Consider the following 102,112-nt stretch of genomic DNA (forward strand, 5'->3'; position numbering starts at 1 on the left):
CCTGAACTCAAACGCTCCGCCAGACTCAGCCTCCCAGCAACTTGGATTACAGGCGCGCGCCACCGCACCCGGCGAGAAACAGAGCTGCTCACAGGGCTTTTAACTTGGACGAACATGACGTCACCACGAAGCACGCGGCACAGCGGCATCTAGCGGCTGGAAGGTAAAACTGCAGCACCGTCAGAGGTGAGAGGATTTATCTTATTTATCGCTGTATAACGTCATGATTTTATCTGATCATTAATGTTAAATAAGCCAGAGCAGGAAATATTCCAGAATACAATGATCATATAATATTCTATAAAATACACTTATTATTATTTGTAATACATTTGTTTTTGCTGAAGACCTTGATATGACAAATAATTAAGTCTAAGTAAAAGCATATTTTATAGACTGTTCGTTTAACTCTCCACTTTTACTTTAAATGCAAATTATTACAATAACCAACAGAATAATTTAGTAAACAACAACGTTTTAACCTTAACATGTAAAAATACAGAGAACCATATAGATGGAAATGCTGGCACGTTCTCTCTGCATTTCTCTCCTCGGTATCATCCAACATCACTAGAGGTAGGAACACCGTTTTCATTGTCTTCATTCAAAGATTTTTCATAGAAACATTTAGGGAGAAATGTTAAACATCTCAACAGCATCTGCAAGAATCTATACACAAAAATAAACTGATGTCCAACAACAAAGAAAACATGCTACTTTACTGCCTCACATTGACACTGGCTACGTGTCAGCACTGATAAGACACTTCCTTCCTCATTTATGGTAGAAAAAAATATTTTCTGTTGAAGAGAACGTGTTAAATTAAAACATGCAGACTATTAAAAAAGGAAAGCAGAGGAGTGAACGGGATGCCATCCTGGTTGAGTGTGAATTCCAGTTGTAAAGAATATTCTCTGGCATTAATGTGGTTCTAATGAACTCAGCAGATACTGCAGAAGAAAAGTGTCCTTTTGAATGATGTAGTAGCAGGAGTCGTCCAGGTGGAGGCGGTGTAGGATCCGCAGAGCAGCCGGTCTGTGAGTGTTTTTAATGTGAATAAGAAGATAAAGACAGAGCGATGAAGCTGCTGTGTGATGTAAAGATATAATGGTTGAGTGTTCGCGTTGAAACAGCGGTTTAGTAGAAAGTGTAAAAGACTGGGTCCCGCTGTATTATTCAGGCTGCACTACAGTGTCTATTCACAGGCGCGATCCCACTACTGAGCGGCACGGGGGCTTTGGCCTGCTCCGTTTCCGACCTGGGCCGGTGCACCCCTCCTTAGACGACCTGGTGGTCCCGGGCTCCCCCTGGAGCACCATATCGATACCGAACTTAGTGCGGACACCCGATCGGCATAGTCCACAGCAGCTCAGAACTCCTGAACTCAAACGCTCCGCCAGACTCAGCCTCCCAGCAACTTGGATTACAGGCGCGCGCCACCGCACCCGGCGAGAAACACATCAGCTCACAGGGCTTTTAACTTGGACGAACATGACGTCACCATGAAGCACGCGGCACAGCGGCGTCTAGCGGCGGGAAGGTAAAACTGCAGCGCCCTCAGAGGTGAGAGGTTTTATCTTATTTATCGCTGTATAACGTCATAATTTCGGATTTGATCTGGTCATTAAATTAACCAGCAGATATACAGATGTTTTCTCTTTCAACACAACTGTGTTACGTTACGTTTTTTTGTTCGTTAACAAGAATGTAATTAGCTTTTTCACCTGTGTGTTTGTGTGTGTTCTGGTGACCCAAATCAAACACACCCACTACGTTGCGAACAACAGGTGCATTCTGGGTCTAAAACTAGCAAACATGCTACACGCACCCCAGTGTGTGTTCACTGAGGAACTTCGGCTGTTTAATCCCCGACGTGACTGCAGGGTCTCAGTAATTTACATTTAGGGCATTTGGCAGATTTTAACCAAAGCGACTCACAATAAAATACATTTGAGCTCAAAACTCGAGCAGATTGAGGTACTTCACAAAGCAAACGAAGGACCCTGTTTCATACAGTCTGCGGTCCAGACAGGTGAGTAGGCTAACTAGTTTATTGTGGATTACTTTACTTTAATTGTCTACGTTGTGTCTGTGAGTCTACAGAGAGGGAGGAGGTATATTAATATATGGAATATGTTGTGTATTAGGACTCTTTGATGTTATGTGGGTACGTTGCCATGTTAATGCACTTCATTTCGTTGCCTAAATATGTTTTGAACTTAATCAGACATCATTATAATCATATAGGATATTACTATTTACTCTCTCCCAAGCCAAAATACAGTTTTGTGTGGCCCATTTTTCTCTTAAAAAAGCTACAGCCTATGTTTGTTAAAACTTAATTTATTTAGTGTTATATTCCAATTTTAACGGGTGATGTAGGCTACTTGAAATCTAATTAAAAAGAAGCATCTGGCATCAGACAAACTGGCAGCAAGAGATAAACCAAAAGATGCACCTTTAATTTAAGTTATTCAGTGTACTGTATTACATTTCTGGTGGTTTAATAGCCTTAATTGAACATTTAAATATGCCTAATTAGCAATACTTGAAAATGTTAATAATGTATCTTTTATTTTATTTTTTATCTTGGAATGTAACTCCTACATCCCACAAACAATAAGGACGAGGAGATTACCTCAGTGTTGACAGAAAGACTGAGGGAAGTGTAATTGTATTATCTAACCACAAGGTGACTCCCCGTCCTGCTTTATACAGTGGAATGAGCCGGGACTGAAGGCCACAGGGAGTTGTGATGTGTCTGCCAAGTGTAACGCATTGAGTGGTTGGATGTGAAGGCTTGGGATGAGGGTCAGCGGGGAGCATGAGAGGGGCTCTGGCACCCCGCTACGCTCTAACAGAGAGAGTGCATTGTTCTCTGACCTAAATTTCTTGACCTGGAACTGCAGGGAAAGGTCAGAATGAATGGGACGTGGCAACATGTCTTCACTCTCCGCTGCCCCACACTCGCTGGTCAGACCATGACATCATCCAACTGTCAAACAACAATTAGCCCCTCTGAAAGATTAAGACTGGTACCAGCAGGGTAACATATCTGGTACCAGTTCATAATGGATAATGATCCATCCGTCTTCTTTAAAATAGGTCGTGGCTGCGACGTCCTAGTTGGTAAACATCCAAAGAGAGTCATCCTTGGCATATTTCCTGATGTCATATTAGACTTTAAATTAGTTTATTAATGACGGTGCCTCCTCGCAGCAAAATGGACAGTTTCTTTTATACATATAAAGGAACAAAAACAGGGTGGACTGTCCACATTTGAAAAGAGAAATATAACAAAATGTTGTAGATTAATCAATAAAAAAAATGTATGTTCTCACGCAGACATTTCAATATAGATTAACACTTTTGATAAATGATCAAGAAAAGGCCCCAAAACATAATTGAAAGTGTATTGTTGCTCTGTTTGAATGATAAAAGGCATCATGTTTAACCATTTTAAAACACAAATGGGGACTTAAGGTTTAAGAGTATTTTTTTATTTTTTATTATTTATTATTGGCTGTTGGTGACATGTATATGTATAAAAAAACTCCTGTTATGATATAAATGTCTATGGCGATTATCAAATCTATCAGCATTCAGGAAATCTATTTGTTAACTCAAAGCTTAAAAAGTAGACATCAACATTTTTTTTTTGGTTAATAAAGGAGCACGAAATTAAATCAGGCTTAAGTGACAGTCTTTCGATTTGTGGGTACAATACATGCGTGAAACATATGAGACCACTAAAGGTGCCCATGAGGAATTATCTAAATTTGAGGTCCAGCATTTTGTGATCAGGCATCTGACAAAAAGGGTCTATTATGATTGAATAATATATTGAAAAATTAAGTTTTCAATATTTTTCGATAAATAATTGGTATATTAATGGGGAATTAAAACAATTATCTTTAGAAATAATGGATAAATGTAATAAACAAATGGAAAAACTTGTTTTTTCAGCCTGAAACTACAGTTTCCACAAGCTGCAAAACCGTGATAAGTTGTATTATTTAGCTTCATGTCTTCGTGCTTCAGCATTAACCAAATTAAACCTCACTTTTATTTGTTGTTCAATCTTATCTTTATCATCTCTTACCCTGCCTTTGAGTCTCTGCTTCTGTATCCTCACCTTACTCACAGACAGACAGACAGACAGACAGAATAACACACCGATGTTACTGTCTTCTACCGGCCGGCTCACCATCAGCATCTCAAACACATCCAGTAGCATCATCACAGATATGGGTGTGTCTTGGCCAGAGCCCACTTGTCATTTTTCTGTGCTCACGAGCTCGTCTTGGTGTGTTGTAGAGGAGGAGGACGAGGAAGGGGGGGGCGGAAGATAAATCTCATTCTCTTTTTCATCACGCTGGCTTCATTCTTCACGGCCCTTTGATGAGACAGGGGAGCAAACCTGGGTGGAGTCTGGAGATTTACGGCCGACAGAAGTGTGCAGGCCATTAAAGCCCCGCGGCGTCCCGCTAATGAACAGTCAGTGCAATCACACTGAGAGGAGTACAGTATGTACAGAGCCCATCGATCCACTGTCATCCTTAGGGACGTGTAAGCTGTAGTCTGACCCTGTCACGTGAAAGGACAACAAGATTCATCTTTATTTTCTAATCAGAACTCACGCTATGCTGGATATCTGACCTCAGACTGGATGTTATTCTGCGGAGGTTAAAGTTTTCGGAGTCAAATTCAACAGATTGCGACGCAATCACGAGATCAGGGGTTGGGAGTCATCTGCAAGATAGCAACAATATCACGCCTGCAGGTGTGAATGGATGCATCGTTGTGCTTCCCCCAACATCCCCCCCCCCACCCCACCGGGTATTGATGTGCAGCCGGCAGCCCCAGCTGCTGCCCGGTGAGCTACAAACTGTGCAGCGTCTTGTCATCAGAGTGTCGGCGTCTCATGGGAGAGTAGAGATGAGTGCTGTAATTAGCGGGGGAACGAGGCCAGCAGCAGGCCGAGTATTCCTGGGGGGCCCCCGGAGGCCTCAGGGGACTTTGAGACGCGTGGCTAACCTGTGGGGCTACCTGTGGCTTTTAATGCAGCGTCCAGTGGTGATTTGTTAAATTTAATTCAAATAAATAAACATTTCCCTTGTAAATGGAGACTGTAGAGAGCTGAATAGATCTCTCTCTCTCTCTCTCTGTATATATTTAGATAGATGAGTAAAGAGCATAAAATATTCATATTTAAGATGCAATCAGAAAATTTTGAACTTGTATTCTTTAAAATTAATAGGTGACGATCAAATTTTCCCACATTTTGGACCGTTGCTTAGACAAATAATGTAGACTTGAGCTCTGGGAAAGTATTTTCTATCATTTTATGGATAGATAAATCGATATTTAAAATAATTCTTAGCCCTCAAACCTTAATTATAACGCTGCCCTTTCTTCATAAAATAGTCACTTGTTGTGGGGATATTTTCTTTACAATTTGCTATTTTCTTGACCATCAGATAAACCTCACCAAATATCTTGCAACTCTTACACTGTCGGCATGGAATAATACATTACTTTTGTTTTGTGTTAGTGTGTGTGATGAAGAGTGATCCACCTCCTGTCTGTCTGTCTGTCTGTCTGTCTGTCTGTCTGTCTGTCTGTCTGTCTGTCTGTGTCTGCGTGCGCTGGTGTGTGCAGGTGTATGACGGCTGCTTCTGCTCCATCTGCGTCTGCCGCTGATGAGTAAAGCCATGAAATAGATCCAGCTGGAGATGTGCGGAGGAGACTGCGGCCTCCTGGGAAATCATCCACACTTCCACCGGCACCGTGTCCACTTCTTTAGCACCCCAGAGAGCTATCAATAAGTGGGTAATTGAATTTTAAGCACAAACACTGCCGTCAAATGAGCGTCGGCGGGTGTGTGTGTGTGTGTGTGTGTGATGGGGGACGTTTAGCTGTGTGAACATGGCGAGGCTGTCATCCTGCCCTCTGGGAGTTTGCAAAGGAAGGATGAATGTTTAATCCATTAAATAACAATTACAGCCTGTAATGGTCCAGAGTGGCTGTTGGAGGGAGGGAGGCAACATGGCTGAACTGCTCGCGTGCCTGAAAATGAGTTTGCTTCTTCGTGACACAAAGCGTCCTCACCTCTGTGTTTGAGTAAACCAGCATGCACATACAGACTTACTGTTTGGGGGGGTTTAGCATCATTGAAGAAATAATTCGTCATTTTTATACGGATTCCAGTATTTTTACAGTCGCACTTTTAGGCCAAAGATTCAGCTTTTTCTCACAAGAATGTATTCTTTCTTATTCGTGTGGACAAGCTTTGAAATTGCTTTTAATATGGATTGGTTTGGACAACTTTATGCATCATGAAAAATAACAGAAGACGCACAAATAAGACAACATATGAAAGACAGACATCAGAAGCAGTAACACAAACAGCTCCTCCAACAGGACGGTCGCTTAATTTAATAGTGTTTCACGTCATAAAGGTCAATCATAAGTGATGCAAGTTGGAAAAATGTCCTGCCCAATTTCAATAAAACTTAATAATAATAAATATATACATTATATGCAGTATTTAAAAGTATAATTTAACAACCAACTCAGTAAAACAAACATTTTTGACACCTCGACTCATGACCTCTGTATTTATGAAATCTAAGGCTCTGCTGCCATTCCAAAACATTTGATATTTCTTCACTTTAATGATTTTACTAATTGATTTATGGCCGCATTAAGTGCATCGGGATGAGAGCTGCAGGTGACCTGAACGAGGAGCCACAGTGATGTGCAGATTGTTTAATTAGTAGCCCACTTGACCTTTTTCCTCCGACTTAACACACACATGCATCAATATTCATCATCATGTGTGACTGTGAAATAAACTGTCCCCTTTGAGTGATAATTAGATTTTCAATTTGTGGATATAAGTACTTTCTCAGTAGTGAAACCTTGAAAAATCACTGTAATGTGTTACGTGGAGCCTAAATTGAATGAACTCATTTGTAAGAAAACAAATTGCTGATGATGACCTGACTTAAAATATTTGGTCAACTAGAAAAATGATCACTCTTAAGACTAAAACACAGCCTTTTGTCTTGAGAGTTAGAAGGGAACAGATGTTTGGAGAGATTACATTTCTACCCTGACTGTAAATTAAGTATGTGAACTGCATGACAACATCATATTCGGGAGTCTGGGGCTGCTGTGTGGGATGGAAACGCAGGGCATAAATCTCAAGGAAATCATAAAAATTTGGAAAACTGGAATCTAAATTATGTTTAGTATCCAAAAAAGAAAAAAATCCTTATCATGTGGATCACAAAGTTGGCTGAGCGGAGGAAAGTCACGGCTAAAGTTTTTGATTATTCACATATTTTAGATTAGATCATGGAGAGTGCTTGTGTGAGAGTGGACTTAAGCAGTCATGGTGCTCACGATGTGTAAAATAACAGAATAGGGTTTAGCGAGTGTAACTTTACCCTCCCTTACACTACACACACACACACACACACACACACACACACACACACAGCTCCCTGAACACAGTGTGTCAGTGTGATCGTTAAGTTGCACTTGTGATCCAAAGCGAGTTTGCTAGCTGTGTTTTTCTCATGCTGCTCTCACAATGGCCCGTATATGGGAGCTGCCTGCTGGCATTGCTTAATTAGGCGAAGAGTTGATTCATTTGCACTAATTGACAGCTAATTAAAGGAGTGAGGGCACATCGGATTGACGTTCCTCTGAGCGAAGAGGCCTTGACTGCAGGGGATGTTAGGGAGAGGGAATTATGAAATATCGAGTCTTCTGTGGGTGCCACCTGCCATTAGAAGCAACCCCTGTGTGTGTGTGTGTGTGTGTGTGTGTGTGTGTGTGTGTGTGTGTGTGTGTGTGTGTGTGTGTGTGTGTGTGTGTGTGTGTGTGTGTGTGTGTGTGTGTGTGTGTGTGTGTGTGTGTGTGTGTGTGTGTGTGTGTGTGTGTGTGTGTGCAGGCTCAGTGTTGAAATGCAGCCTGTAGAGTCCAGCTGCTTCTGGTCCAAAGTTTTCTTAAACTGCAGGAATAAGTGATGATGATGATAATAATCATCTATCTCTCACTTTATATTGATTTATTACTCTGTTTTAATAACGCTGCAGGATCTGGAAACCGATTTTCTCTCCACATCCGACTAGTGGCTGGCTGGTGAACATACAGTGGACCTGGTGGAGACCAAAACAGAGCTAGAAGGAGATAATTAAGTCACGTTTTTCGTTATCAAAAATGGTCATCAACAAAAAGAGAACAAACATGGAGGGGTACATTATTATCTTTGACAGGATTTGCCTTCAGTTCTTCTGGAATATAATGTTTATTGTAGAGAAGGACTTCCATGCTTGAACATTATCATGTCTAGACTTCAAGATTCAAGATTTACTACATTCAGCAAATTATGTCCCTCTTGAAATCAGAAATTAATATGAAGTCATGCACCCTATGGCTGTCTGTAAAGGAACAAGCTGCTCCGTTTGCAACACGCTGGCAGCTCTCCAGGTTCGGGACGCCGTCACAGGACGTTAACGTGAGGAGTTTGAGGGCCGACAGCGAAGGTCCTGAGTGAGTCAACTCAAATCTCCGCCGTCCTGTAGGACGAGGGTGACGCTCTCTGCAGGACACCAGGAATAGGCTGTCTTCATGTCTGCTGGTGCTGCCCATGTGAATAAAAAAAAAAGACAATTAGGGGCTTATTAGGGTCTCGGGGAGACGTAGCTCACGGGGCGTTCTGCTCGGACCCGGCTCTGAGCCGCTGCCATAGCTCAAAACAGTCAGGGGCATTGTCTCACCTAATTACACTGAAACCAGAGGCCCCTTTTTGTGTTGCTGCTGCCATGCCTGTCCGATTCCCTTCTCCTGCCTCACTGCTAGTCCCCGTCCGCCGTGGAAGTGTGCTAATTAGATAAGAAATGGGCCCGAGTAATTATGTCACTTCTCGTTACGAGTGACCACAATGAGCAATATTATTTTGTCAGGAAAGTTGGGGAGTTTTGGGGGGGCCTCTCTCCCACGTCTCCCAAAGTATTTCCCTCATTACGCCAATAACACATCTGCACATGGAACAGGGGAATGCGGCACACTCGGCAAGTCAGGGTCCCCCGACAAACTTCAGAGCATAAATAGATGCACTCATACAGAAATGGAGACTATAGAACGGCAGTAGCATGAAGTTATTGCCCTAATTAATGCTTTGTGCCCGCATCAAACTGTTGAATCACCAGTGGCACATTGTTGGGATTGTGAGAGCCTTTTGTTTCTTCACCTTAATAGGATGTTTTGATCAACGGCTGTTTGGTGACCCAGCTCTTCTCTTTAAATGCCCAACTCTGGGAAACGGCAATTAGCTAGATTAGGAGAGCCATTTGTGGAGCCTCAAAAAAAAAAAAAGATGGATCAGACAGACCGGTTGAGGAACTCATCACTGACCCAGACGATTCTAAACTCAAATGTGCTTTTTTTTTTTTTTTTAATTGAAGAGCTGTAGTGAATCCATTTTAATTAGTGATGTGTTCTATAGCGGATCTTTTCTAAATTTGATAGAAACATGGACGGACACTGTTGAAGTATTGGATCTGCATAAAATCCGAGGGTCCTCCAGTAATTCGGCTCACCGTGTCGACAGATTTAAACAGCAGTTATCTTCACACCGTTAACAGAGGAGGCACTTTTGTTGACCAATTCTATTTTATGCATTTTACTTACATTATGAAGGTGCAGATTGCAGCGAACCGGGGAAAAGGTTTTGCCAATGTGCATCTTTGTAGCATCTCATTGTAGTTTTGTAGTAAAAGCAACTACTAGTAGTTTGTAGTTCTCTACTGATTTAACATGTCTCCAAAATAGGTTTTAAGGGTTATGCAACAGAGAGTGAGTGAAAGAAAATCATCACTTAACATTAAAGCACAGAATTATATGTTCAAACCAACAGTTAAGTGTATGTTCACACATCATGTAGTTCTAAAAATGTACAAAGTGATTTAACCTCCTAAGACCTAAGCTCTTTTTTGGTTTGCATTTTTAATTTCTCTTTGCTATTTGGGCTTATTGGGACCTGATCAGTATAAAAACTAAGCTCATCTTTTGACATGATGTAGCTTTTCCATGAATGTGGACATCGACCCTGTCCACGCATGTGGACGCCAGGTCTTAAAATTTAAATATTTAAATATTTTCATTACATTATTTATATGCCTTATCTTTCAAATCATGTAAACATTTATTTTATCATGTTTTTTCTTAAATCCAAGGAATATTTAACCTGTGCTCTCTGTTTGTGTGCTCAGTTCTGATGAGTATTTCATTTTAAAAACTCACATTTGTATATTAGTTATGAGAAGGAGAAGAACCCTGAGTTCCGGAGGGTTTGATGGTTGTGTTCAGAAGCAGTGAGATGTGATGCTTGGTGGGATGCAAAAAAAAAAAACCTGCTGCATCCAAGCGGAAGGATGTGATTCATGCATGTCGCGCGTGCGTGTGCTCGTGCGCGTGTAATGTAGAAACCTCATTAGCATAGGTGTTGATATGGCATTGATCTCTTCATTCACCTCTAATGAAATGTCTATCTAACAGCACCTCGTGAGAAGGTCCTTTAACTCGCTTTATCTCACTTTCTAGCTTTTTTTGTTTTTTTTTGCAACATCTGGGACATTGTTTTCTTTTTGAAAGGTAGCAAATGATGACAAAATTATTATAAAGAGAGATTTTTTTTTAAGATTTTAACGCGGGTTTTGAGTTTAAGACATTGCATTTAATGAATTTGCCGGTTATTAGTCTTTATGTATAATATTTGTGATATATTTCATGCGGCTTCACCGAAGGCCGCGTTCAGGGAGATGCTGCACAAAGGAGCCTCGTAATGGACTCGACCGGGTGAAGCCGCATCTCTTGATCACATCTCAGATTACAAACCAGCACTAAATCTGTTGTGGGGTTTCGTCCGTCCCCGAAAAAAAAAAAGCCAAACGGTCCCACCGGAACCACCCTTTTATTTCTGTATTTATTTATTCATCACCACATGTCCCGTCGACGACACCGTACATATCTGCGCTTCGATCGCGCGCGTCCACTCATCTCCATAAACTCTCCTCTGCGTCATTATCTGTCCAGATGTCCAAAGTGTGCCGCACATTATCGCCGAACGATTGGAACTGCGCAATAATTGAATAACAGCTGATTAGAGAGGATTAGGTTTTGCGAGAAAGCGAGAGAGAGAGAGGGAGGGAGAAAAAAGGGGGGAGAGAGAGAGTGCTTCTCGCTTCACTTCACATTTCGGCGGGTTTGAATCAGAGTGAGGGTTAAATACAGTGATAAATGAGTGTGGAGAGAGGCTGCGGATGATTTCCCTCTGGCATCCCAAATGTCTTTGCGCTTCTTATTTATGCGATGAAACATTTGCGTGACTTTTCTGGTTTGTGGCACAGCTTTTTTAGATATCAGACCTCAAACGGAAAAACACACAGGAGGCAAATAAAGCTGTTGTATTGGCATTTGTCTCGTATTTAATTGCCACCCCCGGTGTGTCCTAAATACCCTGAACTGGTATATTGTATTCTTTATCATGTGACCCATCAGAGAATAATAATAATAAAAAAAAAAGCCCGCTTAATAATCTATCAACAGATGCGCAGACTGCCAGCAAAGACAAAACGTTTAGTGCGGAAACCTAATTAGAATATGCAAATCACCGTGTGGGTTCTATGGGACGTTAGGGAGCGAGCTCCAGTCTGGTAACGGATCAATCAGCGTGTCGTCCTCCTAATAAGAAGCCCGCATTGATTAATTCACTCAGATAATTTGCCCATGTGAGTTCTTTTAATTTGACCTCTGAAAATATTCTTTTATGTTTGCGCTTTTTTTTTAGGATTAACCTCGTTATTGGTATGTTTATTGGAATTAAAATATCCTGCACAGAGGTGTAATATGATTACTCATCTTTTAAATTAAGCTTTTATGTCATTAGTGTCATATTAGTGTTATGTTTTAAGGGCAGATCATATAAAATAGCCTTGCACTTCTACGTGCATCGTATTTTAAGATGAAATCAATTATTATGAGTAAGATTATGATGGGATGTATTTAATAATTATACAATTTAAAGTAAAGCAGATGTAGAAACAAGGCTACTTCTATTATGAATGTATTCTTTTTGATTTTCAGTATTTTAGATCCAAAAAGCTGCTTCCTCGCTACTAAATCTCAACAGTGACGCCACCGTGTGAATGAGGACAAACGTGCCGCAAATTAAGCTGATTTTCCTCGATTTGAGCGACTTATCCGTCTGATTGGATCTGTGGGACGAGCCTGCTCGCCGGTCAGGAAACACGAGGAGTCACGATGGAAGTGAGCGTATTTAGATCTTCTTTATCTGGGGATGTTTATGTGAATCATGTTCACAAGACAGAACTTTCACCTCCTCCATCGTGTGTTAACCAAAAATCGAATTCAGTCAAAATGAAATTAAAAAAATAGCCTAAAGCTTTTAGGTTCCGATATATATCGGCTGAACGGGCATGATTACTTATTAATTTATGGTATCACATTTTCGATTTAGCTTCTTCTGATAACAAAAACTTGTAATTATAATTGTTTGCAGTCACCAGATGGAAGAGATACCACTTTTTTTCATCCACATCCTCAGCAATGTATTGGCAAAAAGGTAAATAGACAATGTTTTTTGTCACGTTTAATCGTCAGAAATTGTATTATCTACTATAATAAAGCTTCACGCTCATGCAAACTTCAGCGTGGAGTCTCCCCCCCCCCCCCCCCCCCCCTCCTCCTCCTCTTGTGATTGGCTGCTGCCTGTTGCCTGTTGGATAAAAAGCGCAACAGAGAGGAGGGCAGAGAGATAAAGAAGGAGCATCACAGCGTTGTTGCATCAGGGATTCTGGCTTCCTTTTTTTTTTTGGAGGAAGTGAAAAACAAAGTGAAATCTCGTCGCCATGACGGGGAAGGAGGGAGTTGTGCTCTCAGACACCGAGAATAAACAGAAACCAGCCTCGCACACCGGCCTGAACCACGGGGGATCCCTGCAGTCGCCCCCAGTCTGGAAGATGGCCCCCACGGTGCACCGGCGCACCGGCTTCGGGATCCAGGAGCTGCTCGGCCTCAACAAGGAGCCGCCGGCGGTGCAGCGGCGGCCGCTGGAGGCTCTGCCGCACAGTGCGCATGTCCTGGCCGCCAGGTCGGCCCTCGGACACGGGGGCCTCGGGGTCGGTATGGGTTTGCTGGGATCGGAGGGAATACACCCGTTTTACAGCCAGCCTGCTTTCTTGGAGGTGCTTGCAGAGGCGCAAAACGTGCACCTGCAGCCGCTGCACAGAGCGGCGCACGTGGACCCGCGTCAGATGGACGCGCAGCACTCCGCCAGCTCCGGTGAGCGTTTCACACACATTACATGTATTAGTCCGCCGTGTGTTTCAGTGGGAACGAGCTAAACTCGGTGGAAAGCAGAAGTGTCTCGCAAAAAAAAGCGCAAGCGTAATTCCCCATACGCACACACGCACGCACGCGCGCGCGCGCGCATTTGATCCGAGTGATGATTGCTGTAGAATTTCACTTTTCAAATTCATCTTTAAAAGCTTTCGTTTTCAAAATTTAGAGAAGCAAAAATGTAGAGCCCTGAAGAAATATTTTTTCTACCTTACTCTAATCCAGGAAATATATTTATTTATTCTGCGCTGAAGACACATGAAATCAAATTCTCACTTTTTAAAAAAAAGATTAGCGTAAATATTCTTTCGTGTAGCTAGTGTAGGCTACAATATAGGAAGGATTATAGTTGTTGTCATTATTATTAGTAATATATCATTGTAAATATTTTATTTTATATATATATATATTAGTAATGTCGTTGTTATACTATTATTATAATTTTTTATTATATACTCATATTTCCTCCTGACGTGTTTCCTCCCAGATTCTGATGACATGAGTCTTTCCTCCGGCGATCAGAAGTTCTCTAAATCCTCAATGAGTCAGAGCAAGAAACGGAAGAAAAGACGACACAGGTAAAACCAAGCAAAACGGAAAACGAGATAATCGAACATATAATTGTAATTATTTTTTTAGACTAATGTGGCGTACAGTTTCAGCCCTTTTTAGGCTTCTAAATCACGACTAAGTCCTGTATTAAACGTGTGTTTATTGCATGTTATTATATTTGATCTGGTATTCAATCATCTTGGTTTTTATTCTGTCTTTTAAAAATATATTGTCAGATTTTCGTTTTGAAATAATAAATGTGTGTTGGGGGTAAATAAAATGACATATTTATGATTTTGTTAACAAAGAAGCAATGCTAATATGTAAAATTGCTGTGTTTCAAAAATGTTCCATCTTTGTTCCTCACTGGAAACAATAATTATTCGATTTTAAATTCTAGTTTTATTTGATTTAACAAATGTGAGAGTATGAAGGGCTCCAACGTATAGAGAGGTACTTATTGATACGTTCTCTTGTCTGCAGAACCATTTTCACATCCTATCAGCTGGAGGAACTGGAGAAAGCTTTTAACGAAGCCCACTACCCAGACGTGTACGCCCGAGAAATGCTCTCCATGAAGACGGAGCTGCCAGAGGACAGAATACAGGTGTGTATTAATGTCTGCAGAAATGTATGCTGTCTTATCACCTTTTATTTATGCATTTTTATTTGAATCTTACGTTTAAGAGAGACAAAAAAGCCAATTTTTTGTAAAAAGAAAAGAAATGTAGTCAAATTATTTGGATATTAAATCATTTATAACATTATCACAAACATTGGTGCATACCACAAATTCAGGTAGAAGTGATGGAGAGGAAAAATCCAGTCAGCTGCTCCATCATCATCCTCACAATGATGCTTTCACATCAGCAGCCAATTCGCCCTCTCGGTGTAATAATTGGTTAATTGAGGAGAACTTAGCACCCCTTTCCCTGCATGAGACCGCTCTGCCGCCCCGAGATGAAATGATAACTACATAGAAATTAATTAGCACAGGTCAGCAGCCGAGCAGAGGGCGATGACTGGCTGCTATGAGCATTTTAATTTCCCGTGATATTTAAGCGCCTGTCTCCCATCGATCGGCCCTGGAAATTAACTTATTTTTCAATCAGCCTCTTCGCCCCCGGGGTCACCCCTCTCTCTCTCACACACACACACACACACACACACACACACACACAGTCATGCACACTCACACACTCGCTGTCAGAAAGCATGATTGCTCATCTGAGGCCCATCTTTTTTATGAGATGGAGGTTATCATCAGATCTACCTGAATAGCTTTCCAGGCTCGGCTTTGATCGTTTTTAATTCCAGGTCTGCGGAATACGCACACACACACACACACACACACGCCGCCGCCTCCTCTGCCATTTTAGGATGCTCATTTTTTATTTTTCCTCATCCATATTCACACACTTGCTGAGGCTATTGCGAGGTCTGGCTTGGTGGAAATCAATTTAGGCATCTTGAGGATCCGGGAAGAGAATAATAAACAGACGCACACAACTGACAAAATACAACATATTATAGAAAATTAAGCGATGAGGAAAATATTTTAATATTAAATGCTGAATTTCAGGACTTGTGTAACACATCTATATTGTAGAGCACATTTGCATTTTGAGTCTCTAATGGTCCTATAGGTTAATATAGAATACATTTGAGTCAAGACTGAACTCTTAAAATCAGTCTTATTTATTAAATCCCTTTTTTTGTTTAAGCCTCCAGCAGATGTCATTGTTCCATTGATACTCTTTTATCTCCTGGTCCACAAAATAGAAAAAATCCTGTGTTGGTAGAGCAGTGATTTTGGATTAGAATTACAATTGTTACAAATTTAAGAAGGCCAGCCATCGTCAACATCTGGAAATAATCTGCTTTTAATAATTTAGTCAGATATGGCTTTTCACAAAAGTTAAATTACGTTGTTAAAAAAAAATCTAATTATACACATGAAAAACTGATTCTTAAACACAAGATGTCTCCTACTCAAACATCCGAGTGAAGTAATAATAAATAAAACCAATAAATTGAGTGGAGGGGGACTTTAAGTCCTGGTTTGGTCCAATAACATTTAAGGTTGTTGGATAGATGGATGGATGGGTTTTGAACCAGACAACAGAGAATACACCTGCACACGTTCCAGTTATGCAAAGATTAAACGTCATCTAATTCCTTTCTATCCGACCCTCGTCTCTCCAGGTGTGGTTTCAGAACCGAAGGGCCAAGTGGAGGAAAAGGGAGAAGTGTTGGGGTCGCAGCAGCGTGATGGCAGAGTACGGTCTGTACGGCGCCATGGTCCGCCACTCCATCCCGCTGCCAGAGTCCATCCTCAAGTCGGCCAAGGAGGGCGTCACAGACTCCTATGCTCCCTGGTTATTAGGTAAATAGTTGTTTGTTAGATGTCCACTGGGATCACACAGCATTTTAACTTGTAACAGGTCATAATGGGAAAGGCCGATGTGTAAATTAGCTGCTTCATGTTAAGTGTCCTGGTATTCTCACTGCCACGGCTTAGTGGGACACTTACATAGAACAGGGCCATTGTTAATGTTATTGGTAAAGTGTGCTTTTACACAGTATTACATACATCTATGACAGTTTTTTCCTTGCTGTTTCTCACAGGAAGAGAAAGAAGTACATTAAAAACGTAAAATGTATGAGAACAAAATTACTCCAATACGGTTTTCCCCTCCTTAATCCAAAAATATATTCATAAATATATACTTAAGTCAACATATTTACTGTGAAAATGCATCTTTATTGACCTTGAATCATAGATATTCCACTTATTTTTTTGTTTAATGTCAACATCGATACTCATTGAAGATCAACACATAAAAAAAGCTGCCTTACTTTCTCTATGCATCAAAAATCCGTTGACCTATTTGTTCTTTCACATGTAGCTACCGTTGACCCATATGTTAGTTGAAATACACAAGTTTGTACCTGCTCTAAAACCTGACATCCTGCTTTCCTCGTTAGTGTGATCGTGTTTGAAAACCCGTGATTAAGATGTATTCCAACAGCGAGTGGAAGCTAAGCCCGGCTCATGTTGGGAGCCAATAAAAGTGTCAGCTTGTCAATAAAAGGTCGATACGGTGATAATCCTACTTAATCAGGACAGATTAGACCAAACGTCCTCTCTCACCTCGTGTTAATTGATTAGTTTAAATCAATTAGGTGACTAATTGAAATAAGATGTTCCAGCCACTAATCTATCCCCTTTCTCTTTCACGCTTTATTTCAATATGAAACGCCTGAGTACATTCAAAATGTCTCGCTTTTGAGTAAAAATTGGTGCAGTTTCAGCAGGATTACAACTGGGAAACACTAAGACAACAAACGTGAATTAACGTATATGCTTTCCCCTTCAGGTATGCACAAGAAGTCAGTTGAAACCCCACACACTTCTCCTGGAAAACCCTGCACGCTGACACCGCCAGCACCACCATCAGCACAGGAGAACCCATTGGACAAAGTGATGGAGGAAGAGACGGAGAAGCGGATGAAAGACGCCGCGAACGCACCGATTTCTAAAGAGGAGCTAAGGGAGAACAGTATCGCTGCGCTGCGGGCGAAGGCGCAGGAGCACAGCGCCATGGTGCTCGGGACGGTTTCCCACAAAAGGAACGGCCACGTGACTCATAAAGAGGAGGCGGAGGACAAAGCGACGGAGCAGGCGACGGCAGAGGTGTTAAAGTGTGACTGAAAACAAGCTGCGGGGATACAGACTGATAGTGAAAACGCCTTCAGAGTGGAGTTTGCAAGCATCTCGGAGGCAGACGTTTAATTGGTTGAGTCTGACATTGGTGCATGTGAGCTCGAGTGAACCTTAAACTGTCGATCAAACCCGCAGATCAAATATTTACGATCATCCTCACTGCTCTAATAATAGAAAAACATGTACAGCAAACTCCAACCAAACTACACACCTTCTGTTGGAGACTAAAGGAGGCTTGAGGGCAGAAAATGTTTCCTTAACATTTACCGCCAATGTTCTGATGAAGAGCAGTGTTTAAAAAAAATAAAAATAAAAATATATATATATTTATTTTCTTTAAAATAGATTGTTAACCTTGCAGTTCTGTGAAATGGCAGCTACTTTTATGCAACAGTGAGGATAAAGATGTGTTTGGAAGCAGTTGGCTATACTTGAGAGTCGCTAATGGTGAATGTGACCTCTGACCTCCATGATTTCAGTTAGGCGACTGAAAAGCTCTTTGATTTCTTGCAGCCGTTGCAACTTTTCTGATGTACATACTGAAAATATTGTCCAATAGTCAAGACCGTGCTGTTAAGTACAGTTAACATTCATTATCTGTGTTTGTCTCTGTATAAATGTAACTGTAGACTCATTAAAAAGTGACTGCTATTTAAAGTCCTCCTGCTCTGTTCTGCTTTTTGGCCGGATCGAAGAGGGCGAGCCCTAATAAGTGGTTCTGTGGCTGAGTGAGTAAGTAAGTCGGGGATGAAAGTTGCTCCACTGGTCAGGTGAGTGTACTTTACGCCACAAAGGGGCGTGGCTTGTGAAGTTGCACGCACACAAGTCGCCTTGGGGGGAATCACGCCGTTAACAAAAGCGGAAGGAAATTATGTGTGCTTTGCATCGTTGCCATGGTGACTGACTGACAGGCTCCAGGTTGTAGAGACGTTTGAGTCGAGAGATGGGGTTTATATAACAAAATAATTTAAATTAAAACAATGTTGAAGTCGAAAGGTTAACTTTTTTTTATTTTATTTTTTACAAAAAATGTTTTGTTACAAAGTACTGAAAAAAAGATACTGTTGAAGAAACAGGAATGCCTTCGACATTATAGGCTCATATCTCAAAATATTTTTTTAATTAAATTCTATTCATGAATTCTGGATTTTTAAATTGGGGGAAATGAGAAGGCTTAGTTGTAAAAACGGTATTTTTTGAATGCATCAAATCCGTCTTTGTTACTCGAAAAAGACCGTTTTCTTTCGCAACTGATGGTGAAATCCAGCTGGAACTCTAATTTCCGAGATTGTTTTTTTGTTTTTTTTATAACCGCCCTTTAACGCATCACTCCGCCCTCCCCCCTCCCCCTCCGGAGTTTCCAAGTTTTCCTCTTCGGGAAAGTTGAACACCGAACTTCCACAAGTGTGTAAAAAAAAAACGTAACCGAGGCGGAAAGGCGTTGCAAATAAAATTTCGGGAGCCACCCGAGTACTTTCACTCTCAGTATGTGGCTGCCTTGCGGGTGCGTTTCCTTCGGTCGTCGGGTCATCAAACCGTATCTGCAGGTTTGGGGTCGACGGAGATGCAACATCGCGGCGTTCATGCCGGAGGCTGCGGGCTTTGGAGGCGTGAAGGACCGCTCCGCGCTGCAGGAGTTCTCCGTCGTCAACGGCGAGAGCTTCTGGGCCGCCGCGGCGCGGCAGAGACTGAGCTGGATCAGTCCTTTCCACACGGTCCAGGACTGTGACCTGAACCGGGGGGAAATCAAGTGGTTTGTGGGTGGACAGCTGAATGTCTCCGGTAAGACTTATAATCACATTTAATTAGAATATGATAATTTGATTTATAGAAATATATTTGATTGTTAGAATAAACTATGCGTTGAACTCGGAGGTTCAACATGATGCAGAAACACGTCTTCATAAAACACACAAAGAGACAGCGAAGGCGTCATTATGTAAACTCTCTATCAAAGGATACCTTGAACGCACCACGTTCACGTCAGGTAACGTGTTTATCTGTGTGTACCTGTGTGGGCACTGCAGTGAACTGCCTGGACCGCCATGTGCACACCTTTCCTGAGAGGGTGGCCCTGATCTGGGAGCGGGATGAACCGGGGTCAGAGGTCAAGGTCACCTACAGGTCAGCAGGAAGATTTTAAATCAATGTGTGTTTGTGTGTGTGTGTGTGTGTACCGGGTTGTTTCGCCTCATGTGGTGTAGTTGCTGTATTTTTACAGGCAGTTGTTGGAGATGACGTGTCGCCTAGGCAACCTGTTAAGGCGTCATGGCGTGAGGAGAGGGGACTGCGTCACCATCTACATGCCCCCCTGCCCTCTGGCCGTGGCGTCCATGCTGGCCTGTGCCCGTATCGGTGCGGTGCACAACGTGGTGTTTGCGGGGTTCAGTGCCGAAGCCCTCGCAGAGCGGATCAGAGACGGTGAGGCGGCGTTGCTGGAAAAAAATAATAAAAATCCTATGTGAGAGCGGTTGCTTGTTGTGAGGATCCCGCTGAGAATAACCACTCTACGGCTCCCCTGAGCTTTCACACATTTTAGCGTCTCTCAGCTCATTGTTTTGGTTTTAAAGCCCCACAATTGAACTGTTTTAGTCCAGACTCACTGTTAACCCAGTTTCCAGTAGCAGCTGTCGTTGGTGAAAATGGCCAGCAATTATAATGAGCTGACGAACACAATGGAGCATTTAGCAGAAAAGGAGCCAAATACTTTTTTTTGGAGGCTGTTTTTTTTTCGTGATATAATCCAAGATAATAATATTGAATCCATCACAAATTCAATAAGTTTAATTTTCATGTCCATCCCCTTTCCAGCCCAGTCCAGCACGGTCATCACCGTGAACCAGGGCGTCAGAGGGGGCAAGGTGATCGAGCTGAAGAAGACGGTAGATACGGCAGTTCAGAGCTGCCCGACGGTACAGCAGGTGTTAGTTGCCATGAGAACAGAGAATCCGGTCGCCATGACAGCCAGGGACGTGCCCATGGAGGAGGTGAGAGAGCAGAAAGCCAATCACAACTTGATTGATGAAAATTTTGTTTATTTGGATAAAACCCCTTGAGATGTACCATCTCGTTTTCGAGGGGGTCCAAACATATAGACAAACATAGCTTCAACAGACAAACATGTTCTCAGCAATATAGAAAAACAAACAGACAAAATAAGCAAACAAACAAACAGAAGAAGAAGAAGAAGAAGAAAAAAAAAAAAAACCAATAACTGGTTTGTCCTTGTACAAACAAGGACAAACCAGTTATTGTAACTACATATGTACAGAACAAAACAACCATAATAAGGCCACAATGGTCAACATTGAGACTAGAATGACAGTGTATAATGTTTAGTGTCAGTTCAACAAATCAGAAATGCATCTTCAGTGAAAACAGTGATTGAGATGTTAATGCCATAAGCAGAAGACTGCAAAGCTCTGTGTGATTAATTGTGCTAATTGTTTCTGCACTATATGCCTTTTTTTTTAGAATATTTCTCTGTTGCAGACCTTTTGCTCTGCTGTGGTTACTTAGTGTGACTTTAAAAAAAAAAAAAACCAGCCTTTTAATGTCGTGATGTCATGCAGGAGATGCTGAAGGAGGATGTGGCGTGTGAGCCGGCCGCCATGGACAGCGAGGACGTCTTGTTCCTGCTTTATACATCAGGCAGCACCGGGAAGCCCAAAGGACTCGTCCACACTCAGGCCGGATACCTGCTGTACGCAGCGCTCACACACAGGGTGAACATCAGCCCAAACCCACATCTGCGTGATTTAAAAAAAATATATTGTTAACATTATGTAAATATTCAAATATAATTATATTATTATTATTATATTTTATACAATCGTCCAATCAGCCTTCTCCTCTCACCACCAGTACGTCTTCAGCTACCACGATGGAGACGTGTTCGGCTGTGTGGCCGACATCGGCTGGATAACGGGACACAGTTACAGCGTCTACGGGCCTCTGGCAAACGGGGGGACCACCGTCCTCTTTGAGAGCACTCCCGTTTACCCCGACCCAGGTATGAACGTCACACGTCACTGCAGGAAAACTCTTCTTGCATTCAAATAATTCTTCTAGTAATTTATTTTTATTAGCTCTAATGGTATCACGATAATGGGACTTTTATGACTGACTATGGGAAGTGTGTTGGCAGACGTCCTCTAAGGATTGTCCTTGCCAAGAGCTCTGCATTCTCATGTCTTTGCCTATGAATAACTGTTTACAGTTGAAGTTGGCCATGCCTTCCACACTAAAATTAGGACTTCTGTATACACAGGCGTAGGACACAGTGTTGTGTCTATCAGCACACACAGCTTGTTGTTCTCAAGGAGAAACAGGAACACTAATAAGGATTAAAAGTGTTTTCTAGTTTAGTTCTCAGACTCCTTCTTTATCCTAATCTCTCATTTCTGATTCACATTTTCGGTAACTTCTAAACACATTGTAGAATAAACACATTGTTCGACGTGTCCTGTTTTTCACAGGAAGGTACTGGGAGATGGTTCAGAGACTTAAGATCAACCAGTTTTACGGGGCCCCCACAGCGATCCGTCTGCTGCTCAAGTACGGAGACCAGTGGGTCCACAAATACGACCGCTCCACCCTCAAAACTCTGGGCTCAGGTACGCCAAACACCACGCTGACGAGTCCGGACACAAGAGCTCCCAGTTAAAGGAAAAGTGATCATAATTTCGACCTACCTTTCTTATCAAAGTTTTCCCGTGAACACAGCTTTCATAGCGTTGCCTATTTTAGAGGAAAGCCGACACGTGTTACATACTGACAGTATATTAAAAGTCAAGCCTGCCTGTATGTCGACATACCAAAGCAAAGCCCAGCATGCCAGGAGATTAACATAACAGAATGTAAAGCCTCCAATACGTTGTGTGCTACATATAGAACAAAATAGGAATTATAACAAGTATGCAAAAATGAATATACGACCACGTTATTTGATTGAATTATACGTGTCTGTCTGCAGTGGGTGAGCCCATCAACACTGAAGCGTGGGAGTGGTATCACAAAGTAGTTGGAGATGGACGCTGCCCTGTGGTGGACACCTGGTGGCAGACAGGTAACTGGGAATACACTTCGCTACTGGAAATGTTGGGTTTCGGAGAGCAGCGGCGCCGTTGCCGTGTCCTGTGTGAAAGGCCCATCAGCCAGGTGTCAGACTAAATGTATCGCACATTTTAACTGAATTTCAGAAGAAGATTGGCAAAGAAAATGCTAATTAATGCTTAAGATTTGGGCAACTCCCAGACCGGACATCGCCGTGGTTATCATCTATTTCACTCTAAATAGGAACCTGATTAACATAACGATTATCATGCTGTGTTGAAGAAGGCTTGAAGCTTTTATAATGCTGTAAAGCCAGAAGTAGGGACATTTTCTCTTAGGCTTCTATACAGTCGGACTTCTTTTGGAAAACTGAAGAGGCGCCCCCTGGTGGTCCTTTGAAAGAAGGCGTTAGCTACATTTTTTCAGAACCAACAGAAGACCCCAACCCAAAATGACTGAATTAAAAGTGAAAAAAATACTGAAAAACTGTGTAGAAAGCTTGATAGAAAGTCAGTGCTTCATGCACATAATTTATTTTCTGAATCTCTTTCCATTGCACTTTGTTGCAGTTTGCTTCTATCGATACACCAACTTTTCCACATCTTTTTTTTATGTGCAAATTGAAAAGAGCTGGATGGAAACAAACCTCTAGTCTTTTTGGCTTAAAGGTCCGAACAGCAATCAGTCGAGTCATTTATCAAGTACAAATACCTTTTGATCAGAAAATTGTGATTAATTCATTCAAATGTATTCCAATTAACTCGTTTTTTGTCAAATGTAAAGAGCCTATTGTTAAGTTCATTATCTCGTTCTTGAACATGGCCACGTCTGCGGAAACTAAAACAGGCCTTCAGCCTTCTTATTTCCAATGATAACAGCGTTATATAACACTCCTGCGGTTGTGTGTTCGTCTACACAATGTTACAGTACGTGTGTGTGTACATGCACAGTACACACTTTCACTCTCTCACACACACACACACACACACACACACACACACAAATGCATAAAACCAGGGAGGCTTCCTTCCTCTGGAGACTCCCGAGTCAAACAGATGTTTTCCTTTTAGAGTCATTTCCGGAGCAGAGGCTTGAACTAAATCTCAACTTTAACCTTTTCTTTTCTCTTTATATTGAATTATCGCAGTCAAGAGAAATAGAGAAATGCAGCCGGCAATAATTCCATCCCTGCTTTTTGTTGGTCAAAATGCTCACATAAGCCTATTGGAAGTTTGAATACATTTTGACCGCGGAATGCAGATGTTGTGAACAACACAGCTGCCAAAAGAGCAACGTCACAAAGTGGATCACGGTCAGCTGGAGAGCCTCGGATCATCTATGTACTTCCAGTTTTACCCTGACCTCCTTCCAAACACATGAATGGGTCTCCATATTAAACACAGAGAAATAGAAAATTGTAAGAAATATGATTTGTAAAAGTTACTGTATAGTAATCCTGATACTTTCTGCCCTCATCTGTGACTTTTACATTAATAATTGCATGTGGTGTGACACATCAAACTTTTCATTGATAGATAACACTGCAAAATAACCATTATTCCCTCACTAGAGTAGCTTATGATATATATGGTTTTGAATTCAGCTGATTTCGCTGAAAGAAACCATTTTACAGATAAACAGAAAAACCCAACTGACACTGTGTTTCATCCTCAGTCCCCACAAATTAGATTAAGTAATGATCAAATGGAGCAAAGCTGCGTTAATTACCATACAAATGACAAAAATCTATAATTAATGGACGATAATTAAACATCAGAGCATCATGAGCTTGAGAATTACAGACACAGATATGACCCAAATACCCTATTTCAGTAAAATGGATTATATTATGTTATTATGTTTCCTGGACCACTATTTCCAATTAGGACTAAGTGGCATTATTCATAAATACCATTTGGTTGAACTGGGAGCAAGTAGCCTGTTCAGAGAGAGAATTAGATTTTCATCCGCTGTTGGCATAAGGCCTTCATGTTGGATCATACAGGAGAGGTGAGAGTATGCAGGAGGATACAGTACTATGCTATGACCTTTTTACTCTTTGGATGGCGTACTATGGGATGACTTTATTTACATATATATATGTTTTAATCCATACTATACTATGACTTCTAACAACATTCTTATGTCACATTATAGTATGGCTTTATCACTTATTATTGACAACATATTCCATCATCTTTTTAAGGCATCTATTCTATTACCTTTTTATGGTATACTATAACATTTTTATAGTAAATTATACTATCACTTTTTATGGTATACTATGACATTTGTATGGTATACTATACTATCACTTTTGATGGTATACTATGACATTTTAATGGTAAACTATACTATCACTTTTTATGGTATACTATGACATTGTTATGGTAAACTTTACTATCACTTTTTATGGTATACTATGACATTTTAATGGTATACTATACTATCACTTTTTATGGTATACTATGACATTTTTATGGTAAACTATATCACTTTTAATGGTATAATATGACATTTTATGGTAAACTATACTATCACTTTTTATGGTATACTATGACATTTTATGGTAAACTTCACTATCTTTTCTCCACTTTTATGGTATACTATGACATTTTTATGGTATACTATACTATCACTTTTTATGGTATACTATGACTTTTTTTCCATACATACAACATAGTGTACCTTCACTTTTTTCATGATTATTTTTTTTTATCATACTATACTTTCACTTTTGGAAAGTGTTGATTTTTTGGGGAAATTTTAGTCCAGAAGTCTCACAGTTGCAGTAGATTTGAACAGGATGCCAGTTGCTAATGCTATTGTGAGATCATCTGTTGTGTCCTACTTTATAACAAACCCCTTCTGCTGTTTCCGGCACGGTTACCACCAACACTACCAGGCGGATTACCAGGCTCCCTGAGGTCCAGGGAAACCTAATTTAATTTACTTATTATGGCTGTAATTCCACAACCTACATCTGTAGTGATGAAAAGGGCATATAGATTTACAAACTGTTCTTTGGCTCTTTCATTTATAATCTCCTCCTGTCCCTTTAATTTTACCTTTGGCGCATCTTGTGCAATTCTACTCAGGCTACTCTCGATCGATAAACCATTCTTCTGACCCGTCTTATTAAGATCATCATCTACAGGAGGAGACAGTGGGTTTAGTGCCACAGACGAAACAGGGACGTTTGAAACTGGATGGGATGACAAACACAAGTGTTGGTTTTGGTGTTTTTAGAATATAGAATAATGCCATCCTTATAATCTGCCTTGTTTTTTTCTCTGTGTTCTCAGAGACAGGTGGCATCTGCATCACCCCAAGGCCATCAGAACCAGACGCAGAGATTGTCCCAGGAATGGCTATGAGACCTTTCTTTGGCATTAAGCCCGTGATCATGGACACTGAGGTGTGTGTGTGTGTGTGTGTGTCATCCCTGAAAATGTTGGATGGCTGGGAACAGCCTGGAGGGAGTGTCAGATTAGGATTATAAAATAATCACCAGCTGTGTCACTTTTGATACCCACCCTGCTCCCACCCATCAGTCCCAGTCTGTGGGTGCCAAACTCCCCATTAAAAATCTGTCGTGCTACTTTGCAGCTGATTTGGAAATGCACAGATTGAGCAGACGGTTGGAGTGGTGTCTCTGAGCTCATTTCGCTTCCTCGCCCTCAGCAAAAAACAGCATTTTGAGAGCATCACTTTTGACAATGTGGTGCGTTAATGGTGCTTGTTTTCGGCAATTTTGGAGGAATATTTTCCTTTCGGTTTTGTTGAGTCATTAGATCAATCACCATTTTCACTGACATTCACTGAATAGTATTTACATAGTACAATTATCTTATAATTTACCTACATATATATTTGCATTTAAGACATTGATTTATTAATATAGAATTATTTTGTGTCTCGTTTATTTTCCATTTATCTTCAGGGAAAAGTGCTGACTTCCAACCCCACATCTGGAGCTCTCTGTATAGCTCAGCCCTGGCCCGGTATGGCCCGAACCATTCATAACGACCATCAGAGATTCATTGAAACCTACTGTCAGCCTCATCCTGGTACAGCACGATGACTTCAAGTTCATAGTGTTTTTCAATTCCTTTTTATTTAAGTGAAGAGAACAACTCATCTTTCTTTGTGCCGACAGGTTACTTCTTTACTGGTGATGGGGCCTATCGCTCCAAGGAGGGGTATTACCAGATCACTGGCCGCCTTGATGATGTCATCAACGTGAGCGGCCACAGGATTGGGACGGCAGAGTTAGAGGATGTTGTGGTGTGAACACATTTTAAAGTCTTTGAGCATTTCTTGCTACAGCGTTTAACCAGACATTTTTGTTCTTTAGAAGTTACGTTTTTGATCCCGACTCTGCTTTCTGTAACAGAACCAATGCTTTGCAGTGGCTGAGTCTGCTGTCATAGGATACTCGCATGACATCAAAGGACAAGGTGAGAAAGAAATCTTTTGTCAGCTATTCAGTTGAAAAATGTCTTTCCTACACAATAAAAAATGTCCATCATAGTAAAGACTTGTTTGTTTTCAGGCATTTATGCCTTTGTGGTGCTAAAAAAGGATGTGGACGTTCAAGAGGGGGACCTCTCTCTGCAGCTAAACAATATGGTATCTACAAAAATCGCCAAGTACGCCTGTCCAGACTTCATCCAGGTAATTTACTTGTTGCTGAATGTTAATTCTTCAAATTGACATTAAAGACCAACTTGTACTTAATCACGTCATTCTCACAGTTTGTTCAGCGGCTGCCAAAGACACGCTCAGGCAAGATAATGCGGCGGGTGCTGCGGAAAGTGGTGGAGCGAGACCTGAACGGGTTGGGTGACCTCAGCACGCTGGATGATCCTGCAGGAGTTCAAGAGATCCTACAAGGTCACCGTGATCTCTGCAGTAAACAACAAGTATGATGGTGTGTTTTCTTTAGACATCCTCGTCTAAAAGACATGAAAGTAGTGCATGTTAGTCCATATTTCACTTAACCAGAATATATATATATATAAACATTTTAAAGGTCAAATATATATAGTTTTTTATTATACACTTGACATATTTATGAAATTGGGTAAACACTATATATGTATATAAATATAAATGATCCTGATAAGAGTTAGAATGATTTGAGCACATTGTGTGCTTATTACAAATTGGAGCTAATATCATATAAATGCAGATATCTGATGTAGTGTTTGTAAACATTATATAATAAACAAATGTAAACTAGAAGATTTTCTGAGTTTGTTTCCATGATGGGTGAACTTGATGATAACGGAGCCATCCAAAGCATTTGTGTGACGAAGTCATCTAGAACATTCTGTTTGAGTACAAACTGGATATAAAATGGAGTTCAGGTGTCCACCCCCACTGGAGCATCTGGGTTTAAAGTGCCTGGTTGAAGAGCACTTGAGTGTTTCTAACTGAGGAATTCAGAAGTGTCCTCGTCTCCCACGCCGATGCTTCCTGCATGTCCAGGACTTCACAGAGACGGGAGGGACTCTTCTCTGAGGCTCCTGCTGCCTCCTTTTAACTTGGTTAACTCCCACAGGCCTTCTCCACACAGCTTCAACTGGACATCATGGTACTGTGACAAACAGAAGGACAGAGTTAATCTCCCTCATCGAGTTAGACAGATTTAAGAACAAAGCAAGAGCTAAAAATTAAGAAAATTGACATATTGAAACCAAATATTCACAAACTGGCAAAATAGCACAACTTTATACATTTTAGAGGAGACGTTCATAAATTAGAAGTATTTTTCCCAATGTAGTTTGAACTCTTATCTTTTTCCAGATTGTTTTATTATTTATTTACAGGATCTAAATGGCCTAAGATGAAGCAACACCCATTTTGTCACTGGGAGCAATTTGTACTCTGAAGTTTTAAGAACGTGGCCCCTGGAAAAGGACTCATGCATGTTCAGTCTACCTTCTCCAGGCTGCTGCGGTGTCCCAGACTGACCAAAGTCATGCCGAGCTGTTTACAGGTGCGGTACAGCTGTCCTTCTGCCTCCTCCGTCAGAGCACTGGTGGCCTCATCCAACACTGAAGACAAACATCACATACTGTGACAGTGCTCCCCTGACAATGCAGTGACAGAATCACAAAGTATTGATTCCTCTGATGCTTTCATGGATACATGACAGAAATCAAGAGCAACACACCTGCATATTTGGGCTGCAGGTAGAAGAGACGAGCGAAGCAGAGACGCTGCATTTCACCTGGAGACAGAACATCATACCTGCAAAGAAAAAAAAAACGTTCAGTGTCTGCTTCTTTTTTGCCGGACCTTTCCAGGTATTTTCCTCTTGTATCTCACTCACCAGTTCCAGTCCACCTGTTCATCCAGCCCGCCTGTCCGCTTCAGGAGACTGGACTGCAGCACAGATATCCGTTAGTTCAAATTCATTCAGAATTTTGTGAAATATTCAACGTGAATAAACTATTTAGCAAAACAAACTGATTTTAGTTTAAAGGAATATACGGCAAGATAACGTCACTCACCACTCCAGCCAGTTCCAGGAACTTTATTATTCTCTCATCGTCAGCTGAGCCTGGAAAAAAAAGCATTTTGAATATAAATATATTTGTCATACCAGGAGGCAGCGTCAACACAGTGTCGACAGTTTAATAAACAGCTCATTCAAAGTGAAATCTGATACCTGATAAAGGGTAAATATCCTTCAGTGGGTAGATCACCTTCAGAGAAAAGAGTTACAGTGAAGTTAGTTGATTTTGCTAGATTTCAGCACTGATAACTTGACAAATGGATCTATACATTTATTTTGTAACGACAAAAAAGACGAGACCTGTTCACGCAGAGTACCGTCAGTCAGGTAAGGCTTCTGTGGCAGGAAGAGTGTTCCTCTGGGCCCGAAACACGTGGTCATCTGGACAAAACCTGAGGAGACGGGCGACAGTCGTCAGGAGGCTGCTAATGTGTGTCTCATATTCTCATATTTGTGGTGTTAATACAACTAACGCGCAGCTGTCTCACCGCTGTCTGCCTCCCAGAGTCGGTTGAGGACCCTCAGTAGTGACGTCTTGCCCGTTCCCGTGTTCCCCACCACCAGCATGTGTGTTCCCTCGCTGATTGTCAGACTCAGATCCTCCACCAGCAGCTTGTCTGAGTAGGGAGATTTGTATGAAAGATGGTCCAGGATGAAGGCAGTGTCTGCAGGGCCCGCATGGATGTTGAAGTCACTGTGTGGAGAAAATACATTTAAAAACCAAAGGACATGCGGAGGCTGAGAAGCTTTGCTTAAAGCACTTTATATTCATTTCTGCCATCTTCTTTACTATCTGCCTTGTTTTTAAATCTTTTAACATGCGGTCTCTAGCTGTACTTGTTTGCAGCAGCGACCAATGTAAACGTGCTCACACAAACCTGTCAAAGTCGTAGCTTTCCCCCGATGCCGGGTCATAGTCACACTGCGTGCGTAGGATGTCATCCATCACCTCCCTCAGCTCCCCAATCCTGACGACCACACACGCACACACACACAGATTCAGTGACGGAAATGTGGATGGCGTCTAGAATGCTGCTGTCATCATCTGTCCTCCAGGAAGTGAATTTAAGTATGCAGCGTGATACCTGTGGGTGTATCCAGCCACGTCTGATAGAGTGGTTGACAGGTCTATTAGCTGGGAGAAGCCATTTATCAAGTAGATGCACACAAAGGCGTTCTGAATACGAACAAGGAAAGGGTGAACCAGAGCAGAGAGTAAATAAGAGACAAGATTATTAAAAGGAAGACCGTTTGAACACGGAACAAAAGGCAGAAACAACGAGGCACATTGGACAGCAAGAAAGAGACAAGAGGCATTTCATTCTGGCTGATGATAATACTTAAATGTGCTTTACATGGTGATGCTTTTCTACATTTTTTTTTTTTACACACATGTAAAAGTGATATCTCGGTCAATCATCAGACATTCAACTCAGCATGAATGTTTTATCAGAAGAGAAGGTATTTGCTGCCACCTAGTGGTTACATTAGCACCACATTCACATTCAGCAAGCTCTTCTGTAATGGCAAGCCTTACATAACCTTTGCCCTCTATCAAATAACTGTGGGTAAAAGGTCACAAGAGTGCATATTTGTAGATATTTTATGATTTAATATTATGATGCAGAATTTGCTTAAACTATTTCACCTGTCTACCTTCCAATTATATGATGTGTTGCTGAGAAAAAAAAAAAGATTGATAATGATTGAAACATTCATACATTTGTACTGATTGTATGAAAATAAAAACCTTTTTTTTATTTTGACCTATGACTACATTATTAAGGGGTCTTATCTTTTTATGTGAATAAAGTTGCATTTCGTAAGAACACAACTTCTGAGAAGAAGGGAGAGGAAAAAAAAAAAAAAAAAAAAAGGATTGCTTACCTTACTGATGAGTGCACTGAGCTCCCCGGGAGTGAGATCATCGTAGATTCCAGTGAAGATGGGAATGGCGATAATAATATAGCTGAGGAAACCTCCAAGGTAGTCAAACGTATTTACCCCGACTGAGAGAGGAGAGGTCAGAGGTTAACAGGTTTAAACAAGCAGCAATCATTGAAAGATATGAGTCAGTGAGTGGGTGTGTGTAGGAGGTTCTTACTGTAAAGCCAGAGCTCTTTATTTATTAGACTCTTCTGAGTTTGTAACAGAGCCTGCAGTCTGCGGTCGGTCCTTATGAGCTCCACTTTACCGGCTCTAAAAAAAAAAAAAAAGAAGATAGCATTTTTTTCCAACTTGCCCTCCTTCAACTCCATGATTGGTGTTATTTGGTGTGTGGGAATGATTCAGATATGTCCTCATTTCCATTTCAGCATGAACCATGCACAAGACACAGTAAAATAAATGAGAAAAGCTTGACCGTGGTATATAATTCATGTGCCTCACCTGTAAAAAGCTGCAGACTCTGCATTGACACGAATCTGCATGTGCTTGAATCTAGAAATAAAAAAACACATCTCTGGAAAACCACTTTCAAGCAACGAACTTACGATGTAACACAAGTTTAATTTAAACTGTTCCCCGTCAAGACAAAATCCCATTGTTATAACTTGACAAGCCACAGTTGGATCAAGTTACAATTCCTCTTTCAAAAGCTGATGCATTTCCTGTCAAAAGGCACTGGGCCAAAGTCCACACACACTTCCTCTCTGCAAAGATGGCTGAAGCTGATTTTCTTAGATTTGAATCGAATAAAGCTGACAAATATACCCAACCGCTCTGCTGACGTTCAAACATTTTCCAGTCATTCCTGTTCTGCTCGTCTGTCAGCGCACACTCTTCTTAACACGGACACTTGATATATGATGCACTATGACATACATACCGAACTCACCTGAAGTCTCCCTCCAGTTTTTCTTGGTCAAACAGAGTCGACACAATCGGCCCCATGAGGACTTTATTGGCAACCGTCCCAATCACAAAGTAGCCAAAGATACTCACAGGACCAATCCAACCGGTGCTACAAAGCAAAGCAACTTTATTTATATTGCTCATTTTAACACACAAAAGACAATAATAATAATAATATACAATAATAACAATACATTTAAGTAAACTACTGAGCTAAAAATAAGCCTCACATTTACCAGAAAGCAAAAGCAATGTTTTTAAGGTACTATTTATATGTGGCTGTGATCACATGACACCTGAACACAACAGAGCACAAGGCACGTCTCCGCTGAAGCTTCATATGACAGTGGCCACTCAAACAAGCTCACCTATGGAAGCAGTGGTAGGTGTAGTAAGCCAGTGTGAACGGTGATACAATCAAACGGCTAGCCATGCGGCTCATCTGCTTGCACAACCTCTCTGCATCCTGACTGATTCGCTGGTCTCTGCAAGTAACACAGAAAGACAAGAAGTAATACATTTCAGATGATAGATTTCAGATCACGTTGATAAATGTTGATGAATCGAAATTGCATTCATGTCTATGTTCTTTAAACAAGAAAAGAGGGAAACCATTCAAGCTTACGGGTTGTCTATATCCTCTCTGAGTACATTGAGTGTGTAATAGACTCGGCCCTGGAAGTACGACGTATGGAGGCTCTCAGTCAGCGTCCTCCTCCAGCTAACATACATCTGATTGCAAATGTACTGGTCGATACTTTTCAACTGGGAGAGGGAGAGAGGAACACAGACAGAAGGAAACAGTCTGTAAGAGTAACGGAGACAACAAACAAAAACCGTATGACAAGTTTTATGGGACAAACCAGATTCCTTCATGTGATTCCTCATATTTTGGATGAGGCCTGCAAGCACTGTTCAATTTAAAAAGCAATGTGGACAAATAAACTTTATGTAGAATTTCAGTCTCTTCGGATACGCGTTTGCAATTTCTCAGGTTCAAAATCCAAGTAGGCTGTAAAATGAACATGTCAGGCTGTCCTGACAGTGTCAACTTGTTATTGTCCATTATGACAGCAATGCAAAATCAAATATATGATAAAACAGAGGAACTTTATTTAGTTTCAGCACACATCTAAATATGTATCTAGGCAGATAATGCATTGTGCTGGAAACACAAGATTTGTCCCAATTATTATAACAATAATGGTGTACTCTAACCACACACACTCAAAGTAATACTTTACCAACAAAATCATAATTTGTATATCAATTGCTCACCCAGTGTTACTTTGTTTTAAGAATTCTTAATAATTTCCTAGAAAATGGCTTGATTATCAATAATCTATGTATGTATTGAGTAAAAATCTGTGATGATGCATCAACTATTGTTTAAATAACGTTGAGTAAAAGTAAATACAGTATATGTTGTCACACTTTTATCAATCCCCAAAGATTGAAGACCAATCAGAAGCAGAGCTGGGAACAAACGACAATGATAAGAAACACATACAGCTGAGTTAGCGCATGCTAACAAGTTTTTTTAAAAGACCCAATTCCTTTTGCAGAAAAACAATGTAAGAATACTCTCCAGAGAGGGGGGATTGTGCTCCCTCTCACTTACTGTGGAGTTGATGACGATGAGCACCAAAGCTGCGCCCACCAGACTCTTGAAACCGGAGTAATCTTTGTCTGCCAGCACATTGTAGAAGTGGCTGGGGAGGACACCCACTTGGTAAATGATCAGCTGCTCTGGTGATGGAAATAAATAAGGTGTCAGCGCTTCGTTGGGACAAAAGAAATCGTAAAACTATATAGGAGAAATAAGGCAACGTTTGAGCCTATATTTAAACCAAAGGTCAGCAGGAGAAAAAAACACTGGTGTTTTCTGGAGTGTAGTGTTGTAGAAGTTACCTGTCAGAGTGACAGCAAGCAAAGTCCCAAACATCAGAGCACTTGGACTGGTCCACGATGGGAACAGGACCTTCTGGATGCTGCATAGCCTCCGAACAAACGTCCAGTCTAATTTTGGTCTGAATGATTCAACAGCAAGAGATCATGAGTACATTTTTTATTACACAATTTGAACGTAACGTCCATCCTGTGGTCACATGCATGCAATCTGTATTTCGTTGTTATGACACTTGCATAACTTTGCATCCGTCACGTACACCACACCACCGTTTAAACGTGCCTGCCAATAGTTATGTTTTGTAATTAGAGTTGTGTATTATCTACCAGTGACGTGTAAAAAAAAAAGTCCTGAGTGTACAATCACTGCACCCGGCACGCGTAGTTTCCTCCTCGTCTTACCTTTTTGTCCCTCTGCCATTTGACTTTTCCAGACGAGGCATCTGCACTGACGGCAGGGAAGTAATATCTTTCCAAGATAAACCTTCTCATGCGTTTCCAGGGCTTGATATCGCTAAGCGAACATCAACAAACGCGTAAAGCTAACTTTCGACGAGCGTTAACCGACGTCTGACGTTGAAGCAGCCAAAGAGTAAAACGGTTAGCATTGACGCTAGCTAAAAGTTAGCGAGGAGACGGACGAAACAAACGGACGACGGCTACATTAATTAGCTTAAATGTTGTCTTTCGTGTCGTCCATCCGACTATCACCTTGCTGCTCCACTGTGTGTGCGTGCGGCGCGCTGCTGGAGGTGGATGTTTTGGGAGATAAAAAAAGTAAAAGTCCGTACTTCCGGTGTAATGTACTCCGGTTTTTCAAAATAAAAGGTTGTGTAGCTTTTAATATTGGGGCCAATCAGGAAGTATGCAGATATGTCACTTTTGCTCATACACATAAAGTTCCCATATTGTAAAAAGTGCGATTTAAAAAAATTAAACAGGTCTAATTACTTTACAAATACTGTGGAAATAGGGAAAAGGCTCAATCCATGGACAAATACACAAAACCCATATTCAGTGCCTTTAAATGAGCTGTCAGGATATCTGCATGGTTGTGATGTCACAACTATACAATACAGACCATTTCGCTGTTTTAAACGTTTACATTTTAAATGTGTCTCAGTTTGTTTTTTTTCCCCCGGTTCCAGCGAACGTGAATCAGCTGACAGGAAGTAAACTTGGACCCAAGATGTTGCCTAGCAACGCAATTCTGTTGCAATGAGTAAAGGAAGCGTTTCAAACAGGGTCAATACAGGTATACCATTCAGATAAACAAACAGTATGAGGAGAAAAATATTTTTTTTAACATTATATTGTGTGAAAGTAATGAACATGGAAATGCATAATATGGCTTCTTTAAATGTAAACTCCCTGCCCAAAAATGTTTTTATTTTCTAAATATTTTTAATAGACTATTACAAAACCAACATACAGTAGATGCCTGAAAAGCAGCATAAACATACCACTATCTTAAAACCTAGAAATTACTGATGAAATTTACTGTACAAATATTAAGGAATAATAGTTTATTATTAAAGTATGTTCAGACTGTTTCTGTGTCCTGTGGCTACTATTTCAAAGGTAATAGGAGAAAAGAACCAGAAAACACCATTGGCTGGCTGGATGTACCAGATACAAACCTAAAACCTTATCTATGTTGCACAAAGATTAAGCATGAACCCAATGGAAGGGAGTAAAACACATGACACTGCACTGCATGGCTTCCCTCACTATTGACAAAACAAATATGCGGTTATTCTAGATTTGTGCAGTACTTCACATACAAGCAATGTAAGATTTTACACCAATCATTCCTTTTAAGCTATCAAATTAATATTCATGTCAAATTAAATTGAGATTTGTAAACATTTATTTTCAACTATTGATTTCTTGCTGAAAATAAAAATCCATTCAAAATGTTTTCCTTTTTTTGGAATATTTTATTCATTTTTATATATTTTTTCAAAAGGATAGTCTTGGCATAACAGAAGATGTGAGAATGGATGGTAATAACAGACCTATACATGTTCCATGGGTACTTATGATATAAGTATAATGTTCAGGCAATACAATTCTGGCATGTATATTAGAGCAAATCATTGTGAGTACGAGGTGTTGTCAGTGTTTTTATACAGTTTAAGGAAGGCTCACCTTCGCTTAAATATAATTCTCAGAAATCAAGTATGCATTATTTAGATTAAGATGGTTTTATCTATAGCAACAATTCAGCTCAAGTTAGTTAAAATGGCAAAATACTTTATCAAAAATATGTTATTTTAATTATATGCTTTCAAATGTTTATTCAGAGCACTTAACTTTGACCAAATGTAAAAATGTTTTTGAAATAAGCACAAAATATACAAAAAGGAGGTAATGCAAGATGGATAGTTAATGCTGACATGTAGAAAATCTTTATGATACAACAGACCTGCACTGGAACAGACCTTCCAGTCTCTCAGATTTAAACCGAGATGGTGTAACCACCCCCGACACCCATGAGCTTCAATACAGTATTTTATGGACTCTAGGCTGATTTAAGAGGAAGTGATGTGACTTCACACATTACTGATTCACTGTTTGGTTTATTCTTAGAGCTATAACATGTTATTATAATTTTCATTCAGCAATGGAAATGTACAATAGATTACTTGTTATTAAAAGAAAGCATCATTACAGTACATTTGATAGATTTTTTATATGCAAAGTTCCAGTTAACACTTAAATGTGTCGACCACAGGAGGATTTTAAAGGATAAAGCTGGTGATTTTCTAAATTGTTCTATGTAGTCGACAAATCCCAAGAAAAAGGTCCGAACCAACAATGGTTTAGTGAGTCTCAGTCTTAATACGCTCCAACTTCCTCCAGTCTTTGGCTCTGGATCCCAAACCCTGCTGGTTCAAACTGAAGATGTCAATCTTTTAAAATGGGTCATAAATATATAGTTTCACTATTTAAATAAAGGCTAAATTATTACTTAAAACAACTGGGCCATTATTAGTCAAACAGGAATGAATCCTGTATTTGTTGTGGACTATTTTCAGCCACAGATCAATACACATTTGGTGCATTTATAGTGTGAGAATGTGGTGTGTGTATAAACTACAGTGCCCATGCTCATGGAACATGTCGCCCAGTGAAACCGTGTGGCTCATTGATGTTTTTTTGTTATTTCTTGGGCAACAACAGAGCTATATGGCAAAGCAGAATATCGGAAAATACCAAAGAAATATAGAATATCACCATATTTATTCTTTAAATCGGTTTCTGTCATGCAGAAACAGAGCCTTGATCTCCTGTCAAAACAAGCAGGATGTTTCCAAGTGCTCTTTGTCTTCACCATGAGGTGAACACATCAGCAGTAAATGACAGTTTGCCCACCGCACTCAGGCAAGGTTTAAGATCCTAAAAAGGAGAGGCACCACACAGACACAACTAAAACCAACAACACTGTAAACAATGTAACGGTACGGCAGCTCTACTTTCATGTGCTGCCTTGCCTGCCTTACATCATCTGAAGGCAGCCCGAACAGTCGGCATAAGAATGGAATAGTCACTGCTTTCATAATCATTCTCGTGAGGAGGATGACAGCGACTCCGATGAAGAAGCGCAGCACAGAAAGACCCACCAAACTAGTGCTGATTGGTGGGAAAGTTAAAGGAAGCGAGGACAATGGAGGATCCAGCAGCAGCCCCAGCTGAAAGTTCACATGGGTGGCGATAGCAGCTCCGACCCCGGTGCCCAGAGCCTGAGCTGTATCGCCCCGTGAGGTACTCCAGGAATCCAGAGAGAAAGCCACAAGTCCTAGGCTCACATGTGATATGATAATCACAAGTGGAGCAAAGCGGTCCATCATGTAGAAGCTGTCGATCCTGTCCAAAATTGGCTGGAAAAAGGCTAGAATAAGAAGGCTGTACAGGAAGCCAGTGATTACCTCCTGCAACACAGGAACAGAAATCATTGTCAACCATGCATATAAGCAATTAATGTTTAATCATGTGCACTTTAATACAAATGCTTGATAATACTCAAAGTCTTAGAAATCCCTTTCATGCATTTTGATGGCAGACTTTAAATGAGACCCAACATTTCCATCCTGAGTTATAAACTGAGGTTACTGCAGAACATAAACAATATCTTCCAACCCGAGTTGTCTGGCCACCGAATCTAATCTAACATTAACTACTGCTTTTGATGTGTTTATTGTCCCCGCTTTATAGTCTCACTGATCATGTTGTAAAAATGAAAAATGGGGCATGTATGTCATGCATATTAATGGAATTAATTTATGTTATAATATGAAAAAATAAAACATCTATCCATCTACAGAAATGTAAATTATGCAAAGGCTATTTGAAAGAGTTTTTACCAAGCTGAAGTAGACCTCATTGAGTTACCATTCTGAGCTCAATTATTTCACATTATTTATTTCATATACTTACCAAAATGGAATGCATCCCCATGTAGACTCTGCTTACACACACCAGGACGCTCCAGCCGAGAGCCACAGAAAAACCAAAGAGGAAGGGATACTAGGAGCAACAACGGAAATACACAGAGTCAAAAAAATGAATAGTGATATTAGAAAGTTGGCTGACGACGAGCATTAATAAAATCCAGATCAGCTTTCTGATACAAAGAGCTTCTTCAGTGGGACCACGGACCGATTTTGCAGGACTACATTTTTCTTAACATCCCATTGACAGTGATTCTACTACACAGTGGAGGAAGCTAGGAGCGGCAGTAGCTCAGTCCGTGGGGACTCGGCTTGTAGCTAAAGAGGCCAGTTTGCCTCCTGGGCCAGAGGCTATATTTCACTGTGTGATAACATAGGTTCATTTGATTCACATTACAGTAACACTGCCTCTGCATTAATGTGCTCAATTGACATAAAGCCTTAATTCACAGTCAGCAGAAATACCAGCTCTCAAAACCCTCAGTCCATGTAGACTACATTTTGCTGACTCCTTTGAAAGAATTCATGCAAAGGAAACAAGAATCTACAGCCATGCTATCGGCTCTATGAGGTTGCACTTGGTCATGGTGGTGCTTTGAGCTAAATGCTAATCAGCATGCTTACATGCTCACAATGTTACCATGCGGTCGCTAGGCCGGTATAATGTTTACCTTGCACCCAGTCTTGGGTTTTTAATCATGCTGGCATGCTGACACAAGCTGATGAAAATGTCATTAGTTTGACAGGCATTTGGTCATAAACAAAAGTAAGATAAGATAAGACAAGATAAGAACATTTTTTATTGGTCCCACAGCAGGGAAATGTGCAGTATTTAAATTTTGACCTGATGATCACGCTAGATAAAAATATAAGGGATCCCCAAATTGCATGCAATCCATCCTGAGGGGAAGTTGAATATCTGCAGCAGAAAAAATAATTCACAAAACCACAAATTCCGATTTCATGGTGGTGTTAGAAGTAAAAAAAAAAAAACACATTGAAACTTCCATCTGCTCTGTAAGCCGTTTGTGGCGTGCATCCTATCTTTTGTAACGTCCTTCTCTGAAATGTTTCAGTTCCTCAACCGTCCACATTGGTCAACTTGATAACACCAAAAGTGTTGAGGAACTTCAAATTCCTAAACTCAACTGCCTGAACTCAGTTCAAGGTACAACAACAACAAAAAGAGCAACGAGTCTCTAAGCTTAAATGTAATTGTTTGGCATTTGTCCGAATACATCTGTTTTTAACATTGCACATACAGTGAGCACGAGATGCAGAGGCAAGCTGATTTAAGAACTCTGAAATACAGGATGCACAATGCATTCTTATCCTTTTAATAGGCGCCATGCCTATTAAAAGGATAAGAATGCATTGTGCGTCATTAATGCATCACTTTTCAAAGAGCATTAGGACTGAGGTTTGATAGCATTCTATCCCATACAAAACCCTTCGTGAATCCATTTAGGTTTATTGTTTTGAAGAAACTAAAGTTATTAATGGTGACAACTCAAAAAAAAAAACTGGAGTGGAGAGAGCAGAGGGCACAGAACATCAGCCAAGTAACATTTTGGTTTGCCATTAAGTTACTCAAGGATTTAGCGTTAATTAGTGACAGCCCTATCATTAGGTGGAAAAGTTCTATTGATTGGCACGCTGGCGACATGGCTGATCCTACATTCCACTGTTTTCTCCCAGCAGAAGGAAACGTTCCAATCCCAACTCTCTGTCCTCAATCTTAACCAGAAAAGTAATCTCTCATCCTCCACTGTCTCACTTTGATCCTTTGCAATGCTGCCCATTAGAAAGAAATGCTCACTGATACTTAAATGGATACTTTCACTCTCCTTTATTTAAAGTCAACAGTCTGTGTGTGTGTGTGTGTGTGTGTGTGTCTCTCTCTCTCTCTGTCACAATGTAGAACAGCAAGTTTTGTTTATCTCAAAATATTCTGACACACCCTGGTGTTTTCAGTCTGCTCTAACAGAGGAATGTCCGTCTTTGTGTGAATGTCTTCATGTCCATTCGAAACAGGGCAACAAGAATTAACAGTGATTTAAATGCATGAGGCAGGATGTGTGGAAAGATTTTTGTAACGCTGTCAACTCTGGAACTCTGGATCCTCATGCAGCGTGACGTAGAATAACATTGAGATATTTGTTAATGTAGATGTACACGCTGTGGACTGGTTGTCTGTAATAACATATATCCAGGTCCACACCAGATTAGTTGCAAAAACACAATTTCTAAAATCCTAAATTGACATATTCAAATTGTTTTCAGGTTGCAGCACTCCCAACCCCCAAAAACAGCAGAAACCAATGCAACTTTTGTTTTGCTTAATTAGTCTAATGAGTACTTTCCACCTGTATTTGACATGTTTTGGGGCGCAGTGTTTAAAAAGGTGCTCACCTGCCAGCGTCCATAGGTCAGCATGAAGAGACAGAAGGGTATGGCCGTCCCCGTCATAGCGTGCGTGGACGGCATGCTGTACTCGGAGTTGTAGAAGACCTCCACCTTCACCACAGGAGGGGAGGCCGGCCGGGACCAGCGGACCATATCCTTGGTGGACTGTCCCACGAACAGGTTCCAGGCCCAGACTACGATCAGCCTCCGGCTGACCAGGGCGTCGATGTTCCAGAAGAGGAAGGGGAAGAAGACGATGAAGAACATCTCGTTGCCCAGCTCAGTCCCGAACGTGAACAGGTAGAACAGAAACTTGTTGTGGATCAGGAACTCTTGACCCACGTCTCCGGTCAGGGAGTTCCTCCGGAGGGGCTTTGCTCTGGCGGTGTCTGGGTCGACATTTGCCGCTGATGAACCGTCGGGCCTGGCGGTGCCTTCACCCTGCACCCCGTTAACCTGCGGTGGGGTCGCGTCCCCGGCCGCCCCATTCCCAAAACTAGCGTCCGAGCTTGGTCCCCCATGTTGCGCCCTCTTCCGTAGTCCGGAAGAGTCCGGCTCCGACACTCCACTATCCGGCTTCGGCGGTTTAACAGGAAACGTCCCTCTAATGCCGCAAACATATTGAAACCTCGCTACATGGCGTGGGTCTTGGAGATAATTACACATCCGTACGAACTTACTTACAAAGTCGTTCGCCATGACTAAAAAAAACAAAAGAGTAACGGTTAGCTTAAAACGAACAGCGCGGTTTCTTCGTGAAAATGAAGTTCATGTTCATCGGGGGAGCTCAAGTAGAAGTGCGGCTTGGTGGCCGTTGCATCATCAACGAAATAAAATAACAGTGATTTGACTAACAGCACGAAGTTACTCGTAACTACCAACTGACATCCGGATTCAAAACACAGACCTTGTACACCGGCGTGGACGGCAGCATCCAAAGTCCGTTAGAGTTAACCATTACTTCATGATTTATCCCATATCATACGGCCACCAACTAACTGCGTCAGGCCGTTATTCCCGAGTTAGCGCTTCTTCTTCTTCTTCGGTTCTTTTCTTCTTCGTTTGCCCTAATATCGGGCCGTCACTATACAAAATGTTCAAGTACCACCCCCTACTGGTGTTGTGCTAAATTACACCTATATAAAAATAATCCGTGGTGGATTAAATATTCAGGTATACTTAAATAAAAAAAACAATGCAAGTACCATTCAAAACGTATCAAAGTGTATACTTTTATAATATAATCTATAACAATTCATTATAATTAATATATACTGCTCATATATTAGATAAGCATCATCTTCACCCACAAAGTAACTACGTATACGTGTATATAGTGGTATAAACGAAACAAGTAAGATGTTTATCTTAGCAGTGGAGTATCTTTAGTATAAAATAGCACATGATTATAATCAAGTTAATTACCAAAACCTCACATTGTGCTTAAGTAAAATAAAAGTAAAAGTTCTTTGTTATTTTCTGTATTAGTCAAATTATATTTTAGAAATTGCCAATACAATAGATTGGAGTTATATTAACGCATATATATCCTAACACAATTACAAACATTTTCCAATTGCTTAAAAAAAAACCTATTTTGCAACGTGTTATTAGTTATGGATAGTAAAAAAGGAATATGAATTGCAGGCCCAACCCCACATACACATGCATCTCGAAATCATTGCCCATGTCAGAAGAAAAAAACCAAAATGTAAGTTCCTACAGAAATATAACACATTTTAGTGGGTGCATGTATAAATCTAAGGCGCCAGAATAATACCAGAGAAATACCGGAAACCATCGGACTTCCCTTCAAATTAAAAGCATAAAAATAATGTGTTTTTTTTTCATCAGGTTGATTCGACTCTGGTGTAATATTTATCCACGATTTATCTGAAGACTGGTCTTCAAGTTATGCTTGTGACTAATACATATAATTCACCTCATATTCCGCATAAAATAGCCCTATATTTGTATCCAGACTGAAAAAATGCCACATTTTATAATGAGTCTTTTATTTTTTAAACCTCCGTCCGGAAGTACATCGTGTATTGCTGATTGCCTTGACTCTTGTGGTCCACGCTCCGTTCGTGCAGACAGCCGAGGGAAGTATTTATTAACATTAACGCGACCGCCGAGCAGGTCCGAGTCTCCGTCCGGATCCCTCATAATGCACGGGGGCAAGAGAGGACTGGTGGCTCCGCAGAACACTTTCCTGGAAAACATCGTCCGGCGCTCCAGCGGTGAGTTTTACTGTGAAAGAGGAGAACAAGAATGAATGCGTGTTGACTTGGCACGTCAATCAAAGGTAGGGATGCACGGGATGCTGAAGTATAATAATAATGTTATTTTTGTGTTATTAAATGGGAAGCTGCAGCAACTAAGGTTTTCTTGTCATTTCCAATGTTTTTATTCACTATATAAAAATGAAATATATGCGTACTGACGAGTTATGCAATTCATCCCATGTCCAAATTCCTTGGATTACTTAACTAAAATCAGTATAATGGTCTTTTATTATGATACCCTAAAGACAAATACCGATTATTATTTTATAATTAGCTATGGAAACAATATGGTTTACTGGTTTAACATGATGATTTAATGGCTACTCTTTCTAATAAAAATGTTCTTCATTTCTAATTAATTCTGCTGGATTCCTTTTTAAATTTCCTTTAGGGGATGTGTGATGTGATTTGTGTTTATGGGGACTCAATTGCACTGGATATTCTATCTCTTGTAGTGCCTACATCCCATCATATATAAATTATATAATTGTCTTTTTTATATTTGTTGTTTATATTTCAAAAGTGAATACGGTCATTAAAAAACAACAACTTTTGGATTGACATTCTGCATTGCAGCTCATAGCTCCCCCCACTGTAGTGATGCTGAGTCTGTGTGTGCAATTAATGCTTTTCATCAGCCATTTATGTACAGATGAATTGAAGAATGTCAGCCAAACGTTGAAGAAAGATAATGCAACATGAATGAAATGTCTCACCCCTGTAGTGTATTTTAGTTTGTAATCTGAAATTCTTGACTGTCTCAGACCCTCGAACACTGCAAACGGCTGCATAGTGAACGCATTGATTACAACATAAACTCCCCCCGACTCTCAGGCATTAAGTTAAAGATGAACCTGCTTTAAGCTGGCTGTAAATTTGAAAGAATGTCCTCAGTGTTTTCTCTTGCAGCTCCTCATCAATATTTAATCAACATTAAGGGCGGACTATAAACATTTTATCAACAACTATTTCCGCACAGTGACTCGTCTGATTACCACTATTTACTGCTGCTTGAAATATAAATGATCTTGTATTATATATGCGTATTAAATTATTTTTTGGGAGATAATATATAATATTTCAATAACTGCAATATTGCTAGTAAAAATGCTTTATATGCAACATTTATAGGGGATGGTAAATAAAAAACAACCAAAACTTCAAAATATCAGATGACTTACACAGCAAAATTCCATGAGTTTCAACGAGGTTGCAGTTGCATAACTCAAATTGTGATGAAGGATGCCCAGGCTTTCACTGACAAAACCCCCCCAAAGGTTGAACAGGTTCAGTCTGTAGGTGTTCTTGGCTGGTTTTGTTTCAGTCTGCTGTTTTTTTTTTATTTATTGTATTTCGTTGCAGAAACCAGCTTCCTTTTGGGAAATGCACAGATCGTGGACTGGCCCGTCGTCTACAGCAACGATGGATTCTGCAAGCTGTCTGGATACCACAGAGCCGAAGTCATGCACAGAAGTAGCTCGTGCAAGTAAGATGTGTTCTGTTGTTTAATGGCCCGACTGAGAGTTCACACTCATATTGCATCTTTTTCATATTGAATCTCAGCTCCAGCACCGCATGTGTACCTTTGTTTAGTGAGCAGAGATACTTTAAATTTCACCACAAAGGCTTATTTTCATCCCTTTGATACCCTAAAATCCAATCTGATCTTTATATACATGAAAATAGATCTCAGAAGCTAATTATGGAAGTGGTAAAAGTGGTTAAAGCAAAAGAAAAAAATATTAAATCCCCTTTGTATCCCTAGTAATGCTCATCTTTTATCTTCTGCCTTTCTTTCTGACAAAAACAAAAAAGCTTTTTGGTATTTTTCATCTTATTGTGCAGCTTCATGTATGGTGACCTGACTGACAGGAAGACTATCGACAAAATCAGACAGACCTTCGACAACTATGAGTCCCATTTCTACGAGGTGCTGCTCTATACAAAGAACAGTAAGTATCACCATTGATCCCAATATCTTTTTACCAAATTGTGTTTGTCCATCACCATTTGTGCTCTCTCACCGTTTCCTGCAGGAACACCGATATGGCTCTACATGCAGGTGGCTCCGATCAGAAACGAGAACAACAAGGTGGTGCTTTTCCTCTGTACCTTCAGAGACATCACGCTTTTCAAACAGCCCATTGAGGAAGATGACGCAACCAAAGGTGAGACGGTTGATATTTTTGTATTGAAACGTTTGTTTCCTGGTTTGTAACGACTATCATGGACCCATGTTTGTGTGTCTTAAAGTATTTTATCCACGAAGAAAATGAACATTTGATCGCTATTGGCGATATTAAGAAGTGTTCCACATTGTAACATTTAAAGTGGGGCTGATTTTGTATGAAAATTCGTATTCCTGCTGTGTGCCTGCATAAAACAGCCTTTTGTTTTGTCCGTGAGCAGGATGGACCAAGTTTGCCAGACTGACGCGAGCACTGACTAACAATCGCAATCTGGTGCAGCAGTTAGCGCCGCTGAGCAAGGCCGAGGTCAGCCACAAGCCGTCCAGACTGGCCGAGGTGAGCAGCGTCCAGGTCGAAAAAGAACACCTCAAGCTAAATCAAGAAAGGCCATTAAATATAGAAGAGCTGGAGTCTTTTCAAAGATTAAGTTGCACAACTAAGTATTTATGACGAGAGTTCGTTAATGCGCCGTTTAATATTCCCTCTCAATGAAAGGCGCTCCAGCTGGGATCAGACATCCTCCCTCAGTACAAACAGGAGACCCCCAAGACCCCACCACACATCATCCTCCACTACTGCACCTTCAAGACCACCTGGGACTGGGTCATCCTCATCCTCACCTTCTACACCGCCATCATGGTGCCCTACAACGTCTCCTTCAAGACCAAGCAGAACAACTTGGCGTGGCTGGTGCTGGACAGCGTCGTGGACGTCATCTTCCTCATCGACATCGTGCTCAACTTCCACACCACCTTCGTGGGTCCCGCCGGGGAGGTGATTTCAGACGCCAAGCTCATACGGATGAATTACCTGAAGACGTGGTTCGTCATCGACCTGCTGTCCTGTCTGCCCTACGACATCATCAATGCCTTTGAACACGTGAACGAGGTGAGCGAATTTGTGTTGTTTTATCGCTGAAAATGAATTTTAGGACTTGAATCTGAATATCAACATGAAAACCTGTCTGTTTCTACAAAAGGATGCCGTCACGTCTGCTTCTCAAGCGAGTCATCTTCGCGAGACTTCAATTTTCCACCGGAATAACACGCGAACGGAAGACTCTCTGCTGCCAGTAAGGACATCCATGTTGATTTTCTTATAAAGCTGCTATGATTATAGTTTTTTTTTATATTAAAATGGATCAAATGACTGCATGTCATGTTAAAGTAGTCAAACAAATCAATTAATCTGGCTATTTTTTGAATAATTAATTAAACATTTGCTTGATCAAATGTCAAAAACCCATTAGAAATTCCCCAAACGTATGTGGACATATTTAATTACTCGATATGTGCCATAAAAACATACACTTGCTGATTAATTTGACTCCCATCTCTCGTCGTAGGGTCTCAGCAGCCTGTTCAGCTCCCTGAAGGTGATCCGCCTGCTCCGGTTGGGCCGGGTGGCTCGGAAGCTGGACCACTACCTGGAGTACGGAGCGGCCGTCCTGGTCCTGCTGGTGTGCGTCTTCGGTCTGGTGGCCCACTGGCTGGCCTGCATCTGGTACAGCATCGGGGACTACGAGGTCATCGACGAGACCACCAACACCATTAAGACGGACAGCTGGCTCTACCAGTTGGCCCTGAGCATCGGGACCCCTTACCGCTACAACACCAGCGGTACCGGACAGTGGGAGGGGGGTCCCAACAAGGACACGCTCTACATCTCGTCCCTCTACTTCACCATGACGAGTCTCACCACCATCGGGTTCGGCAACATCGCTCCGGCCACCGACGGAGAGAAGATCTTCTCTGTGGCGATGATGATGGTGGGCTGTAAGTACTCATTTTTATGTCTCTCTATTTTGTAAATACACTTGAAACTACATTAAAATCACTTATTATAAAACAATGAGTCTGTTGGAGCTGATATTATATAAATAGTATCATATTACTGGTCTTGGTGGTTAATGGAGCAGGAAATGGAGTCACACAGCCGTCTAATACACCCCCACAAGCTCTTTCTATCACACGAACGCACATTTAAAACAGCCTCCAATTAACACAAGGCCTCCAATAATTGCAGCGTTCTACCAATCTTAGACAAAGAGCAAAAAACCCTAAATGTATCAATTGCCAGTGGACAGTTTGTGGAGAGAAATCCAAGTGAGGCCTTTCAGAACAGCTTAAATCAAAGCGATGGCTGTTTTTCTACTTCAATGGACATACAGTACAACCTTGACAGTCTAAATCAATCCGAATAGAGGACAAAAGAACAGCAGCTCCACTGTTGTTTCAGTGGCAGACAGTATGAAGGCAATGTGTGCTGAAACACACGCAATAAAAATAATAAAGCCGGCATCAGAGTGATGATTGTCGCCACTATAAAACCTCAGTGATGTAACAATAACTGTCTAAATGACACGCTCGACTGACAGATGCCACTTCCTACATACACCGGTTCAGACACTGTTATTTTAGCTGCTATTGGCGTTGAACTGATGCTGAAGGCAGTGGGATGTTCTACATTTAACACTGTAGCTGCGTTGAAACTTCGTCTGACAACAACAGCTGCAGTATTAGCCACTTTCCAGTCTCCCCATCCCTCTACAGCAGATCATACAGACGTCCTTTGATGCCCATTCTGTTCCATTCATGCGTTCATCCAATCATAACGTGCCGGCACAACCTTGCAGGAGCCGGAAGACAGTCTGGATGCGTTTACTCGCGTGCTAGTCAGGTTCATGTGCTCCACAGCCCAGCTGCTTGTCTGCCAGTTGCCACTAAAGCAACATATGGTGAAAACGTGCTCCTGCACAGATGCACAGTCAGACTCGAGCTCCGCATCATCAACACATAGCTGGTTCTTACTGATAAACATGTGGTGAAGCAGAGATCAACGTTGTCGGATCATCTTATGGACTTCAACAAAAACAAAGTTGATCTTATTTATTGTTATTTATGATTTGTTTATTATTTATTTTAATTTATTTATCTCAGTTTTTTACATCAACAAAGTTGATCTTATTTATTTTTAATCGAATTTATTTTAATTTATTATTTGTTTATTATTTATTTAAATGTATATATATATTTTATATTATATATAATGATTTTAATTTATTTATCTCAGTTTTTTTTTTTTTTTTACATTTTTTCAGTTGTATTATATTTCAATTTAAAGGCAATCCACTGTTAAAAACCATTTATTTTTTCCAATAAATGCATGTTTACAAAAATCACTCGTGTTAAATACCGGTAGTCGTGATCTCAATATTGACCAAAATAACCGTGATTATGATTTTTGACATAATCGAGCAGCCCCATTTAACAGGTTATTTTGTATATAATCTGTTCAGATTAATTACACTCAGTAATTCACAGGCTCTCTTCACGTCGGTCGGGTTATTCACATTTAGCTGCAGCCTTCTCTGTTTGAACCACGGGGAGGGTTTGGGACTCGGCTTTGTCGATAATAAAACGTGACATGTTCAGCACCCATCACAGTCTGCTCTATGGAGGTCTGTCTGAAGTTTGGACATCGTTACCCTCTATCAGAAAAAAACACCGTCTTTTGTGTTAATTATTCAGGCCCACTTCTCTGCATTGATGCCTCATGAAATATATACAGGGCACACAACTATATTCATGCAGTAAACTGATGTAAACTGTGATGTTGAGTCCAAGTAAAAGCCATTATCTCTGAAAGGTTTTACTTGTAAATTGACAACAACCACAATACTAAAGACTTTAGCATGTTGCACAATACTACTGGCTTATAAGCAATCCTCACTGTCTTCCAGTGTCATATTTCGACACTAAAAACTTGTAATTTATGTAATTTAGGGAGTGGTGAACATTAAATTCATCCAAACTCTCCTACCCCAAATGTTTCATTCACAAAAAAAAGTGTTTTGATTCCATGAAATCTAAAAGAAACCCTCATTTAAATAACATCTTCATAAAAATAGAAATCTATTTTTATGCAAGTGTCTGTATTATTTCCATCCCCCACTGTAGTTACAGTAATAGCTTCACCTCCAGTGTCACTGCCTCCACTGTCAGCCTTTGCTTACAGTTCCTCAGTCACGACTCGCCTTCCTCGGCCAACCTTTGGCCCACTCCTCGAAAACAGCATGGAAAGTGATGCAATCAGAGCAGTGGAGGGAAACGCAGGCCGACAGCCACGCTTCAAGGTCTGCACTTCCAAAACCCCAACGCCCATTATTCTGGTGGTGTTTTCCGATCACGAAGATCCCTCGGTCACACTGATGCGTCGGGTTCAATTACGGCCAATAACTCTCCCGCTACGGATACAGTAATTATGTGGGAGGAAATAGAGGAAGGGGAGTTTGCCTGCAGGCTGGAGTGTAGTAAAAAGGACAATGAGCCATCACGTTGGATATGTATCCTAACCTCTGTGATCCTGCTGTGGCGACCGAAGACAACGCTTTCCTCTTGAGTGGGTAAAACCTCACGATAAGAGATCCTGACTGACTCTTCGAGGTCACTGCAGCACAGAACTCTCACCGCGGATATGTGCATTATGAATTACATTAGAAACGCTCAATCCACCACGCGCTGATACAGAAAACCCCAATGCAAATTCAGATTGCATAGTTGTGTTTTCTCCTGTCACAAGGAGAGAATTATTATTATTATTATTAATATTATTTTTATTATTATTATTGTTTGTCAGGCTTTAGAGAGTTAAAAATGCAATTGATTTACCCTTTAATTATGATTTAATTAAGGTATTTTGCAATAGGATTTTGATGGAAACAATAATAAAAATGGATTGTAACATATTAGGGTCTGGGGAAGGTTTTTTTCTTTTGTTTTTTTTGGGCTGCCGGTAGGATTCGAACCCGAGGCCGCTGCAGTGAGGACTTGAGGATAAAATAACATTGTGTTTTATATTCATCTATAGTAATGGGATAGTCCATTTTTTGAATCTTGAGGGAAAACAAATGGATAAGTAGTTATAAAAAGTGGCATTTTTATCAATCAATCAATCAATCATTTATTTGTCATTGTCATAAATAACAATGAAATTCCGTTGGAGCATACAACCTTACATAGTGAAAAGTGCATAGTGCAAAAAATGGAACATATAGGTTTATGGGTTCCAATAAACATATTTTAAGAGGTAAAATAATGTGATAATCATCACCTTACATGCATATAATCCATTAAACTATCTTAATATGTTACAATCCTTTGATGTGTAAACTCCTTAATTTGCACAAATTGAAAAATAATGATGCTTTTTCAATTACAAGGAATACATGGAATGTTTTCTGTAAAAACACATTCTTTGTGCCACTTGAATGTCCTACATTTCAGACCGAACCAAACGTGAGCTCCTAGACTAAACCATATTATTCCTTCTCATGTTGTGGAATAAATCAGCCCTGCACGTCTGGCTGCTTGGTAACCGACGTTGCTCTCCATCTTTTGTTTCAGCGCTGCTCTACGCCACCATCTTTGGAAATGTCACCACCATCTTCCAGCAGATGTACACCAACACAAACCGCTACCACGAGATGCTCAACAACGTGCGCGACTTCCTGAAGCTTTATCAGGTTCCCAAAGGTCTGAGTGAGAGGGTCATGGACTTCATCGTCTCCACCTGGGCCATGTCTAAGGGCATTGACACAGATAAGGTATTAGTAGTAGTATTAGTAGGAGGAGGAGTTATATATATATACACTCTAAAAGGCTCAACAACATATTTTACTCATAATGTACCCGATATAATTAACGTGTTATTAGATGGAAATAAGTTTATTCTTCTAGAATGATCACAATGCACTGATTGGATGGGGGTTTGAAGTGCACACGTGTGCTTTAAGTCCAAAGTTAAACTGACACCTGCCGTGTTGCCGCCACGTTAAAGAGTAAGAACGCTATCACTTTAAACGGTTGACAGGTGGATAACAACAAACCTCGAAGGTCACAGCAGATCACTGAGTTCACTTGCTGGCAGACATATAGTCATATATAAGTATCAGTAGATATTTAGCTGAGCTACAGCCAAAGTAAGAGGAGATGAATACTTTATAATGAAATAGAAAACACAGAAGAAGGTGTGATGATGTATATTTATAATACAAGCCCATATTTATTATAGATAAGGTTACTGCATAGTAGTTGGGTTTTTTAAACCTTTTTAAAATGACTTGTTTTCCTCCTCAAAGAGCACCAGAAATATTCCTGGAGTCATTATTTTTCTCGACGACAAAAACGACTTCAATAGTCGCTTTGATATCTGGCCTAAAACATCTTAATGCATCCATTTTCCTTAAAAGGAACAATGCGTAGCAATAAGTGAAATCCACTGGCATACATTTAATATAACATTACATAATAAGTATGTATAAGAATAGTTGTGTTTTCGTTACTTTAGAATGAGCTGTTTATAGAATGCACTATGCAAAAGTCAGTGGGTTTTGATGCAATATGATGCACAACTGTTCCGATATCTCACCATCTCTCTCAGGTTCTCTCAATCTGTCCCAAAGACATGCGGGCGGACATTTGCGTCCACCTCAACAGGCAGGTGTTCAACGACCACCCGGCGTTTCGCCTGGCGAGCGACGGCTGCCTGCGCTCCCTGGCCGTGGAGTTTCAGACCACGCACTGTGCACCCGGTGACCTCATCTTCCACGTCGGAGAGAGCGTCGACACCCTCTGCTTCGTCGCCTCCGGCTCCCTAGAAGTCATCCAGGACGACGAGGTCATCGTCATTCTAGGTAATCTCATGCAATATTATGACACGGGACCGGGTCAAGTTTTATCTGTCCCCGTTGGGAGATAAAACCAGTGCAAAGGTCGTCTCTGTGCAAAGATTCATTGGCCACGAGATGTTCAATTCAAGGCTTTCTGCCTGATAAAAGACAGTGATCATGTCCGACTCCGTCCAGGTAAAGGCGACGTGTTCGGGGACGTGTTCTGGAAGGAGACCACGCAGGCCCGGGCTTGTGCCAACGTCCGAGCTTTGACTTACTGCGATCTGCACGTCATCAGGAGAGACGCTCTGATGAGGGTGCTGGAGTTTTACACGGCCTTCGCCAACACGTTCTCCCGCAACCTCATCCTCACATGCAACCTGAGAAAACGGGTAAAAACACAACAATGTAATGGACAATGTTTGTCTGTTGTCTTTCTGGTTAGGTTCCTGCATAAAACACATTGGTTTCTTTCAGGGACACTTCTTGGTTATTGTTAGAAAGTAGCCTGCAAGTGGGCCAGTCATCCCAAACCAAATGAATGGTGCAGCCATAGAAAAAAAAGATGGAGTCTTGGGTTTGAATTGCTCAGTGTAAACACATTAAGCTTTTATACAGAATGAAGGATGTTGTCGGACACTGTGGGAGAACACGATTTCAACAAATATTAAGCTACATGTGAGAGTTCATCCAATCATCAATGGCAAACCCACCACCTTCAAATAACACTCCCCAGGAAACGATAACATTTCAGACGGCAAAGAGCAAATCACAAAACCGTAGCGAGAAACTAGCAAGGAACAGTCGTTCTGAGTTCAAATAGACTCTGATGAATATTTGATAAACCTTCTCCAGGATACACATATTAGTCCCATTAAGCCATTGAGATGTACTGCTTTCCACTCCTCATGGTTAGTCGCATATATATCTGTAATATTATCCTATGGGATGAACAGCACATTCATTCTTAATGAATATTCCCTTTATAGTCGATCTGGTGCACGTGACTCATTGGGTTCTTTGTTCTGGGCTGATTTATAACAAAATGGAGAGATTTCTGGTGTGCAGTCGATTTGATCAATTAGAATTTGCACTTTATGAAGAAAATTCATACATATATTTAGATTTATATAATCTCTGCATTCAAAGAAACAAGCAGGTTTGTATTTAAATATTTCAGCTTTGTACTTAAAAGTCCCAACTTTCAGTTTCCTACAGCTCCATAATAAGTGGTTTTATATAATAATACATAGGGAAATCATACGGTCAGTGAAGCGGCTCCAAATCTAAACAATTTCAAGGCAAATAGTGGCTTCACGTTGAAAGATTTATGTACGGTTCTTAAAATCTATTCAATGAAAACAAAGCCATCTATTATTCAGTTGAGCAGCTTTAGAAAATGTTTGTTATGTACTCGCTCAACATGCATGCATGTGCATCTAACTGCCTTATAAGGCCTTATAATCTATACAATCAGTGCCTGAAAGAAATGGCTCATGTGCATTCGCTGTTTTTTTATTGTTTTATCAGTTATGTGTTATATAGCAACATTTTCCTTTTTTTCCTTCTTTTTTTTTGCAGCTGATTTGACAGATTTATTTCTTACCAAAAGGGCCCTCGAGCTTAAGACCATGAACCGTGTTGGAGACTTCCAATAATAGGGATTCTCTCTCATCCTGTGGCTTTAAAGATACAATCTAATACGGATACGTTTGATGATGAGATCTTATTTTTAAATTTGTAGTGAAAATGATTTTAATTTGAACCGTTGATGAGCAGAGTGTTACCGTCAGTCTCTTCAACAATATAGATTTGCAAAGTCCAAGATGCTAAGATGATGTATCAGCTAACTTTCTTCCATCGCTCCATTACTTCCTTATTGCTCCATTAACGGGTCTCTTATGCATTTGCTGCTTTCACTTCTTTAATATTTCACAAGGTCTTTCAAGGGGCATTATAAATGTGCGCTACATTTCATCCACGTAGAGCTCTGTTGGAATTTAAATGTGCCCTCGGTGTGAATATCCCCTCATTCACAGTTTCTCCCTCTCGCAGATAATCTTCAGGAAGATTGCCGATGTGAAGCGCGAGCAGGAGCGTCAGAGGAGCGAGGTGACTCTCTCCATCCCCGAAGACCACCCGGTCCGCAAGCTGTTCCAGAGGTTCAGGCAGCAGAGAGACGCTCAAACACCGGGAGTGTCTCACACTTACTTTGATCGTAACTGTGTGCAGGTGGAGCCGCAGCACCACCATCACTCCGAATCAAACTCCTACACGCAGTGTCAGCCCGCATCTCCTCAGCAGCAGGAGAACGGCGCTGCCGTGCAGAATAATGCACCGTGTTCAGGAGGAGGAGGAGGAGGAGGAGGGAGCGCAGGCACGGCCTCGCCTCCACAAACGTTTATTCACACCGAGACGTCAGAGCAAAGCTGCACACAAGAGGCTGGGGAGTCCACAGATAGGCCTGGTGCAGAGATCCAGCTTTGTCCGAGGGTCAACAGCCCCGCACGGAGCAGTGGTGCAGCTGTGGGGGGAGCTGTAGGTGGCAATACCAGCAGCAGGGGTGCAAGAGGCTGGGCAAAGTTTAAAAACGCCGCTTCAGCTGCACTGCCGCCTCCTGCTGCTGCACCGTCGCCTCCTGCTGCTGCACTGTCGCCTCCTGCTGCTGCACCGTCACCTCCTGCTGCTGCACCATCACCTCCTGCTGCTGCACCATCACCTCCTGCTGCCGTGCCAGAAAAGAAGCCACAGAGAGCAGAGGAGTGGCCGAAAGGATCCCAGTCCTCAGAACAGTTAGCAGCCGCCAGCAAGAACCAGTATTTGGGGGAAGGTGCAGAGATGGGGAGCACAGAAGGGGGCAACGGTGCTGGAGAGGCAGGTGAAGAAACGAGCGCCCTGCACAAAACTGACTCCTGTGACAGTGGCATCACGAAGAGCGATCTACGCATCGACCGGGCCGGAGATTCAAGAAGCTCCTTTGAGAGGAGCCCGATGGAGAAGAGCCCGCTGGAGAGGAACCCGTTCGAGCACAGTCTCGGGGTCGACTCCCTCAAACACTCTTATGTTCAGCCGGTGTCCGAACAAGCGCTCCTTCAAGCGACGCTGCACGAGGCCAAGCTGGAGCTGAAGGGAGACATTCAGAAACTGAGCGGCCGCCTGTCGGTCCTCGAGACTCAGGTGGGGGAGATCCTCAGGCTGCTGTCGATAAAGAGGAGACTCTCACTGCCGCCGACTGCTTCCCCGAAGGCCAGAGGGAAACATCAAGACTCAGTCCCCGCCTCCATGCCGGTCACACCAAAAGCTGATGATGGGCCTTTTTGAATTTACTGATTAAAGAAACAAAACAAAAACACTGCCTGAATCTCTTAAATGTATGTAAGCACCAGTTTGCATGTCCTCCTGGACTCTGGCCTGCCAAAGAAATGTCTTCCATTAAACACCAGACTGCATGCAGAAATCCCTAGATGATGTCACTGCAGACACCCAGGGATTTTCTAATAGTCATTGAGCTGTGAGGCACTTTCATGGTCCTGTGTATACTGTATTTAACAATGCCAAAAAGAAACAGGAACATAAACATTGATCAAAAAAGACACGTATTACTATGAAATGGGTATTCAGAAGCGTCATAAAACGACATAGAGCTACGCGTGTCATGTACGATACTCTGATGATGGCCTTTGTTGCGACATCTGAGCTTGATGGGAGCTGAAGACACATTTTTGTGTTTAAGCCTTTTCCTCTGAAAACGCTTCCACCATGTCTTATATAAATGCTTCCCTTCAGTTACTGTATTAATTGTCAGGTAATATATGTGCCTTACAATAACAAAGCCTCATTCACAGTCATTTTAATGGCACACGATCAACTCTTTATGGTTTTTGAGCATATGGTTTAATAATAGAAATGTTAGCCATGTTTGAGTTTATTTAGAGGACAATGGAGGATTCATATCAGTCACTATGCACTCATTTTATGAAGCATTTAGAAACTCTTTAAATTGTGTTTGAGATTCATTCCCATGCATGTGAAATAGGAATAAGAATGCAATAACGGTGGCTTAATAATAGATTTTTTATTGTTAATTATTATGGAAGATGGGACTATCTTGACATTGTGAAAGCAAACTTACTGTACATTCCTTCATGACACTATGCTCAGGTTCATTTGCTCTTATGTTGAATTTCATTATTGGCTATTTGTAAGATTAAATAGTCATGCAATTTGTGTTTCAGAAGATTTTAAATGCTATGCAAATCTAAATGAACTTGCGCCGCTCTTTGTGATGGAAATGTTTGCATTTGTTTATTCTAGATTAGATAAAAAATATAACAACCATGGACCTGTACAAACAGCATGGTTACAGATTTTTGTTCAAGATGTTTTCCAACTTTCTGTGTGACTGTGAATCATTTCAGAGTGAACTGTGAGGATGTAAGCATGTGGCTGTTCATTGATTCAGTACGTCTGTTTTATAATACATGTATAAATTACATTGCATGCATTTGGAGAACATGTCAACAGTGAAATGAATAATGAAAACTGATGCCTGCTCACCATCTGTTGCTTCGTCTCCTCTGTTAAGGAAACAAAAAGTCAGTCTTTATGTAGATCAAAAGCATTGAATACTGCAACATGCAGAGCGGTTTTACTTTGTCCATCCCATAGAGTCAGAGCAGTTTTGTAAACATCAATGTTCATAATTTATTGTCACTTCTTTTCCTTATATCTTATTTTTTTAAGATTATTTTGATGTCACAGTAGACAACAAAGATGACAAAGAAGGTGCTAAAGTTTGAATGATATTCACTTTTGACAAGAGCAGACATCTTCACGTTTCAAAAATGTAAACATTCCTGTTTTCCTCATACTTAGTGCTGATGTGGAAATAGTAGCATATGCATAATAATAATAATTGCTATTTGACGAATAAAAAAAATATTTTTATTTCTGAAAAGCAAAATTCAGAGTTCTGTAAATACTGTTTTGCACTCATATGAATGCAAAGATACAGTATATTGAATGCTTATGCAGACTCTCGGACAGAAGGGGGCAGTAATGTCTTATTCTCTACACGTCAGAGTAAGCAGCTGCTGAGTTTGTGTTCAAATATATACTTATGAGCAAGAATTAAATTGAAAAAGACACCAAACCGTTTATGCATTCAAAGTATGTTTGCTGGTTAATGTTCTGCGACGTGTCGTCGAAGACTGAACTTACCCAAAAACAATGCTGTTTGTTTGGATGGCCTCAAACGTTCTGTTATCGATTAGTCAGACTGGCGACAGTTTGCTAGGCTAACAAATGTTAGGCTAATGTAGCTCTAATATTAGCTTCAGGAAACAACACAAGTATGACTTTTTAAAGCATCGCATGTATCTCAAAATAATGGAAAGAATAGAAAAAAATACATACTTTGTGTTGCGCTAAGCTGCCATGAAGAAAGACGAATTACGAAGAATTTACGGCAGCACTACTTGTCGTGAAACCAGCTCATTAGCATAGGCATCAGAAGGGGCGGCGCCTCTGTGACAGTCGGGACGCTGACCTACGTAGAAGTAAATATTATATTTCCACCACTTTTAAGGCGGTGTCTGCCGTTAGGAAGCGGTGTCTGCCGGCGGAACACGAGCGGTTTACCGGTCCGGGGATCCGCCGAACCACAGAGGTAAAACTTTACGCCACGTTTCCATCCGGGTTCCTCGAAGTTTGAGCCCCCAAGTAGAGAAAGTGTAAAAGCAGCGTTTTGCAGCAAAACTAGCAGCCTTGTTGCATTGCTTCATTGCTGCAGATAGAGATATATACTTTATGGGGGAGCTGGACATTTATTGGCTTTTCTTCGACCTTTGCTCTGAAAGAGAGATCAGTTAATTAATGAACGCGGTTTGATTCAGATGATGAATGTGTTTGGAGTGATGTCACCCACATGCATTTTACTACTCTTAAATCAGTGAGATCTGTTCTGAGGTGGTTTTCCTGACTACAGTATAGTGGCTATGAAACTACAATACCCAAAGTAGGGTTGAATGGAAATCTACAGTGGGACAGAATATGTACAGTTAGAGATACAGCAGGAAGCCTAATACATTATGAATCTTCTTAGAAATAATGCAGACTGATGCCCGATGAGGAATTTAGAATCTGTGAGGCTCATCGGGATGAAATGAAACATGCAGCAATAAAAATCAAGAGACTCCAGTCAATGGAATAAATGCCAGAAACACACAAACGAGGTCACAAAAATGAATTGACTGAAGAAAAGAAGATTAATAACAATTAGGTTCAATTTTAAGCATATTTACAATAAAAAAATTGCGTTACCTTTAAATTCCTTGGGACCCAACCAAAGGGAAGCACTAAGAGAGCACAAATAAATGAACATGAGGGATTTCCACAATAAGTAAGTCTTCCTTAATGAGAATAATCCAAGAAAAACATTTTAAATTCCTGATAAAATCCTATATCGTTCCATCTATAGTCTGCAGTCGGTCGAGGTGCCGTCATTAAAAATGACCTGATCTGTTGTTTCCCCTCCGTCAGGCTGCCTACACCAGAACGCCCCGACCTATTATTTTTAGATCGGCACTGAGATGGAGATGCAGCTTCCACCTCACGAGGGAGACGAGCTCTCGGTGGTCGACATGCACACGGGTGGGGAGCCTCTACGGATCATCCACGGCGGCTACCCGGAGGTCAAAGGTGACACCGTGCTGTCCAAGCGCCGTTATGTCCGGGAACATCTGGATCACCTCAGGAGGGTGCTGATGTACGAGCCGCGGGGACACTACGACATGTACGGAGCCCTGATCGTGGCCAGCGAGCTGCCCGGGGCCGACCTGGGTGTGCTGTTCATGCACAACGAGGGCTACAGCACCATGTGCGGTCACGCCGTCATCGCGCTGGGGCGCTTCGCCGTGGACTACAAGCTGGTGAAGGAACCACAGTCACCAGAGACTCAGGTGAATATTCACTGTCCGTGTGGTCTGGTGAAGGCCTTCGTGGAGTACTCCCACGGTAAAACAGGAGGAGTGAGGTTTCTCAGCGTGCCGGCATTTGCATTCGCAACAGGTAAGACGCTCACCCCAAAGAAATCATTTTTTATATTCTCCTGGTGTTACTAAAATACTTTTCACCAGACGTGACGGTGACGGTGGAGAAGTTTGGGGATGTAACGGTTGACATCAGCTATGGAGGAGCCTTCTACGCCTTTGTAGAAGCCCAGAGGTTTGGCCTGGATGTGACCAAGTCCAGGACTCGAGATCTGGTGGACGCGGCCACAGCGGTGACCGACGCTGTCAAATCTCAGGTAGGAGTTTCATGACGAACGGCTGACCGCCGATAATAAAACCTGTATTCTCAGTACTGATGCAGAAACATTGTATTTCTGAAACACAATCCGCTCTCATACAATTAACATCCATATACATTTTGGTGTTATTCTTTCCCAGGTGAAGTTACACCACCCAATCAGTGACGACCTGGCCTTCCTCTATGGCACCATCCTCACCGACGGCAAAGATAATTACTCCTCTGATCCCACCGCTAACATCTGTGTGTTCGCTGAAGCTCAGGTACTTTATGGACTCTGGTCTGTCGTAGGATCTTTGGGGAGAGCTGTTTGAAGCTTTAACTGGTCTTAACGTGTTCTCAGGTGGACCGGAGCCCCACTGGTTCTGGTGTTACAGCCCGAGTGGCTCTTCAGTATCACAAAGGTCTCATCCAGCTGGACCAGACCAGGACGTTCCAGAGCGGAGCCACTGGGTCCCAGTTCACAGGGAAAGCTGTCGAGGTACCAGAGTTTACCTTATTGTATTTAACTGGATTTATACGGCGAGCGGAAAACAATACAACTTACAAACTTCACATTTGTGATTTTCTCCTCAGGAGACCAAGTGTGGAGACTTCAGGGCTGTAGTGGTGGAAGTTGCTGGCAGAGCCTTTTACACCGGAGTCTCACGCTTTGTGCAGGAACCAGATGACAAGCTGACACATGGTTTTCTACTGAAATGAGCCTGGATTACAGGTTGTGTTATTACATTTCACAGAACAATCTCTAAGCTTTCTAAGAAGAATAGTGGAGCCGTAATAAACATTGTTAAAGAGATTCTCTCAACTTGATTATGGTCTGATTTACCTGAGCATTAAATAAATAAATAGCTTTTGCACCATTTTGTGTCTTGATTTCACTTTGTGTGAAATTATCCAAGACTGATCCTTTTGAGGGGGGTTCAGTCTGATGTCAGTAGCATTTACTGTCCACTAGATGGAGCTGCGAGCCTGGTAGCCACTACAGTCTTACTTCAGAAACACAAAACATTCTAACATCCTTTTTTTCTACGTCCATTATTCCTCTTCAGGGTTCGTAATGGTAATAAATGACCAACTTAAATGCCGCAAATACAAAAACGTCATCTGTTTTCTCCCATTTATTATCTTCAGGTCATTGTACAATGGAAGGCAATATTTAAATTATAAAAGTCCAATGAGTGGTGTTCGACACTGGATGGATTCACGCGGCAGAGGGGACAAATTAAAAGGTCTCGAAAATATCACATGTGCATCACGCAGAGTTTTAAAAATCAGGGTTTTGTTTTTGCGGCGTAAATCCAGCCAGTGTGTCCAGGAAACATATTTCATCTATTCAGTAAAAACATGAAGGAGGGCACACCCTTCAGGGGGGAAACAAATGTATTGCTGGGTATTGTTTTAATGGCATTTAGCATAGTAATTATGAATGTATATGTGCATGTGTATCAAGCACGCAACCTTATATATAGATATATGTCATCTAGGACACGAGTGTCCGCACTTGTCGAGACATTGCAGATTAGGCCCAGGCCTTTGAGAGTACCCACTCAACACTTAAAACAACAGCGTTAAGGCCAGCTCTTAACAGGAATAAGTTCAAATAAAACATACAGTGATCGGATATATAAATGCTGCACGTCAATAATGATGAATAGAAAAGAAAATTCGGTCAAAACCTCGTCTGTCTAGCAACGCGGCGTCTCAGTCCTGTGATGGTTTCTGAGAACAGCAGGAAGTCCAGATTCAGTCTTTTTTCTCCAAATGAACTCTGGGGGGCAACTCGGGTCGTGAAAGCAGCCTCTTCTCCATCTATGAAATCAGTCCGTACAAAATGGCCCCTTGTGTTTTTAATGGAATCATCGTTGGGATGGAGCATGGAGCCCGGATGGCGTCTGCTCGGTGCACCTCTCTCTCCGTGCATAGATCCTGACGTACAAAAACAGCACAGAATGGCTCCTATCAAAACAGGCGTGAGCGTCTCTCTACACCTGCAAGAAAACGCTTCTCTCCAGCTGGGGAAACATCCTGCTTTTGCACGACAACTTCTCCAAAACATTTCACTCGACCAAAACTGATCCTCCAGCGGGAATTATCGGATTTTGGTCGTTTAACAACAACTTTTGGCTTCTGCTCCGTTTTAAAAACCTCAATATCTGGATGAAAGGTCTGAACATGTTGTGCCGTCTGCGGCGATGATGCAAGGCCGAGCTGGGTGGGAGCGGAGGAGGGAGCGGAGGAATGTGCGTGTCAGTTCGACCCAGAGGGGGGGAAACTAATGAGGAGCAGGGGTGGGCGAGCGAAACAAGGATGATGACCTCAGCCCTGCTTTAGAAGTTGAGCTTCGTGACCGGTCGCTCTCTGCTCGCGTCCGTCGCCTGGCTGTTGATGCGCTTGCGGTTGCGCTTCATCTTGGACAAGTCCTTGTCGAACACCTCGCCCGACCGCAGCGCCGACACCAGGTCGTCGAACTCGCCGCCGTCGTCTTCGCCGTTCGCCTTCGCTTTCCGGTTCTTCCGCTCCTTCTCCCGCTGCTCTTTCAACTGGTGACAGAAATGATTGAATTTACTGTTTTACATTAACACGTTTCTTAAAGAGTTATAACATGTTGTAGCTGCTTCTCCTTGTTTCCAGTCTTTATGCTTTACATTTATATTCTAACATGATATCAAGCTTTTCATCTTAAACTTGGTAGAAAGCCAATAAATACATTCCCCAAAATGTTGAACTTTTCCTTTAAACAAGACTACGTTACTGTAAAAGCTTTTGCAGCAAAGCTGAATTCAACTTTTACTTTAAAAAAAAGTTTAAAAAGTTACATAGTCTCACTTTAACTCTGAATGAATTGAGTTTGTACAATATTTCCGGTCAAACTCCACAGTTATACAACATAATTGTGGATCATGTGAAACGGGGAGCGATCACACACCTGAGCTTCCATTTTGGCCCTGCGCTCCTCCTCCTCTTTGCGTTTTCGCATGTTCTCGTTCTCCTGCTGGGCCTCGGAGAACGACTGCAGGAACTGATCAAAGATACCGAAGAACTCATCCGGCTGCATCTTACTAGCGTCCTCGCCGAAGTGCTTTACTGCCCTCAGGAACTGTGGGACCAAAGGGAAACGGGGGCATTAGATTTACAGCGGGATCGAACCATGTTTTACTCAGTCTTTGACTGTTTTACAGGAGACTCGTTAGTTCTGGGCTCTTTGAAATCAGAGCGGGGGGGGGGGGACCAGTAGTCAGGCTTTGAAGCCCATGTTAACTCAGTTCTGACCGGTTACTGATAACAGCTGAGGCCAGGGACCGGAGCCAGAGCCCAAATTAAGACAACGTGTTTGTTGAGTGTTTTTCACAGTAAGTTAAAAAAGAGAACATCCAGATGTGAGGTCATGCTGAGAACATACACCTTCTAAATGCGTAGCGGTCTGTCCGTGACACGCAAATTCATTTAAATTTGTAATCTGTATTATTTCATTAATATGCACTGCATTGAGATGTGATATTTTTTTTTACTTCCTCACAATGCCACCGGGTTTTTGTGCCTAAAGTGTCTTTTTTTTCTTTTCATCTTGGCATTTATGCACTGAGACACACAAACCAGATGCACGGAGCTGTTTGAAGGGTCAGCGTGTTCTCCAGTCCAGAGGATCACAGTAAACACACTCAGATATTTCACTGTGGGACACTGTAAATGATTCACAGACACTAATGGCCGCCATGTGACCAGCTGAGCACTTGGGTCAATGTAACATAAAACATGCCCGGGGATAAAAGCGCTGCACCCATAAACGTGGGCAGACGCATAAATTTAACTTCAGGGTGTCGAGCCTGGAAAGGTGAGTGCGCTCAGGTTTCTGGTCATGAAAAGCCTAAAAAAATCCAGGTTTCACCTTTTGCTTTTCGACTACAAATTAGAGATAATTGGCTTCTAAATTCATAATGGAGTCCCACAGCAAAATGTAATGGTTGCATTCGATAAAAGCATTCAGAAAATAACACGTTAGGTTGATAACGGTGTAAATTAATGTCCGTCTCTGTTTTTTCCCTCTCGACCTGCACACATGGCAGTGAGCAGGCTGACCATTAAGGCATCGCTGGTGCTGCAGCAGGAAGCTCACCTCACTCCTGCTGTTAACTCTCTTACAAAAGGTGACTGGTGAGGTTAACAAGGCGTGGAGAAACATCTGCAGCCTGAGGTAAAGGGATGCAGGCCTTCAAGTTTCTACAACCCAATCGAGATGTCCACACTGTCCAATCATCAGTGCTTGAGTGCTTTATGCACACTTCACGTGCGTTTGTATATATATTATTTAAGCCGGAACCATCATGATCAGAGCAATGCAAAACGATTATACTATTATCTATTATTTTGCTTATTGAAGCTGTTTTGATAAATAAACAAGAAAATAGTGAATAAGTTATTTGACAACTACCTTTAATCTGGTAAAACAAGAGCCTGTAAGACGATTGTACATAATATGTTATCATGTTACTGTGATATGTTCCTGCAAAGTCCGAATTCGTATTGCACTGAATTTACAGCCACCAAGACGTACCAGTTCTTTTGCCTCGGCGAGCGAGTCCTCCACATCGGAGAAACTGAAGCTGGCCACGGTGATGAACTGACTCACCACCGACACAAACTTGTCGCCCAGCTCCTGCGGTCGCTTCTTCTGGTATTCCAGCTCCTGTGAGTGAAAGTTATCCAGGAGGGGAAAATTGTGACGAAGGGGACGGTAGACCTGCACTGATCATTTGTATAACAGACCAGGACATGAACGCGTTACGTCATAGATCTTTGTGACTCACACTCTCCACGCTTTTCAAGCCGCTGCGCAGGTTGCCGATATCTTTTTCCAGCTCAGTCATGCTGCAGAAAAAAGAAGAAAAGCACTGGTTTAATACAAGATGGAAACTAAGAGAGGAGCAGCTGCAGGTCAGGCAGCAGGTTCTCAGCAGCTCCACCTACTTGACTTTAGCGGCCTCTGAGAGACTATGCAGGTCCTCCTGGAACATCAGGACTTTGGGGTACTTCTTCTCCAGGATGGTGATCAGGTAGTGCAGCAGCGTGATGTTTCTGCAAACACAGACACAATAAGGCAGTGAATACGTCGAACTTGCTTTTTGTTACTTCTATTATGTACGTTCAGATACCCTTAAAAACCATATGGAGTTTCATTGATATCACATGTCCTGCTCCAGATGTGACTTTTGTATATTTCATGCCGTTCTTTTGTTACTGCCTGCAGGTTTTTGATGTATTAATGTTCTCTACTGACCCCTAAAACTATCAGTAGCTGCAACCATCTGTCAAGCGGACATGGATACCATTCCTTCAACCTGCACTGTGTGTACTTTTAAAGTTTCTGCAGCCTCAAAAACAGAATAAAAGTACTGAAAGTACATGCCCTGTCCTGAACAACACTGCTAATTCATTGTTTGATGTGCAATGATGGGATTTGATGTTTGTTTTAACTTGAAATGTTTTATGATGCCGTCTAAATAAATGATCCAATTGAAAAATGCTCTTACTTGTCGATGCTGGATTTGGTGTCGGCGATCTTGTTGAGTGAAGACACCTTGAAGCCGTAGGCGTTCCCCCTCTGACCCTTGTTCATGAAGTTTCCAAAGGCCAGCACCACCTCCAGCAGCTGCTTCAAGTTCCTGCTGTGTAAAACCTCCTTAGAGGCTCTGGTCAGAGCTGAGACAGGAAAACATAAAGACAACAAACGTTAATAGGTGATTAAAGGTGTCCGACTGAGTTAGCTTGGCAAATTTAAAAAAGGGAAAATATGACTACAGGGATGCTTCAAAAGGAGAATAGACTCATTCTTAACACAGATGTCTTTCCATGTTACAAAAATAAATAGAATACATATAATTTATAGCTGTTTATACAAAAACATGTTTGAGTTAATGCCATATGAAACCAGAGACTTTTCCCCACCTTCGACTTTGGGTTTGATCTCCGCTATCCTCTCTGCAAACTTCTTTTTGATGTATAAAGACTGCAGTCTCTGCTGGTAGTGGTTTATTCTGGACAGGGGGTGGAAAATGTGGGTCAGAGAAGAATACACACACACAGAGAAGAAATAATACATTATAAACAGGGAAATCCACCAATTTAGACAAAAGCCACAAGCGTGGTCATTGTGCTGAAGAGAAATAAAACAAGCCGTCTGTGTGCTCAATTGCACATATAACACTGTGGTAATGACGGATTTCTGCCAGTGTTTCTCGTTTCAGCCTATAAACCTCCGACTCTACAACTAATGAATACCACACTGACATCTGTCCTCTGGTCCATTTTGTACTCTGAGGAAACTCCAATGACCCAAACTGCAGTGGATATACTGTATAATTCTGCATTTAACCAACATGTACGTTTCTATTGTCACCAAACTGTAGGAACGTCAGTTAGTTTCTGATCTTTAACCGGTTTTTATGTATTTGTGCACTCAGTGGCCGAGTTGTGACACATTTCCTTTGTTCCTTTTATCTTACGGGACTTATTACATTACCGTTATTATATTACACACATGCAACACAATCAAGAGTGAGTCACACTTTCAGCCATTGTTCCCGGCTTAGTAGAAACCCATGTGTCATTTCACTTATCTGCCCTGACTGAGAGGAAACAATGGCTGCTGTTTGTCAGCCGATCTGAACTGCAGAGCGCCGCACTGACCTGAAAACCGTCGTGACTGAGGTCAGTGTCGGGTTCGTACAGAAATTAACAAAAAAACTAGCAGAGAAAATCCTTCCTTTACGGCTGAAGTACCTGCTCATCTCATAGAAGAAGCGGTCTGGTTTTGCCATCCGGTCGAGCTCGTGTTTGTGCTCCTCCAGGAGATCCACGTCACTCTTCTCCGGAACAAACTTCAGCAGCTGATGGAAGGAGAAAACTCATTTCATGTTTTTTGCGGCTTTGAAAACGTGGCTAAATGCTGAAGGTGGCGCTGAGAGGCTTCGAGCTGCTATTTTTAGTGCAATCACTAAATGAAAGCACATTTGCTTCATCCATCAGGCTGAAGCCTGGTGACGTACCTGCTCCAGCATGTCTTTGGGAAGGTCCTCCTGCTCGTCCATGGTTAGAATGGCTCTCTTCATCTCCTCATTAGAAAGCTTCAGCCTGCAGGACAAAACACATGCATTGCTTTAGTTACGTTCAGATCATTGAATTCATTTAGACAGATGAGAGATGGGCTGTTGAATAAAAAGCCCCGTCATACTGGAATAACTCGGGAGATTACATATTTTCATCACTTCAAGACATCTTTATTCGTTTACCTTTACCTTTAGTACTATAGACATAATTTTCTCTTTTTCCCCCTTTCAGTTTCCTGTATTTGACGCTTGTAATAAACAGCTACAGTATTGAATTTGTGGTTTGAGGTTGTGGGGGAGATGTAGTGTGTTTTTATGTTATTATATAATTTATTGGCTTAGCTTTTTTTATTGTCTCTTATTGACCTCATAAAAAAAGATTGTTTATCCTCACATTAAATTGAAAATAAAATGAATTTTAGATACACTGGAAATAATAATAATAATAATAATAATAATAATAATAATAATAATAATAATACATTACCACCTGTGCAGCATCACTAATGCTTTTTCTTTAGTGCTGTGATGCTGATGCAAACTCACCGCGAGAGGAGGATGTTGCAGTTTTGAGCTCGACGGCCATCGATGACCGACAGCTCCTTGACTTTTTTAGAGCTCAGCGTGTCGTCTTCTGCCTCTTTCTGTAAGCAAAGTGATGGAACGTCTTAAGAGTGAAATATGCTATTTTTAAACGTTGCACGAATCCATTTTTAGTTACGGTCACCCACAGATACACAACAAGAGAGATGACAACATGATCTAAAAATCCCAAACCAGAGCGTAAAACACAGAGGCTTTGAAGACAGTCACACAGGGATGCTGTCACATTTGTGAGTACATGCAAACTTGACACACAAATAAAAGCCACAGTCTCACAGAGCACAGATTCCATCGGACACAGATTAAGCAAGAAGGAACAATTGGACGTGACGTGTAATCCACAAATTCCAGACCGTATTTTTCTGTAAGTGCACTCACCTGTTTGCTGTTATTGATCATAAAGAAGTCCTAAAATGCAGGCAAGAAGCAGGGAAGATGTAAGCACTCATTAGAATAAGTAAAGCAGTTATGTGATTGCAGCCCATAAAAACACACACGGCAGATGAATCAAAGCTTGTTCGGCACTTAGACGAAGATGGATCCATCAGTAATTAAGTGAACAGCAGTGAGACGTAAGCTGGCGTTCAGTCAATCAATACGTGCTGACAGTTCACATGCTACGCAGGCACACACGAGATCAATCGGTCATACTTCTGGAGCTGATCGGTAATTCATTTTCAGCCTCGTCTGAAACATCTTATTACGTGTTAGACATGCTTCTTGATCTTTGATGAGACTCCTGCTTATTCTCTTCTATACAACTAGTAAGGACACTACTGATCCAGAAGATCTAGTCACTAAATTAACTGTAAGCTGAGAAGCACAAGAAGAAAAAGCAGATTCTGAGCAGTTCAAATGCATAAATGATCAAAACCACAAATCAAAAATACCAAAAACAGCATTCTGTTCCAAGCAAGGCGATCGAGAATTAAACTTTAGGAACACTTTCTATTAAACCCGTTGGAATATTCATGCATGGATTTCATATTTGTTTTCATTTTACTTAACAATGACCACTTATAATTCCATTATAATGTATTACAACAATGAGAATTATAATACACAATGAGCAGCAATCATTAAGTAGAATGATTGACTTTAAAAATCATAATAAAATGTTTTATAGTGTGGTATGATTATTGTTATAAATCACAGTGAATGTTTTATAAATCTAATTATAAGCAGATTAAATCATAAGTATGTTTATAATGCATTAAAGACATGAGCATCACAGAAGGTGTTACCAAAGGTTTTGCATCTAGTAAACTCCCAAATATATCCATCAACTGTAAGCTGACTTTAGTTTTTCTGATAATGAAGTGACCTTTATCCAACTTTGCTTGAGAAATCAAAAGTTGCAAAACAGAAGAAACTGTAAGACATCTCGACACAAGTCTAAATTAAAAAATGCAAGCCAGCTGTCAACTCCTGCAGCCCCGACCCCCTCTGAACCACGCGGCGACATTCAGAGACATGAACTGCATCATCCTCAGTACCTGCTGTCTCTGATAGGCTGAGAAGGTCTTCTCAATGTCCTCCAGATCCAGGATTTTGAAAACCTTGGCATCATCCACCTCCATCCACACAGTGCCCTCCAGTTTATTCTGAGCGGAGGACAATAAGACAGTTATATCTCACATTCTAATACAAAGCGTCAACATGTTATCATATATCAAGGTATGCTTGTGTCTCCGCTGTTCTCACCTCTGCTAACTTGGCCCAGTTAAAGGACTTGAGCGCGTTGGATGGCTGGGGAATGTTCTTCTTCTTCAGGGATGATCCGAGGGGGGCTCCCGGCGGGGGAGGGACACCTCCGGTGGGTGGGCGTCCGGGAGGAGGTGGGGGTCCACCCGGAGGTGGTGGCGGGGGAGGCGGAGGAGGCATCATGCCCCCGGGGGGCGGCGGGGGAGGCGGGCACAAACCTCCAAAAGGTACGGGTGGACAAGGCAGAGGACCACCGGGGGGACCGGGGACGAGGGGAGGGCCTCCAGGAACGGCTGCCTGTCTCTGCAGGGAGAGTATTACACAAACTTTCTATTATTATAATACTGGACAAGAGAATACTTGCCTCATCATTAGAATGATTACATATCTCATATTCTCCTACAACTCTTTTAGGATGCTATACATTGTAATAAGAGGTAAAAAAGTGTTGCTATTTCAGGCAAGGGGCACAAGGGAGTTGTGTGGAATGATTCTACACATCTTATCTGCCTCTTGTATGAACTCAGTGATGGCTCTGCTGGTTATATATTCAGGTTATCATGCGGCGACCCCTTGACTATGAAGGACAACGTACGGTGCTGAGTTCATGCAGTTGGGCGCTGAGCTCGGCCACTTGCTGTTTGACATTCTTGTGCTCGTTGCTCTCCTTTTCCAGCTTCTCTTTCATCTTGTTGAGCGTCTGCATCATGTCTTCTTTCTCCTGAGTCTTTGCGTCACATTCTCGCTCCTTCTTCTCAAACTTCTGCTGCAGCTCATGGTGCTCTGCATTATGGGGAGTCACGATATCGGGTTGAGTTGATCTGATTTCTTTTAACAGACTTACTGTTTCACAGACGTGATTTATAGTCTTACAAACCTTTTCTCATTTTCTCTGCCTGCTCTTTCCACTGTTTGACCTCATTCTCATTGACCAGCCTGCAGAGAGGGTGACACACATAATCAGCGACGGTGAACAACGCCAGACATTGTTTCTCTCAACTTAAAAGGAGAGCTATTTTTTCAGCCAACACTGTTGAGCATGTGGCTTTTTTCATTTCTCATCAAACACAACATTGTTCTGCATTCTTCAATCTGTCAGCTGAGTAATCCGTTCCATGTAGTCACTGGGTTTGTTCAGCAGGCAAGCAGAGCACTCACATCCGGACAACGTTCTTCACGTTAAAGTTCTCCAGTGGTGTGACGTCGGGGTCGTGACCTTTGTCGTTCTGCAAGACCATCTGCTGGACGATGCGATCCAACAGCAGCCAGTACTGCACCGTGTTACCACTTCTCTTGTCTGAGGAGAGCGGGAGGAAGCGTTTTCCATTAGCCTCAGTGATAAGGATTAATCCCCATAAGTGTTTCAGAAAAGACAGTCAGATCCACAGCGGCTGTTTAATCATTATGAAGTTTTTTTTTTTTCAAAATCAGCTTATAACCACTCATAACTGATGAGATATAGCGGAGCACTATAATTAGATTCTGCATGTATTTGTTACTGGCTGGTTGGACTGCATCCATCATGGGGGCGACAACATGTTTACTGTTGTGTTTTTAACAGGATAAAATATTCAATGCATCACATCATAGTCAGTGATAATATTCTCATTCCTGCATTTAAGTCCCTCCACAGGCTTACATTTTATTAACTCTAGTGTGAGACCGCAACACTGGTACTTGTGGCTGAAGTGTTAATCACACTCTTAATGCCGGAGGAAAGTAACCGAGGGGGGTCTCATTAAAAAGCCACTTATAGAGGAAGGTGATCATTAAAGAAAAAGGCTACTGCAGCCGTTTGGCAAATGATGTGAGACGGCTGGCTAAAAACTGTAATCCAACATGGTGGACTTTTCGTTTTTCCAGAAAAATAGGTTAAGAAAACCTAAATATGAGTCTCCAACTTTTGACTGGGAATGTGCTTATCCAATTTCTGGAGCAACTAATCTGCACAAAGTCAACATCCTTATCTTTCTGGCCAGGAACCAGAACGTACAGATGCAATGTTTATTTTCTGAGAGTCAAACTCACCAGCTTAAAATCACAATATACAGCACAAAAAAATGTAGACTGTACTGTACCAAATATCTTACAGTTTGCAGGCCAGTAATACATCATTTAAAGAAACACTCACGTGGCATGAGGAGACAGTGATGCAGGACAGACATAAAGTGCGGGTGTGCATCAGTGTGGTTTATCTTCTTGCGGATGAGATCAAAAACTTGGGTGGCACTTTTGGTGTCTATATGTACCTGAAAGAGAAGAAGTTAAACAGAACTCCTGTGACCATCTCCTGATAAACATTAATAGTGTGAGAATATTATATATTTAAACATAATTATATATATATATGTTTTTTTCTCTCTTGTTCTTACCGACTCAAAACGTTTTGACAAAGCCAGCTCATCCTCGTTCCGCAGCATCTCAAAGTAGTCCAAATGCCTGAGAGAATGAGCGGGAAAACACTAGATTAGTAGAAAGCTAGAAAAATGGTGATGAGATATAATTTTTACCGTCTTATTCACTGTTTCTATGTACGATTTCTCCGTTTTATGGGTTTGCAAATTCAGAAAAATGAATCTCATATATTTGGGATTTCTTGTCTCACCTGTCTAATGTGGCGTTTTCATGGGAGCGTAGCTTATCGATCACAGGTTGGATCCCCAACATGAGAAACTCATATCGTAGGTGGATACGGAATTCCAGACTTGTCTGTATTTGAAAAAGAAAGAGCAGTAGTAAAGGTTTTAAAGGGACTTGGTGACCTTCTTGTGTGGAGGGCAAGCATTAAAGCTGTCTAATGTATATAATTCACCTCTCCAGCTCCTTGACTCAGCACAGCATTTATAAAGGACATGATGGCTGTTTTCAGGTTGACCTCATCTCTGTATCGCCCCGTACTCCGGTCCAGGTCGTTTATAAGCGTCTGCGGGGTGACAGGTTGTAACGGGCGTTAGAAATCTTCACGGAACATTGCTTTTAAATGACTTTATCTATCTTTGGAATAAAAACCACAACGGTGCACTTGGCCTGCTCCCACCGACCTGAAATCTCGTCCTCTCGCAGGCGAAGCGTTGGTAGTGCATCATGGCCTCCAGGATCTTTTTGTGTCCACCGGGCACCAGACACACGGCGCCCATGATCTCCAACACCGCCACCTTGGTCTTGATGTTCTCCGTAGCCAGGCTCTGGGCGATGATGTTGATGCTCTCGGAGTGAGAGAGGACGTGGGCGCGGCCCTGCGAGTTGTTCATCAGGGCTTTGATGCAGCCGATCAGTGACGTGTGGATCTGCGATTCTGTGGTCTCGTAGTCCATGCTCTTCAGGAAGTTCAGGATGCACGTGAGGCCGTCCAGGTCGATGAAACGGGTCACGAACCTAAGAGGAGACCGAGAACAGAGAAATTAACTTACGAGTAAAAAAAAGTATGGAAATATAATGCACAAAGGTCCTGGAATGAAGATGTAGTTTCATGCGAATATGTATGTGTGTCCACTTGTCCACTCTCCATTTGCTTGTGTTATATCATCTTTAACAAAGACTGCAGCGACTTTTATATGTGATCGCTTCTTAAAGGACTCATTTACATACTGTTGTGAGGAGTTGAAAGGAGTGATAAACAAGCTGAGAGGAGGTGTATTGATGGATGACATTATATTTAAAAGGACAAGGAGGATATAAAACAGAGTGAGATAAGGGGAGTATCTGTCTACCTCATAGGTTGTGTCCTCAGAGCCGTCTTCAAGCTCTCAATGGTTTTGTTCCTCTCTTCCTCGTCTTCTTTTTCCAGAGCGAGGAGCGTCGTTCTCTGTGCGACAAAAGATTAAACATCGGAGCCTGAGGGACAACTCACAGCCAAAATCACGCTTATTCATCACCAGGGATGAACAGGTCACATGGAAAATGTATTCCCAGCTAATTAAATAATCCTTGCTCACTGCTAGCTTCATTAAATTGACAGTTGTATTTATAGAGCCCAGAATCCCATATTAGTCTCATATATATATAAAAAATAAAGTTTCTATTATTACTTACAGCTGCCATTGAATTGAGCTGATCAATGTAGTATTCTGGCCAACTGGTTGCACTTTTGTTTTCTTCTTGTTCCTGAAAAACAGAGAATAACAGAAAATAAATACATGATAATGTGCTTATGCAACATTTTATGTTATATATTCTTCATGTCACATAATAAGGGGAAAGAAAACATGAGACACGTTAAACAGAAAAAGATGCGCTCGGCTAATGAATATTCACTGTGAGGGATCGGAACTTTAAAACGCTACATAAGAATGTGGCCTTGAAGGAAATGTTCCAGAAAGTCACATGAGTGGACAAGTTGTTATTGGGTTCATGTCACATGTTGAATACATCAAAGTCAAAAACTGCAAACCAGACGGAGAATTTAATTTAATCATTTTCAGACGAATTGGCATTGGAAAGACATGAAACATACAAACACACGGGGAACAGAAGGGTCCCGGGAATAAATAGCCAAAAGCCAAAAATGGAGCAGGAAATCAAAGTAGGGCGACACAGATATGCAGCCCATTTTTATCATCAAGCGCTTCACTGAGTTCCAGGAGGTGATGAGGAGTGCAGAAAAGAGAGCACAGCTGCTTGAGAAAATCTCGAGATTAGCAAATGAATGTTTAAACGGTGGATTAAGGACACGGCCTGATTTATGCCGAGATTAACCTCCTGACAGGCACGTTCGTATTACAAGTGCAAAAAAAATGAATAACTGTGAGACATTTCTCAGATGATTTAATTTACTAACTCAAGGGGAAAACACTGAGTGGAAAATGACTTGACCGTGAACTTGGCTTGTACATAAAAGGGCCCCCGGCTTTCATTTTAACTCTTGCTCCATTAAGCACAAGCGAGCTGTGACCATCAGAATCTAATTGGGCGTCAGTTAATAAAGCAGCCTGCAGAGACTTGGCTGCTCGGACAGAAACGACTGGTCTGCAGGGACGGGTGCAGTGATGGAAAGGTCTGATCCCGCTGTTCCACTCCCGTCCGGTGCCAGCTTGACCAAGGCGGCCGATGGAAGAACTTCAGTCCATTAGAGCAGCAGACGCAGAGGTGGGAGCGTTTGCTTTCGCATCTTAAAGAGTTCATCTTTCAACTCGGAAGTCAGCAGTCTTCAAACCAGTTTATTTAGGGTCATGATGAGAGAGAAAAGTGGGGAGTGTATTTCTGGGAGTAAAGATCAAAAGACGTCAGGAAACGGGAATCAATCTCAGTTGTTTAGAGTCCGCTTGAAAGGGAAGTCAAGTTACAGCTCCGTCCTCTCACAAATGAAGCCCCCGGGAATAGATTTCAGATGAAAGTAGAGACCTAAGTGCAAAATCTCTGCTAACAACCAGAAAATCTGCTACTTGGCAGATGATGTGGCCTATAAGACAGCTGGCGAGGAGGGAGGAAGAAGACTGATTTTCAGCAGCATGATTTCATCGGCTCAGGTGCCCGGCCAAACCAAACAGCTAAAGCTTTGCTGCTCTGACTGACTTATCTCCTCCCTGCCTGGTCCGACTTCTGAAGCCAACGAACCGCTGGCAAAAAAAAAGAGCGGCTTTATCACTATCACTATCACCGCCCTGTTAATGACCCCCACCTTCCTCATATCATCCCCCCTGCCAGACACACAAAAGCTGCACCTGTGGAAGTGAAGCCTTCCTGTTTGCCTTGGACAACCAACCGCTTCCTTTGCCTCATTTTCGCCACACACACCCACCCACACACCCTTCCTCTCTGAGCTCAGATGAGTTTGCATCTGACTGGTCCGTGGGCAGAGCCTGCTGCCGAGTCAGCAATATCGATGCCTTTCTGGCCATCCTTCCTCCTCCCTTTCTGCAGGTCGATGCAGCACATAAAGATTCGATTCCACCTCCACAACAACACTGAAACAAGAGGACTGAACGGAGGCAGAGCAACATCCAGGGTTTATGTTTGCCTTACCGTAGGCCTTGAATCTCCTCCTAACGAGGCCACTAATTGGAACACAGTAGAAACGGGAGCATACATCATGTTTTTTCATTTTCACTACCTGCTGTGTGGCCCAAGTCATAAGGGCATCGATATCTAAACAAAGCCAGCAAGGAATAATTAATTGTGGCTTGTGATAAATGTGAAGCTACAGCCGGTTAGCTTAGCATAAAGACTGGAAGCAGTGGGAAACAGCTAGCCTGGCTCCATCCAAAGGCATCTACCAACACCTGTAAAGCTCATTCATTATTTCCCCCCAAACATCCAAACTATTCCTTTAATGACTACATATGATTTATTTGGATGATCCAAAATATGTGAAGACACATAAATCAAAAAGTCAGTAATATTAATGTATCATGAGATGAAATGCAGCAGGGATGAGAGGAGGTGAGATTTACATCCTTCATATTTCAACTCTCTGGGCTCAAATTAAAACACCTAAATCTATCCATCATACTAAATATAAAAACTCATCATCTCCAGGATGTAGGAAAAGTATCCCATGTCCGCATATTAGTCAGGACAGGATATCCTACACACTCATATCTACGGCCTTGAGGAAGACTGCTGTAAAAATGCGAGGACACACTCAGTCGTGGCTTAAAGGCTCGACTCAAGTTGATCCAAACTAGACCAGGTGCTTTCCTGTATGCAAGATATATGCAGGTAAAGGAGGAACAGCTGACAGTCTTTTTGTCACGAAGACAAGACATAATAAAATATGACTCTGCCACAGAGTGGTATGTTATGGCTACACCAATGCTTTGATGGGACAGGTGCATTCACTGCCTTCTCTGTTAGTGGATTTTCTAATGGAAGAGTCTAGATATAGCGCATGTGTTACTCCCTCTACATATCACTATTTTTATATCCAGCTTGTGTAACATCCACTAAGGCGGGTTATTCATGGTCGAGCTTTGAAGCAGTGCAGACTTATTATGAAGTGATGAGGAAAGTGCCAAATAGAAGATATACATCCATACTCTGGGGGAATAAAGTTATAAGAAAGTACTCTGGAGTGGTGCGTTTGAAATGTTTAGGTCATTCTCTGCAGATTGTATGTTTAATAATAGCATGTCTTCCATTATGGTACATTATAAACACTTTAGTTTGACAGTTTGCTATTTAAAGTGTGCATTTTCATCTTGTAGACAGTTGTATACACCCGACATTAAAGATGAAAAGCTGCACTCGACAGAAACCCTACGCCGACGACACGCTATGCCGTTTGTTAGCGGAATGCAGCGATACAAGGTTTCGCAGCCTGTGTTTTTGAAAACACGCAGCTTCTGGTATCAACAAATCAATGAGGGAGGCGATTACACAAACTTGGCAGCAAGCTAGCGGAGGCTGATGTGTTTGACATAATGCACAGTGAAAGTCTTTCACCTTCTTTTTGCTGCAGTAGATTTGCCACTTCTTCTCTGCAGGCAGAGCGAACATGGCTTCCCTGTGTTTCTCCGAAAGGTCGAGCTCGTCCTGCAAAGTGGGAGCAGAAAAAAGCAGAAAAGGTTAAGGCATGTAGGTGAGAAGGGATCAAAGGAAGTTGAGACGTTGAGATATGTCTTTCCAATACTTTATTGATGCCTGTATGGATAAGATAATATACGATTACTAGTGAGATTTGAACACAGCTCAGAGTACAGACGAGCTTTAAAACCACCATGCAGCAAATGTGAAAATATCCACATAAATCAATTTCTAGTTTCCCTCAAAACAAAAACATGTGCAAGACAGGAGTAGTTGCACCAGAGCCCTGCTCTCAGTTTGAGGTTGGGCCATCGACGGGTGCCCTTATCCTCAACACTGAATCAAATCAGATGTCTCCAGAGTGTTTAGACGTGTGAGTAATGGGGGAAAAAAAAGAAAAGCTAAGGCGTGGTTTGCCGGCTCGACATGTGGTAACAAACATCTGGAGACAACATGCGTCACGATGTATGATATTTCACAGAGGCACATAATGTGTTGCTGGGGAGACCAAATACAGGAGAGCATTCTGAGAACGCCTAAATGCAATTAACAAGTATCAGTTGATATTATTAGTATCAATTTGAGCATAAAGCATATATTTAATTTGGGGTTTGGAGATGAGCTTTTTACATCACGGCAAGGGGAAACAGTAGATTTATGTAAAAAATGCATTTGTCGTCATCTTTTTGTGCTGCAACAGATTTGTTGTTAATGTTCTGTTTGAGTGACAGTGTGTATATCTCTGTGATGGATGGAAAATAAGCTTTACCATGATTTACAGATTTTTGGAAAACTTTCCTCAATGGATCTCAAGTTCAAAGGTCGGGGTTAATTGATCGTAACAGAGCAGATGGCCTCATGTTATTCCACAATGAGTCTTTTTTTTCTCCCTTTTCCAGCCAGCCCTTTCAGATTATACATGCACATGGTGGCTCATATTGGGCAAAGAGAAAAGAATGTGGCCGTTCTTTTTTTTTTTTTTTTTTTTGGGTAAACAGAGCAACTGAAAGCCTCCTTGTCGTCACACTCAACTTACTCAATTATGTCTTCATAAAGGGCAGGGGACAAAAACAAGCAATTAGCAGATGGAGGAGGCTTAGACATTAAGAGTTCCTGAATGAAGTGTATTGATGTGCAAAAATGTCATGCTTAGATTACTGTGGCAACCACGGGAGAGGAAAATGGGGCAGGAAAGAGAGGAGAGCACGACAAATTAGAAGTGACAATAAGACAGAGGATTTCTAGCAGCCTGGCCCCGTTACTCACAAGTCAGTGTAAAGTGGGAGGAAGTGACCGTTTGTTTGGGAATGTCAGACAGTGTAAACAAAGAGGTAACAATCTATTTTAATGACATCTTTTGAGTTAAATACAATGTTGAAGTGTCTGTTCTGCTAGATGTTAACATGCATTGGACACAACAACACAAATATTGGGAATTCTCTTCGTCTCCAACTAAGAAAAGGCAGAATTAAGTCTTACCACCAACTCGGAGAACATGCCATCCAGCTCATCATATCCTGGCATGGGCAGCGCCGGCTCCATGGACTGCAGGGCAAAGTCCTCCCTAAGCCTGTAGGTGATCTCCGGGTGATCGTTGCTGTTGAAACAGCAGAAGATGAAGGAGAGCCCACCGCGGCCACCGCCGCCACGTTTCCGAGGAGCCATGGCTGTCCGATGCGTCCCGTTAAGTCAGGTAGGGAGGGTGGGAGGCTCCTTCGGGGCCTCTTTACAGCCTCCTCCACCTCAGAGTTTGGCCTCCGTCAGAGAGTACTGTGGACAGAGAAAAGGGACTTTTTTAACCCCAAACTTCATACGTTTGTGCTTTAAGCTTTAAATTGACATTAAGAAGAAGCAGAGTTTTCTCAATTGAGCAATAGAACATAATAGGGACCATAAAAACTAAGTTGTGCTCATTTTAATTGTATTAAATACAAGTATTAATACGTTATGCTCTCTTCTATTAAATACAAAGCAACACAGCAGCACTCTAAAGGACAAAGTGGCTTGGGCATTTTGATATTAGTAAAACGGTTTGCAGCAGGACAACAAAATAAATGAGTTTTCTACAGTTACAACCTAATCCTCCGCCCCCCTGGTAATGGTTAACGATGTAAGGTCATACCTTCTGAAGGAAAAGCACAACACACTGTATCAGTGGGGGCAAGCACTGAAAGATTTCATTATATTGTTTACACAATAGGGTCCCGTGAGAGTGTTTGAAATGGAGACCATAATTTGCCAGGATTAGTGTATTCAGGCCTTTTCATCTCCCCTTCCTTCCTATTCAGTATCAGCTTCCCACTAAAGACCTAACGAGGAACGATTAGAGGGGTGTTTTCAATGAGCACGGTGAGAGGTGTACCAGGCCTTTTGTGGTTCTGAAGACCGGCTTGGTCGTTGTGGGTAAACCCTGAGAGACGGGTCATACGGTGCCTTGCATGCTGTTCAAATGACAGCTGAGCTTTACAACATGGGGAGTCCGCGTCAAACTCAAACATACACTGCATCAATCATCCTGATAACCATCAATGCCAGACTTTCCCTTCCTAGATCTCTGACTTCGTAGACAAGATTACACACTTGTTTGGTCTCTGGCTGCTGCATTTTCCCCAGTAATGTAGAAAATATGTGCAATCCTGTTGAACAGCTGTTCCATCTGCCCTACCTCTATATATAGAGAGAGAGATAAAAGCATAGATCAGCAGTTCTGAACAGCATTGATGAGGAGGGTTGAGCACATTACAGACAGGTTTGTGCAAGATGAGGATCCGATGTGCCCGAAACCATGTTTTAGGGTTGGCTTACCTTGTGCTTAGTGCTAATTATTAGCATGCCAGCATGTCTAAAGTAAGATGAACATCGCAAACCTGCTTAGCATCTGTGTGTTAGCATAGTCATTATGAGCATGTAGCCATGCTAGCTTTAGGATTTTGCTCACAGCCTTGTGAGCTTGAGTTTAGCATCACATAGCTGTCTACTGTTGGTCTTGTTTAATGTTCCAACCTTTATGGCTTCTCTTTGGCCGTTATTCTGACCTGGGATCAGATTAACTGTACACGGAGCAGTCGTTTCTATGGTTACAGCTGTTCAGCCGTTAAGAGCTGGCATTTCACTCAGTTGCTAATGCTACAAAGTGAATCTTGAGACAAGACAGACCTCGCATCTCAGTAGTGAAAGCATAAACAAGTTTGATTTGTAACAACCTGCTAATTTGTACAAACACAGGGGGAAGAGAGGAGGCAGCTGCAGTGTGAGCTTTTAGACGTGCTGGCTCAACTCCAAGCAAGAATAATAGAATCAAGTGCACACGACCTCCTCTGCTGTCTAGCAAGTAAAGATGCCAGATATCCAGGAGGACACCGCCGTTAGCATGTTACAAAAACAGCTCTAAAGGCCCCCTCCCTGCTGTGCCATGCGCTGGGATTCCAAGTATCATGACCACAGAGGCTGTGCTGACCTGCAGGAATGTCTTTTCTTGGTGAGCGACGGCCCGCTGAACACAACCAAGTTCACTTGACCTTTCCCTGTGTTTTCCTGTAAGTAAGAGGTTTTCATCCAGACAGACTGCACCACAAATCAGTCCAAATTGAACCTGTTCCGTTCGCGTACTTCACTGTAATTGAACATCACGTGTCACGGCGTTCTGTGGGCTGAGACGGCTAAAGTTATCTCTTCCCAAAGGGAAAGTGAGGAGATTTCCTGTGGTAACTTGGTGCATGTCGAGTCGCTAAAAAATCCATTTTGTGGTCTACCTAAATAAAGCCTGATGCCATCACTGTCTCATTTTAGTCACTTTTTGGGTTCATCCGCCATCCAGCAGCTGTACTTTTCAAATTTGGAACAGCCGCTAAAGCTGTCAGAGACTTTTTTTTTCCACCCACCAGAAAATCATGAAATCTGTCGTATTGTTTTCATATTTCACCCAAATATGTGTTTTAATTTCCTTTAATGTGCTGGTGCCAACAAAAAGAATACAAGAAAATCCCATAAAGGAATACAATCAAAGCACAAAGATACCGTTTCAAAATGTTGTATTTTGTTCCAAGGTAAACTGTGTTGATAGTGATTTGTTGCCATGATCACTTAATCAGACACACTAGACATTAGTCTAAATTACCACTTGTGTCTCTTGGTGGCCAACAAACCTGTAATAACCTGGCAACCTGACAAACAAAACTAACAACGGCCAACTTTATGCTCTCACTAGAATATCCACTCTTTTCTAAAAAAGACAGCAAATATATACCCATAAGTGTATAGTGAACTTCACAGACGAGGTGCCAAATGACCACACATGGGATAAAGTACACAGCAGCTCACCCTTACTAATACACTGGATTGTGTATTTATTTTGACACATCCTTGACTTTTCCAAATAGACTACCAGAGGCCTCAGCAGCAGCTGCTTGGCTTCACGCTCACCATCTATTCTAGCATGAAGGGAAGAAGCCATTCAAAGCCCTCTTTGACCATATTAGTCCACAATGCGGCCCATCTTTTCCATTTGCTAAAGCGAGCTGTAAACTTTGTATAAACTTGTGAGCCAGAGTGGGACAGCGTGGGTCCACAGCCTGCGGATGTGCCATGGCTCGGCCATGTGGGGAGGGTAGTCACATGGTGCGATTGGCTGGATCAAGGAGGCAGGTGTAGAAGTATGAAGAAGATCGCCAAAAGATCAGAATAACTTTATCTGGATTCTAAACTTGGACGTTTTTTTTGGGTCCCGCCTTAAACGCCGTATCCACTTCTCTTTATACATCCATGGGCTAAACATGCACACTGTGACAGTTAAGACTTTGCTTTAGTGCTGTAATTGTTAACCTCTGGAGCCTGAGTTCACTGACATTAGCCCCCCGGAGGTTGTCTGTCACACGGTCAAGGTTCCCAACATAACAGAGGCCTGTTGGAACAAGAGGACATTCCTCTCATAGCCAGGTGAGCCTTTGTGACCCCGAACAACACCCATACAACACCTTTCACTGTCACCCGCTCCAACTGAGAAGAAACACACGCTACTTCAAATTCCAAAACAAGTATGCAAAACAAGTATGTACAACCCGCAGTCAAACCAAGTCTTTAGCTGTCCGAGCATAGAGAGTTAACAGAATGCACGCTCATTTCCAGGAATGACCCTTGTAGTAGGCATGTTTGAAATGTTAACAGTCTCTTAAGTTGATGATAATTCAATACAACAGCTGAACTTTCCACATAATCAAGAAGAATGCTGTTGATGCTGATATAAATCAACTCCCGAGACTCTAGTGGAGAAACATCATGACTTTTGTAGATTCTTTTCTGTACTCCTTCATTCATACACATCCAATAATTAAACCCGCCCACCCATATCCACACATACACTCCTCTCTTTGTCTGTAGGAGATTTCTATCCTTGGATAGCCTTGTTGTTGTCGTGACCATGTGGTTTGGCGGGTGACCTGGCGCGAGTCCAGACTGTAAAAAGAATCCCAGTGTTTGTAAAGTGAGTGCGAGCCCGTGCATGGTGCCTGCCCAAGACCTCTCTCTGCTAAACCTGCAGAAGTGTCAGGTCTGCTGGAGAAAAGGCAGAGGCAGAGAGAGGAGCATCTTAAGCTAAACACCGAGAGACTCACGTTACTCAACATGTGCGAAGAGGAATGAAGAGCAGAGAGCAAGAATTCATAGATGATCTGACGGTTTTCATCCAGACATCTTCAGGGCTCTTCTGTGTTTCTGGATTTTGTTCTGTCGATTCTACTCAGCCAACTCCACTGTTACGGCTTACTTCAAGATCTATGTTATTGGCTGAATGGCATCAACAGTGATGGTTACCAAAAGCCAATCCAACACTGCCACAGTCCTCCATTATCATCATCCTAATTGCCTTAAAAATGGACAGCCTACTGAGTGAAATGTGTGGTATCCAAGGACTTAGAAACAGATAATAACAGATAATAACAGCAAATCTGTTTCTGAACCAAACCCAAACCAAATAAAAATGGATCATCTATAAGTTATTATGCAGTCCGTCGTAAATTAACTGCTGTCATAAACAGGTGGCTTCAACAAAGCTGGTTTATTATCTATTAATACTAACAGTTCCACTTATAACTGCAGCAGGAATCCAACCTTGGAGAGGGAACACAGTGGACAGTAGTGTATTGAAAGCAGATGTGTGAAATACCTTCTTCTGCACCAGCTGGCATATATCAGCAGTTTCTGGCACTGAGATGTACTTTTTAATTTTTGATATCTCCAGCTGCTATGGCTATCAGCAGCACTAACGTTTGTTGGGACAGGACAATAAAAAAAATGATCTTTTTAATTGAGATACAGGTACTATGATCAACATGCATTGTTCAGAAAAAAAGATACAGACATGTCTCTCTTGGGTGCAAAGGTTAGGTAGAAATTATTATCCACATAACATTATACCATTCTCTAAGCCAGGACAACACAAATTCATTAATGCTTTTAATCTTCCCGTCACAGGAACACACTTTAGCCCTAATGACAAAAAATAAATAAAAATATGTAAATACTGTTAACTGCTTGTGTTGTACAGAGTATAACTGCAGCTGTGTTATAGGCGGACCAGAAAGGCATTTGGTGCACAGAAGTTTAATCTTCTTTTCCGATTTAGGATTTGACCGGGATCAGATTTGCAATTTGATGGTCATCTCACTGCAGGATTTTGAATGCAAAGCAGCTCGACACTGTTGCCACTGTTACTGTTCCACTCCATTGCATTACAGTATTTCTCACACTGAAAAATAAAAGTGTAAAAAAAAGAGAGCTCATTGTTTGAGGGGGGATTGCAGTGTGCTTCACTCAAAAGGTTCCTGGACTTTCGGAAACCCCCGGGATGGTTGTGCACTGCATTTGGTCATTTATTTTGGATCAATTTGGACAGCTGCAAACAAAAGGCTCAGGAGTCACACAGCGAGGTCTAATGCTAGTCCTTTCAGCTCGGAGCAGCCCTGCTGAAAATCAATCACCAACCCTGTGTTTGGACGCGGAGCGTTTGCTTAACCTGTGAAACTCCAAACTGTGTTGACTCAAGTCAACCACAAAATGCTCAATAGTAACAACCGTCACAAGTAATAAAGGAGTCTCCATTTCTCAAAGCAACAGAACATGAACTGCTTTTTTCACCGATACAGAAAAACTCAGATCTCCCTACTGTTTTTCTCAAAGCCAACATTGATAACTGGTAACTGAATATAACTTGACCCATGTTTTTTTCTGAAAACTGGCAGCTATTTGGCAATTATTTTCATGTTGAACGTGGTGTTCGGCATCATCTAATCTTCTCTGGTTTAGCCATGGTACAAACGGCACAGCGGTGCCCAATTGTCTTGCACAGCTGGATAACAGGCACAGCGTTCGTTCTGCCAATTACTTAATGGCGCCCCAAGTACACAAGGAGTAAACACGCGCAGACTTGGACGCTCTTCAGAAAAAATAACTGAGCCATGATAGAAATGCTGACTGGCAGGTTAAGAGGAGATTAGAATCAATCAGTCGGACGACAGAGGGCCGTCGAAACAGTCCTCGGTGCGAAAGCAGCGGTGTTACAGTAGCGGAGCCGTTCGGCTCCGATGCCCCTGTGCTCGTGTGCTTTTACCTTACAGGATCCTGTGTCTAGATATGACAAAGGCCTTGCCTCGGGAGCATTAACGTCACATGGCTGAGGGAGTAGTACTGAAGTGGCTCTCAGATTACCGGATTAACATACAGAGAGAGTGCACAGAAAGGGATAACACCACAGAGATGGACAAAGGAAGCATTTCTTCCCTCGGCTGATACGTTTGATGCTAAATGTCTCTTCTTTTACACGGTTATGGGTTCAAAAACTTAGTATGTTGTAGGACTTTGATGTAGAGACAGTGGATTGTGACAGTGTTACTGTGAGCTGTGAAAACATGATTATGCTGAAATGTAATGCGATTATTTTGGTGTGGTAGTTTTATTCACAGTTTTTATGACAACATACTTCTGTGAGAAGACACTGTTGCAGTGTTTCTACTGCGTTTTTGCTAAAACAAAAATGATTATTGACTGTGGAATCAAACAAACTATAACTAATAAGATAAAAAGCTGAAATTAGTCATTTAGAAGTCATCTATTAAGATGAAAGTAAAACATTCTGGTTCAAGATACAAGATTTGCAAATGCTGTCTGCGTTGTATAATCTTTAATTAAATACCTTTGAGTTTTATTCATCCTGACGGTACAAAACATCTAAAATTATGTTGTATTACACCAGATTTTTCCCAAATTAGACCACTATAACTGTAATATTCAACATAACATTCAATGGTACACAATAAAGCTATTCTGCACTCTGTTCCCAACACATGAACATGGCAGTATCTGCTGTAACTGAAAGCAGGGAGTCCTATTAAGCCATGTCACATAGAGGTAATCCAATTGGTTTCCACATCCTTCCTCGTTAAATACACTCATGGTCTTCACACGTTTCATCCAGAGACGTTGTCGCAGACAGACTGCGATGATTCAGATTAGTTCAAGCCTCTGTATCTCTAGCCATGCCTGTTTTCAATAGTCAAGGTTTTAGATTTGATCAGAAGTCATCACCGATCCAGAATGGAAGATAAAGGCAGTGATCAGTGCAAGCTGACGTACTTACTGTGTTCGTTCCTCATGTTGAGGCTCCGACAGTGTTTCGTGAACAAAGAGTTGTGCAAAGCCTGTGCTGATGAATAAATGTTTGTCAATTAAATTGTTGTTGTTGCGATTCAATGTGATTCAATCACTGTTGAAGCTAATTTGTGGTACCCTCTGCCTTTTTACAAGTTTTTCCTTCGGGGTTGCAGCAATGATTTAAAAGCTTAGAGATGGTCCATTTCCTGGCAGACCCACCATATGTCGGTTTGATGAGGGGTATATTATTATAGTAGCATGTTTTGCATAGAATTAGAACCATGTGTGCATATCTGTGGAGATCTGTTCCCCAAATGAATCTGTGAATGCATGATCATCTCATTTCCAAGGGTGACAGATTAAATGAAAAAAACATTTTTGTAGGAGATCAAACCGAATGTTATCCAACACTGTTCACTGTCCCACACCTGAAAACGTAATTTCCCTTTTATTCTTTCACGCATGAATAATAGCAGAAAGCAAAAAAAAAAAAATGCACATTTGGGATTGGGGAGTGTGCGGCTGAAAAGTAGGGAGGACAGAGATTAAAAAGCAGGTTAAAGGCTGCTGCTCTTTCCACAGGCAAGGTTGTCAAACTGGTTCTGCAGACAGACTCTCCAACCCCCCACTCTCAACATGTTAGCATTCTTCCTCGGGTCAACCCTTCAAGTGGAGGTTAGACTCGGGGCAAAGAAGGAGACTACTCAAATATGTGACAATATCCCTGCCAGGGTTGCAGCTTAGTCATCTGGGTTCAGTTTGTTGGCTGCGAGCCAAAACATTGAAAAAAGAGCAGTTTGGTGTAAAAATAGCCCTGTAACATGATTGTGAAAAATCAGAACAAAAAAGGTCATGTTTAACACGTAGCGTAGATGTTGACATCGCAAAAAGGTGCCTAGTTTTCATCTTCATGATCTATATTAGTCATACAGGTTCAAGTTTGGGTCATAAATTACAAGGTTGTTATATTAATTTACAATTTCCACAATGTATTGGATGTTCCACGTGCGTGGCACCTAACAAGTGTAAATGTTGAATCTAATGAAACAAAGTGAGTGAGCATATGTTTGGTAAATTCTTAGTATTCATCATTTCAACCGGAGAATTAACTGTTATGAGACTTCATTATAAGAGATTCATCGAAAGGAGCATCCTTGAGAGGGCATAAAAACGAGTAAGCAAGCAAGCAGAGAAGTAGAAACACCTAAAAGTTGGCAAATTATGTATCGTGATATCTTGACATATGATTTTATCACGATATGATTCCAGTGAAAGTCACAAGTGTTGGATAAATAATTTGCATAGACACGCTAAAAGTCTGCATAAATGTTTGAAACTTCCAGGTTCTGCCAATCTATTTGGTAGTATGAAATTAAACATGCAGAGAGTTTATTCTAACAGTTCAAATGACGACATGGAGGGGGGACTTCAGGTCATAAAGGTTGGAGCCCACTGAAGCGGAGGATCAATAATATCCTGACCCATCAGCAGAAATGGAGGGCAATGAGTCCAGTCATCAAATTAGTGTCATCTAGGTAATGTCTGTGCTTCCATCAACACTAAAGATGTTAACTGTTCAAAGATATGCATCAATATAAATTAGCAGGGAATGAAAACTCAAAAATAGGTGACTTTGAACAACTGAAACCATCATAAATCACCAACAGCCGTCACCATGATCTCCTTCTGTGTGTGTGTGAGCAGGAGCACCAAACATTAAGATGTGCACCACAGTCCAATATTAGTCACAAATCTATTTCTAAGTAGTAAAACAGATAATCCCTCAGATCATCAATAATGAGGCGTGGAGAGCGTTGAGAGCTCTTCCAGGATACCCTGAGTGCAGCCTGTCCTTCAAAAAAAAAAAATCCCTACCTCTTCCTCAGTTGCTATGGTAACCAGAGCGGTGGGTGACCGGTGGAAGCCGGGGTGGGTGGGTGATTTAATATAGGCCCCTTCCACCGCACATTACCCTCCTTTTTAATCTAGTCTGGATGTTTATAGGGGAGAAAATAGGATTGCCTCTCTAATTCAGTGGATGAAAACAAATAACAAATCCATGAGGGATTACAGGGCAAAATCTAGCCTTCATTCCGCAGCACCGTGAAATCCTGCAGAGCGACGGAGACTAGTCAGCCAGTCAGATCAGACTGGATGGTATTTACATGAGATGCGGAGCATTCCATCCTCTCGGGAGAAGCTGAAGGGTGGAACCTGAGAAGGATGGGCAGCGACAGGAAATGAGCGAGGTGAATGAGCAGCAGACCCCTCTCTGCTCAAGGTGACTTTCCTTTTCATTGACCTGATTATGTGCACTCCGCCCCTTCCATCATGGAAAAGAAGTATGCCATCCTCTCTCTCTCTCTCCTCCTCACACACTCACTTGACACTGATAACGGGCTTCATACGGCAAACCACAGAGAGAAGCTGGTGGGAGGTAGCAGCCTGTAGCCTCTGTGCATGTACACATATTTCTACCACCGCCTCACCCTATCTCCACACCAGCCTTGTCATTATGGGGCATTCCCCACATACACAGGACAACTCTCTCACCACGAAAATCAGCCCCGGGGTCTGATCGGCGCATCCTGTCATCCACCCTCCCCCGGTTACTAGGGCAACACCGTTTTTCCGCACCACCACCTCCTAATAAGACAGACATGACAAAATCACCTACGTCTTGGTGAGAGGAATCCAGCCTGTATCCTGGAGAGTGATAAAGCAAGCCAGCAGCCCCGACTCCCCTCATCAACACCACACACATACACACACAGAGACGCCGATAGCCTCGGACTATCTACCGGTCACATGCAGTCCACACACACACACATTCCAATCAGCAGCCGGCTTCAGCTCCCTGCACTCCTTTTCCCTGCACTCATTTGATTACAGGGTAGAATAGGCAGATGCATTGAGCTCGTCTTACCCTGTCCACGAGTGGGCTCGCCTCTTGTTGCATTCCCTTTATATCCACAACTCACTGCGGTATCCAGCTTTCTGCACTCTCGACAGAAAGACACAACACACTGCGAGGCATTTCCTGCGCAAAAGGTATGTAATCCACGCAGGTTCAAAGTAGTTCGCTAATAAGCACCTTGAATCCCAGAGGCTGTCAAAATCAGCGTGAGAGGAAAATCCCAGTTAGACGGAGGCAGTTCTTCCTCAAATGGCACGAGGAGCGACCGAGGGATACGTTTGCCATAAAGCATGAGCTGCTGTGCAAACAGACAAGCTGGCCGGCGTGAACTTCTCTCCTCGGCGTATCCGCTCCCTCCCTAACCTCCTTCTATCTGCCGTTCTCTGCAGAATGCAGTGGGGGCAGACGGGACAGGCACAGATGTTACTGGCTCCAGGCCACACCCCTTTTCAACACTCCCATTCCTAATAGGATGCAGCCGAGCTGTGGCCGCCGCCCAGCTCACCCCCTATCCTCTGCGCTGGCTTTGGTCAACTTGTTTAGGGTTTGTTTGGAGAGGGCTTGTTTGGAGAGTCGCAGGAGGGAAACAAAGCCAAGGTATGAAACACGTGTGGTGTTAATGTGGGTGGAGTGGTAGTGAGTGACATGAGGATACTGCAGAAATGTCAAAAACCTGAATTAAGAAAGAAAAGCAAGGGGTTTAGCTACTTACAATCCTGTATCGTAAACAAACACCCCATATAAATTCTATCCAAACAGTCTTGCAACGATGAGACAGCTGCTCAAATATCCAGAGGATTGTAATCTAAACAATCCCAGACACTCCCACATGATTTACAGCGCAAGCATCCCTCCTGCATCTCAGCTAATTACTGACTCACAACATCCATAAACATCCCCCCCATTGCAACATAGTGATAAGTTAGACCATATCAAAAATAATACAAATGTGTCAGCAATTTTCCTGTGGAGAATGCTCATCAAAAAAAGAAAATGCAACACAAATGTACAGTTTTACAAGTCACCAAAGGTTATCGTCAACAGAAACCCCCTTTAAACAACTACTGCTAAATCTCTGGGGTTCATTTTGACATCAACAGACTTTCTACTCCTCCTTTTATCTGAAATGTTGAAGTGAAACTGAAAAACAGTTAATATCCTCTGTTGCTGACTAACGTTAATTTGTGAGCAAGTAGATGAAAACAATTAAACTTGGCTTCTGATGGGCTTGTGTGCTCTCTGCAAGCCAGTGTCTACTCTGTACTCGACCATATTGTTTATGAGGTAAAAGAAGCATCACTCTGTAACACCACTGTACAACCGCGAGTGCACTCGAGTGTTTTTTTTAGTTCCCACAGTGTCTTTCTAGCTGATTGTGTAACACCAGTTTCAGGAGTCACATTCTTCATTTAAACTTTCACCCATATCATATCAACGTTATGGATTATAATCAGGATCTTCCATATTTGGAAGTAGTTTTATCAACATTCAGGAAACTTTTAATGCTGGTATCGACAAAAACACAAAATTATCAGGACACATGTCCAGGTTACAGTATTGGTTGGACTATGTGAGAGGGGTGGAGATTCAACCCTCAGGTAATTCTTGAATCTATAACCTCCAAGCTAATTACTACTTTTTCCTTAATTATTAATACATGAGAGAGTGAGAGAATCAGATATGTTCTCATAAGAGAAGAGTAGTCGTCTATTGAGACAGTTCTGTGCAGGTGTTGACAGAATAAGTGTCACCTCTGTCATTAACTTCCTGCTGTTGCGGTGAGTCAGTGTTACAGAGGGGTATCATGTTAACAAACGGCATAGTGCTTTTATTTTACATTTTGTTACGCAACGCAGCTTTTGTCCGATCAGGAAAACGTGGCAGAAACACAGCCGAGTATCCACTATCTGTAACTGAGACTGTCACTGCCACTATGGATTTACACTACTCGCCACAGAAAAGCCTGGACTTGGACACTTCTCTGCCAAAAGGAAGTCGCAAATCAAGCCTAAAGGCAAAATTCTGAAATGTTCCTTCCCAGATGTGAGTGAGCACTCTGGAACCCTCAGTATAAAGAAATGCTGCCTCGCTTCATCCCTTAACCATAAAATAACACAAACTAACCACTTTCCATTAAGGATTATGGACTATTATGGTCACTTTACATGATTTTGGTGTTATTAAAACTTCAAAGTTTTCAAACAGCTGCCTCTCGCTTGCCAGCGCATAAAGTTGACTGCAGCATCGAGATTTCTGGAGAACTTCGGTCACATGCTAGCTCGTATAATACAATCTTCGAAAGCGCTCAGCTTTGATTTTTTAAATTGCCGTATCTGAGACTGCACTGTAGTTGGATCCAAGAAGCTGGGCTCGTGTGAACCAGTTTATCTACAGTTCTGGTGCTGCAGACATCAGTGGCGAGACGAGCCGGTGTAGTCATGAGATGATAACAGTGGACACAGTGCGGTCCTGGGTAGCTGCCTCTATAAAGAATGTCATGCAGCTGGAATAACAGGCAGGTCCTGTTCTCATGAAGGGCTTCTGTTCTGGTGGGATGGATCATCCGTGTCAATAAAAGCCAGGAATGATGTTTTGGTGACCTCAAGGGCACCAGGTACGTACAACGGGAAATGGATGGTTCACTGTGAGGTGATGCCATTTTCATATCTGTGTTTTGGCCTCTTTGGTTGAGAGAGAAGTTACTCCGTCTCACATACTGTTATGTCTAACCTCTGCTGTTTCTGTCGGCAATCTGCCATATAAGATGCATGTGTAAGGTATGAGGACAAGGTCATTGTCACCACCAGCAGAAAGAGAAAATACTCAAACTACTAACACTGAAAAAGCACTGAGTTGAGGTGTTTGAATCTTCACATTTAAAAGGAAAGAAAAAGCTGCAAAACATTTTCTACTACAACAGAAACTCTAGCCTAAAAGAGGTGTTTGTGTGAACCCGTTTACTGCACTTTTCTGTTAATTATTAAACCAGGCAAAACTCAACTTTACCCTTTTCTGCCTGATTTTCAACAGGCGATAGCGGGTTTCTTGGCTACACAACATAATACAAGGCACAACGAGGCATAACAAAAGATAAACACAATCAAAATCATATGCCTTCGGCCCCTAATAGTAGATGAAACTACTCTCCAAACATAGCTTTTGGGATATTTGACTGACAAGAATGAAATTAAAAGCTGATAGCTGCTGAAGGTCGGAAATCAGTTTGCAATGCATCACCAGTGAAACGAGGAAGCATGGAAATCTGGTTGACTGCAAATGTTAGGTGACCCTGAAAGTTCAGCTGTGACTACATGCCTGTTGACAGAGTTTCTCTGGTAATGTAGGAAATAAAAAAGGACTTTGGTGAAATGTTAAGCGTTCTGCTTACAGTGTGAAACATGGGGTCAAAAGCCACAAGCACGGGAACTGATAGAAACGGTGGAAAAGTCATAAAGTTCTACAGCAATCTAATGATAAGTATATTTTTAGAAGAATCGTGACTGACAGACCTTAAATTAAAGAAAAAAACGGTTTCTCCGACTGGTGCCAAGGAATGTGTGAAGGGGGAACACTATATTATGGCTCGTATCATGTGGTGGAGGGGAGCAGGGCGACACCGTGCATATGTTTCGTTCAGGGTGGGGCGACATCCATAAATTCCACCCATGCAGCCCTTCCCTTGCAGGAGTCCCTAACATTCACAAATTAAATGCCAGGATTGGAAAAAAGGTCCTACTGGTCTTTACCCACCCTCTGGAAAGCTTGTAATTACCCCCTGGAATAGAAAGGTCCATCCCATAAGGGGCCATGCAACGTTCGGCATCCATTAATCTCTACAACGCAGCCAAGCAACTGCAAAACGTGAAAAGGAAATCCAAGTAAGGAAACAACACTTTACAGTTTAGACGATGGGATACAAGGAGCAGAGAGAGCCAGGCTTTTCAACGAACCATGGCTGGAGTGGCCACATGTTTTCTCTTAATTCACATCATCTGAACAACTGAGCCTCTATCTATTGTAGTCAATTTTTGACTCGCCGACCAAGGGGACCGGTAGATGGAGAAAAAATCCACTGGCCAAGTTTATATGTGTGTCACGTTCACATTCGTTTCAGTCCATTTCTTTGAGATAATAAGGTATTTTGTTGAATACAAACTTAAAGACAAGGCTCTACTCCTTGTCATGGATCATCATTTCTAGAAATCATAATTCCACGACTTTTCCAGGATATTTTCAGTGATGATGAAGCTGGTAATAACAGACAGGAATCACACCATATAATAAAATGTTCCTCTCTGTGGGAGCCTGATAAAAAAGATGTGCTTTGGCTGTAACTCATCTGTGAATCATCTCTTGTGTGCTTAGATATTACATGTCAACTTTAGCAACGTGCTAGGTAGATAGGTTCTACAATATGATAGGACGTAAGCAACGTTATGTCATCCAACCTGTATGTACCATGTGACTTGTGTGTGCACAAGAACAAGAACAGCTTATTCAAACTGCTCTTAACCATTTACATAAACCTACTTAACATTAATATGACCCTTAACATATTTTAGCCCTTTGGCAATTTAATTATCTTGGATGAGTTGTGATAGATAGCCTATTAGTTCATTGTCAGCTTAAGAAACATTAGAGAATGTTGAAATAACCTTCTAGGACAATACAAGATTTTAATGGGCATATTCTTTTTTTCTCTAATTTACCAAGTCTGGAAAACTAGAACAACTAGTGAACCCCAAATAATAATAATAATAAAACATTTTAATAGCCCCATTATCTTTAGTATCTGGGTTTTATCAGCTCTCAAGTAGTTTGTTTGCTCCTAATAATCGTATAAAACAAGGATATAAACTGACTGTTCATCATCTCTCAAACAGTTAATGATCTCACATTTAGAGTGGATTATGTACTGAAACAAATGTATAATATATAATGTAAAATAGTAGAACGTGTGCTTGACATGCAAAGAAGTTACTCACCATTTTGAGTAAACCGAACAATGCTACATGCTTTATATCTACTTCCTTAACTCTCATTTGTAAAATAGATTTATACAATTTTAATTGATTAATCCCCAGAACAACCTGAGGATTTTAAAGATCCAAAGATAAAAGACGTTCTCAGTAGAAGTCCATGGCCCTGCTGCAAAACCATCATGAAGTGAGAGGCTGCAGCTGCAGTGAACGTGCTTGTAACGGATTGACAGAATGTGAGGGTTGAAAGGCTGTGGCTTAACTGGTTGATCCGTCCAGATGTAGGCCAAGCTCACTGCACGGAGGGGAAAAAACTGGTTAAAGATTTCAGCAGAGAGATAACAAAGTATTACAGGAGAGGTAACGTACAACAAACAAAGAAATCAAACCGTAACGTTAATCCAACGTAAGCCAATCAGTACCCAGTCTGCTCCGCGGGTGAAGACAGCTTCAAAACACAGTATGGCTGTCAGTGAATGTCACACATGGACGCTCTGAGAATTAGCTCGCCAGACTAAATCCATGTGAAAAGGTCTGAGGTCTCAGCCTCGTCTGCGACCGCCAACATGGGTGTGAGACTAGATTTATATCCAGCTGGACGCATGGCTGCCTGACTGACTGACACAGAGGCAGAGTATAGGATGAAACCAGGCTGAAATACAGTATATGCTGCCATCTTGCATGGCTGGATGGTTGAGTTACAAGCTGCTTATCTCAGAGTGTGTCATAATCTCAGCAGAGAAAAACAACCTGAGACCCGAGAAGCCAAAACCAAATATTAAAAGCTAGGAAAATCGTCTGGGAAGCCTAAACCAAGGGCTTGGCAGCGCAATGACACCAAAACACAAACGGCAAAAAAAAAAAAGGATGTTTGGGGACATGAACAAGGACACCTGCTGTTTAACAGGATCGACCTGACAGGCTCTGCCCCGTGGCCTCTCAGATATCATATTCACAAACAACACTGTTCAGGGCAACTGCACACTGCTATCATCACTGTCATTCTCCTAGAAACTCACAACATCCATAAAATTCTCAGAGAAGTAAGGGCTAAATAACTGAAAGACAAAGCTTTTCTAGTACATCACCTCCAAATCACAACACCGGTACGAGTATAACAGTTATAACGGTGAGAAAAGAAAGAAATATGGACGTGGACAATAGTTGCCTCCAATAGCTGTAATACAATCACTCCTGAGGAACATGTAGCTGTTGACGCAGCTGGTTTCGTCTGACTGCATGGCTGTTTTGATGACTTTCCTACAGTAATGTTATCACACAGATATGTTATACTGTGGGAACCTGCTCGTCGCTGCAGCAGCCTAAAACCCAAAAGAAACCAGGACACCTTCAGGTCCTGGAGGGAAGGAGGTGGCTACTGTGGCTGTCTTTGGTATAAAAAGGAAAACTTCTCCGAACCATCGATGCGCCGCATCAGGAACGAACGAGAACGCGGTTTCAGTTTAATTACTTCCATGAATGTCATTTGTAACGAGTCACAAATGTGCTTCACAACAAAAACGACTAACAAAAACAAAAGGTGCTTTTTTTTTCTTTTTTTTTTTTAAACAATCAATCTACAAATTCAATAAGAATGCGCATGACTGCAATTACCGGCTCCAGAGACGCCAACCCAGTTAAGGGGAAATTGCATTACCACAGTAAAAACACCGACGACATCTCAGCTCAGGACGCACACAAACAACAATGAGAGAATCGAATAAAACAAAGCTTGCATTTATTTCCATAAATTAGGCAAAGGACTTTGCAAAGTGAACTCCATCCATGATCAGGTCCAAAGAATTCAACTCTGTGCTGTTGTGAACTCTTGAACTAATAACGTTGCATGGATTCATGAATGGGGGGGGGAGATTAAAAAAATATATAGCCTAAACTTATTTTTCTGGCTTTGCTCTTTTGCTTGGCAACTTGTCAGAACTTGTGCATGCGTTCTGGAGGGTGGGGCAGCATTTTAAGAGCAGGATAAAGCATGCCGTGTTCTGGCACAGTCGCGCTGCTGAATCTGATATCTGTCTGCTGTTCGGAGGCCTGTTAGACACGCTTTGGTTTGTGTCTGGGGGAGAAACACGTTGGCATCTCAATTGAAGAAATGAACCAAACAGGATGCAGCGGATGTTCTGCGAAACCATGTGATCGTTTAAATCCTAAAATGTTTTTATTATATCGAGAGCATTAATATGTAGCCTTAAGGCTCGCAATTAGAACTTGGTGATGTGTGAGGTCATCGCGTTGAGAGTTGAGCTTTTATTTTTGGCCGTGTTAAAAGCCTGCACCCCGGATACCGCCACAATCATCACCTTTTTGAGATAAGATACAGGAAGTCTTCTGACCTCTATTTAACCGTTTAAAATGCTTTCATGCGGGTTAAGTAACCGTGTTGAGCATGATGAGCTTTGATTGAACATGCTTCAGCTTTCGGCGATCAAGCCGTTATTACAAGTGCAAGTAGCAGCCTGAACTGATGACTAGTGCACACAATTGGCTGTCAAACGAAATGCTGGCATCCAACCAGCTGGAACCTCTCCTGCAACAACAAAGACAACAAGACAGAGGGCCCCAAAATTGCAAACTCATTAAAAGGGTCTTATTTCCAGGCTCTCCGCTTTGAGAATTAACATTAATGATGTGACCTAGACAAAAGGGGATGGAGGCGAGTAAAGGACTGAAACATGAGTCCCACTTGGGCCATAAAAACCCCTCCCATCCACCCAAACCAACATCTCGGCTCTGGGACTTCCCCGCACACGTACGGGACCCACACGCTCCCTTTGTTTGAACCGCAGCATGGCTACACTCTTTCCACATCTTGCGGCTGAGGCTCACAAGTGATTAATTTTGATGCTCATTGTCATGATAATCCGAGGTTTGCCTGAATTCTCTCAGTCTGACGAGAGCACATTCACTTTTCTAACTTGGTTAACTACGACTGGACGGCGATCTTGAGCAGGAAAAGCAAAGCGGGGCTATTAATTAAGGAACTACACAAGCTGAAAAACATTAAGCGATTAGAAGGCTTCAGTCAGGAGCGAAACCGAGCAAGCAAGTATAACTACAGCGTCTGTCATGTGACGTACTGTAACAGCCTGAGACAATTATGTCACTCCAAATAATAACAGGCACTCAACCAGGAAAAACTCAAATGTTTATTAGAGTGCATTTATAACCGGGTAGACGACTTAATCTTTTTGCTTTGGGTGAAAATTACAGCTCAGTATGCACAAAACCACTGATTGCTCTGTCCTCTGTTAATGTCTATTTAAAGGAGATCTCAGTCGTTCTGTAATGTGGTCTTCTATATTTCCCAAGGGAAGCCATTTGTCATTGTACAGATTTACTGTTGTACTCTCCCGCAGAATAAAAGCAATACGTAGTTGCAATAATAAAGACATAACAAAGAAATCTCAGGTGAATTCCTGCTTATATCACAGCTAAAACAGGAATTACTGCACCTCGTGTTTGTATTCGGTGCTGCTGCATCTCTAACATCATAGAGCGGTCTTTAGAAAAGTATCTCTGCAGGCATCAGAAGTAGTGCAGCCTGTACTGTGCCGTTGAGGGCTGCAACTGCAACAAGTTCAGATTGGCCCAAAAATAATAATTTCGTGGGTCACCCAGTTCCAGTTATAGAACCGCTGCAGATCAAGGCTTGTTTCTCTGGAGGGAGTCTGCTCGGTGGAGATGAGTCTGTGCTGCAACAACAGTGACAGGGCTGGACTTTGAAAACACACCTCATAATCACACTGCTGAGGTTTCGCTGGATGGAGGCTAACTCTGTGCCAAGCATTTTAGATGATTTTACATCATCCACTAGCGGTGATGCATTTTTTTTATTTATTGCTAACACAAATTTGAGAAACAGTGAATGACTTGCCATGAAGGATCAATTACTCACCAAAGGGTGTTAAAGCTGTCAACGTTAAGCCCATTAATTAAAAATCTGCCACCGCTGAGTGGCTGAGCTGGAAACAGGGTGCACTGCCCCTTGACCTCTGAACAATCACAAAGGTCAAGAGTCAGTGGTCTTGGGAGGAGATGTGCAGGCTGCAATTGTTGGGTACGCATTCAAACTCATCTACCAACATTCATGTTGAGGGGAATATTTGGGCGTTTTTACAGAAAAAGGGGAAGAATATACTCAAAGTCAAGCTTTTAGTGGCAACTTATTTTAAAGGGTAAGCAATACATGCAATATAAGGTTTTTTTTAGCAGAAACATCAACGCTATAAGAACTGTATTTAGCAGCTCTCCATCAAACTCAAGGTGTTGGTTGAGCAGTTGGTTTACAATACTCAAATTTTTAGAAATTAAAATTTGCAAGGCCGAGAGGTGTCAGCTCGGCGACAAAGCAGCAATCCTCACAATGCGAGGCTGGGTCTTGGGTGTGGCCAACAACGGCTGTCTAAGCCCAGCTGTCCCAACAGCGAGGACAAGTGCAAATCCGGGCCAGACTGGGGGCAGGGTGTGGCATGGCAGGGGTGCTATGGTGACGGAGCAGGCCTCGGTAGAGAAGGGATGCTAAATGAAGCTTTTGTCTGGCCCAAGTGAAGCACACCGCACAAAGAATGGCACATTCAAACATCCATACAGGCCTATTGTTGTGGTGCGCCGGCAGAGCGCTGCAGGTCCACAGATTATCCCACAGGATCCACTACACATCACACACACACACACACAGCACTGGATCTGGACAACATGAAGCTCTGACACCAGCAGGAAACAATACCAAACCAAGAGGAAGTGTTCGCCATCGCTCTCTGAAAAAAAATCAGCAACTATTTTCATAATCAATTTAACATGTGTCATCATGCAACAATGACAAAAATTCTCCGGCTTCAGCTTCTGAATGCTAAGGATTTGGAAATGTTCATTATTTTCAGACATTGAAAGGAAAAACAAAGTTATATCATCTCACAGAATACAGTACATCGTCATATTGTCCGAGCCCTTGTGTGGAGTGAGATGAGAAACATGCAGCATGAGCCATTTAAACAACCACTAAAGGTTGAGCCTCAGTAATTATAGACATTAACACATATCTAATGCACGTGGAAGGGTTTCCACAGTGCATGAAAGGAGTAGTAACATCATTTATATGCATATTTATAATATAATATGGCCCCGGACGCTATTAAGAAAGCTGACTTGTCAACTGACATATTAAATAAGGATGTGCATTTTAATTATTCTCATTCATTACCTCTATAATGCCACCATGGTAAACAGAAACCATGCCGACATATGGTGCTCTAGGGGCTCAGCTGTGTTACAGCCACTCCTTAATGACATCCACCATAAAAAAAAATATAATTAAGTCTATACCTCCCCCTCTTGTTGTTGGTGCCATCTTTTACTCGTTCACTCTATAGTGTTTAATGTGAGCCAACAAGGGAGGTTGGTAGGGAGGTTGGTAACGTAACACTCAGTTCATTAACCTACTTCCCTGGGCTTCAGTGTCTGTGTGTCTGTGCTGAGAGACAGAAGAGCAGCTATAATACATTGTAAATGTTTATGGTTGACGTCGGTGCTTTGCTGTGTGGAGCAAAGAAGACGTTTTACCTGGGAATGGTCTGCCAGCTGCATCGATTATCTAAAGCCATTCGCTGACATTCTGATGTCAGTTGACTTTTTTTTTTACTTTCTGAAACACCATTAAAAGCTGTAGCCTGCCGTATAGGTCACCGCTGAGGAAATGCAAGAATAGAGCGGCTTGAATCACAGCAAATACAATGGGCCGATGTGTGCTCCAGGTCTCCACCGGTGCCAACTGAAACTGAGTCACAATGTCGAACTCCCGTTTCCCAACGGCAGCGCGTTGACAACGGCGGGGTGGCTTGAGACGTCAACACAGCGACCGGTGCCAACAAAACAAGGCTGCGGTCGCCGAAGGCAGTTCTGGTGAAGAGGAAGCCACGCCGGAGTGAGTCAGTTAATGTGCTTATGATTGTTAAAGATGACGGCAGCTGATACGTTGAACTAACAGAGGGCACGAGCTCGTCGAGGTACACGCGATGCCTGTTGTGATTGCTGATCTGTCAAGCAGGAAGACATAATAAGGACTTTAGGTTAACACTCACTGTCTACAGAATAAATAAAAGAAGTGTTAACGTTGTTATTTAAGATATCGGTCTATGACAAATTAACTTGAATAATGGAATATGTGGGAAAGGCTTCCTTCTTATGAATAGCATGAACGGCTCAGTCGATTAGTCAACTAATCGGTTGTTTTTGGTATTAGTTGCTATACGATTTCTTTAGCGAATGTTTTCATGCTGAATGACTCATCTGGCGACTTAAAGTGGTGCTTTTGTGGGATTCTTTGTTGAGAAACTGCCATTTACAGATCTAATCGATGTGTTATATCAGCCAAAAACACTGGGCTGTGGATATATTGATCAGGCTTGAACAGATAGGACACAACTCGGGACAGCACGCTGTTCCAACAGAGACGAATCATCTGCACCTATTGAGAAAAACAAGGCACGCGATTCAAATGTCAACTCCCTGTCAATGCCGATCTGTATCCAAGCCAACTCCCTGTCTGAGCATTAACACTGTGGACAAAATAACAGCACGGGGCGCATCACGTAGGGCTTCTCCCGTGTTTACAGTGAAAACAACGTCTGCAGGATCGCACCACAGCAGTAAGCCCTCTCACAAGGCAGCGGCCCATTACAAGCACGTACAGGCCCCCGCCATGATTTAGAGCATTTTAATTCTCGGGAATGCAAGCCTTTTTCTGATAAGCGTCTAACTGAGGGTAAGCCTGGAATGATTATGTCCGTGATAATCTCTGCGTTTGCTCTTTTCTGACTGACCTGTAACTTTGTGGCTTTCCACAAAGTTGAGTCATAACACTTCCTCGGGCGAAGCGATAAAAGTGAACATTAACTCATAACAGGTGAACAGTATCGTATGTCTGAGAGCTCCAGACACCTTTATGAGGGGCCGAGGCAACTGCATTTGGACTTAATGCATCAATCGCAGACGACAATGGGGCGCTGGGACATGTGAAGAGACGATCAGGCCTGAATGTCAACATAAAACTTGGATTTACGGCTCAAAACTTAATCCACGGAAATCTGTAAAGGCGAATTAGAGGACCTGTGATTACAGACTCACTGATAGTGCACTTATGTTGTTATCAGCTTACTCTTTCTAATAAGAAATTGTAGAACAGTGATAACAAAGCTGTTGTTATAGTATGTCTGAGGTCTATCGATGTTAATATTAGAAACAAAAATAAATGTGGTGATTTAAAGGACTGTGGGCAAGATGTGCGACAAATTACAGTTGAAAACGTGTGGTTTGGAGCTGATAAACTATTCAGTTATAACTCTTATGAGCTTTATTGTTTGCCTATAATATCAAAAAACAAAACAAATAGAACAATAAAACAAAAACACGAGCAGTGTTATTATTATCTCAGTGTAAAGATCCCAAATGATTTTATAAAATAGATGACCTGACCTCCTTAACTGAGTTACATAAATCTGCGAGGCGTTAATGACCACAGAGAACCGTTCTATATCGAGGCTCGGCATTGTAAATGACTTTCCCCTCACTTTGCCGGGAGACCCCGAATCCGGATCCTCTCTGGGACCCCGGACGTCCCCCCACCCCCCCACCGGACTACCGTCGTTCCTGGATAGCTTCATTGTGGTTTTTAGTCGTTGGACGCGCCTGTGAACCAGGTCAGCTCCCTCCCCAAACACACACACACACACAAACACACACACACACACACAGACTCACACACACACGAGAAACTTAAAACAACGTGCAAAAGAGATGCAAATGTCTCCCAACTCGACCCGACCTCAGGTCACCGAAGCCCGGAGAACTCAACAAAGAAAGCTTCGGTAAAAACTCGCCGCGGCACGAACGTTAATGATGGCTGTTGTCGTTGACCGGCCACACCGGTACGGAGGTCACCACCACCGACAACAACGCAACCAAACGGTCCGGTGTGGCTGTTCGCGCTGCCCTCGCTGCCCTCCGTTACGAGCCCGGAGTTTCGTCCCCCGAACCGACATCTTTCTTACCTCGTCACGCTGGGCATTCTCCTCGGCGTCCGCGAGCTCATCAGGTGAGCAGAAAGAAGCAGAAGGAAACGCGGACGGCCACGGAGATAATTCAACAGACTGGTTGGTCCGAGCTGCTCGTGATGTCATCGGTTTACTCGAGCAGCTAATGCGCATGCGAGATCCCCCTTTGGGTTCCCGGTGCTTTATGGGTGTTGTAGTGTAGAAAGTCAATAACGCTCTTCGCTGAAACCCCAGCCGTTTGAGTGACAAAAACCGACTTTATTCTATATTAAAAGATTAATTGTAGTTAATCAGCAGAACATTTAAGGGCAAAATTAAGTATGGAAGCCCATTTCCGTCACTGCTAGAAAAAAATAAAAATACTGACTTATTATCTCAACATAGTGAGAAACTTTCTAAAAAATGACAAAAAAAATATTGAATGAGTATCTAAAAAATAATGACAAACTTTCTCAAAATAATGACTTAATGACTCGAAATAATTAGGCCTACTTAAGCTCTCAAAATGGTGACTAAGTGCAGTATGTCATTATTATATCATTATACTAATACATTATTTTGAGAAGGTTTATCGTTATTTTGAGATACTAAAATATTTTATTTAGATACTAAGTCATTATTTTGAGAAAGTTTCTTGGAAATGTTTGACGTTTTTTTTTTTTTTTTACGTTGCATGCTAATAAAATACAATTTGTTTGGATTTAGAACTGCTGGTTAAACAACACAAGCCGTTTGAATATGAGGACTTGGCTTGTCGTGGGCTTTTAAAACACTTGAAATTTCACTGAACATAGAAATCATCGATTAATCAAGGAAATAACCAAATGATTAATTAATAAGTAGGCCTACATTTAGTTGCAGCCCTACCACCACTCAAACGGAGGACAGAATTTAGTTTACATGACGGCAAATAATGTATAAGAATCAAATAGAATCAGCACAAACTCACCTGACGGAAGATAAAGTCAGTCACATTTGCTTAAACCTATGACTATAATGACTTGTGGTGTCATCATGAGTTCACAACGTGATCCGCTGGCCACTGACTCTATAGATCTATCTTATTGTACCGTTACCACAGTTGCGTTGTTATGCGCTGCTGCCACCTAGTGGACAGACCTTTTAGTGTCCAGCACAGGGTTGAGGATAAACTTGTAGAGATAAGCACAATACATGTTGTCCAGAGCTCTGGGGTGTATAGTATTTCTGATATGTATAACATCTCTATTTATTTCTGAGAAATTAAATGTACAAGCCTATTAATAA

At 41.8% G+C, this 102,112-nt stretch overlaps 7 protein-coding genes across 10 annotated transcripts; 4 read left to right on the forward strand and 3 right to left on the reverse strand.

Annotated features, from left to right (window-relative positions):
- Positions 1 to 12,863: 12,863 nt before the first annotated feature.
- LOC311026956 (visual system homeobox 2-like) lies at positions 12,864 to 18,353 on the forward strand. The gene is made up of 5 exons (XM_084030685.1): positions 12,864 to 13,377; positions 13,922 to 14,012; positions 14,470 to 14,593; positions 16,192 to 16,372; positions 17,367 to 18,353. Exons 1-5 carry the CDS (start codon positions 12,945 to 12,947, stop codon positions 17,699 to 17,701), a joined length of 1,164 nt encoding a protein of 387 aa, XP_083886811.1. The 5' UTR covers positions 12,864 to 12,944; the 3' UTR covers positions 17,702 to 18,353.
- A 729-nt stretch (positions 18,354 to 19,082) lies between these two features.
- Positions 19,083 to 27,777, forward strand: LOC311026707 (acetyl-coenzyme A synthetase 2-like, mitochondrial). The gene is made up of 14 exons (XM_084030395.1): positions 19,083 to 19,495; positions 19,741 to 19,837; positions 19,935 to 20,134; positions 20,525 to 20,700; positions 21,286 to 21,438; positions 21,578 to 21,725; positions 22,192 to 22,329; positions 22,689 to 22,781; positions 26,074 to 26,186; positions 26,712 to 26,838; positions 26,928 to 27,055; positions 27,165 to 27,228; positions 27,324 to 27,445; positions 27,526 to 27,777. The coding sequence occupies exons 1-14, from the start codon at positions 19,201 to 19,203 to the stop codon at positions 27,697 to 27,699; spliced, it is 2,028 nt and encodes a 675-aa protein (XP_083886521.1). The 5' UTR covers positions 19,083 to 19,200; the 3' UTR covers positions 27,700 to 27,777.
- Positions 27,778 to 27,836: 59 nt separating this feature from the next.
- Positions 27,837 to 34,793, reverse strand: abcd4 (ATP-binding cassette, sub-family D (ALD), member 4). Its single transcript, XM_084030396.1, has 19 exons — positions 34,458 to 34,793; positions 34,059 to 34,177; positions 33,769 to 33,896; positions 32,773 to 32,912; positions 32,516 to 32,632; positions 32,131 to 32,256; positions 31,683 to 31,733; positions 31,399 to 31,493; positions 31,182 to 31,303; positions 30,380 to 30,471; positions 30,173 to 30,262; positions 29,783 to 29,988; positions 29,595 to 29,686; positions 29,448 to 29,484; positions 29,290 to 29,339; positions 29,109 to 29,161; positions 28,950 to 29,026; positions 28,715 to 28,830; positions 27,837 to 28,370 (listed from the first exon to the last, which is right to left on the reverse strand). The coding sequence occupies exons 1-19, from the start codon at positions 34,496 to 34,498 to the stop codon at positions 28,266 to 28,268; spliced, it is 1,857 nt and encodes a 618-aa protein (XP_083886522.1). The 5' UTR covers positions 34,499 to 34,793; the 3' UTR covers positions 27,837 to 28,265.
- A 1,204-nt stretch (positions 34,794 to 35,997) lies between these two features.
- Positions 35,998 to 41,959, reverse strand: LOC311027017 (sphingosine-1-phosphate phosphatase 1-like). Its single transcript, XM_084030772.1, has 3 exons — positions 40,922 to 41,959; positions 38,496 to 38,585; positions 35,998 to 37,990 (listed from the first exon to the last, which is right to left on the reverse strand). The coding sequence occupies exons 1-3, from the start codon at positions 41,612 to 41,614 to the stop codon at positions 37,439 to 37,441; spliced, it is 1,335 nt and encodes a 444-aa protein (XP_083886898.1). The 5' UTR covers positions 41,615 to 41,959; the 3' UTR covers positions 35,998 to 37,438.
- Positions 41,960 to 42,869: 910 nt separating this feature from the next.
- LOC311026497 (voltage-gated delayed rectifier potassium channel KCNH5-like) lies at positions 42,870 to 56,532 on the forward strand. Its single transcript, XM_084030094.1, has 11 exons — positions 42,870 to 43,158; positions 44,566 to 44,689; positions 45,049 to 45,155; positions 45,240 to 45,371; positions 45,613 to 45,728; positions 45,888 to 46,280; positions 46,738 to 47,167; positions 50,798 to 50,997; positions 51,834 to 52,086; positions 52,258 to 52,454; positions 54,118 to 56,532. The coding sequence occupies exons 1-11, from the start codon at positions 42,906 to 42,908 to the stop codon at positions 55,381 to 55,383; spliced, it is 3,471 nt and encodes a 1,156-aa protein (XP_083886220.1). The 5' UTR covers positions 42,870 to 42,905; the 3' UTR covers positions 55,384 to 56,532.
- Positions 56,533 to 57,587: 1,055 nt separating this feature from the next.
- Positions 57,588 to 60,230, forward strand: l3hypdh (trans-L-3-hydroxyproline dehydratase). Its single transcript, XM_084030095.1, has 6 exons — positions 57,588 to 57,730; positions 58,603 to 59,130; positions 59,199 to 59,368; positions 59,511 to 59,633; positions 59,714 to 59,851; positions 59,947 to 60,230. The coding sequence occupies exons 2-6, from the start codon at positions 58,653 to 58,655 to the stop codon at positions 60,070 to 60,072; spliced, it is 1,035 nt and encodes a 344-aa protein (XP_083886221.1). The 5' UTR covers positions 57,588 to 57,730; positions 58,603 to 58,652; the 3' UTR covers positions 60,073 to 60,230.
- Positions 60,231 to 60,473: 243 nt separating this feature from the next.
- daam1b (dishevelled associated activator of morphogenesis 1b) lies at positions 60,474 to 100,970 on the reverse strand. Of its 4 annotated transcripts, none has more exons than XM_084030013.1 (26): positions 100,844 to 100,970; positions 77,721 to 78,011; positions 76,161 to 76,250; positions 72,813 to 72,884; positions 72,491 to 72,585; positions 71,822 to 72,155; positions 71,593 to 71,703; positions 71,386 to 71,489; positions 71,153 to 71,219; positions 70,912 to 71,029; positions 69,939 to 70,077; positions 69,658 to 69,716; positions 69,376 to 69,563; positions 68,781 to 69,083; positions 68,573 to 68,680; positions 67,455 to 67,484; positions 67,020 to 67,117; positions 66,414 to 66,498; positions 66,148 to 66,254; positions 65,314 to 65,402; positions 64,899 to 65,067; positions 64,336 to 64,443; positions 64,176 to 64,236; positions 63,923 to 64,054; positions 62,297 to 62,467; positions 60,474 to 61,910 (listed from the first exon to the last, which is right to left on the reverse strand). In XM_084030013.1, the coding sequence occupies exons 2-26, from the start codon at positions 77,904 to 77,906 to the stop codon at positions 61,698 to 61,700; spliced, it is 3,237 nt and encodes a 1,078-aa protein (XP_083886139.1). In that variant the 5' UTR covers positions 77,907 to 78,011; positions 100,844 to 100,970; the 3' UTR covers positions 60,474 to 61,697. The 4 variants fall into 4 exon arrangements, with proteins under 4 accessions (XP_083886139.1, XP_083886140.1, XP_083886138.1 ...); XM_084030014.1 differs by lacking the exon at positions 100,844 to 100,970 and adding an exon at positions 87,979 to 88,161; XM_084030012.1 differs by lacking the exon at positions 100,844 to 100,970 and adding an exon at positions 87,811 to 87,969.
- Between the last annotated feature and the right edge of the window lie 1,142 nt (positions 100,971 to 102,112).

This window comes from Eutrigla gurnardus (genome assembly GCF_963514095.1).
Source record: "Eutrigla gurnardus genome assembly, chromosome: 16".
Lineage (NCBI taxonomy): Eukaryota > Metazoa > Chordata > Actinopteri > Perciformes > Triglidae > Eutrigla > Eutrigla gurnardus.

What these genes read in the sequence shown, in the direction of transcription:
- LOC311026956 (XM_084030685.1), top strand. Translation starts at nt 12,945, where the DNA reads ATGACGGGGAAGGAGGGAGTTGTGCTCTCAGACACCGAGAATAAACAG. An exon ending in GCAGCACTCCGCCAGCTCCG is followed by an intron (nt 13,378 to 13,921) that starts GTGAGCGTTTCA and finishes GTTTCCTCCCAG; the next exon opens with ATTCTGATGACATGAGTCTT. An exon ending in TGCCAGAGGACAGAATACAG is followed by an intron (nt 14,594 to 16,191) that starts GTGTGTATTAAT and finishes TCGTCTCTCCAG; the next exon opens with GTGTGGTTTCAGAACCGAAG.
- LOC311026707 (XM_084030395.1), top strand. Translation starts at nt 19,201, where the DNA reads ATGTGGCTGCCTTGCGGGTGCGTTTCCTTCGGTCGTCGGGTCATCAAA. An exon ending in TGGACAGCTGAATGTCTCCG is followed by an intron (nt 19,496 to 19,740) that starts GTAAGACTTATA and finishes TGGGCACTGCAG; the next exon opens with TGAACTGCCTGGACCGCCAT. An exon ending in CCTCAAAACTCTGGGCTCAG is followed by an intron (nt 22,330 to 22,688) that starts GTACGCCAAACA and finishes GTCTGTCTGCAG; the next exon opens with TGGGTGAGCCCATCAACACT.
- abcd4 (XM_084030396.1), bottom strand. Translation starts at nt 34,498, where the DNA reads ATGCCTCGTCTGGAAAAGTCAAATGGCAGAGGGACAAAAAG. An exon ending in TCAGTGCACTCATCAGTAAG is followed by an intron (nt 30,472 to 31,181) that starts GTAAGCAATCCT and finishes GTTCGTATTCAG; the next exon opens with AACGCCTTTGTGTGCATCTA. An exon ending in GTGGCTGGATACACCCACAG is followed by an intron (nt 30,263 to 30,379) that starts GTATCACGCTGC and finishes TGTGGTCGTCAG; the next exon opens with GATTGGGGAGCTGAGGGAGG.
- LOC311027017 (XM_084030772.1), bottom strand. Translation starts at nt 41,614, where the DNA reads ATGGCGAACGACTTTGTAAGTAAGTTCGTACGGATGTGTAATTATCTC. An exon ending in TGACCTATGGACGCTGGCAG is followed by an intron (nt 38,586 to 40,921) that starts GTGAGCACCTTT and finishes TGTTGCTCCTAG; the next exon opens with TATCCCTTCCTCTTTGGTTT. An exon ending in TGGGGATGCATTCCATTTTG is followed by an intron (nt 37,991 to 38,495) that starts GTAAGTATATGA and finishes CCTGTGTTGCAG; the next exon opens with GAGGTAATCACTGGCTTCCT.
- LOC311026497 (XM_084030094.1), top strand. Translation starts at nt 42,906, where the DNA reads ATGCCACATTTTATAATGAGTCTTTTATTTTTTAAACCTCCGTCCGGA. An exon ending in CACAGAAGTAGCTCGTGCAA is followed by an intron (nt 44,690 to 45,048) that starts GTAAGATGTGTT and finishes CTTATTGTGCAG; the next exon opens with CTTCATGTATGGTGACCTGA. An exon ending in CCTTTGAACACGTGAACGAG is followed by an intron (nt 46,281 to 46,737) that starts GTGAGCGAATTT and finishes CTCTCGTCGTAG; the next exon opens with GGTCTCAGCAGCCTGTTCAG.
- l3hypdh (XM_084030095.1), top strand. Translation starts at nt 58,653, where the DNA reads ATGGAGATGCAGCTTCCACCTCACGAGGGAGACGAGCTCTCGGTGGTC. An exon ending in CCGACGCTGTCAAATCTCAG is followed by an intron (nt 59,369 to 59,510) that starts GTAGGAGTTTCA and finishes ATTCTTTCCCAG; the next exon opens with GTGAAGTTACACCACCCAAT. An exon ending in GTGTGTTCGCTGAAGCTCAG is followed by an intron (nt 59,634 to 59,713) that starts GTACTTTATGGA and finishes ACGTGTTCTCAG; the next exon opens with GTGGACCGGAGCCCCACTGG.
- daam1b (XM_084030013.1), bottom strand. Translation starts at nt 77,906, where the DNA reads ATGGCTCCTCGGAAACGTGGCGGCGGTGGCCGCGGTGGGCTCTCCTTC. An exon ending in GCGAGAGGACGAGATTTCAG is followed by an intron (nt 71,704 to 71,821) that starts GTCGGTGGGAGC and finishes GTCACCCCGCAG; the next exon opens with ACGCTTATAAACGACCTGGA. An exon ending in GGCAGAGAAAATGAGAAAAG is followed by an intron (nt 69,564 to 69,657) that starts GTTTGTAAGACT and finishes CCCATAATGCAG; the next exon opens with AGCACCATGAGCTGCAGCAG.